The sequence below is a fragment of the Abrus precatorius genome, unplaced genomic scaffold (genome assembly GCF_003935025.1).
Source record: "Abrus precatorius isolate BTA unplaced genomic scaffold, Abrus_2018 Scaffold10, whole genome shotgun sequence".
Lineage (NCBI taxonomy): Eukaryota > Viridiplantae > Streptophyta > Magnoliopsida > Fabales > Fabaceae > Abrus > Abrus precatorius.
The window spans coordinates 10,220,092-10,364,270 of record NW_020874292.1 but is presented as its reverse complement, the minus strand read 5'-3'; the positions used below and the strand labels follow the sequence as shown (position 1 = coordinate 10,364,270).

At 31.7% G+C, this 144,179-nt stretch overlaps 3 protein-coding genes across 3 annotated transcripts; all 3 read right to left on the bottom strand.

Annotated features, from left to right (window-relative positions):
- Nucleotides 1-17,669: 17,669 nt before the first annotated feature.
- On the bottom strand, nucleotides 17,670-19,061 carry LOC113852385. The gene has a single exon (XM_027482609.1). It carries the CDS (start codon nucleotides 18,942-18,944, stop codon nucleotides 18,090-18,092), a length of 855 nt encoding a protein of 284 aa, XP_027338410.1. The 5' UTR covers nucleotides 18,945-19,061; the 3' UTR covers nucleotides 17,670-18,089.
- A 20,077-nt stretch (nucleotides 19,062-39,138) lies between these two features.
- LOC113851308 (probable inactive poly [ADP-ribose] polymerase SRO5) lies at nucleotides 39,139-41,188 on the bottom strand. Its single transcript, XM_027481775.1, has 5 exons — nucleotides 40,755-41,188; nucleotides 40,325-40,569; nucleotides 40,003-40,139; nucleotides 39,816-39,911; nucleotides 39,139-39,198 (listed from the first exon to the last, which is right to left on the bottom strand). Exons 1-5 carry the CDS (start codon nucleotides 41,186-41,188, stop codon nucleotides 39,139-39,141), a joined length of 972 nt encoding a protein of 323 aa, XP_027337576.1.
- A 9,531-nt stretch (nucleotides 41,189-50,719) lies between these two features.
- Nucleotides 50,720-130,062, bottom strand: LOC113851297 (serine/threonine-protein kinase ATM). Its single transcript, XM_027481764.1, has 77 exons — nucleotides 129,774-130,062; nucleotides 129,113-129,221; nucleotides 128,847-128,990; nucleotides 124,146-124,307; nucleotides 123,848-124,043; nucleotides 123,345-123,461; nucleotides 123,170-123,257; nucleotides 122,604-122,707; nucleotides 119,101-119,199; nucleotides 118,377-118,497; nucleotides 117,740-117,755; nucleotides 117,360-117,442; nucleotides 116,704-116,745; nucleotides 116,564-116,634; nucleotides 115,806-115,854; nucleotides 111,741-111,812; nucleotides 111,104-111,259; nucleotides 110,922-111,011; nucleotides 110,661-110,848; nucleotides 107,690-108,296; nucleotides 107,502-107,568; nucleotides 107,257-107,432; nucleotides 105,833-105,955; nucleotides 105,467-105,594; nucleotides 100,669-100,825; nucleotides 100,436-100,482; nucleotides 100,303-100,366; nucleotides 98,485-98,559; nucleotides 93,829-93,948; nucleotides 93,396-93,581; nucleotides 92,658-92,779; nucleotides 92,505-92,574; nucleotides 92,263-92,390; nucleotides 90,158-90,299; nucleotides 89,935-90,072; nucleotides 89,741-89,839; nucleotides 89,593-89,639; nucleotides 89,097-89,286; nucleotides 88,437-88,658; nucleotides 88,074-88,145; nucleotides 85,019-85,088; nucleotides 82,523-82,640; nucleotides 82,295-82,418; nucleotides 81,933-82,070; nucleotides 73,104-73,163; nucleotides 72,947-72,994; nucleotides 72,692-72,796; nucleotides 72,385-72,471; nucleotides 71,460-71,890; nucleotides 69,563-69,629; nucleotides 69,414-69,488; nucleotides 63,404-63,526; nucleotides 63,093-63,257; nucleotides 62,576-62,674; nucleotides 61,695-61,846; nucleotides 61,112-61,313; nucleotides 60,642-60,689; nucleotides 60,489-60,572; nucleotides 60,182-60,265; nucleotides 59,829-59,909; nucleotides 59,629-59,718; nucleotides 59,487-59,549; nucleotides 58,914-59,054; nucleotides 58,766-58,822; nucleotides 58,567-58,626; nucleotides 57,245-57,339; nucleotides 57,042-57,150; nucleotides 56,168-56,257; nucleotides 55,766-55,845; nucleotides 55,337-55,415; nucleotides 53,087-53,133; nucleotides 52,911-53,010; nucleotides 52,339-52,470; nucleotides 52,122-52,256; nucleotides 51,975-52,040; nucleotides 51,547-51,690; nucleotides 50,720-51,176 (listed from the first exon to the last, which is right to left on the bottom strand). The coding sequence occupies exons 1-77, from the start codon at nucleotides 129,846-129,848 to the stop codon at nucleotides 51,099-51,101; spliced, it is 8,889 nt and encodes a 2,962-aa protein (XP_027337565.1). The 5' UTR covers nucleotides 129,849-130,062; the 3' UTR covers nucleotides 50,720-51,098.
- Between the last annotated feature and the right edge of the window lie 14,117 nt (nucleotides 130,063-144,179).

The window sequence follows — 144,179 nt, the reverse complement described above, 5'->3', positions numbered from 1 at the left end:
TACTTAATTAAAATTTTAAACTAACTATCATTGCCTAAATGATCGAGCTCAATAAAATTTTGGAGAGTAGCTTTTTTTCTTGCGTTTTTTCTTCTTTCTCATCTAGCCAAAAAACAAAAGGAAAACTAAAAGCAATCAACAAAATATTAGACAATGACATGGTTTAAGGATGGGTATCTACATAGATTTAGATTATAATAATATAAAGTTGGTCAAATTATTACAAATGCTTTTAGATATCATTGGAATACTAAATAACTAAAACATTCATAACATTTACAACACTAGAAGCTTCCATTACCTTTTGGATAGTCCAATTAGGTCATTGTTTGAAATATTTAAGGCTAGATACAGTTTGAGAAATTTTTTATTTAATATTTTAAAAAATTATCTTTATATTTTTAAGATTTCGAAAATATGTTTGTTTTTATGTCTAATTTCTCACTTTTAGAAGAGAAATTGAAAATGTGTTTGGTTTGCCTACTTTTAATAATTTAAATATTTATAAAATATGGCTAAAGATATGCAAACTGAATTTATCTTCTTCTTTTTTCAACTAATAACCTTTGTTCCACATCTACTTTAAGTGAAGTTCTAAAATCATTTTTGAGGAAATATGTCCTTGTATATTTTGTACAACCCAGCATATGACCATCCATTTAGATACTTGCAACAAGTTTTGAAGGAGCTACAAAATGAATTGAAGATCAATATGAAAAAACAAAATGCAATTTTGGTCATCTTAGTTTTGAGCTTTTTTTTTTTTGGGTCAACTGTCGTATAATTTCTTCTGATGGGGTAGTTACTGACCCAAAGAAATTGGAAGCAATGGGTTTCTGGCCCACACTTATGATCTGTTTGATTTGATGGTTAAGTTAGATAGAGAAAGCTTGAACCAAAAAAAAAAAAATTAGAGAAAGAAAAATATAGGAAAGTAATTTTTTTCATCAGTTTGCATGTTTTTCTTGCATGAGTTACTTTCATGTGAGGATTATTTTATTTTATTTTCACACAAAATAGTGTTATTTACGTGGAAAAAGATGTAAGAATTTGTTTATATAAAAAAAAATTAAAATTACATAAGAATACATATATATTATTAAAATAAAATTTTTTATTGTTATTATAAAAAATATATTTTTTTTTATCATAAACTACTTTTTTTATTTCTTATTTTCATTCATCCAAACAAGTAAAAGAAGATTTTTTTTTATTTTTTTTTTGTTTCTATCTCATATCTCTTCTGTTTTTCCTCACCATATTCTTTTATTCTTATTTTCTTTCTACTCATCTTTAGAAAACATAGCATCAAAGGTGTTAAAGGCTACGGGGTTTTCTTGAGCTTAGAAGCTATTACAGGAGAATTATTAAGAATTGTGGCAGAATTGCTCAGTCTCTCAAACAATTATTAAGAAGCTTTTGATTGGTTGAAGAATGTGACAATTACACTGCCTATACTAGTAATTATAGATGTCTCCGATCATTTGAAAAGTAAAAACAATTGCTTTGAACAGAAATTTAAGGACTACATTGCTATAAAATAGGAATCAGTTAGAGAATGTTTGATTTCTATTTTAAAAATAGTTTTCAGTTTTTAAAAATAAAATATAATACAAATTTATATTATATTTTTTTAAAAAATAAAAAATATTTTTAAAATATAAATCAAACATATTCTTAGTGTTTTGAATTGTTACATTATCATAAAAGGGTTGGAAGTTAGTTCATGAATAAATTCATACAGTTGTTCAAGCAATTATAAATAGCGATATTATTTGTTGAGTTAATGATTGATGAGTGAAGAATAGTTTTGTGGGAGTCTCCAAGCTCATTGGCTATAACTTTGAGATGCAATACAAGTGGCAAAAGATAATTAAGTTCCGTTAAGCTATAGTGGATTATTTCCTGAAGTTGTACATTGAGAAATTTAAAGAAAAAAAATTAAATAAATATTACAAATGTAAGGATTTATTTTATATTTACATACCACAATAACAATAACATGTAATTCTTTGAGTATATTAAAGGTTTAGGTAGTTATGTATCAAGTGAGAATTTGTAATTTTATTTATTTAAAATTTAAACAAGAGGATTTAAAATTTATTTGATAAAAAATTATAAAATAATTATAAAGAAAAAGTTTATGAATGTTGTTTATCACAATCAAATAAAGATTATAATAGAATTGATCATAAAAATAAACAAATATAATAAATCTCTAATTTACGGTTACATATAATGAGATATTTAACCATATTCTTTATTTGTGATGATTATTTTCTAACACACTCCCTTGAGATAAAGCATATAAGTCAAATGAATTAAGCATGTTACAAATGTAGTCAACACAAGAACCTCTAAGATATTTAGTAATCATATTAGCCAATTGATCATTAGAGTGGATAAAATCAATTGTGATTTCTCTTAAAAGCACATTTTCTCTTACAAAATGATAATCTATCTCTGTGTTTGTTTCATTCATGGAAGATAATATAATATGAAATACAACTTGATTATCAAAAATAAGTTTTACCTCCTATATGTCACCCAATTTTAGCTGTTTAAGTAGTTGTTTAAGACATGTAAGCTCACATGTAGTTGTTGTCATAACATAATATTAAAGTTTCTATAGTAGATCTAGAAACTATGTTTTAATTTTTGCTACTATATGAAATTAAGTTTTCTCCAACGAGAACACAATGTCCAGAGTGGATCTTTTGTTTGATGGTCCCATTCAATATCAACGTAACAAGTGATTCTGACATTATCTTTATCTTCATATAATAGCCTTCGTCTTGGAACAATTTTAATGTACCCCGAAGATCAAAAACCCTAGTAAGTATCATAAGAGGCATTCAAAAATTGGTTACCACACTGACTACAAAGTTGATGTTTGGTCCGGTGATTGTGAGGTAGTTAACTTTACCCACAAGACGTTGGTATCTTTCTTCATCTTTTATTGAATCCCCTGACCTAAAAGAAGCTTAACATTGAGATCTATAGGAATGTCACATGGATGACAATTAAGCATGTCAGTCTTGATAAGAATGTTCAAAGCATACTAGGAAATGCCAATACCAGAAGTGAATTGAGAAACTTTAATTCCGAAGAAGTACTTAAAAGGACCTAAGTTTTTTGTCTGAAAACTAACTGAAAAGATAAGCTTTGAGTCGTTGAATTCCTTCTATGACATCACTACTGATAAAGATGTTATCTACCTAAAAAACAAAATAAATACACTATCCAAATAGAGAGAACAATCATAATGAAAAGTACAAGCATAAAGAAGATAAAAATTATGAAAACATTGAATACATTTGTGTAAAATAGTGAGAAGTTTAGGTGTAGGCGGTATAGGTAGAGGGCTAATTAGAGCAAGAGATGAAGTTGGAGGATAAAAAATAGTAAACACTATCAAAATTTAAGAGTGTCATTGGTACATAAGGAGGAGAGATGAAGCATAAGTAGTGACTAGAACCAGAACAATAGAAGGAACATCCAGAGTGAAAAAGCCAAGATTAAGAACAACAAAAGAGGAAAAGAAAGGGCATGTCTCAAAAAATGTGACATTAATAGAAATAATATATCATTGAAGTTGAGGATAAAAGCAACAATAGCCCTTTTGAAGACATAAGTAGTCCCCCCCTTCCCCAAAAAAAAAAGACACATTTGAAAGCTTGACAAAGAGTTTATCTTTACCTCTAGTGAGATCATGAACAAAATATGTGCAAACAAAGACATGAAAGGGAATAAGGTAGAGTTTATATTGAGGATATAAGAGAGAATAGAGAACATAATTTTGAAAAACAAAAGAAGACATGTGGTTGATATGACATACAGTTAAAATTACATCATCCTAAAAGCAAGAAGGAATATTATTACGGAGAAGAAGATTATGAGCAATTTCAACCAATGGTCAAAAAAAAAATTTTAATATTGTAATATATAAACACAATATGTTTGATAGACAATGTCCTATAAAGTTAAAAAAGATTAAATTAGAAAGACATATTTTCATGAGTATTATCAATGTGTATCATTTTAACAAAAGAACCAAAATAATTTTGAATTTGTCAAGAAACCTTGAAATATAAGAAAAATATTGAAGTGATTTTTCACTGAGAATAACCAAGTATAGTGAGAAAATCATTGATGAAAGTAACAAAATAATAATAGGTTAAGGTTAAACTAACACAAGTAGGATCTTAAATATCAAAGTGAATTAAATCAAAGAGTGTCGAAACATTTTTATTGACGCCACTTCTATAGCTGTGATGAGTATGTTTTCCTTACTAACACAACTTACAATTAAAAGATGAAATTTTGAAAAAACTAGAAACCATAAGATGCAATTTACTAAGATTATGATAACCTAAGAAATTATGCTCAAGAGCTGAAAAGGCATCAAAGGCACAAGCAATGACAATGAAAGTTGGAATAATTAAGAGTGAAAATATGCCTCCTGAACAAGAAAAACATTGTTAACAAAAGGAATAAAGTAATTAAAAATGAGAGTAAACTTGCTTATGAATATTCAATTAGATTGAAAGGACAACCCATAACATAAAGCACATAATCCAAGGAAAGATTAAAAAATGGTATGTTTGACCATTGTCCCGAACTTTTATTTGAGATTCATCTACTAAAGTAACACTACAAAGAGAATCCAAATAACACAAATGAGATCAAAGTAATTTGTTTCTAGCAATATGATCAGCATCATAGTCAATACTATACACTACCAAAAGTGTATGAATATTATATGTCATATGATCATACATAAATTGTATTTATAATCACATAAAAGGTACAACAGAATGAACATAAATACAAAATAATAAAAATAAATCCCTAAATTAGAATTATATATAACAAAATATTTAATCATATTTCTTATTTTGCGATGATTGTTTTCTAACAATCATAAAATTATGTTGAGAGTTCATGAGCATAGGCAAGAGGTGTTGAACAACATTAAAGTTGTATTTTTTTTTTTTTCATATAGGTGGTTTCAAGGATAAAAAAATATATGGAGCTCCTCTCTCTATCTCTTCCCATCAGTTGTACAAGAGATGATGGTTTGCTTAGGTAATAAAATTAGAGCAAGCTTTAGCCAAAGTTCCTTTTATAAGTTGAAGAAAAAAACTCATTAGTCTATAGATCTTGCAACAAGGGGTTGCAAGGAAAGATTGCAACAAAATTAAAGAAGACTAAACAAGAGTTAATAGTAAATTAAAGAAATTTTAGGCTTTAGATGTTGGCAGAATGCGTAAGACTAAAGTGAGTTATTCATCTAAGTCTCATATCAAAAACCTTGAAGAAAAGGTAAGAAATATTATAAATAAGATCATTTATTTTATATTTATTCACCATGACAATATGAAATTCTTAACATGTACAGAAGATATGAATAATTATGTATTTGGTAGAAGTTTACAATTTTGCCCATCTAAAAGTTGTACATGCAATGGTTTATAATTTTATCTAGTAAAAAATCTAAAATAATCAATTATGCTAAAAGTTTGTATACATAAACAAGAGGTGTTGAACCATGTTAAAGTTATGTATGTGTGTTTTTTTTTCCTTTGTAATTCAATGGCATAAATAATTAGCAAGATGAGACCTAACGGGATCATTCCTTAATGGAATTGATTCAAGACTTGATTGCTAACCCCTAACTCATCACGGTATGAAATAAAAAATAAAAAATTATTGCTATTATATATATTCTTAAATAAACTAAAATTAAAAATAGAAACAAGAATTATTGTTTGCAAAATAAAATATCTTTATGATTTTTATTGATTACATGTCCTTTTTAATTACCCTTTATTTATTTTCTAAAATTCATTATTTATATATATTATTATTTTTTAATAAAATTTGCATCTAGACAAAAATGAGTGTTCATATATGTTGTTATATTTGTCCTAAAGAGTTAGGACAAATTTTTTGTAATAATGGATGGTTAGGAAATATTCTAAAAGTTTTTGAATCATCCAAAAAAATTGTCTTGTAAAATGCATTTTTTACTATTTCAGCTATCCCATTAGGGTTTGGTAGGTTAAAGGTTCTTGAATAAAATTAATATTTTTCTATTCAATTGACTTTGATGTTTATTATATAATTTAAAATTTTAATTCTAAGTTATCCAGTAAAACAATGTTTTTTGAAAAATCTGTTGTTCAAATTTTAAAATTTTTTCAAAGTTTTTCAAAATGAATTACTTGCACATGTATTAAAAGTTGCATATCTAGAGATTAAGTGGAAGCTTGAAAGACTTGATATACATATCTATGAATACTTGTAAATTTTCGACATCATACTTAAACAAATTCATGAACTTAGAATGGCGTGATCTTTTGGAAGGTTAATGATAGATTATCAATAAAATCAATCATCTCTAAATCAATGTATATATTACACATACAATGATAATTCTATTTTAAGATGTATTTTGTTTAAAAAATAACTTGTCTTAGAATTATAAAAGAGATAAAATAAGAAGTGAATATTTAGGATAAAATGTATAATACAAATGAGGATGAAACTTGTTTAATGAGCTAATCTACATAGTAATTACCTTTCTAACAATATCCTAAGTGTACCTCTCATTCCAAAATTAGGAGTCATTTTTGTCTTAATCAAGGATCCATAATTATGAAAAAAAAATAGATTAAAATATGGATGAACATCTAACCCAAAGATAAACTTATTTTATTCTACCGTATTTCACTTTATAATTCGTTAATTAAGAGAGCGGTTCTCTGAAGTCACTTTTGGAGAGTTTATGTATTAACCACTTTTACAAATTAAAATTTTAAAATGCCGAGCAATTTTTGTCTTATAAATAAAACATGCTCAGCTTATATCTTATGAATCTCCTCTTTTCATCTATGCGTTAATAAAGTTAGTCTTTTTCATATAAGTATTTTTTTTTCACAATTCTCCCTCTTTCTTTCTTTTTCTCTCTATTAACCGTGAAACTTCCTATTAATTTATTTATTTTTCTCTACTTACTAGTATTTGCTTTATGCAAATGTCAATTATTTGGTTAATACAATATACCAACTCAAGTTTTAACATGTCAGACAAAGAATTAATTTTGATTTATGATAAAAATAAAAAAAATTTGAATCTCAAACGTACGAATTTAGATTTTAACATAATAATAAATTAATTTTAATTTATAATAAAAAATTTATAAAAAAAATAAATTTCTAATTTACCGGTCATACTCATATTTTGAAGAACAGTTCAATTAACATTTAATTTGAATAGCATTATTTATTAGAATGATTTAAAGTGCTCTTTAAAACGACATAGCAGAGCTCTTTAATGTCTTTTTTTTATAATATAATAATCATTTTAAAATTAGACAAAGTTTCGTTTCTTAAAGCTGATGAGTTTATGCTTCTCTAATATCGTCAAACGCATAAAAAATATTATAGGTAATTAAGTATTTATATTTCAATACCCACCACTTAATTTAACAAAAATCTTACTTGTTATTTCACTAAGTGTTATGTTACCCAATTGCTTGATCAAATTGAGATAATAAATATTATATGTATAATCATATTACTGTATTTTTATTTTATATTAAAAATTTTATTGTAACACTGAGTGTCTCTTTATATATTATATATAAAGTGAGAGATAAAAATAATGAGATACAAAGTTTATATTTACTAGTTAACAAAACATGACTATTTTATATTATTTTTTGGTTGATAAATTGTTGGTGTCTTAATTGAAACATCATTTCTATATTAAATTTTAAGATTATAATACATGTAAACTAGCAAAAATATTGGTACTACATGTTAGCAGTCGATAGCAAACCAATTGTGATGCACTGCATTAAATTTAAATTCAATTTTTTTAGCGCTAAAAAAATTAAATTCAATTTTATAAACACTTCAACAATTTATTTATATCTCCCTCTCTTTCTGTCCCATCATATCACTTATCGTATCTTTTACTTCACTCTTCTTTATTTCCCTCTCCCTAAGTGTCAACTGTACTGAAATATGTAACAAATATTATTCAATTAAATGTAGTTTGGAAGCATGAACTAACAAAAATATTAATATAATGTTACATTCATTTATTTTACATCTATTTGTTTTTATCTCTCTTTTTTGTTCTATCATATTTTATATATTTTTCTGTCTACTCTGTGGACTAATTTAACACTTATTTGATGAGTGAATAAAACATTTTCCATGAAAATATGTTAATAAACTATTCATCATTCTGTCAATGTTATCTGTTAGATAGTCACAATCATTTATTCTCTTACTACTTGGTTAAGCGTTTTCTTTAAATTAAAACCAGGTAAAAACATGAGATATTAGAAAATTTGTTTTTTTTTTCAATTATTTTTAACTGTCTTTCTAAAAGCTTTTGAGTAAAACTTCTTTAACTTTCAAATAAACTAATTCAAATATGTTCCATCTAACCTAAACATATATATCGGAGATGATTTTGAGTAGAAATTTCTATAACAAATCCACACGGATATTTCGTTCAACTTTGTGAAAACTTCTTCCATATTGACTTCTAAGAAGTTCATAATTAGTGGCAGCACTAGAAGAAGAAATTTTGTCCAAAAAAAGACGAGAGAAAATAAAGAAAAGTAGAGAGAGGTGTACCGGATCATAGCCTACGTTTCCACCGCTGATTGAGATAGCTGGTTAAAAGTAGAGAATAACAAAGGCAAGGGCATAAACTTTGTTTGCCATTTTAATAGAAGAAAGCACATACCCACAACACTCAAAAGTGGGTGGGCACTTGTTAAGTTACAAGTGAACATGGCCAACCATCTAATTAATGTAACATTTCACATTGAATCCTAACACATGATATAACATCCTTGTAGCTTGGTACTAACGTAACATTTACCACACAAATGGTATATTGTAACATCATATGTACGAAGTAAAAGGTTCATAAAAGGTTTGGATAAGATTCTTATCTCTTGCAATGTTATTTTCTGATCAGGAATGATAACTTTTCGGAAAACATATTTGAATTTTTTTTCACTCATTTTTTTTATTATATTTTAAAACAAAAGATATGTCTCGTTTAATAGACTGAACCAAAAGGTTAAAAGAAAAAGAAGATACAAGAATTATGTTGACCAATTTACCATGACAAAATAATCAATAAAAAATTATTAAATTTTTTTAAAAGGGCGATTTGCAAAATAAAAAATAAAAGAAGGAAAATGTCCCCTTACATAAATTTCTTTAGCTAACTTTAATATCGATTCGAGCTAAATGATCTTTTGAGAGCTAGCGTGAATATTGCATAATTTTTTTTATGCAAACAAACATTGTATTGATGCCGCCATCTTTTGCCATTTGAATTGCTGAATTATTGGCCTCTTCTTAGGTTCTAATTTCTAAACTATCAAAAGGTTTACTCATATATATATAAAATTTAATTTCATGAATATTTTCATCCACAAATTATCACACAAGAGAACCATCAATTCTTGGTTGTAGTGAAAGCAAGCTAACTCCAGACCAAGTTTATTTATAATGAGTTTAAAGAATCATCATGTGAAAAGTATGTTCCGTAATTTAATGTGGAGACGAGAGAATAACGGTCCCTCCTCGGATTAGAAAAGGAAAAACACACACCTATATGTGAGCTAATAGGCTTTCAAATTTGGCTTGACAACTCTAATTATTATCGAAAACGAAGGTAAAGTATAAGGATATGTGAAAATGACCTTAGCACTTAGCCAACCAGAAGACCCTTTAAGTCTCCCCATCTTCTCATTCATTTGATGGAAAATAATATATTCAGGAAAAGCTTGATTCAGTGGTTGACTAATCCTCTTTAACAACCCTCCTACAGTGCCTTGCATTTCCTGAGTTTTCCAATCCTTTTTTTTCCTCCGCAATTAGCTTGTCTCATTAATGTCTTTCAAGGAAAATAAATAAAGACAAAAACACCTTGAGAATTTGCCACCTTGTTTTGTGCTAGTTTGTCTGCTCCAAACTATTTGTATCTGGGCACTCCTCCATGTTTGTTTTGAGTTATAAATTATTCATTCAACAATCTTTTACAAAATTACTTTTTCTTTTTTATTTACTTCCCTCTATCATATTAATAATCTTATCAAATACTTATCTCCTTATTGTATATTTCTTTTTTTATAAATAAATAAATAATTTTTTTTCTTAATTCAATTTTTTTAATTACTTTTTGTCAAAACTTTTCTTTAATTTTACTGTCTCTCAATCATTTTCTTAAAAAATAGAGTAAAATAGCGTAAAGATTACATTAAAGTTTTAGATAGACAACTAATTAACATCGCTGTAACAGCAGTCTTTTCAGACAAAATCCCTTCCAATGGTCCTAGTGTTTTATCTCCATTCTCCAAGCTGCCTATTCGAAAAAGCAAAATAAAGTGCTTACCATGCCCGCGTATATGTGACTGTTTTTCACTTTCACTTTAATGCGTTTTCCAATGCTTCTTGGAAGCTTAGTGGCTTGTGATGGGATTGGCATGGAAAATTCACAAAGGACACGACAGGGAGACCGCATAGAAATGACACTTGGAGGACACGAAGATTAAAAAGGTTGTGCAATGTTTATGTCTGTAATGGGTTAAATTGAAAGGGAAACACAAATGCCCCTATTATGCCTTTTATTAAGGGTTAGTGTCTTCAACTAGTCTACACTTCTTTTCCCAGCTTTTTCACGCTGATTTATTCGGATTCGATAACAGTTTTCATTCCAGGGAGAGAGAACGAAAGAAGCAGTGACGCTTTTTTTGTTGAATAAAAATGGAAGATAGTGTTGTCACATATACTTCACACAATTAACTTTCTGTCCTGTGTTATTATAGATTGTTGAAATTAATTTTATTTAGAAGTTTTATAATATGTGTTTAAGAAAAAAAAATAAGCTATTTATAATAAGTATTAATTTGATTTAATTTTAATTTTAATTTTGACACACTAAATTAATAAAGATGAACAATATTTTTTAAATTTAGTCAGAATTTAAATTAACTCCAAAAAGTTGTTCGAGCAGAATAAGACAGGGTATCGTGCTTTGATAACGGCAACTTTTCTTAAAATGAAGCACAAATTCCACTTCCTAAAAATTTGAAGACCATAATTAAAATTAATATTTATTTTTTTGTATTTTTAAATTTCAAAAATCTTATCTCTTTAATGCAGTTTTTTTGTATATAAAAAATCAACTATTAATAAAATAAGCATTTACTCTTTTTTAATTTATAAATTTTATTTAATTATAAAATAATATATATATATATATGTTTAATTTTATTTATAAAATTTATTTTGATAATTCTCATATAATATATATAATTTAACTAACTATAAATAATAAGTTGTGCACTAAAGTAACCAAGGCTTGTGATATATTTACCCCCGTTTGACTTATATGGAAAGTTTACTCTTGTACGATTTATAAATACTTATGCTTATAACTTCGATATTAATACGTTTCTACGTAAGTTTTAATCTTCCCTATGATATAAATATTTATTTTTAATATTAATATTAAAGTAAATTATATTCCCACTTAGTAAGATTTAATAAAAGTTTACTTGATATTCTTTTTTATTTTAACTTACATAAAATTTTCTTAATTTATGTAATAACATTATTCAAAATACTTATTTTATATAAATCATTCCAGATTTCTTATGCAGTACATATGAATCAAGAGAGGTTATAGTAATGTAAACAAAAAGTGTGAATTTAATCTGTTCCGAAAATTAAAATAAAAATATTTATTAAAATAATCAATAAAAATAATAGTTAATTATATTGTGCATTAAATTTATATATTAAGAGATTATTAACTAGAAAATTTAGAGTATAAAAAATTTGACAAAGGTTGTGTTTAGATCTAACTTTGATTAAAGTTGTGTTGGATACATAGACAATATAATTAAGCACTTATTTAATAAATTCTTTTTATATGATGACTTATGCCATAAATTTAATTATAAAAATTATTAGGATATATTAAAAATAACTTATTTTAAAAAATTATATAAAAATATATTGAAATAAGTTAAAAAGAGCTTATAAAAGTTATAATTCATTTTTATAAATTTTTTATAAATTCTTCCAAATGGATCCTAAGTCCAATAATAGGTCTTCTTTAACTCTATCCAATCTAAAAATGATATAATTTATGTGGTGTCACGGAAAGAAAAGCAAATAATAGCAAAAATCAAGCTCATTTCACTTACTTGCTAAGATAGACTCTTGTGTGTTGTAAAAAGTAAGATTTATGGTTCCCCGTTAAAAATAAAACAAATTTTTTAAAGGCTAAAAGTCTTGATGCATTGAGATGGATGAAAATTATTAAGACAGAGATAAATTTTATATTATTATTTGATTAATTTGTTAAGTATTTCAATAGTAGTTCTCATCTGTAAAATGAATGATAAGAACAGATGGTGTAAAGAACAATTACGAAAAACATTTTTTTTAATCAAATGTTTGATTCACACAGAATAAAAATAAAAGATTAATCAAGAAAATGGTTTATTCTCAAAAAGAGCACAATCATATTTCTTTAGCAAAGACAAAAACATTTTTTTTCTCATTCCTCACATCTTCCGCCAAATAAAAAAAATAAAAATAAAAAACATAAAACACTTTTAACACAACAAAAGACCTACTTTTATTAGAAATATTTTTGAAATAAATAAATAAATTTGTTCTATTTCACAAATATTTGAATATATCTAACATAAACTATCAAGTTCAAGATTATTTAATGTGACATATTTATACAAAAAATAAAAAGTGGTATACAATTTTTCATGTTTATTCTTGGTATATAAAAGCCTAAACGACGTATAAAAAAAAAAAATACTTAGAAGTGTGATTTATTTAAAGAGTTAAGAGGCATTTATAAAAATATTTAGACAAATATAACTTAAAGAGACTTGTACAATAATATTTAGATTACAATATATATATATATAGTTAAGTTATTTTTGTCACATCATTTCAAGTATCACACCTACAATGTGCAATAGATGACACCTTTTTAGGGGCAAACAATAAAAAACAACTTATAACTTTTACCATTTATCAATAGTGTAAATTTTATTGCACATGTTAGAAAAAATTCTAGGCATATCTTAGTGAGATGTCAAGGAATTATTTTTCATGTTATATAAATATTAAAGTTACTGCTAATTTATATAGTCTTTTGAAATGACTTTTTGATAATTAAATTTCAGTATCGTGAACTTTGTATTTTCTTGTATTAAGCTTATTATATTTTTAAATATCAGATACTATACAAGATGGAGTTAAAGATTATTTTATTCAAAAATGATATCGTCTACCTAAGAGGTGATACTCCAAATGATATAAAAAAGATAATTTCAGACAATGAATATGATTCTGAATGAGTTTTATTTTTAGAAATTATTTTCAAATTAGTCCTATATCTTTTTTTTTTCAAAGAAAGAAGCTATTAAACGTAGCTTTGTTATTTTTGGGTGACTAATATAATCTTTGGGTGTTTTCATTTCCTTTAGACACACGAAGATAATATATGTACTTGATTTCAAGCTTTTTGTAAATAAAATGAAATAAAAAATTAACACAAATGTGATGTTCTAAAGTAATGTCTCTTTAGATGAACTTGTCTTTAATTGGTCACATGTCTTGAAGAGTCCTCCATGTACAAGTTAAGACTTTGTTAGGAACTTATTTTAACTAAAACAATTTGAAAAAACAATTGTCAACATTAGATGTCTATTAGTGTAGGCTTTCATACATGTTTGATCAGATATATATACTTTACATTATCCATCTTCTACCTCCAAGAATCAAGGTAAAATTAGTTAATTAGTTAACTAAAACACCTCCGTATCTACCTTCTCTCATTAAAAGAGACTCCTTTGCCAAGATAGTTTCCAAACCCACCTTCCCTCCACCCATTGTCCCACGTTTTAGAAATGAAAAAAGAAAAAGAGAGAAATATGATAATCTTACAAAAATACACAAATCTTTTCTTCCCATAATTTCACTTACTTTTCTTCACCTACATCACTCTACTCCTCTCCCAAACCACCTTTTTCAATAACCTTTGTATATATCTGTCTAAATCTCTTCACCATAAAGAGTTTTTTTTTTATTTTTAATCTCAACAAATTTCAAAAATTATCTTTTTGTTCACATCTTGATTTAAGATAATCAATCTTACACCACAAACGCTCCCTTTTTAACAAAAAATCTCCACCTCTACTTTTCCAAACAAAACTATTTATCCTTGTAACTTATATTAATATAATATATTTTAAAATAACAAAATAGTATATCATTACATCATTTGTTAAGTTTATATATTAAGAGATAAGAAATAACCTTAGAATAATAAAAATATTAATTGATAGAAATAGCTGCAAGTAGAAACTAATTCTGAATCTAAATGTTGTATTATTAAATGATGTGAAAAGAGAGTTAACAAGCTTATATCAAATTAAGCTGTCAATATTAAATGTCAATAAAGTTGAAAAAATGAGAACAAATAGATAAGTAGAATAAAATATAAAAAAATGTTAACCTAATTCCCTATGATAATATTTTTAATATGAAATATTAATTTTTGATAAACTTGAAAAAGAGAGAGCAATAGATAAGTTGAAAGATAAATTAAAAAAATTGCTAACTTAGTTAGTTCTGATATGTTTATCTAGAGTTTATAAATAATCTACAAATTATCATCGCAAATATATAATATAACAAATTACAAGAATTACACGTATTATATTATATATGAGATTCATATGGCATTAAACTAATGCCTCTTTCTTTTTCTATAAGGATATAATTTGTTGAGTGTGAAATGAATATTTTCCATGAAGAGGAGCCAAAAAAACGTAGAAAAAGAAAAACGAAAAAGATGGAGGGTTGAAAATTGTTGGGCAAAGACGGAGAAAAAGAAAGGAATTACATTAATGAATTAGACAGGTGAAGTGAGAAGCTATACAAACATTTGAAGACAATATTCATAATTTGCCACTTCATATTTGGATTGTAGAAATTTATTTAAAACAATTATAAGTAATTAATAATAAATGTGATAAACACAAAATTTCCCCTTCTTTTATTCAGTCATAAAGGGGTAGTGTGGAATTAGGTTCTGATAGTCATTAATATTACTCAGACAAATAACACCTTTTGGAGTCAATTTTCCTTAGATCCAACCATACTTCAACGTTAGCATGTCCAAAACCTTCATATATTTGTCAGTGATCCGTTGAATTTAAGAAATGTTAATCACATTGTCTTGAATATATATATTTTTAATAAAAAAAATATTTAAATGATGAATGAGAATTAGTAGATCAATTTTATTATTAACCTTAAAAATTAAGTTATTTTTATACTATACTTTTTTCTCTGAATATTTAAGATAGTTTCGTTCCTTATTATTATAATTTGATATTATAGATCAAACTGTAACAATTTCTTGTCATTGATTTGTACGCTAACTGATTATTCATTAATTTTTAATATAATCTTTACTTTTTATTAAAAAAATATTAGTTTTATATATTTTAAAATTCAATCCTAATTTTAAAAATTAAAGTCAACAAAATTGTTATTAGATAAAAAATAAAGTCTAAAATATGTATCATGTCTTTTACATACACATAGAGATAGTGTAATTGCATTTTTCTCCTTTTATTTGAATTTAGTGATTTTAGTCTCTTAATTTTGTTTTAGCTAATTAAATTATTTTATTTTTAAAATTACATAAATTTTATTTCTTGTTAATTTTCTAAAATTTTATTTTTTCTCCAAAGTATTTAAGATTTGTAATAGAATTGAAACGATGAAATAATTTCAAAATTTGAGAAAAAAAATAGAAATAACTTCATAAAACATTAAATATTTTATATATGTGAGATTAAGATTTTAAGAGAAAAATTAAGATCTTAAGAGGAAAATAGTTGATAATTTTGTTTAAGTTTAATATTTTGGTTGGTTAATTTTAAGTATCGTTTTAATATATGTAAAGGTTTAGAGAGAGAGAAAATTGAGAATATATAAGCTTTATGTACACAAAAAATTATAATCAGGGACTAAATTTGTTAAATTTCAAAAGTATAAATGCTAATTAATGCAAGAAATAAAAATTGAGAAAATAATTTCATTCACTGTTTCATATAAATATTTCGTCAATCTAATTTATGTGGCACCTTTATTCCCTCGATAATTGAAGGTTAAATCCTTTCATTTTCCATCAAAACTTTTACGACAAACACATTAATTCTTAATATTTTTCTTATTCTTAAGTTTTTTCTAGTTATTTTTACGTATTTATGTATTTTTTTTATAATATAGGAATTTATGTATTCAATAGTTAAATATATAATTAACATTCATATTTTTATATTTTACGTTTTACTATAATTAATGGTCATTTAGATAATAAGAATAAGGTCTTCTTCATTTTTTTAATATATTTTCCAATGAGATTTTGTTTGTTTATAAATACACGCTAACGTCTGGAAAAGTATTATATTTTTCTTGTTCAAAATATTTAGTATAACATATATTTTGAAAATTTACAATTTTTGGGTTTTAAATTAGAAGGAGCAATAGGTTCTAGCTCGTTATTGAATCGATCGATGCTTACAGAGAAGTTTATTTTATTTGACCATCTCTTTCGTTGAGGTGTGAGGTAGAAACACCCTGCTAGGAGTAGAATTAAATATAACTATGACAATGCATATTAACGTTTTTATTTAAATAATTTATCTATTTATTTTGTCAAAATTTTAAAGTATTTTTTTTTATTAAATTTACTACCGTTGTATAATTCTTTTATCTCTATAGTTTTGGCGTTCCTTTATACGATTTCCAACACTTTTATAGCAAATTAGAGACTTACACTTATTTTGTATGGATGATCTGATGACAAATTTCCTCCTTATTTTTAAATTAAGCTGTTAATTGAATAATATACGTGCCCGTTTAGTTTACAGTTAAATAAAAGTAATATGAAGCAGTTAAACATAATTAACATACATATATAAATTAATTAAAATTATATGTATTTTAGAATAAAGCACAAGCATTATTGTTTTAACTTTTAAACAAATGAATCCTATGATGTCAATTACAGTGTAGAAGGATGATTTCCCAGTTATATCTCCACCAGTTTCCATTCCAAAGTCGTTTGTTTATCGATCAAGACTGCTTTATTTTCTTCTTCTACTATTCTGCTATTACTTTTAGTTTTAGCATAATCTTCTAATCCAAGTTTAAGCCGCGTAAGACCCACACGAAAGTGAGAAAATTGCATTTGTCAACTTATGCGCACGCAGCATAATTAGCACGCCATGTACATGCTCAATTGCTAAGCACACAATCACACTAGAACCCGCATCATCCCTCCTTTACTTCCCAATTTTGTCGCCAAAAAAGCTGCAAATCGTAAAATAAGAAGAGAGATACATGTCTTCTTTCTCTATTTTATTTATACTTCCTCTAATTAAAAATAACAATATACTGATATATTCTTTATTTGTCGCTGTTTTTGTTGTGTCTTTCTTTTAATTGAACAAGTAAGAGAGAGACAGATGTGGACCAAGAAAAGAGAAAGGACCAATAAAAGAGAAAGGACCAATAAAGAGAAATTATATACTCATAATATATTGTATACTTTATCAATTAAGAAACCCACCCACTAAGATGAAGCCGAAAATTAATCCATATCCTTTTCGTCAGCTTAATTCATACAAATTCCACTCGCATACCATTTCAAATACAAACTAACCCCACCATAAATTTCTTAAAAGTCCATAACAAATAGAAGAAACATTCAATCTGAACGAGAGAAAAAAATCAGAAAATTTACATAAAAAGAATAAATACATCTCATCGGCATTACTTACAAGATACCCGGCCCAAAAACAGACAAAACAAAGAGAAACACCAGATTGAAGTAATGACTAATAAAGCACGAGGCATAAAAATAAATCGATTAAAAAAAGAAAAAGGGAAATATAATTAATGATTGTTTAATTAATTATGGTTGAAAAATAAGAATCAAAATGGGCGCAAATTCCGACCAAGGCCATTGACATTGGCGAAAAGTCCAACCAATTCTGGTCTGTAAGGTAAGAAAGACTTCCTCTTGTTGTGGTCTCCGTGTTCCTTACCCACCGTTCCCACGGTTCTGCTTTTAGCCTCTTTATTGGTCGGAATCTGAAACACCACTTGTTGCTTGTCCTTTCCATCGCTATGGCTCCTCAGAAGCAAATCTCGCAGCTTCCACCGCTTCGAAGCAGAACCTGTGGAGCTACTCTTCTTTCGCTCCCTCCCAACCGAATTTGGGGTCCATGCGCAGTATGTCCCTTCCGCCACACCCTCCAGGTCAACACTCTCGTCTGTTGAAGACGAACACGACGCCGTTTCGCCTTCCTCGAACATTAGTTTCCTCAGGGGAAGACGACGCCGTCTCGTCGTCGCATCGTTTTTATTATTCGGAGCGGTGTCGTTTGGGGGAGCGGGTGCGTCGAAGAGGAGGTTGCGGTCGAAGATTGGGTACATGGGTCTGATCTGGCCGTTGTAGAAAATGTCGTCAGCCGAGACGGGAGAAGATAAGTCTCTGGGAACGAAGGAGAACTCGAAATCGTCGTTTTCGGGTTGGTCGTCGTCGTTTGGAGCAGGGAAGCTGTGGTCGTCGTTTTGCCATGCAGGGAAAAGCGCGTCGTCTTCGTCGGTGACGGAATGAGGGTCTCTGCGGAGCTCTTCGATGACTCTGGCTGCGATTTCGGCGAGTGTTTCAGAAGAGTAGCTGCTAAAACTTGGAGAAGGCGATGGCTTACTATGAGAAGAAAAAGAAGAAGGTTCTTCTCCCTCTAGCTGTTTCTGCTGCTGCATCGTTTGGACCTCAATCATACAACGCCTTTCGTTTCCACTTTCGAACTGCGATTCCTTTCCGCTTTCCTTTCGCAGCAATTGAGAGAGAGAGAGAGAGAGAGAGAGAGAGAGAGAGGGTTTGGTTGAAAATAAGGAAAGTGTGTGGAGAGGTTCTGGCGTGGGATATATAGTAATGTGATCGGTCCTGCGCTGGTCTACAAAAGATTTTTCTTTTCCAAATATATTTTATTTTTCTATGGATATTGATTATTCAATAATAAATCATGCTTTCTTATAAGTAAGTATCTTCAAGATATTATCTAAGAAATTAAAGATATCATTTTTTTAATAATATATTTTTTACTTTTTAAATATGTATTTTAAATATAGTATTAAAAATTTAATGCATTATAATATTATTTTAAACATTATAATATTTAATATAATTAATGTATTAAATTTTGTGATATCGTATTTTTTAATAGAATTTTATTGTATAATTTAAAAATAACATTTTAATTATAATTTTATTACTTAACAAACAAGAAAATCCATGTGAAAACTGAAAATGCGCATAAAAGAAAGTTAAATGAGGAATTAACGAATTGGGTAAGGTTGGGTAAAGTCTGGTGTGTGTGAGCCCAATAAATCGGCTGGCTACTTCCATGCTCCAATGGAACTTTCCCTTTCTTTTTTTTTTTTTTTTTGAGGAGATGTGGACGATTTTTCGTTTGCTTCATTGACACGTATCACGTGTTATGATTTGACACGTGGAATGTAACAGGGTTCATGCGCATTTCTTTGACATATGTACGCAGGTAGGTAGTTGTTCTGCAGTCTGTACCTCTATTAGTTTCTAGAATAAAACGGTGGATAAAATTTATGATGTTTTTATTCAAAATAAAACGGGAAGAAAATAGGATAAAAATAAAGTAAAAAAAAAATTATTATTTAGATGGATAGAATAAAAATAAGAGTCAAACAAATAAAAAAATTATGTTTATTTTTATAAAATTATAAGTATTTTATATTAAAGACAATTATAGAAAATGAAATTGTACTATGAAAATTTCTCTTTCTAAATATGTCACTTATTTTGATGGATAAAAAAGATAATAAAAAGTATTGAGTAAATTATAACATAATAATTATAAAGAATTACTATAAAATTTTTAAATAATAACAAATATTATAAAATTTAAAATATTGTTTACAATATATAAATTTATTTTAAAGAATAAAATTTTTGGTGCTTCTCACCCATGATCGAAAGATACTACTCTATTTCATCCATTTACTGAATGGAAATTTATTTTAGTGGGTCAGACAGAAATTAGCAAATTTGAGCTGGTGATTACAGATGAAATAAACCACTGAAATGGCATGAAATATATAATTTCCTCTTCTTCCATTTCCATTATTGTCATTTTAACCATACCAAATAAAGCTAACAAACAAAACATGAATGATGAAATAAATCATGGTTAAAATTTAAAGCTGGTTTTTTTATATAAATTTTTAAGGAAAGAAAATAATGTCCATTTCAAGGTAAAAAAATTATTATATTCAAAAAAATGTTCTATCATAGACTTGTATTTATCTCACTTCCATGAGATTCAAATTTAAAGTAAACTTCGGTGTTCAAAAATAACTCTCCTCTTTCTATAAATAAATTATTTATTTATTAAAATTAATAAAAAAATTTAATGTGTGTCTTAAAACACATACTAAAAAATATTAAATAAATGTTATTAAATATTTTAAATTACAATAAAAACATATATTGACTATTATTTTATGATTTTAAGATAATCAACATATTTAATTTTGATATTTTTTAAAAAATTTAACACGTTAAAAAAATTACAATAGAACATAGTGGTATGCTATATAATTTTTTCAACTTTAATATTTAAGGTTAAAGTCAAATATTTAAAATAATAATTTCTTATTAAAAATATATTTATTATATTAAAATTATAAAAAAATAATAAAAATTTATATTCAAATATTATTAATTTCTTAAATTAACCTTTAAGATTAAAGGTCAATACTTTTTATTTTATAAAGTTTTAGTTTTTTTTAAAGAGCACATGTTAAAAAAAAAAAATTAACCTCAACTCTTCAACTTCAACTCAAGCCACTTATATTGTATCATTTTTATTAAAAAATATATTATTTATCACACTCGTATATCTTTAAAATATAAAAAAATAAGAGTGTAAATGTTATATCTTCATTGATATCAACATTATGTTATGTTATATGAATTAAGTTTATAATAATAAAAAAAACATGATGTACGAAATTATTATTTATTAATTATAAATTTAATAAAATATAATTTATGATTGTATACGCTTAGTCACATATTAAAAAATGTGTACTTATTATTAAAAAAGATTTAAAAAATTGTAGGAACGGGGAGTAATGAATGGCATGAGATAATTATGGGGTTGCAGGTGGTTGATGATATTGATGATTGATTAAGCATTGAGCGATGTGGGGTCTCATTGGAACGGGAAACACTTACATAACGTAGAGTCTAATGGGTGGGGGTAGAAGGGCGGTGGCGGGTATCTATGAACTATGATCCCATTATGTTCCTTCTTCAAACCGCGAAGCAAAAGCCAATGACGTTCACGGATTTTGAGCACCTAGACGTGTGAATCTCATCAACTCCAATATAATCCTTTTCTTCACTCACTATTTTCCTGCCACATAACACACTCGATAATGACCATGAACGTGTGTGCAAGGTAAAGCATCATCACAGCTAGCCTCCACACAAATATAATGCGACGTAAACCATCTTCACAATCACAATTAATTTCTGATATTTCTCGCAAAAAGACAAGTCCTTTCCTCACCGTAACAAGCTTTTTCGCTTTCTCATTCAACAACATTATTCCTTTTTTTTTCCTTTCTTTGCCAGCAATTGTGTCGTACGTGGATTTTTTAGTTTTTTCGTCGGTCGATAACTCAAATCACTTCTCTCAGTTTTCTCAATTAAATTGCCCAATAAAAAAATAAAAATATTAGCTTGAATATTTCCGCAGAGGTTGGAAAAGGACCAATAAAATTAGAAAAATGGGTATTTATTAACAATTTAGAAATAAAACTTATGAATGTTTTTTAGTGACACACATTTATTATTATTGTTTTATTTAAATATTAAACCATTCTTTTAAGACATTTACTAGTAAGACACGTCAATTTATTAACTTAAACATTTCAATAAATAATTGTATTCATCTTTCGTGGATGGAAAGAAAAGAAGGCTCCAATTCACCATTTATAGTAAACAAGACTTCTTTCTCCAGTACCCTGTCTAGTTATGTTAGGTTGGTTGTTCAAATATAAAAGAAAATAAATTTTAATATGCTATACACAACAGTTAGTGCTTGATGTTTCTTACAAGCTGAAGCTGGCGAGTTATTAAACCTAAACTGATCTTGCATTTCTTTTCTAATGTGACACCAGCAAACATTCTGGGACTTATTTTTACAAGAAATATATATTAAGTTGGGCATTTATTGTAATTAACGTGTTCTACAAGTAAAACAAGGTCAACTAATAGAGACTTGAGTAAGATTTTCAAACCCAATAAAAAAACACAAGTTGACATGTTTCTGGAAGAAATGTTGAAGTAATAATATATTTGATTATTTGTAGAATGAATAGGAAGCAAGTATTTGAGTTTTGGCATGTGGGGAAGGAGGAGGAAGTTGACAAATACAAGCACTTTGTTCACATTTAGTTTGAGAAGAATAATTCAAAAGCGTTATAATTCTCTGGTTTAGGTGTCTAATAACGTGTGACAGAGAAATCAAAGAAAGTGGCTTCTTAACCCAAACAAGAAGTGTGATATGAGGGGTCGAGGTGGATAGCACTGCTTCTGTGGGCTTGCAGTGGTGTGTGATGCTAACAACCCACATTGGCTATTTTGTCAGATGATGACGTGGCGTAATATGATTGGGTGACAACCTCATCGTTGTCCTTGATGTCATTTTGTCATGCCAAGGTGATTTCAACCATGCATTACATTTATGAATTATGATTATGGGGATTAATGAATTTACTTGAGAAAAAGCATGGGGCAAAGGATAAGCTTATTTATTGGTCACGCTTAATTGAATTGGTAAAACTTGTGATGAATCAACATCTGCACCTTTCGTAACAACCTGTGCAAAATAAATCCTTCATTTAAAGAATTATAATACGGAAACCCAAGCCCTATGATACATCATTCATTACATTTTTATTGCTTTACTTCATTATATGACGGCATGCCATAGATTAAACTTTCTGAATAAGTAAAGGGCGCTGAGAATCAATGCCAATCAACAAATAACGTGATTTTTTTTTACCCATAACCCTCCATCATTCAAAACAATAATATATGTATATAGCTTGAGGTGCCAAGAAAAAAAGGCATTTTGTAGCACTTCAAATGCAAAGTTTCCATTTTTTTTCTATTTTGGATTTTATTAATAGGAAAATAATTATTCTACATTCACACAGTGTATATACACATTGAGAGATAATTAAAAAGAAAAAAAAAGTGACGGATAATGTTATATAATATAGAAAGAAAAAATATTATATATAAATACTGTGCACGGCTGTGAATATTAATATAACATTATAAATACTAACATATACAACTAACAAGGGTCAATACCGTTAGTCCTTTAAACAAGTTGATCATACTTTAATTTTCAATGGTCTTTTCGCCTTAAAGAAATTGTTCCGAACCAACTCAAGGTCCAAGCCCAAATTTGGTTATGGGCCAACTTATCTGCTCAAAAACCAAGAACGATTTACATTTCTATCATGTCATACAAACATTTTGAAGTAGACCAGAACAAAACAAGAAAGAAACGTCATGGAATGTTGACAAAAAAAAAATTGTTATGAAATATGTAAAAAAAATGTTGACACACTTTTATACTTATTTTGTATATTACAGACGAATTTTTCTGTCTATAAGTGCATTAATTAAATGTAGCATTTTATTAATTTACTTATGGACCAAAATATCTGTATGTAATTCCATTTATGGAATATTTCATGTATGCAGTTACAAACGAATTTGCCGTCTGTAATTTTCACATAATATTTCTCGCCTTAGTTTCAAATTACAGACAAAAAAATAGTCTATAAATCCATCTATAATACAGATAGAAAAAATTGTCTATAAAATTACAGACGGATTTATAAGTATGTAAATCTGTTTTTAATATAAAAAGAAAAAAACTTATCTATATTTACAGACAAATTTTTTCTGTCTGTAATATAGACAGATTTATTCAAAAATTTAAATAATTTTTTTATTTTTTGGTCTGTAAATCTTTCTTTATTAAAGACAAAAAAAATTTATTTGTAATTCAAGTATTTCTAGTAGTTATGGTGAGATGTAAAAAATAGCAGGTGACTTACTCAAAAGTCTTGCTTCATTAGGCATTTGGCATCAAAGCATAAGAGAACATGATTAGATGCAGCAACCAAATAGATGAAGAATGAAATGATCCCATTATTTAAGATAATTAATGTGAAGTCATAATGAAGGAAAGAAAGAGGGGATGAAAGGAGAAAGACATGTTTGTGGTGTATTAAAAGTGCAACATATGCATTACTTCATGGAATGAGAAGCTAATCTTTTAATATATTTAATCTCAACTAATACGGACAAAAGTTGTTTCAAAATAAAACAAATACCCTCTAAGTCTAAGTAAACAAACCTTGTAACGTAGTTAAAAGGAAAAAGTGAAAGAGAAGTTTGAATCACTTATTTAGAATTACTCTTGATAAAGACAAATAATATAAATACAACTTAGTAAGTGAAAGAACTATCATATACTTAGTAACCTAAAAATATTAGTCACCAAATTAACTTACAAAAGAAATTAACAAGAAAAGAAACCTTTAGAAGTAGTAACTAATTGTATAGGATAAATGACCATTTTTTTCATATTAACTAATATACAATAGGATTCATGAGGAGTATGTACTCTCATTAATTACTCACTCATTTTCCGTTCTCTTCATTTTTCTTGAATTTCTAGAAGATCAAGTTAAAATAAAGTCTAAAAGAGACCATCAAATATGTCTTTGGACTCAGGTGATCATAATAGATATTATGAGCAACACTATATGATTGAAATGATTTATTTAAATGAAATTTATTATGTTAAAAAAAATTAAATGCAACATCATTATCATGAAAATCATAGACATATAATACTTATTATTGTAAAATTTATAGATGTAGAAAAATAACTTGTTAACTTAGAATGAATGTTAGCAAATTTAAAATTTGACTTATCTTAATTTGATAAAATTGATCAAATTTTTTTATTTTTAGAGATATATTTTATATATTTAAAATATAATTTTTAATTAAATTTAAATAAAATAATTTTAAAAAAATGATAAACAAGCACACGTTCTTTTATTAAAAAAATTGCTTTTAGATGGATAGAAGGACAAATAAATAAAGTTAACTAAATTCTAACAATAAACTTTTAGAAAGGTGAGTTAATCTACTTCTAACCCTAACCTATATATATATATATCTTATATTTGATAATTTTTTTTTATAATAGATATCGTCTAAGCAGATTATAGTAAATTGTGAATACTAATTTTTAGTTGCTCTCAAATATTTAAAAAGAAACACACACATATATATATATTAAAAATAAATAAAATAATAATAGGGTTATTTTAACAGAAAAATATAAAACCTTGAAAAATCAATTTGACTCAAGAAAGGAAAGATCTGCATTCTATAGACTTATATCATGGACCCAAGTAAGCTTTAAGTATAAGAAGAAAAAAATTCAGAGACTTATCTTCGTATGAAACCGTAAAATAAAATAAAAAAAGAAAAGGAAGAATTTGGAAGCCAAAAAAAAGAAGAAGAAAGAAACTGCATCATTAATCACAATTTCGACCACCCATCATCTTCCATAGTTACTTAAACTTGAAACATTCCTTAACTTGTATATTACATCTAAAGTATTATCTTTGCTCATAAATTCACATTCATGTGACTATGTCTTAAGCCTTTGCAAAATGAAAAATATAAAAGAGTTTGAACAATAGAGAATAAGAGTTACTGACCATTTGATTAAATTTTTTAATAATAATATATTGTTATTTTATTATTAAAATGAAAAGAATAATTTAATGTGATTTTAACAAACTCACGTTAAAATATTTTTGAAGCACAATCAATTTTGATAAGGTTATATTTCTTTATAATATTATTTTATATTATTTTAAATAATTAACAGGACTTGATATAAAAGATAGGAGTAGGATGCGTGCTTTTAAATCATTCCATCTATTTTTTTTTCTCATTGCTTTTCGTATTTTATTTTTATTTTGTACAACAAAAATGTAGTTGACTTTGAAGAAAAGGGAAATTTAGGCTAATATTACTACTAAGTTAGGCTTAAACATTTTTTATTTTGATTTTTTTATTATTTTATTTATTTATTTCATTTCTCTATTATTATTATTATTATTAAAAATATTGGATTCAGTCAACTAAATCTATAAATAAATAAATAAATAAATAATTTATGTTAAAAAAGATAGGTAAAGTAATATGAAAATAAAAATTCTCATACTAATTGTTGTATTATTGTTTATATTCGTTATATTTACATATTTGTGAGTTATTTGTTTGATATTATTATTCTTTATTTTATAATATTAATTTTAGAAAGCTGATGTAATTCAATTTTATATTCATGTTTTGACCTTTTATTGCATGATTAATAAATTAATTTTAAATAAATAATATTATAATATTTGTATCAATTTATAATATTAACGTATAGTTTCTCTATAGTGTTATAAGTTGATAAAGTTTAAATGTATTTATGGTACCTAAGCTTTATAAGATAAAAAATTTAATACATTTTAACTTTAATTAATTAAATAAATATTTTTTAAATGACCAAAATATTGTTGTTTAGATATTTTCTTAATTATTAAATTATTAATTGATTCATTAAATTAAGTTAATAATTACTTTAATATAACAGCTCGTAACGTTGTTGTATAGTGTAACATGCTTCTCTTTTATGTAAATAATTTTCTTTAATAATTTATATTATTGGAAATATGATTAAGAAAATTCGTAAAAACTTATACAACTTTGAAGAAATAGTACAATATAGGAATATAAACTAATAAAATTTGACAAATTTATAAAGTTTACCAAATTAAAAATTTCACTATGAATGAAATAAAGATATATAAATAGATTTATATATCTATTACATTAAATTAATTATATTTGAGCAGTTTTTTTTCTACAATCCTTGATGAGTATAATCCTAGAACGGATTAATCATCTCCACCTCTTTTCTTTCATTACCTGAAAAATATCAATAAGGGTGAGTATTTACCGCCCAACTAAATCTCTTTTATTATAGATTATCTTAAATGAAACTACAATTATGGCCCAACATCCTATTTTAACTCATTACCGACAATAACAACTTACATTAACAACTATCATATTCAGGCATATACAACAAAACACCCATCATATCAAAGCATATACAACAATTCACTCATTCTATATATATTTCTATGTTAACCTGTAGTTATAATACATGTATCATATCATCTCAATTAATATGTCATAATACATGTGTCCTAGTCGCACTTGTCAATGTACTACAACACATATATCGTAACAACATAAATCAATCTATTACGATGCATATATTATAATCATACAAATTCTATACTATTTCACATCTATAACACTTTCATATTTATCATACTTTCATAATAATTGTCCCTGTGATCCCTTAAGGACTTCATAGCATAGATAATTGTTGATTAGCCGCAGCATCACAGATACACGTGTGCCACCACAATCCTTTTTAGCAGAGGTATAGTCAAATGTTTCGTCAAGAAACAAGTGTGTAGCCAAACGATGCATTCGCATTTTATAAATGTGTGCACTCAAGCGAATGTCATCCCTCACCCTATGTTTCTCCCAAATTTCTCAAATCTTCTCCAAACTCTATACCCCGAGTGTATCTCTGTAACTATCTATACTTATTCTCTTTCTCAACATTTCTCATTTTCAATTTCATATTCTCTTTTATTGATCAACATGTTATAATATGTGAGTTATGATTTATATAATTTTGTGTATCACACACACACACATATATATATATATATATATATATATTATAATACACTCTTCAATTTATCATAATATATGAATCGTAATCACACTTTTCAAATTAGTTTAGCCCACGCATCATAATATGCATCTCATTCTTTCTCAGTCGTATTCTATTTTCTCTTTTATATATCACATACTTTCAAAATAAATCAACACTTCAATTATTCATGTGAATTTACCCAATTTGATCACATATCAACTATCAAATTATATCCATATTTATTGCATCATGTCAATTTAACATAGAATATTATCATGCAATATCACACCATACAATCAGCAAAATATGTCAATCTAACACAGAAATTATCACACAATATCATACCATACAATCAATACAATATGTCAAAGGTCGGACACCATTTGACTCAGTCCAATTCGTATAATATCAGTATGGTCTTCTAACCTAAAATTTAGTATTTTGTATCTTTTATTACTTAACTTATATACATCATAATTAACTTAATCTTAAAACTTCTTGATGTTGTTCTAACTCATAACTTTTTCTAAGAATCTGATTTCATTCATTTCAAATAAACCCAAAACCTTTCTTTATATCAAAAATATCCTTTCACCATATGATTTCATAAAAATTTGTAGATTATTACTAAAATAGGTTACTCAGATTCTCATAGGATCACTATATATGTATATAAAACTAAGGCTTGAGAATACTTTCCTTACCTAGAAATAGTTCCTCAAAACTATTCTTTGAGAAATGAAATCGATGTTTGAGCTCGGATCTAGAAAAGATTTGAAGTTCCATAGAGTTCTCCCTAAAGAGAAAGGAGAGAAAACAGAGAAAACGAAGAGAGAAGGTCGCTTGGTGAGAAATTAATGTTTTTGAGGCTAGGGTTCCATAAATATCATTCCAAACTCGCGCAACCTCGCTTGAGCGAACTAATTCTCGCTTGAGCGAACTGATTCTCGCTTGAGCGAGCTCCAACCTCGCTTGGGTAAACCTTCCTCGCCTGGACGAGATAACCAGATAGTGAGACTACTCATTTTTCTGATATTCTCGCTTGAGCGAGAACACTCTCGCTTAAGCGAGATACAATCTCGTCTGAGCGAGCTTTACCTTGTCTAAGTGAGATTGAGTCTAGAAAGCACCCTATCTTTCTTGCAACTCCTCACCTGAGCGAGCTCTATCTCGCTTGGGCGAGATGCTCCCAGCCTGAGCGAGACCTCTTTCTCATCTCGCTTGAGCGAGAGAATTTTAGAATGTTCTCTTTTAGGGAATCCTACCTCACTTGAGCAAGATCTATCTCGCTTGAGCGATATACCTTTTATCTAAATTCTTATTTTTCTTACATAAGAGTAACAAATTTGAGGGTGTTATACATAACATCTATATCTTTACACATTTTAAATCGTTAACACCTTTGTGTACGAACATTACTTTGGTACCATACAATATAAACTTATAAATGATACTTTAATAATTTTATAAAATAATTATTTTTATTAATCAATTCAAATATATTTATTTCTTTTATTAAATATAATTAATTTCATATTTTAAAATTTCCTAAGTCATATTTGTAATTTTGATAAATTAAATAATAAACATTTAATTATTTCATTTTATTATACAAATTTTTGCAACATCAATGTGTAATTTACATTACTTTCAGTTGTCTAATAAATTATAAGGAATTTATGTATAATTTACGCTATCTTAAATTCTCTTTCAATATGAATCTTCAAATTCAAGTACAAATTCAAACTTTTTTCATTTTACAAACCAAAATATGTTTTTAAATTATCAAATTATTTTGAACAATTTATAATATAGTTGTGTGATTAAGAAGTATGAGGAAATTGATAAGGTCTGTATAACATTTTAAATTTAATTTTAATTAAATAATAATTTCACAAATCGGATAACCAAATTTTCATAAAAGATTTCGAAATAACTGAAGGGTTACAAATTAATATCAAATAACTGCTACAAGATTAGTTCAATAACAACAATTTCAGAATAAAATCTAAGTCTTATAGCAGTCCATCCGTCCCTTCATTGAGTCCGGTGTTGATCGTCTTGATTACCTGAAAAATGAATGTAAGGGTGAGTACTCTACATTACCCAAAAATACACAGTCAACATAGAGTCTCACCTCCAGTACTTTTTCAACACATTAAACAATTATATTCACAAGTAGCATTCATAAACTCATGCATATGCATGCCAAACATATTCACTGCAGCACTGTGATTACAAATTTACACCATGAATGGTTGTCGATTACCTCCGCCTCACGGATACCACGTGGGCAGTCACAGGTTGCTCAGCAAAGATAGTAGTCAGAGGTCTAGTCAGGAAGAGAATGTGTGGCCCGTGATGCACCAATTCCGCAGTCGGTGTCACGACCACTCCCTCTTTCCCAAAGTATTTCTATCGTCCTCATCTCCCACATCTCTAGTGTATTACTGAACCATTCACAGTACATTACAACGGCGCTAACACGCCCATTCACACAAATTTCATTCACGCATGCAATAGTCATACTTACACACGGCACACAGCCCACATGACACTCAAATACACGGCACTAGGCCCACATTCATTTCACATTACACAACACATAACCCACATTTATTCACAATATCATTAATTCACCAATCAATGGCATTCCATCACACGCAATCACCCTCACGGGGTCCAATTATTCTATCACACATCACATTGCATATCAATTTCCATCAAACACACAATTTCTATCTTCTATCTCAGCCACATTGCATTAATCATCAAAACATACAAGAATTACAATACATTGAGATAGAATAGAATCTCCCTTACCTCGGATAAAAGACCTACACGCTAAATCCACCAAGAGATGCTCCCCCTCACGTATTTCATCCTAAACACATGGAGAAACTCCATGAAAACCTAGGAAAATCACGAAAACAGAGAAAGGGAACGAAAAACTGAAACCCTAACAATTAAAACTCACCTCCAAGCATTCCCCACACAACTCCAACTTTCAATCAAGCTCACAAACAGCTTTGGAGGCAATTTAATCGCTGAAAAAGGGTTTGGAGACTAGAGGATCAAAGGGATTTCGAAGGGAGAGGGAGAAATAACTCTCCTTTAACCCTAACCCCTTTTAAATCTTTTTTTGGTCGCGACACTCTCGCTACAACGAGATATTCTCGCTGCAGCGAAAATATCAGACGAAACTGCACCCTGATTTCTGCAGAATCTCGCTACAGCGAGACCCTCTCGCTACAACGAGACTACACCCAGAAATGCACTCCAAATTGTCGCTCTCTCGCTACAGCGAGACGTCTCTCGCTACAGCGAGAAGGCAACAATTCTGGTCCTTCCTCTCAGGGCCCTCTCGCTGCAGCAAGAACAGCCCAAAATCACACCCTGCACTTAGACACTCAGCCTATTTCAGCCCTATCCAGTCATGCATACACACAATACACATATCCATATACTTAAGGGATATAGTGGCTCAGCTGAAAGTCGTGGAGGTTACCATGTTTGATTCCTTCTTGATACACTATATTTTGTGTACCTTGCCTTATCAATATGCCCTTTTTAAGATCTCTTATAACACACATAAGAATAAGTTATCTATTAGTGAATTGTTGATCATGTGTGCTCAAGAAGAGAAAAGGTTACTGATGGAAGAAGGGGAGAGGGTAAACTTAACTACCTCTGCGAGGAGTAAAAAGAATCAAGTTAATCACAAAAGAAAGATTCTTGTTCAGCCAGACATAAAGAAGGAGTTAAAATATTTCTTTTGTAAAAAGAAAAGACACATGAAGAAAGACTGCCTGAAATTCAAGACATGGCTAGACAAGAAGGGTAATCCATTTGCTTTTGTTTGTTATAAATCTAATATGGTTGATATTAATCATAACACATGGTGGATTGATTCTGGTTCTATAATCCATGTTTGTAATACCTTGCATGTTATGTAAAACCTAAAGAGGCTAGTGGGAAGTGAGCAATGCATTTACTCAGGGAGTAAGATAAGTTCATATGTAAAGGCTGTTGGGACGTGCAATTTAACTTTAAATAGTAGTTTTGCTTTAAATTTAGAAAAGACATTTTATGTTCCTGATTTTTCTAAGAATTTGATTTCAATTTCAAGACTTGAGCCTTTATATTTTTCTTTTGATTTTTCAGACACTGGTTTTACTTTATTGAATAAATTTGCAATTGTTAGTTTTGGTGAACTATGTGATAGTCTTAATTCTATTACTTTACGAAATAATGTCGTTTATAGTTCTATGCACTTTACTGCTGGGGTAAAACAATGTGTTGTGAATAAGAAATCCTCTATGTTGTGGTATAGGAGATTATGAGACATCTCCATTGAGAGAATTAAGCGATTAGTAAATGAAGGAGTACTTAGTGCTTTAGACTTTACTGATTTTGAGACTTGTGTGGATTGCATTAAGGGTATGCAAACTAACAAGTCTAAAATTGGTGCCAAGAGGAGTTCAAACCTATTAGAGATCATTCATATAGATATTTGTTGTCCAAACATAGACGCAAGTAATGTGAGATATTTTATCACCTTCATAAATGATTACTCACGATATATGTATATCTACTTGCTTCGTTTTAAGGATGAAGCTTTGGATGCCTTTAAAGTTTTTAAGGCTGAAGTAGAGCTGCAATGTAGAAAGAAAATTAAGATTGTGAGATCAGATAGAGGTAGAGAATACTATGATAGATACACAGAGAATGGACAAGCACCTGGTTCATTTGCAAAAATTTTTCAAGAACATGGAATTGTTGTCCAGTACACTATGCTTAGTTCTCCGGATCAGAATGATGTGGCAGAAAGAAGAAATCGAACTTTGATGAACATGATGAGAAGCATGAAGAGTAATGCAAGGCTTCCTCAATTCTTGTGGACTGAAGCACTTAAGATGACTGTGTATATATTAAATAGAGTTCCAACTAAGGCTATCTCAAAGACACCTTTTGAATTGTTCAAAGGTTGAAAACCTAGTTTGCGACATATACGCATTTGGGGATGCCAGTCTGAAGTGAGAATTTATAACCCGTAAGAGAAGAAACTTGACCTTAGGACTGTTAGTGGGTATTTCATTGAATATGCTAAAAAGTCTAAAGGGTATAAGTTCTGCTGTCCATCTCGTAGCACTAAAATTGTGGAATCAAGAAATGCAAAGTTTCTTGAAAATGATTTGATTAATGGGAATGACCTAATTCAAGACACTACTCTTAAAACAGATCATTATAAAGCTAAACCCTTTGAGTCAAATGATAGATTGGTAGTCATTTATGCTCCCCCAATTCAAAAGCGTATTAGACAACCAGTTATCCAAGTTCCACAAGCTGTTGAATATGATTTGGTATATTAAGTTATTGACGAGGAGCCACAAGTAAATGTTGATCAACCTGTTGAGGAAGTAGTTGAACAAGAAGTTCTTCATCAAAATAATGAGACAATATTAAGAAGATCTACTAGATTCAAAAAGTTAGCAATTTTTAGTGACTATGTGGTGTATTTACAAGAATCTGACTATAACATGAGAGCCAAAAATAATCCTAAAATATTTTCACAAGCCATGAATTCTAAAAAATAAAATTTATGGTATAATGCCATGAAAGATTAGATAGATTCTATGGCATCTAACAAAGTGTGGAATCTCGTTGAGTTGCCTGATGATGTAAAAGTCATTGGATATAGATAGGTCTTTAAAACCAAGAAAGACACACAAGGCAACATTGAGAGACTTATCGCCAAAGGTTTCACTCAAAAGGAAGGAATCGATTACAAGGAAACCTTTTCTCCTGTGTCTAAAAAGGATTCTCTTCGAGTGATTATGGCATTGGTAGCTCATTTTGACCTTGATGGATGTGAAAAGAGCGTTCCTCAACGGTGATCTAGAAGAAGAGGTTAACATGAAACAACTTGAAGGATTCTTCTCTAGTAACGGTAAGCATTTAGTCTGCAGCTTAATAAATCTATATACGGATTAAAACAAACCTCCCGTCAATGGTATCTAAAATTTCATGAAGTCATATATTAATTTGGTTTTGAAGAAAACATCATGGATCAATGTATATACTTGAAGGTTAGTGGGAGTAAGATTTGTTTCCTTGTTTTATACGTGAATGATATTTTGCTTGCGACTAATGATAAGTGTATGTTATATGAAGTGAAACAATTTCTCTCAAAGAACTTTGATATGAAAGATATGAGTGAGACATCTTATGTCATAGGCATTAAGATCCATAGAAAAAGATCTCGAGGCATTTTGAGTTTGTCTCAAGAGACCTATATTAATAAGGTTTTACAGAGGTTTAACATGAAAGATTGTCACCAAGTGTAACTCCCATTGTGAAGGGTGATAAGCTTGAATTGAGTCAAAAATGACCTTGAGTGGGAACACATGAAAAATATTCCATATGCTTCAACTGTTAAAAGTCTTATGTATGCTCAAGTTTGCACTAGACCTAACATTGCATTTGCGGTTGGAGTTTTAGGAAGATATCAAAGTAATCTAGGTGTTGACCATTAGAAAGCTGCAAGAAAGTAATGAGATATCTTCAAGGAACAAATGATTACATGCTTATATACAGACGGATTGATACTGGCTACTTTGACTCAGACTTTGCTGGCTGCATTAATACCAAAAAATCTACATCTAGTTACATTTTTATGCTAGCTTGTGGAGCTGTGTCTTGGAGCAGTGTGAAACATACCTTGATTGCTACTTCCACTATGGAGGTTGAGTTCGTTTCTTGTTTTAAGGCTACCTCACATAGTATATGGTTGAAGAGTTTTATATCTGGGCTTAGAGTTATGAACTCTGTATCTAGGCCATTGAAGGTGTAATGTGACAACTCTACTGCAGTATTTATGGCTAATAACAACAAAAGTGGAAGTCGAAGTAAACACATCAACATCAAATATTTAGCCATAAAAGAACATGTTAAGGAAAAAAAATGGTCATTGAGCATGTTAGCACTGAGTTGATGATTGTCGATCCTTTGACTAAAAGAATGCCACCAAAGAATTTTAAAGATCATGTAGCACGAATGAACATATGTTCCATGATGTGACAATCATTATGAGTACTTTTCTTTATTTCAATGTAAATAGTTATTGCAAAGTAATATTATCATATATATATATATATATATATATATATATATATGAATTGTGGTATTAAATATTAAATAATTATAATTTAAATATTTAAATGCAAAAATTAATTAAAAAAAGTATAAAATTATGAAAAAATATATAAATTAAAGATAAATGGATTTAAATTTTAATAAATTTTTAGAAATTAGTTTCACTACAAATAATTTTAAGGTGATTATAATTTTTTTAAAATATAATAATATATTTTATTAAATTAACTCTTACTTTTATGGTAATTATATCTAATTAAATATATTAAGTTCTATGATGGAATGTAGTTCTTCAAGAAACTTAACTTACTTTTATAGTTTAAAATCTTAAGTTTAATCTTAAAATTTTCAGTGATAACATTCATATTTAAATCTTTCTCTTAACATCTAAAATAATGTAAGTAAATATTAAGAGTACTAAGAATTTAATTAAAAAAATTAAAATTAAGAAAGATAATAAAATATATATTATATTATTATCAATTCTAATTGAAGCTACTCCTAAATGCTAGATTACTCACTTGTGTTTGAATTATAAATAAATAAAAAAACTAAATATAATAAAATGAACAAGAACAATAAAAAAATTAGAGAATAAATTATAATTTCTAATCTTATGATTACATTGTTCTTATAGGTCTTAAGGCTTTATTTGGAAGTTTGGAGGAGGAGAAAGAGGAAGAGTTTGAAGGGAGAAGGAGGAGAGGGGAAGAGAAGAAGAAGGAGGTTAAATCTCTCCCTTGTTTGGATGTTAAATATGAAGAGGGAGGGGTGACAGGGGGTTAATTATATAAATGAGATTATTATCTTTTATACATTTTATTTATATTTTTTATTTTTCAAAAAATACAACAATAAATTTTTTCTTCTTCTAAAAATTAATATATTTTGAAATTGTCACTCTAAAAATATATTTTTAAAAATTATATTTCTATTTTTATAAATTTTTTGAAAAATATCACCCTAAACCCTAATATGTAGAAAAATATTCTAATAGACTAAAAACTCACTCCCCCAAAATGAAAGAACTCACAAAATTATGATTATGAGAGTTTTAGAAAGTTTAGAAAAATCTCCTAACCCTTTCCCTCCAAATTAATTAACTCTCAAACAACAATTAAACTCCTTAACCCCTCTTTTTCTCTCTTAAACTCAACTCCCAAGCATACCTTAAAAGTATCCTTTTTAAGGTTCTACCTTGAAAATTTTCCACTTTCACTTTTTAAAAGTGGCTTCTTCTTTGGTGTGGAATTTTAGTGTCTTGGGATACTTTCTGTCAATATACAAGCTCTAAAGAATCTAAGGTCTAAATGTCCTAGAGTCCCTAAAAGTCTAAACTCAAAAGGTCTTTTTTTTAAAATTTTTATAAATAAGTCTTTAATAATTTTATTTTGGGCATTTAGAAGAAAAATTCAACCTATTTTAATAAGTGTTTTAGTACTGCAAAAACAAATGTATCCTCCGATGCAACTTAATTGTGTTAAGGGTTGCTTTAATATATATATATATATATATATATATATATATATAAGAATACAAGTGATCTCCTTGATAGAGGCAAGTTGTGGACTTTACTACGTAACACTTTTCTTTTCATTTTAGACTCCAAAAATTTTCTAAGCTTCATTCTCTTCATTTCAATCTTTAAATTATTTATATTTTAGCTTCAAAATTCACACATTTAATATAAATTCAATATTATGTATGATTTAAATAAAAATATATTTTAAAAATTAATACATAAATTGTACATATCAATAACTAGAGACATAAATTTTAAGAGTAAAATATGCATTTAATTTGTATATTTATAAATTAGTTCTTATGTAAGCGTTTTGTTATATCTTAGTTTTTGTGGTTATAACATCTACTAATTATGGAAGGGGTCAAAATGTAACAATAAAAAATGTATAAGAACTAATTGATTCTTATAGTCTTTTTTCTGTTAATTAATTCTTTTATATCTGAAAAATATTAGATATATTTAAATTTTTTATTGATAATAAAAGTCTGTCATATATAAACTTTTTAATATTTTTATAATTATATTTATCAGTTTTCAATTGATCTTTAACAATAAATAATTATTTTTAGTTTAAATATATAAGTTTTATATCTTATTATTTGATATCTCATTTTTATTTATTTAAAAAAATTATTTTTTTAATTAAACTACATATTTGAATCTTAATTAATTAATATATATATATATAGAGAGAGAGAGAGAGATTTATGATAAATTGATATTAAGTATCAAACTTACACACTTATTTTTGTATAATTTTTTTATATAATGCAATATTAATCAATTAAAAGATATTGAATCATCTTATATTATTTTCATAATTATATATGTTAAATTTGACATAATTTGCATATTTATTGAAATTTTAACTAAAATTTGATATTTATTTATATATTAAAAATATTTTTTTTTATTAAAATAAAATTATATGATGAAGTAACTATTAATATTATTGTTTATAAAATTTTATAAAAATAATTACTTAATAAGATCCTTTAAATTAACAGTTAGTTAATCTCACATTTCATAAAATATTATTATACAGCAAAGCTAAAGCAATCCACCAAATTAAACTAGAAAATAAATCTTAAAAATTATGAATTAGTTTTACTGGTTCAAAGTTTGAGACTTTAAAATTTCATTTGTTGCACGGATATAATACGTACTCAAAATTTCTCTCTCTTTTTGTTTTTTAATAACATTTCATCTCTTGATCCTGTCGAAACAAAACTTCAACGGATAGAAATGCAACAAATCCAAAACATCTCACTACATGTAATTGATTGGTTGATTACTTCAATCAATTAATAATTAATTTTATAATTGTTATTCATTAAAAAGTAGTGTTAAATTGTAGATAAAATTTCGGCATGAATTATACAAAACTACTATATATTTTATTACAAACAGTTTAAATAATATATTAATAAACAAAAACATAAGTCAGTATTTGACTGGAATTATTAGTAAAGAGGTATACAATTGTTCCTTGAGTTTTGCATTATTAATATTATTATTATTATTTGTTAATTTTCAGCAATTTCCTTAATTAAATGACTAATCACTTCTCTGGTAATACACCTTTTGTAACTCTATTTAGCATTCCAATTTTTTTTGGTGGGCCAAACAGAGGGAAGAAAACCGCTGTCTCTAGACAAGACCAGACAATAAGACCATGCACACTAAGAAACCACTGTCTGCAACAAAGAAAAGAAAAAGGGGAAGGAACCCACAGGAATGATCCCGTTCCTCCACGGCACCTTGCAATCCGCTTTACGTGAATGGTTGACCCAACAAAAATAAAAAAAATAAAAACTAAATTATATATATATATATATACCCAACCTAAATAAAAAAAAAGATAAGAATAAAACTACACAATGTTTGGGGATTTTTTCAAAAAAAATTATTTTTTAATATATTATTTAATTTGTTAAGTTACTTTTATATTTTTTTAAATTCACAAAATAATTTATTAAATTGTTATAAATTTTCAAACATATTTTAACATAAATTATTTTTACAAAAGTACAAATAATATATATTCCAAAACAAAAAGAAGCACAACAAAATTGATATTTACAGTTTGACACAGTGCATTGTATCTGATCAATGAAAACATCATTCCAACTAGCAACAGAAAGAAAAAGAATTTCCGTCTTCCCATGCTACATCAGTGTCAGAAAAAAGACGAAAAAGAAAAAAAGAGCGTGTCAAATGCCACACTTCTTCTAAAGCAGTTTCTGTATCTCCTTGCAAGTTTGGTTATGAAATTAAGTGCTTCTGTTGTGTCAACTCAAGTAATGAACTCTTCTTGCTATCAACTAATAGAACTAACATGTGGGAATCACTCTATCCGCGCCCCTAAACCATTCCTTGAAATTGTTTGCTGAAAGCTTGATTTTCTCTGAAAGAACAAATTTACCAAGTTAGACTACAATAAACAGAAAAAACAAAGTGCCTTTTTGCTGCTGGAGATTGTGGATAATATACCAATTTGTTATAAAAAAGGGCTTTCTCTAGATTTGATTCAGTTGATTATGATTAAAAGAAAGTCTATTAACATCGGTTAATAAACTACAATTGTTATTGTACACACGACATCTTAATCAACGGAATCAAATCTAGACTACAACTGTTCCAAATTTTTAATCATAACACCTCCCTGAGGTTGGGGCGCAGGTAAAATAATATTAGTTTCTTCTTCACATACTCTTCCTTTGACAATCATGTTTAACAACTCAAACTAATTCTAATAAGGTTTAAACAAAAGAATTACCCCATTAATTCTAAAATAACCAGACACAAAGAAGCACAATCGAAAATGATTAATAATAGTTCCTTAAATAGGTCAAAATAGCCAAATAAGAATTCTAATGTACACAATCAATTGAGCAATTTGAAGAAAAGAAAATTGATACTAGTTTGAACCAAGTCACTTTGTTTTCCAAGCATAAGTGCAGCAAATACAAATTAAGTGTTTACTAAGAGAGGTGAAAGTGATGAGAAAGACAAGTTATATACCTTGTTTCTGTAAGTCTTGATGACTGAAGCCAGCAACTTATCTCCCGCTATTTGTCTCACTCTTTGTATCAGTTCACGTCGTGAAATCTTTCTTTCCTGCCAAAAGCAGAAAAAGTGACATCAACAATGAGAAAAAAAAGACAATACTCTCATTTCTCAAACCCAGATGCAATTCAGAAGAACTTACTTTTTTATCTTTGTAGGACTTTGAGATCATTGCAACATCATGTGCAGGCAAAAACTTGGAAAGCACCGAAATCAGAGTCGGGAATGGCATCCAAGGCGAAGTCGGTCTCAAAGGTTCTTCTTCACTATTCTCAATCCCTACAAAATAAACATGCTTCTAATTAACTCTCATTCATCAAAGAGTTAATAAATATTTTTTTAATTGAAAATTAATATATGAAATTATAAAAAAAATACTCTTAATTATTTAGTAATTAAATTCAAGGAAGAACACCATAGTAAAATAATAAAAAGACAAAAACGTTTAATTACAAAATGCACACCTTTGAAAGAAGGAACCCTGAAGCTAATAACATATGCAGGCAAGACATGAGTGTTCATTCTGTTACTCCAAATTATGTACTTGCTAGGAGCTGTATAACTATCCACCCCAGAATCGTACTCCTCCGAACTCGGACAACATTGCTGTGTGCCACTGCCAGGGTTCACAAGCTCTTGCCTCCCCAGAATAACGCGGCACAATAACGCGTGCCTCAAACCGTCTTTCCCAACAACACAACTTTTCGCACTGTAAAAACACACACAAATTCCTTAAAACTAATAAAAACCGATCGCAACATTGGAAAAGCAAACTCCCGAAATTAAAATGATTTTGTCTATAGAAAAAAAAAAGATTTTGTTTGTTAACCTCAAATTTTCTATGATAAATATTTTTTGATAAAATATTAATATTGAACTGACACATTAAAATACCTTTGGAGAGGAGAGTCATCTGGACTGAGAACAAGTTTTTGACCATGTGCGTGACTAAAACCGTGTGAAACGACGTCGCTGATCTCCTTCTCTCCGCGAGTTCCGTACCAAGCATACTTGACATTGGCATCCCCATGGCGGAGCTTTGCCACCGCCCTTGAGTAAACCTGAAACGATTGAAGGCGCGCTTGCGAAACTACGGTGGAACATGCATTTCGGTGAACGGCTACAAGCTCTGTTTTGGGGCCGAGCAAGCCCAGTCCACGAAGGAACCTTCTTTTAATGAGATCATGAAGCACGTCGCCTTCTTCAAGTCTAATGAAAAGATTATTTTGACGCAGCACTTGGGTGGGGGAAACAGCACTCTCGCAATCAGAAACAGTGGAATCTTCGTTGCTGGCATAGCCTTCATGTTGAGGGAAAGTTAGTTCCATGGTAACAGTGTAGTAGAATGTATGGGTGGTGTTTGTAATATAAAGATGGAAAAGAATAGGATATAATGAGAGGTAAAGAAATAAGAAGATAAAAATAGTTTGCCATGGGCGGTGCATAGAGTGAAGAGGGTGGCTGGCGCTGCTTGTTTTGGAGACAAACCTGTTGTCTGATGATTTAGTTTGGAAATTGAAAAGTTTGAGTTCCATTTATGATTTTTGGATGTACTATTTAGACCCTCAGTTTTGCATTTGTGTCCTTTTCAAGTGTCATGCATGTTGTTACGACCCGTGGGGGTGGACCTGTAATTTTAACCAACCTTGGTTTTGAGGCTTCTTGATTTGGATCCCAAGAAAGCTTAGCTAGGCATCACACCGTTGGCGTGTACAATTCTTTACCACTACTTGCAACCAGTATTCATTTTTTTCAGTGAGTCTTCTTACAAGCGTCCCAGTGACATTTATTAAGAGTATATAAATATTTTAATTTTTTAATTAATATTAATTTGTTATATATCTATTAAGTCCAATAACAGGAGGTTCAACTAACTAAATTCAATGAATGTTATTATAGAAACCCGTACACGGGGTTAAAGGAGAAAAAAGATGGTGCACATATAATCAACATTCTATACAAATTAACACTAGATAATAATTAATTTTTATAGAATTGCATAGGATAAGTCTCATTAATTAAGTATTTTTAATTAATTTTTTATAAATTAACAATTTTAATTTCTTTTTTATTTATTTATTTATTTATTAATTTTCTTTTCCATAATCTCTCTATTTCCAGTGAGATAATCCTGACCAAATCATTTATAATATTGAAGTAATTAATTATTAAAAAATTAATTAAAAGTACATAATTAATGAAATTTATCATGTGCAAAACTTGTACATGATAAATAATAGTAAATAGTGCATCACATGTCTTATAAAGTGATTATTGTTATATAATAGATATAGAATATAGATACGGATGATGCACTGTCATGAAAAGCAAGCAAACCTACCTATGAAGTATTGAATGCACATGTACAATAATCTTTGGGCTATGCACCATGAATTATGTCCAGTATAGAAGGAAGGTGAAGTTAGCCTAGAGGTGTTGAGCTTAAGTGGGTTGTCCTGAAACAGTACCTATCTTCTTTTGTTTTAAGAATTTGAATATTTGATGGTTGAGAAAATTAAGTAAAATATTATTTTATCTTTTTTCAAAATTTAAGTAAAAAATTTATTAATTATCACTGGATTAGTTTAATTTTAACTATACCTCCATTCTTTTTTTGTCCAGAGAGAAAAGTTATATAGATGAAAATTTTGATTATTTTATTGTAATTAATTGTTAGTTTTTCAATTTATTTTTTATTAGTGTTTTTTTAACTCTTGCGCTACTCTAATAGTATAAATACTTTATATGGATAAAAATGTTTCAATGAAAAATAAAAATTCATATTGTTTTAAATTTTTACATAAATAGATAAAATAAAAAGAAATTTAGAAAGAAAAGATAAATAAGAATAAATAATATAATAAAAATATATTTTTACTTTTGATGACAATCATTAAAAGATAATTTTATTTTTAATGTTGTGTCAAGTAATACGTTGATAAATCTTCATTTTGAAACTTAAAATGTTCACAAAATAAATTTTATAAAAATAAATAAATTTTTTAATTTTAAAGATTGAATTGATTGATAATATTATATTTGAGTTATTGAATAGTAAAGATCAAATTAATTAACAGTGACAATGTAAGAAAATATATGTTTGACTTGAAAAAATTAATTCTTTTAAAGAAGTAAAATCTCATTTTATTAGATAATAAAATTTTACATTAATATATTAGCAATAAATTTAAAGATATATTTTATAAGTTTAAATTGTTAAAACTTACAAGTTACTTATGCTTAATTTCATTATTTTTTACAATCTTAAATCATACACCCACAATTAAATTCTAATACATTTTTAAATAAAACAATATATTGTGAGAATTCAATTTTACTTGAGAAAAAAAATAAAAGAAATTCAGTTTTAGTATTATACGATTCCAAGATCTATGATCATCAAACAAAGCCTAAGGCGAAAGTTCACTGTAAATGAGAAAAAATGTGTATTTTTTGGATCTTAATATATCTTATGCCTTAGTATATAACCTTCTTTTTACCAATTTGAAATTATGGTTTTATTCTTAAGGCATGTTACACGAGTAATTTTTAAATAATGAATTATTCGATTCCGATAATTTACATCATATTACATATTATTATTTTTATTATAAATTGTAAGTTTATGCATATGATACAATGTGATTAATCAAGTGTTATTTAATGGAGTACTAGAAATCAAATATACTCTGATAGAGCGACGTACTTCCATTGAATGACTTGTGTCTAATAAAGTTAAGACCTTGCATTATATCTTTTGATAATATTTTTTTGTCTAAAATAATTCTTAAGCTAAATAAAAAGTCATATTAACCTTTAATAATGATTATTATCAATTAATTTAGTTTCTACTGTTACCTTTTTATTTATTATTTTAACAAGTTTGTTGACTTAATATGGTAAGTATCATTTGAAATTTGAATGTGATATGTGACATTTAATAATGACATTTTAGTATGGTATGACTAGAATTCTATAATTATCCTCAAAATTTATGAAATTGGTTTCTAAAAAATTTCTAATTAATCAAATTAATTTTAAAAAAATCTTTATCAATCAAGTTAATTACTATTAATCCTAAACTCCTATCTTTTATATCAGAATTATCTAATGCCACTAACATAAGCTTAGTTTTAGTAAATTTGAATAGAAGCCATTATATATGAAAAAATATATATAAAAAATAATAAAATTTCTTTCATAAATTAGTCACAATTTATTTCATTAAATTTTAAAAAAGATAAATGAGAGAATTTTTTAAAACTTTTCAAAAAAAAATAAAAAAATATAAATTATTCTTAATTTATAAGAAAAATTTTATTTATTTTTTATAAAAAGTTTTGTAAAAGTTTACCCAAATTGAACTACAGTGATTCACCTAAATCTATCATTAAAGTTGTCATTAAAATCTAGTGTTATTTCCACCGTCGACATCCTCCACTAATAATTTTAGATAGTGTCTATGGAGGATAAAGCTAATAAGAAGGACTATTTGACTTATAGTGGATCGGGATAAAAAAAAGTTTGTCATCTATTTGAACCTTAATATATAAGTTCAATCTTACTTAAATCAATATTTTACACTTAAATAAATTATATTAACTTGAACTCAATACGGAAAAAAGGTTTAGATAGGTCGAGTATGAAAAGGTCAAAATTAATTTAAGCCTAAAATGTAAAAATAAATCCTTATAATAGCCTATTGATCCCTTTTTGACGGCTTTAATAATGCTAACAATAATGAAATTTGGTGGTTTAGTGCCAACAATTTTAATAATAAATTTTGTCTAAGTCACTTTATTTAGTGGTAGTAAATGACTTTAAACTGTGATTTTGAAATAAAGAAGGAGAAAAAATAATAATATGAATCCAAGTTAAAATTAATGAAATTAACTTGATTGATTAAAGATTCTTTAAGATTAAATTGACTTATAAAAAATTCTTTGAGACCAAATTGACTTATTAAAGATTCTTCTAGACCAATTTGACTCATTAAGGATTTTTTGGAAATCAAATTAGTAAATTCTAAATTGAGGATTCTTATTGATAGATTTTGAGAAGAAATATAAAATTTTAGCTAACATATCATGTCTAAATGATACTTAATGCGTTAAGTTAACATGCCTGTTGTGGCACCTAATTATAGTTAGATAATTAGAAAGATCAAACTAACTAAAGATTGTTATGTTAACATTGGAGTTAATATGATATTTTATTTAATTTAAAAAATATGATATATTTTTTTTAAAATAGGGGGACCAAAATAATAATTTTCTCCTCTAACATTATAATATAATTATTTATAATTTTCTGTTCTTTTATCACAACTTCTAATAAGGGATTTGAAAGCTATAAACTCCTTTGTTCCACCCTCTTTTCTCTCTCTTTTTTTAAGTTAGTTTTATTTGTTTATTTATATTTTATTCACAACAAAATTCTTTTGTTTTTTCTTAACTGTTTTTTGTTTTGCTCAACTCTTCTTTAAGTGTTTAACATAGGCATAATAACTATAAGATTGTTTAGGGGAAGTAGTAACAATTTTTCAAAGGATAACATTTCAATAGAGAGATTTTGAGAAAAAAAAAAATCTAGTTTCTTAATGTCAAAAGTTGTGTCAAATAGAAAAAAAAAAACTAATTTTTCAAGCTGTAACCTTAATTTTATTATTACTGTCAATATAAATTACTATACAAAACCATATATTTGTGTGTAAAAGAAAGTCATTAATTGCCTACAAATTTTGAAATGGAAAATTTTCAAGGATAAAGATAGTTTTTTGGTTTAAAATTGTTTAAAAGAGAAAATAGTCCTTGTAATCTAGATTTTTATAACATAAAACACTTTTGTTCATTAAAAATTTGGTAAATATATAATTTATTATGAAAACTTTTTACCAACTCAAAAAAAGATATAATTATGTGATTTTTTCTACCTCTTAGATTTACTATCCATTTTATAATGGTTAAAGCAAATTGAAGATTTTTTTTACGTACCTTCTTAATGGTAAACATTATCCCCTCAATGCCTATTATTATAAGTTGCCACATGATTTCACATAGTGAACAAATTATTCGATAGAGATGGAAACAGGTCAGGCTGCCAGGAGCCTACAACCTGACTTTATTGACTTTTTAAATAAACAAATAAGGCTTAAACTCTTTTTAAGGTCTGTTTAAGTAAACAAGTCGGACAGACCGACCTGTATATATATATATATATAAAATTTAAAAATAGAGCTGTCAAAATATATTTAAATAATAAAATTATTTAATAATATATTTTTTATATTCTTAATTCTGTTATTATTATATTAATATATTATGTTTAATTCTTTTTCTTTATAATAAATAGAAATTATTTAAATATAAATTATATTTTATTCAAAAATAAAATTTTATAAAAAATGATAGAAAAATAAAATAAAATAAAATCAATATACAATATATATATATATATATATATAATAGGATCATATAGTAAATAATATAATTTTAAATAAATTATGTATAATAATATATATTTTTTATATCTTATTACGTGTTTTACTTTTATTGGTATAAATTTTTTTGACTAAATTACCTATAAAAAAATTTAGATACCAGGTCCATAGTACACAGCTACACACTTAAATATAAATATGTCAAATTTTAAATAATTATTTTATATTATATTCAAAACTAAAAATATTTATACACAATTACACATGTTTAAAAAATAAATTTATTTAATCATAAACTATTACATTTGTCACATTTAAATAAGCTGAAGAATATCTAAGTCTTTGAATAAAAATAGAAAACAGTTAAAACTAAACGAATTAAAATTTAAAAATAAATATTAATATTTTATTAATATATATTTTATATTTTAATTTTATTATTATTAATATTTAATTATTATATTAATATATTATATTATAATATTTTTATTTATAATAAATAGAAATACTTAAATGTAAATTATATTTTATTTAAAAGTAAAAATTTATAAAAAAATAAAATAAAAAATTATTATAATATATATATATAATCAGACCATGTAACAAATAATATAATTATAAATAAATTATATAATAATATAGATATTTTTGTAACTTACATATGTTTTAATTAAATTATTAGTTAATTTATCAATTTATATATGATATATAAATATGTGTTTTAACTTATTGTATTAGTAATATTTTCTATATTACATTAATATTATAGTGTAGTTAATTTTATGTTTATTTGTTAATTTAAAATAACAAATTAATGAAATAAATAAAATTTAATATTTTGTAATTATTTTTTAATTTAATAATAATTATTATTATCATTATATATATCTTGCATTAAGTTTAAATTTATTTATTTTTTAAAATATAATAATTTTCTTTTAATTGATTCAACAAATTGTGTGAATGTTATTTTTTGTGATCAATTTTATGTATTTACTATAACTTTATTTGTTGAATATAAGATATCTTTAAACAAACAAAATATGTTCCTAAAATAAAATTAAAATCTTTAATATTTAAATCTTTTAAAAAATAAATCAAGAAAAATATAAATATAAATTTTATTAATATAAAATATTTATAATTGATGCTTAAATAATATTTTAAAAATTATTTATAAAATTATATAAATATTATTATAATTATTTAATAATTATTAATAACATAGATGAAAATTAAAAAAATATATAAACTAATTTGATAATAAAATATTTCTATTTTTATTAATATTAAAATATTATTTTTAACAGACTTTGTTAATAAGCTTCAAGTTAGGCTAGGCCACTTAAATAGGTCAGGTCAGGCTGAAAATAAAGCCTTTAACAAGTAACAGATCAGGTTCAAGCCTAATAATTATGTTACAGGTTGACCCTGTTTATAGTAAAGTCTGACTTGACCTGTCCTATTTCTATCCCTATTGCTCGGTTGAACAATTCCAATATATGTAAATATTTTGGGTTCAAGCATGGGCAACCATTAACAACTAACAAACGAATAAAAGAAATACAAAATATCACTTCATAAGGATAGTAATAAGTTCTATTTTTATTAAATACCTGATTATTTACATAATAAAGGGAAGGGTGAGGGGTGAGTGGAGATAAATTGAAATATGAATAAAGAAAACAATTAAAAAATCGTTTGAAAGTAAAATTTTAAGAATATAGACAACCACTACTAATAATTCATTGTGAAAAGTTAACAGTTTCTCAAAGTGTACTATATAACTAACTTATGTTTATTTCTAATTGTTAATTACTTATTTTAAATTTATTATTACTTAGTGATTATATAATACTAATATTTTTAAAAAACATTACTTTTAATGATCATACAAGTTAATAATCATAAAATCATAAAATACCAATAGACTTATTGATATAATAATTGCGTGAAAGTGAATGGTTACGATTAATTTTCTAAAATATTAATTAACTACAGTTTAGTCAATGGTCAATTAATTAACATTATATATAAAATAACTAACTGCTAACACAGATCAAACTCAATAAGAAAGAAAATATTAAATTATATTAAAATTATAGATATCACAACAACTTAAAACATTAGATTCCTAATAGTTTTTAACTATAAGTATAGTTTCTCATAATCATAATAGAAAATATTAACTCAAACTCTAAAATATTTCATAATTAATATATAATAAAAAAGAAAGGAAACTCTATTTTAATAATAATATTCTGATAGAAAGACAAGGGACTCCAATTTGTTACTTGTGATATCCTCTAAGTTTTCGTAACGACTAATCTCTCATTTTGGTCCTCAAGAGTTTGCGTTTAACATTTTAATCCATAAAAAAAATTAAAAGTATCACGTTAGCTTCTAACTTCTATATTCGTTTATTTTATTTAAGAGATGATGTTTAGGTTAATGAGAATTTGAACTTGTTAGGTTGTATTTAGAAGAGAAAAAAATGAGATATTAAGTTGAATGAAAGAAAGAACTATAGAGAAAAAGGAAAAGTGAGGCTATTGCAGTAAAAAGAAGACAAAATAGATACAAATAAACATCATTATAGTAACAGCCAAAAGAGATCATGAAAGAAGGCAAAACAAGAACTTGACCGAAAATGTTAAAATTTAAGAACAAAAATAACTTATTTTTAAAATATTTTTTAAAAAATGACATTATTTTGTGTTCAAAATAAACTAACACATGTAACTTAACGTGACAAATTATTATTCTATTACTTAATTTTAACGTCTCAACAAAGACTAATTGAAGATTATTAATTTCAAAATTTTGAAGTTTAATTTTAATCAAGTTGCATATTTCAGGACTAAAACTAAAATGAGAGTTTACTCTTGTAAGAAACAACTAAACTTTTTTAGTTCTAAATATGAAAAACAAAGACTTTTTTTTTCAAATGCATTAATTGTTAAGTTCTATTTATACCTTTATTTATGGTATAGGGTTTAGACACCAATTTAACTAATTAACAATAAGGATATTTTTGAAAAAAAAATTTATGATATATAAATACTTTTTATTAGTCTTGATAAATTAGATATTTATTTCTTATAAATAATAGGAATAAGAAGTAATATAATTAAGCAAGTTTTACTATACTGACTCAATTTTGTGGTTAGCTATTTATACCTTTATTTATGATATAGGGTTTAGGGTGTAGTATTTATAATAAAAGTGAATGCATTCATTTATTTAATATATAACACACCAATTTAACTAATTAACAATAAGGATATTTTTGAAATTTTTTTTTTATGATATATAAATACTTTTTATTAGTCTTAATAAATTGGATATTTATTTCTTATAAATAATAGGAATAAGAAGTAATATAATTAAGCAAGTTTTACTATACTGACTCAATTTTGTTAATTGGCCTAACCACAAGAGACAAAATCGAGGGAGAGGGGTTTTGATCTAATGATGCCCAAGAATAAGGGAAACAGAAGGAAGAATAATGCGAAGCCATGTGCATCCGAATCACTTATTGGAGCTTCAATGTCCTCTAAGGTAAGGATTTGAATGCTTTTAATATATTCTTCATTTTTTTGGATTTTTTGGGTTGTTTGATTAATCATGTGGAGTGGAGGAAGGGGAGAGGATTTTGACGAGTGAGCGTAGACAGAAGGACTTGCATGATGCTTCGGACTAAGCTGCAATATTAGTATTTAATTAGGAAGATTCTCTAGAATACGAGACCTTTAGGTAGTATTTAAATACTTTCCCTATACACCAAAGACAGAAACACCAAAACAATAGAAAATAGAAATGCTAATGTTTGTATATAATATTTGGAAGTGAAAACAAAATATAGTATATTACATCTTTTATAGTATCTTTTATATCTTTGTCTTTCAAGTAAGACATTAATTAAACATAATACGCATAATTTCATATCTCTGTCTCAGTGCCTTTATCCACAACCAAACATTAATATTATAACAATAAAAAAATAGTAAGATATTTATACTAAGATATTAAAAGATATTTATATTTTTTTTAAATATACCACTAATTCTATTATTAAAATCATTAATCAATGATGATTATTGTTACACATACAAAAGCATAATATACTTTTTTATTTTTCAGAACACCGTAAAATTTATCAAAGAATTTGTTACAATACTCTTTAACTTGAAGAAATATTAAATAATCTAGATTATACTAAGATATTAAAAAATATTTATGTCTTTTTCAAATACACCATTAATTCTATTACTAAAATCAATGATTAAATAGTTGCAAAATTATGAAAACACGTACATCTTTTGAGAGAAGTTTATCTTTAAACAACACATCTACTTGTCCCCTTTTATAATTTTGCCCAATTTTTTTTTTAATGTTGTGAAGAATGACAACGTCTTGGATTGAAAACGAGTAATTTTTTGCTTCATTGTTGTTTACGGGCTTACATAATTCATTGTTCCCCCGAATCCAACCCAGAAGCCGCACCATTAAGGCTTATGCTACGTCAAATTCAAATCCCGCTACCTCACATTCACTTTCAAACACTCTTCCCATCTCTAAGACTTCTGATTATTCATTCCCATAACAACTTCCCTCTCTAACCAAATTCCGTCCTCACAAAGATCGATAAGATCATAAAACGCACCCACAAAAAATTAGTAAATTCAAAATTAGTGATAAAGCCATACAATTCGCGGAAGAAAAGACCAATGAAGAAGATACACGGCGCCTATACAAGATCATTCAGTGTCGAGAAGTACAACGAAAAAGGGTGCTAATTATAACCAAGCTCCCCAACCAGGAAACATTTGGCACAATCGCTCTGGATCAATTGCATCTTGGATGAGTTGTTGCACCTGCAAATGAAGTACCACAATTATATTTTTCATGCGATATTTTGAAAATGTAAATGTAAATTTAAATTTCATTTCATCTTCAAGTCACAGTACAATTTGCCAGTTGGTATTTAAATTGTTGGTAATTGAAGAACTTTATTTTCTAGGACGATGGATGCAATTTGTAAGACAGGCTAAATCCTTCCACCAAACACCACCCATATTGACAAGCTTATGTTCCAAATTCCAATTTTACCATTCTCGCGACTAACAAATGAATAGTATGCAACCCACTTTATCAGCCAAGATATGATAAAGATGAAAAAGGAAAAGAAAAACAACATAATTCTGAAATCGAAATTTGGCAGGGATATGTCAACAAAATAAATACCTGCCCATGGATGCTTCGCATTTCGCCATCTTCATACCCATCTAGCTTCTGCTTGACACGTAGAAGTGCACGTGCAGCATCCTTATTTCCTTGGTAATCATTTTGAGGTTCCTCCCAAGTTGTATCCAAATCATCATCCATTTCCTGTGGAGAAAAGGAGAAAAGTCACACTGAAAGTAACTGGAGCAATGCAAGTCGAACAGATTTACAACCAGACTGGATCAACATCATTGAGAACCGATAAAAGAATATCGACGGTCATTACAGAGGTATTGGTAGAGGCTAGCTGTCCCGTTATATACTTATTTCCACAACTCATGATTAGTACTGATTTCAGCTAGTCACTGAAACAGGGCTTACCCCAAAAACTACTACGAGATTCTGGACATTTATTAAATAAAGAAAATAACATTGAGGGTCTCAAATACCTTTTGACGCTGCAATGCTTTCAGTGGAGATAAAGCCCACTTATAAAGAGGATCATGGATAAAAACCTGTAGAGGACATTCGTGTTATGAAGAAAATATAGAAATGGAAATAATTCGTGGTACAAAAACTGGGGAAAGTATACTTACTTCCACAATTGTCAGCAACGCTTCTTTGTTTGTCCGCATAACAGAGAGTGTTTCTTCGCAACATCTTCGGAAAACCCCCTCTACACCAGTTACACCCATTCCATCAATTATGTCTCTTGTAAGCCTAAATGGAACCTGCCAGCAGTTACAGATGATATCAACAATCCAGATGAAGTATGGAAATGAGTGCATGACTTGAGGACTATCAAAGACATACTCTTTCTGGGGTCTTGAGCATTAAGCCTTGTTCAAAAGCAACACCAAGATCTATATGAACAACCTCTGCAGTGGCCTGATCAATTAAAATGTTCATTGAATGTCGATCTCCTAGGCCAACAATATAACCGACCTGCATATGAATCAACTAATAAATATACTGAGGATTGCGATACATTGATGTAGATGAAATTTTGGTGGCATTTCAGATAATATACATAACATTAAAAGCTATTTTAGAAGGAAACAGAAAAGATACATATTACTTAGTCATGGATTTGAATCACATGGACGGGCAAAATATGAAGGTTTAGTTTAGAAGTCTGCCGTATTCATTCCAACATGGTTACAACATAAAATACAGTGGACTTTGCTTTCAAAGTTGGAATAAAGAAAAATAGAGAACTTTCAAACAGACACAATAGAAAGGTATTTAATTTGAACTAATCTTTGAATTAAGCATTTAATTTTACTTGGACAGGAAGTGAAACTACCTTAAGCAAAATATTAAGAACTGGGATGATCCAATATTGAAAAAAAATAAGCATGCATGGAAAAGTAGAATCCACTTACCATAGAACTAGCAGCAACACTTCGGGTATAAGCAAGTCTTTTTTCAAACCACTCAGCCGGCTGTAAAAATCTCTCCAAGAAAAAGTAATGCATAACAGGCCTGCAGGACAATATGATTAAGCTACAAAGTTGATTATGCATTTTTGTTCTTTAGAAGACAAGCAGACGAAAGAAACCTGAAATTCTTGCAAACTTCCTGGAATGCTTTGCGCTTGTCCCTTTCCTATCAAGAAAACATCACAAGTTGTACCACTATTTGATGATATATCAGAAAATAAAAGGTATAATATACATCAAATAATTTTATTATATATTTATGCTTTGTTAATCTGTATTTTCATATTTTCTTTTGCATTTACTTTCTCCAGGCACAGTGTAATAGTTGAATAAGTAAAACAATTGTAAACCGTATGAAAATGATTCTCACTGGAGGTATTCCTTATAATTCTGACATTATTGAAAATGTCATAAGCACTAAAACATCTTCAAATTCAGCTTATTTTTAAAATAATAACTGATTATTTTTGTCAACTTCTTATAAGAGCTTTTGAAAATAAGCAAATATTTTGCACAATTAATGTCAACCAAATATGTACTAAGAATGGGGTTATGAAACGGCTGTCTCTCCATATATTAATGTAAGTATGCCAGCCTGATCCACTAGTTTTCCCTTAGATCATGACAGATTATCACACTAAAGGTTATCTAACAAATATATAAAAATTTGAAGGTTCAGTTTAACTAACTATACTTCATTTCTTGTGCTCATTAATTTTGAGAGGATATCTCATCTTCCTTTAACATTTGTATTTTTATCTCTTTAAGATTAGTTTTTAGGTTTAATTACTTCAGAGGTTCTTATACAACAACTCTTATTCTACTAGGCAAGGTTCGCAGCATGGGTTGATCAAAAACAACTTTTCAGAAATACTATTTATCATGAGAATTCTTTTATATTTTCCTTCAAAGTTCTTTTCGGCCTTTCTCTACTACTTTTCACAAGGCTAATGAAAACTATGCAATCTACTCTCCTCATTTGTAGCTCAAATGGTCTTCTTTGTACATATCCAAATTACTTTAATTGATTTTCTGTCATCTTCTCTTCAATAGGCATCACTGCAATATCTCTTTGTAGACAATTATTTTTTATCTTGTCCTTTCTCACGTGCCACACATCCATGTTAACATTCTTATTTTTGCTATTCTTATTTTCTTCTCTTGTTGTCTCTTAAAAGGTTGTAGATGATAACTAGTCATGTAGCATTTGGATAAAACTTCCTTTTAAGTTTTGTAGATACTTTTGGTCATAAATGACTCCTAATGTCTTTTTATCATTTTAGTCACTCAACTTGTATTTTGTGTTTAACATCTTCATTAATTTTCTTATCATTATGTAAAATTGATTCTTGATACTTAAATTTAGAAACGTGGCATGATATCATCTCTAATTTTTACCTCCTAATCATTTTTATCTTGTTTCTTGCTAAAATTGCAAACTATATACTTTGTCTTTCTCCTACTCAGGTGAAAATCCTTTGATTTCAGTGTGTCCAAAATTCAAGTTTAGGGTTATCCTTTTCCCTTAATTCCCTAATTAGAATTATGTCATTTGCGAACCATATTTTGTTGGTGCTTGGTGCTTTGGGGCATAGATTCTTCAGATTTTCCTTTCGTTGGTAAGAAAGATATCAATTGATTTCCAAATTAATTCAAAAGCTTTTATTAAAAATTAATTTAACATAATTTTTATTTCTATATCAGATCAAATTAAAATGATTTCAAATGTTAGGTGTTGTCAAACAGAACCTAAAAATATTTGTTTTGTGAATCCAATATTGTGTAAGTACCTAAAGAACGTAAAGCCTCATCAATTTCATTATAAACTAGAATTGTAGCATAATTCACTCACTATATGTTGATGATGATCTCATTAGTCAATTAGTAATTATTTTATGCAACTAGACTGCACAAAAACTTTGTATACTTTCAAAGGAAAGTCAAAATTTCAGAATTTCACAGTATAGAAAAGCAGATGATAATATATATGGAAAATGCTAACATGTTCCCTTAGGGCACTGGTTAAGAAGTGAAAAAAAGAAATATTTTGTTGGAAAATGTAAAAATGCACTCACTCCCCTGGTTTTAAATACATTCTAACATGATTTTCAATAAAAAGCTTACTATTTATCAATTCTTTAAGTAGACTAAGGGCACTGTTTAGCAAGGCCCTATAAATATTTGACATTTTTTATTTTATTGTTAACAATTTTTTTTTCTTCTTTCCCTTCAATTCTTTTTGGATATAAATTCATAGTGCCATCACATTAGAAGACTATGAAACAAGCAATACATTTCAGGACAAATTCAAGAATAGCTTCCTTATGATACTCATGTTGACACAAGTACTTGAAATATTATTTACTTACATTTGTCAAGTGATCTCGGCATTTAAGGAATGACCAATCCCCTATTCCATAGCGACCATGAGCACCTCCATTTCTCATGCTGAAGTTCAAGGAGAACAATTAGATAATAAAACATTCCTGTGCTTTCAGCCAACAACTTAAGCTTTTGAAATATTAGGCTCAGGACGTAGTATCAGTCTCTCCCATCATGGGGTCTAGAGTTAAATCCATGTTGATAAATGCCAAATTTTATCACAAGGTAGGGTAAACAGTGCATTATCCATGCATCAACCCCAAAGGGCTGTTGCTTGAGGAGGGAATATAAAACAATTCATGCACTTTCACCCAACAACTTAAGCTTTTGGGACAATTGATTCATGATAAGGACCAATTACTTCAAAGTTGAACAGAACATGAAAATGTGCATTAAAATATCTCTTCTTTACTGACCTTCCTATAAGATATTCACCAAGAGGAACAGTTCCATTAACCCATTCAAGAACACCGGCACTTGGAGTAAAAGGAACAACCTATTTCATAAAAAGGTAACAATTCTCAACCATTTTAAGAATTTAATCTCTTTCTGCCATAACTTTCTCCATAAAAAGTGATTTAAGATTAGTTGTATTACATGTATAACGTGAACACTAGTATGCTAGGTGCATAGAGCAAATAACTACATAAGTTCATGATGAGCAATTTGTTAAACAAATCAAGAGAGAAAAAGTAAGATAAGAGAGACCAAGAAATCACCCAAAAAATGTCTACTGATAGCTTATTCAGTAGATCACAGTGTTAACATTTACCAGCCAATCACCAGAAGAGACCAAGAACTTGAAAAGGCAGATATACCTTATAGGTCCGTATTCCTAGCCTTCTTTTGCATGTATCTTGACGGTTTCTCAGGAATGTGTTAACTAAACCAAAGAATTGTTCCATTACCTATCAAGAATTCAGCAGGTGAACCATTAAAGTAAACAACACATACATGGCCATATTAAGATCCCATAAGACATGCAGGTTCCCTTGTATATCAAAGGAGTTAACATTTCTTTTGCTATGACTGACATATACTGAAAGGTTGAACTTGGACCAACCACAACAGTCAGCTAGCTAGTTAGATGGATGGTATCAGTTTTCTAAAATAGGATAATCCAAATCAGAATGTAGAATAAGTTGTCAATTTTAGACGGTAATTTATTTGGGTTTAAATAGATTTTGGGTTCCTATAGTTTACCTTGATTTGGGTATTGATCTCTATACTTTAAAATTTGGTTTTTTTCCCTATAATTTTAAAAAATTTGATTATAATCCCTCCTATAAGCAATATGTTAAAACACTTCCCTTCAAAGAGAAAATCATTCAGAGTAATGTCTGGTACACCAAAGGGACCAAAACCTGAACTAAATAAAATTAGAGGGACCAAAACCTAAGTTGAGTGAAAACGATGGAGATCAAAACCAAATTTGTGAAATTAGGGACCAAACACCAAATATTTAAATCACAGGGACCAAAATCAAAATTTAGGTAAATCATTGGGATTAAAAATGAATTTAAACTTTTAATTTTATATTACAATTAACAGAAAAGTAGGCCTATAAAATATATTTTCCACATACTAGCGTTGGATATATTTTTTTCTAAAGATGGAAAAATAAATAATTCAACACAGCTTCAGCAATAGATGCCAAAAAGATTCGAAAGCATAAACTGTTGGAAATTATACAGCATCCTGTCTTAGGTCATCATTTCCAGATTTTGCAAGTTGCCGATATCTGCGACCATCAGAACCCAAGCATTCAACCACTTTTGGAGCATTTATACCATTCATTATCCTGCACATCAAATCAACATAAAGTAGATTGAAGCATTGAATATTGCATGGTAAAATAAATGTCTTTCTGAATGCTATATATGATTGAGACATACATAACTGAATCTGCTAATCCTTTGAAGAAAGGAAAAGTGCCTTCATGATACTGACAACTATGATCAATTGAAATGGTAGCTGTCACCACAGGTACCTGAATGTCACAAAGTTTAAGCATAGGAAACAATAGTTCTAAACAAGGAAGACACCAAAAGTATATAACAGAAGTTTGAGAGAAACTTTAGAAAAGTTTAAGTTAGAAAATCATGATAAAGAGCATATAACAGAAGTTTAATGCACTGAAGAGGTATAAATGATGAAAATGCATGACATTCAATTAGAGCTAAGTAATATAAGAGTGTCACTTGGAAACTTTGAATTTAAGAAAGATTGATGAAAATTTAATGCATGGAAGGGAAAATGAAAATAATAATACACAAGACGTCAAATTGGTATTAAATATAATGAAAATACATGTTAAATAGGTGCAATTAAGAAAATACATAAAAGAAAAATTGATTTTCAACAGTTGAGACTCTGAAAAAGCCAGTGCTGGTGAAGATACTCTTATTGTCAGCCTTCAACAACCAATATGAAGATTTGAAAACTGAGAACAACCAATGAAAGGCTAAGACCACTGAGAAAATCTTTGAAATTGGTGACTGGAGAAAAATGAATAAATTAAGAAATTGAAGAAATAGTCATGATGAAAATGTGAGATTAATTAGTATGAAATAATAGTTTCACCAAGAATGGGGTGGAAGAAAAATCAATGGAAGTTTTAACGGTTGAGATAAATGAAAGTTAAACTAGTATATATTTTAATAATTCTCCAGAATATTATACATGTTTCAATGTTCATACGTTTTTTTATACATGTTTATACTTTGGTAATGAGGTGTATACGCTTTCTACAACACAATTGAAGTCAACTAAATTATTGTCACAATATTTCTATTCTATTTCATATATGTTTTAACCATATACTTTTTATAAGAGAATTAGAATTTTGATTCTTTTGTGTTAACAGACAATAAAGATCCCAACAATAACATGATATAAATAAAGAATTATCACATCAAAATTTTAAAAAGTGATAATTGCATGCTTTAGTGTGAACATTACATATCATTTTTAATAATTGTATATGCACCTCAAATGTGCACTGTTTATGACAAAACACATCCATAATCAGTTGTAGAAGAACCATTAGAATGTTACCCATACTAGAAAATGTTACTGGATATATCACCATTTTAAGCAGAAAAATAGCTATTAACTTTTCACATTGAAAGTCCCCAAAAGTTGTCTCCAAAACCACTATTCAATTATTTGCATCAACCTAAAAGCTTAGTCATCACAAGTTTAGCAAGCCACTTACAAGTTCTAGCACAGGGAGATTGCGTAAGTCCCTCGGTAGTGTCACCTTTTTATTGGTATCCTGCATAAATAATTCAATCAGAAGGCGGTGAAAATGAAAATGTTACAGATTACTTGGCAAGCCAATGATAGAAATTAATCTTCAAATAAATTCACGGTGACAAGAAAAAATGGATATGAAATATATAAAAATGTGTCACCTCTCTCTTTGTTTCCATCTCAGCAAGTTTGATATAAATCTCCACCATTTGTTTCATCTACATGTGCATAAAACAAAAAGTTTGAAGTTAATAGATTGATAATTTGAACTAACAGAGAAGAAAATAAAAAAATAGAGAGTGATGGTACTTGTTGTATAATAGCTCCATGATATGATGACAACTCATTTAGAAGGTTTTCTGCTGCAAGCTTTTTGTCCATATCAACCACAAATGAACTTCTACTACGCTGTTTATCCTTGATACGGTCACCGTTTGCCAGAGCTAGAAGCTAAATAGAAAACATATTGAGCATATATTTCATTGACAATTAATGTTAGAAGCAATGCTTAAAACAGATATGTTGAGATATTAGCTGTATAGTTGCCTATTATTTTGGTTTATGATTTAGTTACCATAAATAGCTTGATTCAAATCCCTAAACTTTAGGATTGAGATTGTCTGTTTTGTTGTATATAAATATTATACAAACTACTCAGAAATACATGAAAAGTATTACTATCATTCAACTTTAAGTACATCCATAAATTGAAAAGAAAAAATTTTCACATTGGAAAAAAATATGACCTGGCAGAATAAGCTTGGTTTATGTTTTCCCTTGACCACAATGTAGAGTCACAATTTTTTTTTTTAAATAAAATAAAAAAGGATCAAATTGGCATGCAAAACAATTGCCTGCTAGCAGATAAAAGCTACCACCTACTTGAAGTATTGTATGGTATGGGTGATCAATGGCCATCTTCTTCACAAGAGAAACCAATGCATACTGCATCATCAATGTTTATATTAAATAAGGAAGGATAAATGAAAAAAGTTCATGCATATAATGTTGTTCAAGTCAGAACCTGGAAATTGAGATGTCCCTGACCATCCTTTGAGCTACCCATTCTAGAGGCAATTTGGTATACTAAAGGTATAAATTTGAAAGATTGAACCTACAAGCACATTGAAATGCAGTCAACATCAAACCGCACAAAAACAATCTCATAGAAGGGGAAAAACCTTACAAATCAGACTGATAGAATGCCAATGCTTTACTATGTACCTCATTGATTGTGCTAAGCATGCTATTTACAACATCTTTTCGTGAAGAAAGGCTGAACCACAAGGAAACAATTCGAAACACCTGAAAGCAATTAAACTTGTGAACAGAAATTGTGCTACCAGGCAATACAAAATTGTCCACATAGTGTATAACCCTGAATATATTGGGAATGGATCCTCAAATGTTCAAATTTCACATGACCTTGCCATGTAAAATTTGTTTCAATCTCCAGAGACATTTAATGGGTAAACCCTATCAAAATTTGTTAATATGATAAGGTCAGGTGAACTTTAACATGTGAGGATCCATTCCCCAATTTGTTAATCATGAAGAAAACTAAGAGCAATCCATACCAATCTCACATCATACTTGTCGCCTATCACTAAACATCGTTTATATCCCTCCAATGCCAAGCTAAGAAAATTGTCCCGATCATCCTGAATTTTTGAGAAGCATGGAAAAAGACTTGTATTACCAAATATTATACATACAGGGTTGGGATAAGAGTAAGGAAAAGTGGAGTTTATTTATCAATTTGTAACAATTAAATATATTCAACAGAAAATGCAGGGTTTAATATAATATAGTTATCAAACCTTGTGATTTAGATGCACACACAATCACATAAAAATTCCTTCCTAACCAATCAAACAAAAATACCTGTAATTTCTGGGCTTCTTCCTTGTCCATTGCTACTTGCTTTTGCAGTTCGTGAATTTTCGAGGTGTAGTCAGTTTTCTCCCCCTAAATTATGCAGTATGAGTTAGAGCATCAGAGAATGAAGCAATAGAAAATAAAAAAATCTGTAATTACCTTTGTTGAACTCCTTAACCTTTTTATGAGTGCTTCCAATTCTACTCTCTGCAGAATGAACATCATGACCATAAACAATAGCATTTAAACACGAGTATTAAACATGACCATGAACAAAAAGCTGTCAGAAACATGCCAAAAAAAATGTATGGAGGAGATCAGAAACTGAAGAAAAAGAATGTAGAATCAAATGCCAACTTGAGAATTAATTTTGCAAATTTCTTGAAGCCATACAATTTATATTTACACCATTACATATTTGAACCCCTATATTTCAGGGATAGATGAACAATATACAGCAAGTATCCAAAATTTCCATTCAGGGACATACAAACACAAGCAATGAGATCAAAGAATACAAGGAAATAATGAAAATTGTATATAAGGAACCCTAAACAAACATCACAATACAATTCCTATTATCTTTTGATTTCTCTCAGTCCATTTATTTTAATAAGTCAGTCAGGTACCTTATGCTTTCTTAAACGCATTGCTGCCTGCCACTCATTAGAGTTAAGTCTTTCTTCATGGCTCCTAAATATAGCATCAGCATAATGTGCAAGATGGAAATTAGTCTGACACTTTCTTTCAATGGACTTTTTATCTGGGGCGTTCACATCCTCAGCAATAGAGACTGCAGGTTTCAAATACTTCTCCAAAATTGTTCTTGAGCTGCAATTTTACAACAAAACAAGGGGAAAATAAGAGCTGAATCAGGCATAAAAAGAGATTACTCCCTCCGGTCCTTTTCATAAGGCACCTTCAACTAAATTACACAAACTAATAAACATAGTTAAAGATAGTTGATTTTCTTGATTTTTAGAAATTATTATATCATGACAATTTTACCCTCATGTAATACCATTGTACATAATCCCACTATAAATATTTACCCTTGTTAATTTTAAATTTATGTTTCCACCAACTCCATTTATTAAGGGCAAATGGAAAAAGCATAGTAAATGCTTCATAGAACTATGTAGTGTCTTATTAAAAAGACCAGAGGGAGTATATTATTAAACCATTACACAGAATTAAGTTTTGTCCAATAACTTGCTAGATCTGGTTTCTGCCAGCCACTTCCCAATTAACCGATGTACATCTGAAGCCTCCTCATTAGATTGATAATTTTGCGTTATATACATTGCAAGGTTGATAGCCATCACATTTTGACCTTGAGCACGGAAAAGCTTTGCTTCTTCAAGCTGTAATCCAGAAGGTACATAACTTATATTATACTAGGCAAGGTTGATAACAATATACAATTATTACAAACAAGCATACACTAATGCCGTTGCCAATCCATATGCCATTTCCAAACTACAAAAATTTGCTACTTTTATAATATTTAACACATTGCAATGGACAATAAGTCACTCTCACCAAGCCAATTGGGTCTTATGAAGCACATAGAATAAGAATAAGTTTGAAAAGAAAATTTTCAGGGGGGAATGTAATATTTTAGAAGATTTAAAATGCCTATCCAAAAAGATTTCTTGTTTTGATATATACAAGAATTTAAAAATATATGCAGCATTTTATGAATGATTTTGTTATCAAAACGGAATTTGACAACAGCATCAAGAGGCAGCATCTGTGAAATCCTCTCAACTCTTCCTCAAGCATGCATTCATGACATGCCTTCCCTGCTTCTTCAATTCTGTCTCTATATACCACATTTTCCTGTCTTTATGTTACTCAATCCAAACACAGCCTAATGGTTTAAGGAAAAAAAAATGTGTTTTGCTGGTCATGCTTGATATAATAATTCAAATTTGCCTTCATTTGCAGATGAAGTGTGGTTCATTGAATTTTTCTCTAGTCTAGGGCAAAAACACAAAATCACTATCCTGAAAAATGATCTTAAGGAAAGTATCAAACACTGTCCATTTCCAGATATGAACAGATACAAAGATTGAAGCAGTCCCCCTTACCCTTCCAAGCCAATATAAGGATGAGCATTGCCCTTTGGTTTCAACAGAAAGGAGTTTAAACTCATGCAAAGCAGCAGCTGCTTGAGAGAACCTACATCCCTGTAAAATTGAGAATAGCATATAAGAAAAATAAAATTGAATCATGGCTTGAAAGTCATTATCAAGGACTAACTGATAACACATTATGTTGTGCTATTTATTGCAACATAACCTCTTAACACAAAAGCCCTCAAGCTCCAAGTGTGAACAAATAATGCACAGTACTTTGTGCGTTAAGATTAACGTGAATTAGAGAGGGAGTGGCAAGGATTGAATTCCTTACCACTTGGTCAAAGAGGTTCAAAACTTATAACACCTTGCTAAGTACCAAATCAAAAAGCTCAAGTAGTTAGACATAAGGAGTGTTTTTTCTCTTTTTCCTTTTGTCACTAACAATAATGATATATCTTATTAGGACTGCTGAAGGAGTTGCAACATACAGTATCTATAATTCAAAAGCATAGCAATGATATTATACCTTACGAAGTGTGGTGGCAGATTGCAGAAGATTTTGCAGCATACTATCTCTACAACTTAAAATTTGAAGTAGAACTCGTCGAAATGCTATAAATGGTTCCAGCAAATTCATATGCAACTGTGTTCGTTGCAAAATTGAGCACCAGTCCATATCTAGCCACGACAACTAGTTGATGATAAAAATTGCAAGGCATCAAAATCTATGAAAAGACAGTCTGAAGGATTGACTAATCACTGTCTGAATTTTAAAATATATTTTACATAGTGAAAAAGAAAAGTTTCTGCCATGAAGGGCCCAGATACACTAAACACCTGTTCAATGGAAGAAACCACAGGCTCAATAGACACATTTTGCTTCAGCAGACAGAACTTTGTGCTACTTGCCTGACAAGTTCTCCAGCGTAAATCCCAAGCCATGCCAAGATGATAAAGCATCTGTTGAAATGATTATAATATGAAGGATAAAAGGAAACGATTTAACAAATATATTTGATCAAATAAATATATAAGAAGCCAAACAGGATCTGATGTACATAAGAATCAGGAATTTATTTTTTCCAACATAAAGTATAATACATGATTTCCCTAATGGACAGCTGCAACAGTATTTTTTTCTTTTTAAGATTTGTGGGTGATTATAATTACAGAATTATAGGCATAGATTTGTAATTCTATTCCTTTTAAATACCCCTGTTGCAATTATTCTTAGAGAAGTGAAAATAAGAATCACTTTTCTGCATTGCATCAAAGCTTGATGTGAACCATCTCAGCAGAAAACTGTGTTGATCATATCATGCAGAGCGACAAAGCAGAAGTTGCGACCAAGTCAGAAATCAGAGCTCACCTCAGCGCAAGTTTGATTGAGGGGTAGATTCTCCCCATTACAGACCATAAACTAAATAAAGTAAATAGCCAAAACTTCACTTTGTGGGCACGATTGGTGCAACTTTTTCTTCAGGGAAAAGGGAGGGAAGGGCACATTACGAGTGATACCAAGCAGCCTGAAAAAGGCAACCCAAACCTGCAGAACTTGTATCTGAAGGTCTAATTAAATCTATACCTTTAGTAAAGCAATGCAGCAAATATTTAAGACCAGTCCTAGAATAGATGTAAGTTGTCATTTTTTTACTGCTTGCAATAGTTTCTTTATGTAACTATATTTTCTTTGCAAAATCCTCCAACATAAGATCAATGCAATGCGCCACACAAGGCGTCCAATAAAGCCTTTTCCTCTTCTCCATCAACATTTCTTTTGCTGACATAATTTGTTGCATTGTCCGTCATAATTTGTACCACATTTTCCTCTCCAACTTCTTCAACCTCATCTATTATCTTAAAAATTTTGTCCACTGTTTTGCATATGTCAAATGTATCAATAGACTTTAAAACACAGTTCCTGCAAAACTATTTACCCAAAAATTAAGTATAGTCCTACTTTTGTCGGCCCATCCATTGGTCATTATGGTACATCTGCTCTTTTTCCAACAAGCTTTGTGATCTTCCAAAAACATATTTCAACAATTGGAAGCTGGGATGGAGGAGCCACCACTAGCAGCAACAAAATGTTTGACTATAACAGATAGAGCAGATTCAGGAGGAGAAGAAAGAGCAGATTCAGGGAGAGAAAACCCCCCTCATGAAATTCAACAACCTACTGCACAAGAAACCAATGTACAGGTTTACCTCAAGAAAAGGAAGACTTGAAAGACGATAGAGTATAGCACAATCCTGATGCAAGGTAATCAAACCGGTCTCCAGAAAAAGAAAATCACCCAGGTCAATGTTATCAATGGTGGATGGCGGCTGATGGCGGAAACTCAAAAAACTGCCATAAAGTTATGGCGGCCGCCATGGCGGGTTATGGCGGATTTATGGCAGATATAATAAAATATATAAAAAAAATACTATAGGTCACAGAAAATAATAGAAAATAATTAACTAAAAATATATGTAACATAACCTTCAATCTAAAGTATAATTAAATACAAAATATGTAATTATCAAATGTCAAGTTAACAATAAAAATAAAGATTATCAATTTAGTTTTCTTCTTCAACTCCAACATATCATCCTCTTTCTCGTCCACGAAGGCATATCCCTCCTCCTCTTCTCCTTCAGATTGTGGAAGATTAAATTCTAATTTATCTTCTGTTTCTTCCGACATTTCTTCATCTTCTAATTCTTCATCATCATCTTCAAGAACCATTTTCTCTTTTCCTTTTGTTGTTGAACATGCCTTGATCTAGGAAACTTTTGCAGCTTTGATAGTGATACCACTTGATGGACTCTTTCTTTTCTTAGAATGATGCATAATATATGTTGTAGGCTCTCCAATTCCATAAGCTTCATAAACAGTTGCCCAATTTAAAGTGTTATCACCATAAAAAACTAAGTCATTTCCAGCATCCTCATCTAGAGCATCATCATCCATTTCTCCAACCAACCACTCATTACACTCATCAATATCATTGAGTGTAATTGGATCAATTACATCTTTAAGATTGTAACGTTCTTTGAATTGTTGGTTGTATTTCACATAAACCAAGTCATGTAATTTTTTGTGATCAAACCTATTTCTCTTCTTTGAATGAATCTGCAACGTGAGTTTAATTATAAGAATATTAATTAGTTTCTCTTTAATTTATAATAGAAAGTAGTAAGCTCGAGAGATAAAAAATTACTTGCTCAAAAACACTCCCACTTGAGTTCACATCCGGATGCACTACATGTCAAGCTCAAAATTTTGATAACTAGTTGCTGCAAATGTGGAGCTGAATGTCCATACATTCTCCACCATTGAGCTATAAAATGAAAGATAAATTATAACTCTGAAGATGAAGTATAACCTTAAAATTAAAATATTGAACAATTTGATGAATTACCGGGAGCAATGCTTTTTCTTTGTGATTTTGCAAAGTCGGACCCAAAGAGACCACCACTACTCTTGTAAATTGGTAATTCAAGTAGTATGCTTTGTTGCACATCCCGACTTGGCACCAACATCTTGATACAATCATACAATCCATTTGTAACTTCCAAATCAAATTCAATTTGAGGGTTGTCATAGTAAAATTCCGGGTTTAAAATGTGACCAGCTGCATGTAATGGACAGTGAAGCTAACAAGTCCATCTGTTATCAATGATTGCAAACACATCTTTATATTTACTTCATGATAGCTTCTTTACTTTTCTCCATTGCTTCATAAATATACCACATAGCTGGTCTTCTTTCTCCATCAACCAAACGTAACACCCGGACAAGAGGAGCCATGATTTTCAAAGTATACACCACATTATTCCAAAATACAGGATTTAATGGAATTTTTGTTGCTTGCTTCCCTTTAGCTTCCTTTGATAACTTGTTTTTATACCATTCCTCAGAAGTAAACATCTTTCTAAGATTTGCTTTTTCTTGGTGAAGCCTTTCTAATGATAGAAAAGAAGTTGCAAATCGAGTAACTGCATGTCTTACCAATTCTTTCTTGTTTGTAAAATTTCTCAACAAACTCAAGGTACTTAAATGACTGTAGATAAAGCCAACAACCGATATTCCCCTTTGAATTGTCTTCTTTATCAAAGGAAGCTTTCCAATATCTTCAAGCATAAGATCTATGCAATGAGCTGCACAAGGAGTCCAATAAAGATGTGGTCTTTTCGCTTCTAACATCTTACCAGCCAAGACATAATTGCTTCCATTATCTGTTATCACTTGCACAACTTTATCTTCTCCAATCTCTTCCACAAGAGCATCAAGCATCTCAAATAATTTTTCACCGGTCTTCACAAAATTAGATCCATCAATAGACTTCACAAACATAGTACCAGCAGGAGAGTTGACCAAAAAATTAATCAAGCATCTTTGCTTTCGATCAGTCCATGCATCTGACATTATGGAACAGCCATGTTTGCCCCATTGCTCTTTATGATCTTTCATGAGGGAATCAGTATATTCTAGCTCTTTCTTTAGAAGTGGAACTCGAATATCATGATAACTTGGAGCTGGTAAATTTGGACCGAAAGCACCAACAGCTGTAAGCATTTCTTGAAAGCTCTTCATTTTAATGAGGTTAAAGGAAAGGCCAGCTTGATACCAAAATCGAGCTATGTATTGATGGACCCTTGCCTTGGCTTCTTTGTCACATCGTTCTCTTATATTTGTTTGTCTCAATTTTTCCTTTTTTCTTTTCTCAATTGCACTTTCAGGCTTTCTACAAAACAAGTCCATTGGCCCTTTCTGATTTCCAATGGCAACGCTACGGGTTTGGGTATCCTCTTCATCCTTACTTACATCATAGCTTATACCTTCAAAGCTTCTCACATTTGGCATCTCAAAATTATTTTGATTCTTTTTTTCCTTTTGATATGTCTCAATCTCTTTTCTAACTTCTTCCGGACACTTGGGACAAGCTTTCACGTTACCCTTCTTTCCAATTAAATGTTGTTTCACTCTAGTGATTCCAGCACTCATAACTTTTCCACAAAAATTACATACAATGTTGTTTGTATCTCCATCTTTCACCGAATGAGCATATTTCCATCCCGGGTCAGAATGATTAGAAGTTCTTGAACAATTTGATGAAGACTCATGTTGAGCCATGTTAAGAGTAGTTGAAATAAATAGAATTTCTTTTTGAGGAAACTCAGAGAAAAAATAGAGAAAAATAGAGATGTGGAAGAAGTAGAAATTGAAAGATGGAAAGGGTAAAATTTAAATGGGGGAAATAAGGAAAAAACTGAGGGGAAAAATGAAAAAAAATAGCTACCAGAAAAATGGAGTCACCAGAGATAGAGGTGCAGTCGCTGGAGATGGAGGTGCAGTCGCCGGAAATGGAGGTTGGAGTCACCGGAGATGGTGCAATCGCCGGAGATGCAGCTGCAGTCGCCGAAAATACAGACCGAAATGCACCAAAACAGAAACACAAAGAGCCCAAGAAAATGGGATCTCAGCAGCGAGATCTCAAAGAAAGTAGTCGCAGAGAGAGAGAGAGATGTGGTCGCAGAGAGATCTCAGAAGCAGTCGTAGAGAGAGAGAGAGATGGAGGGAGAGAAAAGAGATGAGCAGAGTGGAGAGTGAGATCGCGGAGAGAGTGCGATTGCAAAGAGAGGGAGAGTGAGATCGTAAGGAGAAGAGAGAGAAAAAACCTGGATTTAGGCAGTTGGGTTCTGAACTGGGTCGGGTCGGATCTGGCCCAAAAGTGCAGAAAATCCATTTTTTTTTAAAAAAATGCCATTTATCACGATTTCCGCCATGGCCGGCTATTACCGCTATGCTCGTAACGGCCGCCATGGCGCCGCCACGTCATTCCGCCACGCCACGCCATGGCGCCACCATAACGGCCATTTAACAACACTGACCCAGGTAACATAACACTACTCCTAACCTTGAATCAAATCATGGTAATGTTGACCTTGATGTACCTATTGCTTTTTAGAAAGGTATTAGATCTTGAACTCAACACCCAATTAAAAACCATGTAGCTTATGACAAGCTTTCTCAAGAATATAGAGCTTTTGTAACTACTCTTGACAACTTCAAAATCCCCAATAACAATCAAGAAGCTCTTGAACAAACCAAGTGGGCAGCTGCTGTAGCAGATGTTCAAGCCTTGGCAAAGAACAAGGCTTGGATGCTCACCACACTGCTAAAAGAAAAGAAAGGCAATAGGACCCAAAGCCTTATAAAGAATTGTTTGGCCATATTCCTAGCTAAAGTGAGATAACACACCCCCCATCCTCACACCCATTGAACATCTGGAGCATGATGTTTGTCAGATTTGACAAAGATATTTGCAAGTGGCCCAACATATCTTGTGGACAGACTCTTGATACCGTATTAGAAATTGTTGAAGTCCCACATTGACTATAGATAAGGCTAAATGAGAGCTTATAAAGGCTAAATTAATCCTCACTGTATGAGCTAACTTTTGGATTGAGTTAGGGCTTAGCCCAAATTCAATAGAAATGATACTAAAACTAACTCAAAAGGAAGTGGATTGCTAGTCTTATAAGGATTACTTTAGCCATGTTCCATGGCAATATGGGATCTCAATACACCCCTCTAAGAATCAATAACGGCCATCTGGAGCATGAAATTCATAGGACTGCTCAACGGCATCTAAAGGTGATCCAACATCAAGGCTTGTAAGCCTTGACATGATAAGGAATGCTTTGGCCATATTCTTAGCAAATGTGATCTTAAATGAAACCAAATTGCTTTATTGATAGTGATATGAAACATGATGCAGTGGCAATAGTGATATGAAACATGATGCAGTGGCAATAGATATCACGTTAAGGATCTACATATTAGACAAATGGATACCTGGAGTTTGACAATAGTCAAGTAAATGAATTCAGTGCTCTCTTCACTTGCATGAGAAACAGACCACACAAGCTCCTAGAACACATAAAACATTTATGAATGCATGAAGTTCTCTAGCACATCAACACAATTTAGGAAAGAAATATTACCTGCTTCGAATCTCTCAGTTTTTTTTGGAAATCACCCATATCACCCTCTTGGAGTGCCCTTAAACAACTGAATATAAGAATAATTAGATACACAGTACACACTTCCTAAAAGGATTCTATTTTTTAAGGTAGAAATTGACTGGAGAAAGGGCACTGCATTGATCAGCAAGTTACAAGATAAGAAAAAATAAAAAGATACAGAACACTGGAAAGTTACAAAAGTTAAGTGCATGTCTTCTACCAAACTCCTCAATTTTAAAAGATATTTCTATGAGAAAAATTTATTTAGAAAAGAGAGGTACAAAAGCAAGAGGATGATAGTTGTACTCTCTGTTAGTAGTCTATGTCAGTTAGTTACACCCTTGCTGCTAGAAAGGTCTAGAAAGATAGATCCATCCATCTATCCTATCCGATTTAGATTTTTATATCTAAAAAAGAATCGATTTCATTCAACGATTCAAAGAACTGCGCTTAGCCCCCCGCTCATGAAACGGCTCTGCTGCAATGGATGGCTGGAAAGCCTTGCCGACACACTCATTGACGAAAAGGGTGTGGGTTGAGAGAAGGAAACTTCCTTCTTGGGATTAAGACAAGGAAAGTCTACTTACGAGATTGACCAACTTGCTTCCAAGCCGAGTTCCTTCCTTCGGTAGAGTCTAATTAAATATAGTTTTATTTGTAACTACCTTTCGTTAGTTCTTGTACTCTAGCCAGATTGTACTGAATCATATATCATCAATAATAAAAATCTTTTCAGTTCTCTCCCAAATATGTGTCTCTCTTTTCTTGATACTGTATAACTCTATTAAACCGATAACAAAACCAAGAAAAGAAAGCATTAGACCAAAAACAAAATCCTAAGAATGAGCAAAAAGAAACAGTATAATCTCTCTCAAGATCTACTGGCAGAACACCGCACCACAAAGAAGTGAGGTGAACTGCTCAATCCCAAAGAAACTCAAGAGGTGATCAATGAAAATTCTAGAATCTCTTTCCAACCAGATACACCAAGCTGCAAACTGACAACAGTCCAAAGCTTTCAGCATCTCTACTAGAATCAAATCTCAAAAATTAACACACACAAACCAGTTAAGATCCTTGAGACAAATGGGACAAACCCAATATTTACCAAAAATGGTAAACAGGTTATTCAATAAAAAGGAAACTGACAGACAAACATCATGTAATCAACCATGGGCAGCAAGGGAAACACTCAAATGTCACACGCACAGTGTATTAGCAAGTGAACACAAAGTCTGGGGTCTTACAAGACCAGTATTTGGTTTTCCCAGCCCCCCCTGCAGCACAATTAACAGTTATTTAAATACATTGTTCATCAACTGAATATTAATTAGCCAACATTAATGAGGGAATTATTACATATCTTCCCAAGGTTTTACACGCCAAAGCTATGATAGGCCAAATTCGGAATTAGGCAGTAATAATTCTGTATTAGGAACTATTAAGTTATTTTTATCTTAATTTTGTATCAAGCAGTTATGGGTCAGAATGTGGCAATTATAGTGATATATGAGTTGTATATCACTATTAAAACTGCCACAACTGCTTAATAAGAACTTAATATAAAAATAATTGCGTAATACTTCTTAATACAAAATTATAACTGAGATTCAGAACATGGCCTATCATAAACCTTCATGTATTCATAATAGTAAATAGGTTAAATAAGTGAATTAAAAATAGAGAAACCTGCCACATTCCACCTTATTTTGCTTAATAGTTTCTATAGGTTGACAACAGAAACTAAAAATAAAGAATATAACAATTGATCAATGGAATTCAAATTAAAATCAATTGAACAATAGAATTCAAATTAAAATCAATTGGACAATGGAATTCAAATTAAAATCAACACAAGAGTATAAAACCATATTACCTGTGCAAATTTTCATTGAAATGATCATATTTGATATCTGGGGCTCGAGAAAAATTACTGCCTACACATGGTAAGGAGAAATCCCAGTTCCCAGCCCGCCATGCAGACTCATATTGCAATTCAGAAAACTCTAAATCATGTTGAAGCTTGTCCTTGCTTGACGTCAAGCCTCGGCAATACATGTCAAGCACATGTGTGCAGCCAATCTGCTGCAATGATCTAATCAACCCCTTGTAAGGTCTACTCTGCCTTGTCTCATCTACCTCTAAGGCAAAAGATGAAGGATTTCCTGCTCCTACATGTTTCAATGACAAACTTCTTGAATCACCATCCTTCTGTATTGAGACACCCGATTGCACTTGCAAGTCATAATACTCAAGGGCCTTTCCCCAGTTTCCCTCATGCTCAAACGTGATTATTTGAGAAGTCAGCTATTATTTGTATCAGCCAATATAAAAAGAAATTAGAAAGGTGAAGAACAAAAACATATACCAATGAAATAAAAACAAGCCTAAATCCACAAAGAAAGAAAGACTAAAGTATCCCAAAGAAGAGTTCCCACAAAATAAAGGCTAGTCTACAAATTAAGCTGTCATGTATGACAAGGCCAAATAATCTGTCACCTGATCCCATTGCCACGTTCTTTGGAAGTTCAATAATTAACTGTCAGTGTCATTAATTCTAACAATGTTGGCACATTGAATCGGATATAACTGTTTGTTATTTTCATCACTGAAAAGTCAAAAGTTCTAATGGGTAATTAACTAATTATATATTAGATGTGTTATGTGCAATTGGGTATTTACTGCACAGCTATAAGTAGTCCTGTCGTTTATGAAGTCTCAGAGATTTAGCACAGTAGTAGTATCACCAAGCATTCATTTATGTGATAAAGCTATTAGAGACAAATATCATGCTCACAGACCTTGTGAGACTGAAGAATTCCATATAAGCTATCTGGTTCGTTGATTCTAGTGACGGCTGAAATAAGTATTTCAATATGATCTGGCAACTGATGTGAAGGAACCCAACAAAGAGAACAGATATAAATTAGTTTAAAAAATGAATATGGACAAAGGCAATCTCCATGAATAGTTTACAATTTGATATATATGCCAATGATCAAGTTTACTAGTACAAAAAATAAATGATTTAAAATAGTTTAACATATAATATAGTCCATATTAAGCATAAAACAAACAACAAATAGAAAAATATTCAGCATAACTTACCGTTTCATCATGGGAAAAATCTGGACCTCCAACTGTCAAAGTTTTAAATTGCTCTTCACACCAATATTCCAAATACATCACTGAAGTAAAATATGATCCACAACTCTAAAATAAAACAAGATGCATATGTAATCAAAATTTATAAAAAAGAAAAAGAAAAATTAAAAAAAGGAAAAGAAAAGATAATAGAGGAACCTAAATTTGGACCTAAGAGAAAGAGAAAGAGAAATGAAGTGATGAGAATCTGCCACTTACAGCTGCTGACTTGGCAACAAGAAGATAATCAACAGAGAGCCAATAAACCTTCGAAGATTAAAGGAAAAGATAAATCGTGTTAACTTTTGCATTCCAGATTAAAAGTCTTTAGGAAACAATTAACTTTATGAAGGTAAATAAGCAATGGAGATGATACTTTCTCCCATGACGACGGTGACTTTGCCAAGGCATTTGAAACAAATGCAGATTCTCTTGCCTTTGTAGGAGTGGACCGGGTTTTAGAGCTATAACTTGAAGTTCTTGAATTCTGCAAAACAAAGCCACGGTTATCATTGTTTCCCTTGCTTCATCTATATCTTAGCCACATTGCAATGCCCCTTAATGAAATAAAACAAGCTTCTGTCAATATCAGCTCGTAGAGCTGAGTTTAAAAATCAAAAAGTGAAAAAATTTAGCTAGAAAAGAAATTATTTATTAGATTAGAAATACAAAAATTTTATAAATGATTTCTTTCCTAATAAAATCTGTTGAGATACATGGTTGAGCCCTAAATGAGAAGAGAAAATTGGAGATAAATTAATCAAACTTATTATTGATAGAATGGATGGAAAATATGATACGAGTAAGCCCTAACAATGATTAATCTACAGGTAAACTAATTAACTAATAACGAACTCCTAACTACCTACTAAATTTCTAACTGGCTAACCATATCTGTAACACCCCTCCTTGCAAGCTAGAAGATGCATATTAACAAATCCAGCTTGGGATGAGCAAAATAAAAATGTAGATCAAAGAACAAAATAAAATGAATAGAGCCAGAAATACACAGGCAAGAAATGAAAGACATGCAGGTTGCGGGCCAACAAACTAACAATCATTTTTTAACCACCATTAAAAAACAGGAGTTGCAAATGCTTAATCACTAGACAGAAGCTCCACTCAATGATTAATCATCCAGCAAAGCAAACAATATCATCATCATCATGAAATGATAGAAAGGCTTAGCCACTCAAGCAAAAACAAACATAAATACTTAACCACTCAGCAGAAGTAAAATCAACATAAGAAGCTTAAAGTACTACTCAGCAAAAGCTAAACCAATATCATAGCTTAACAACCCAAAAAAGCTAGCATTAACTACTAAGAGATGAAGCAAACAAAAGTCAACTAGGCATAACCAAATCATCAATTATTGCCTTGGGTAATACAATGTCTCAGAAGCCACCACAAAGTTTCCTACTAAAGGACGAAGCCATATGTGGGATCCATTGATTTTATCTTGAAACAAAGTCCCAAAGACAATGGATACAAGAATTCAACAAGCGAAAAAAGAACCATGCTGAAGTGAAACCTCACCAAACAAGTACAGCACCAAAAAAGAGACTATAGGTCTTTACTTGTTACCATTTGGCGCCTTAAGCAACATACAAGGAATTGTGGGATCCAGTAACATTAATTGCAATAAAGTGTCAAGAAAATTTACCCAACACCATTAATGATTCTACCAGAGCAAGTATCCAGCAGGTAAAAGAAAATATATCATGTGGAGTGAAAAAAGACAGCAAAAGCCACCATGAGTGCCACAAAAGTCCCACAAAGCACACTGAACCAAGAATAATAACAGCAATAGATCCAAGATCGAAAGAAAAAAAAAAAAATCCCAGAATAGTTGCAGAAGATTTCAGAGACAACTTTCAGTTATGATCTCTGCCTTATCTGGAAGAACTAGATTTACATCAGCATCTGAGTAGCAGGAATTTTCACTACATCTTTTGTGAAAAGATTATTAGTGAGATCACACTACATCATTTGTCAGTTCTAATCATCAACTACAGGAATCTTTACTAAGTCTCTTCATGGACCAAGGATATCTCATACATGTACCAAGCTAGATACACATGACATATATAAACTAACTTGAAGGGCAGAGAGTTAGGAAACCCTCATTACTAGTTTGTTTAAACAGATCTATTACTTTGTTATACTAGTTGGTCAGTTAGTTAGTTAGGCGAGTTAGTTTGTCTCCTGTGTTAGTCGTCTGGACAGCTAGCACTTCAGAGGGCTGGATCATTAATTCTCAATTCTCGTTCATGCCGGTTGGTAAAGGATGACTTGGGACGTCCGCGGCCACACATTTTTTGAACAAGGATACGTGAAAAACAGGGTATATCCTTGCTTCTTCTGGTAGTTCCAGCCTGTAGGCAACCTCGCCTATCTTCTCCAATATCTTGTAAGGACCATAATACCGAGAGCTAAGCTTTTGGTTAGTCTTTGTAGCCAAGGACTTCATCTTAGAAGGCTGGATTTTTAGGTAGACCAGCTCTCCCACTACTAGCTCTAATTCTTGCCTCCTCTTGTTAGCCTGAGCCCGCATTCGATCTTGAGCCCTAGTCAGCTGTGCCTTTAACTCTTTAAGGATTGCGTCCCTTTCAGTCAAGGCAAGGTTGACTTCCTCCACTGCGGATGTGCCGCTCGCCCCTCGAATGATCGCCGGTGGGTCTCTCCCATATAATGCTTTGAAAGGAGTAGTTCCCGTCGAGCTGTGGAATGTGGTGTTATACCATAGCTCAGCCCAGCTCAACCACCTGGCCCATTGTTTAGGTTTAGTGCTGGAAAAGCACCTTAGATATGTCTCTAAACACCGGTTAATCACTTCGGTTTGACCGTCCGTCTGGGGATGGTAAGCTGAACTGAACTGTAACTGGGTTCCTGCTGTTCTAAATAGTTCCTTCCAGAAGGAGCTCATGAATACCCTATCTCTATCCGAGATAATGGAAACTGGAAACCCATGCAACTTAACGATCTCTTTGACAAAAACTTCAGCCACATCCTTGGCTGTGTAAGGATGAGTTAGACCAATGAAATGACTGTACTTGGTCAACCTATCAACCACTACTAGGATGGTGTCCCATCCTTGTGACCTAGGTAGTCCCCCGATAAAATCCATGGAAATATCTTCCCAAATCTATTGGGGAATTGGTAAAGGCTGTAATAGTCCTGCTGGGCTTAAGGTTTGGTACTTGTTCTGGTTGCACGTATCACAAGCGGCCACATACTCTCGAATTGTCTTCCGCATTCCTTCCCACCAGACTAAATTTGCAATCCTCTTGTAGGTCCTGAAAAAGCCAGAGTGACTGCCTATGGCTGAATCATGAAACTCCTGTAGTATTAAAGGGATTCGGAACAAATTCTTAGGAAGGACTAGTCTCCCTTTATAAAAGAGCCGCCCCTATTTAAGTTCATAGTCACTAACTATGGTTTTCCCTTGTATCATATTCTGTATTATCCCAGCCAGTTTCGCATCTTGTTGAACCTTGTCTTCTAGTCCTACCCATTCCGAAAAGGAAACTGTGGAGAGGGCTGTCAACTGAAGTCTGCGAGAGAGACCATCTGCGACCCTATTTTCCCTCCCAGCTTTGTACTTGATTTCAAAGTCAAAGCCCATGAGTTTGGATATCCACCCCTGCTGCCCTTCTCCTAATACTCGCTGGTCAATCAAGAATTAGAGAGACTTTTGGTCGGTATGCACTTCGAACCTTCTCCCTAGTAAGTAATGCCTCCACCTCTGGACCGCAAGGGCAATTGCCATTAACTCCCTCTCATACACAGATTTCATTTGGTTTCTATTGGAGAGAGTATGACTCCAAAAGGCAATAGGCCGTCCCTGATGCATCCGTCTCTAACAAATTTTTTGTCAAAACAGGGAGTTGCTAGCACCGGAACGGAAGTCATGGCTCTCTTCAAAAGTTCAAAAGCTGTTTGGGCCTCTACGTTCCAGCAAAACCCGTCCTTCTTCAATAATTGGGTGAGAGGCCAAGCTATTTTTCCATAGTCCTTCACAAATCTTCTGTAGTAACCTGTTAATCCCAAAAATCCCCTCAATCCCTTAACATTATGGGGTGCTGACCAATTAGTAATTGCTTCAATCTTCTTGGGATCAGCCTCCACCCCCTCCTTAGAAATCAGATGCCCCAAATATTCTAACTTGGTAACCATAAAACAGCATTTCTTTTTGTTGATGTACAGCTGATTTTGCCTCAATAGCTCCAGCACATCCCTTACTTGCCTCAAATGTTCCTTCTCGGTTCGGCTATAAATCAAAATATCATTAAAAAAAAAACCAAGGTAAACCTTCGTAAGAAGGGTCACAGCACTTGATTTATGAGTGACTGAAAAGTGGATGGGGCATTGGTTAACCCAAAGGGCATCACCAAGAATTCATAATGTCCTTCATGTGTTCGGAAAGTCATTTTTTCGATATCCGCTTCCTGCATCCTAGTTTGGTGATAACCCGATTTGACGTCCAATTTCGTAAATATCTGGGCTTCACCCAATTCGTCCAATAACTCCTCAATGACCGGAATGGGAAACTTGTCTGGTCTAGTAATGGTGTTCAGAGCTCGGTAGTCAACACAGAACCTGCATCCTCCATCCTTCTTCTTAACCAACAACACTGGGCTGGAGTATGGGCTAATGCTGGGCCTAATTATGCCAGCTTCCAACATCTCATCCACTAGCTTCTCGATCTCATTTTTCTGCGAGTGAGGATAACGATAGGGTTTGATATTTGGAATGAGAGCTCCTTCCTTAAGGATTATGGCGTGGTCACAATCTCTCGCAGGAGGAAGTCCCTTGGGTACCGTGCTTATCTCATCGAATTCTTCTAGTAGCTTGCTCATAGCTGCTGGAATTTTTTGTGAGGATTCTTCTTCTGGTGGAGCTTCTACTACAGTTATTAAAATGCCTCCACCTTCTTCCCTGAGTGCCTTCATTGTAGTTTTGAACATCGCCTCCTTTCTTCCTATGGTTGGGTCCCCTCGTATCACCCTTATTTCTGCCCCATCGTGCCACCTTATGTATAATTTAGAAAAGTTGGCTGTGATTGTTCCCAAGCTTTGCAGCCAATCCATGCCCATGACGACATCCACACTACCCAATTGAATAAGGTAGAATGTTTGTATGATGGTCACCTCCTGTACCTCCAGTTGAACTCCCTCACATACTCCTTTACTTTGGTGTTGTGTGCCTGTTCCGAGTTCCACGCGATAAGGAGGAGTGTCAGTCACCTTCATCTTCAACCTCTCTACCAGCGCCGTATGCAAAAAATTACCCTCTGCCCCACAATCCACCAGAATCGTGACATCATGGCCTTGGAGGGTTCCTCGTGCCATGAATGACTTCTTAGTGGTAAATCCCTTCAAGCTTTGTAAGGGAATTTTAAGTACACGAAGTCCGGTCTCTAATAAAGGTTCCCCTTCTCCTAAAATGCCTTTCCTCTCCTCCTCTAATTCTTCTGCTTCGTTATCCTCCACTAGCTCCAGTCGATATTGTCTGTATCTGCAAATGTGCTCCTTATTCCATGGGTCCCCGCATTTGAAGCATAACCCACGATGGCTGCGATCCTGAATTTTAGATTGGGATAATCTGGGTCGGTTTTGGTGCGGTTGCAGTGGGTCTCTTTTGGGCGGAAGATCTTTGTTCGTTTTAGGGGGCCATGTCGCTGATTGTGAAGGAGATGTGTTATTGGGTTTGGTCCAATTCCCTGTTTGCAATGAGGGAGAGTTATTGGGCCTATTATTATTAGTCCCCCTGGCCCAAGGTGTCACGTGATGATTTCCCCAAGCCCGATTTCTCTCTTCTAACAGGATGGCCTTGTCCTTCATCGCCATTAACGTTTCCAACTCCAGGCTTCTGAGCTCCGCGCCAATCTCTTCTCTGAGTCCGTTGAGGAAAACGCCGATCTGCACCTCCATGTCAAGATGCTTGAGGGGTCGCGACAAACTCTCAAATTCCTCTATATATTCATGCACAAATCCGGTTTGCTTCAGGCGGAACAAAGCTCTATAGGGGTCCTTGCTTGTGCCGGGTTGGTAGCGGCCCAGCAAGGCTCGTTTGAATCAACGCCACGAAGAGAACGCTGCCTGTTCTTCCCATGCGTAAAACCAGTTCAGTGCCGCACCTTCCCATGCGAGGAGTACGACATCTAGTCATTCGTCACCTTCGATGCGTTGGAGCGTGAAGTACCTTTCGATCTTCACCAGCCAGTTCACTGGTCCTCGCCGGCAAAAATGAGGAGTTCTATTCTCCGATCGCGATCTGTTGGAGGAGAATAGTTGTGACGTCGATCTTTGAAGGGAGAATGGTGACGCCGGTGCCTGGAATTGTCTCCGTGAGGGTCACGGTCATGAGGGGGCACAAAAGACTGCCCCTCGTTGCATTCCGGAGAGATCAACGCCTCTGACCTAGAGGTGGGTTTCCATCGTCCTTCACCTTGGCGGTTAGGGGTCCTCGGTGGGGTTCTGTCACGGCGGCGCGAGCGGCCCCAGACTGCCATTCGTTACATCAACTCTTCCAACGTCTTCTCCACACGCTCCAATCATTCAGAATCCATCTTCTCAAGGGAACCCAAGCACCAGGAAAGTGCTCTGATACCAATGATAAGGTATATGAAACAAAACGTTAAAGTGTATATAGAAGTGGCTCAGTTGAGCAGAGAATAACAATGAAGAATGAGCTCTCAGGTGGCTCAATACCCTAATTCTGAAAATTACCCAGATACCTTTCTCCTTGGAGTTCTCCCTATTTAATCTGTTCTGTCCCTAAAATCATGCTTCTATCTACTGTAACAGAAGAACAATAACAATAGGAAATAATAAAAGATAAATCCTAAACTATAGCAAAGTGTAACAGCAAAAGATAAATCCTAAACTATAGCAGAGTATAACTGCCGACTTTCTAATTCCCCTCCGATAATGTTGCCGCTTATAAACCTTCAGCCCTTCTGGAAACTTGTCTCTAACAGTTATCAACCCCAAAGTTGTGTCTGTCTCCAAGGATGTCACATTTCATGTAACAGAACCCTTCTTCACTAATACTCAGCGTCAGGGGGAGACTAATCTGGAAGAAGTTGAGTTCTTTGAGTTGTCATCTATTCCTTTGTTGCAAAATTCTACTCTTACAGAGGATGACAAAGATCCTGGACCAATGTAGAATAACGAAGTTAGACGTTTTAGGATCCAATATCAGCGAAGAGAAAACCCGACCTGGTCGATAATCTTGAGGACACCTTAAATATATCTCTTGTGATCTTAACCCAGATAATTTACCAATTGCTTTAAGAAAAGGAAAAAGATCTTGTGCCAAATATCCTATATCCCAGTTTGTGTCTACTAAAAATCTTTCTATGCAACACCAAAGTTTTATTTCAGCTATTGATTCTATCATAATCCCCACATTAGTATAAGAAGCCTTAAAGGATAAGAACTGGGTTCAAGCCATGAATGATGAAATGGGTGCATTGGAAAAGAATGAGACTTAGGAGATTGTAGAGAGACCAAAGGATAAGAAAGCAGTGGGTTGTCAGTGGATATACACTGTTAAGTATCACTCTGATGCCACACTAGACAGGTATAAAGCAAAGCTGATTGCAAAATGATACACCCAAACCTATGGGATTGATTATGACGAGACTTCATGTGGCAAAAATGAACACAGTCAGAATTATCCTCTCCTTGGCAGCACACTTTGGTTGGGAGATGCATCAGTTTGATGTTAAAAACGCCTTTTTGGATGGGAGCCTAGATGAAGTATACATGGAGATTCCACCTAGATATGGTGTTGCTGGTGGAGGGAGTAAGGTTTGCAAATTAAAGAAAGCCTTGTATTGCCTTAAATAGTCACCTCGGGCCTAGTTTGGGAGGTTCACTCAGGCCATGGTATCTCTAGGGTACAAACAAAGCTAAGGTGACCATGCTCTCTTCATTAAACATTCACAAGACAGCAAACTCACTCTACTTTTAGTCTGTAGATGATATGATTATTGCAGGTGACAATGAGATGAAAAAACAAAATTTGAGGGAGAAGTTGGCTGCTCAATTTGAGATGAAGGATCTCAGTAAGCTAAAGTACTTCCTTGGAATAGAAGTTGCATACTCCAGACACGATATCTTTATTTATCAAAGAAAATACATTCTTAATCTTCTTAAAGAAACTGGTAAGCTAGGCTATAAGAGCATTGGAGCACCCATAGAGCAAAACCATAGAATTGGGAATGATGAGGAAAGCCTAAAGGTGGATAAGACACAGTACCAGAGACTTGTGGGAAAGCTCATCTATTTATCCCACACCAGGCTAGACATAGCCTATGCAGTTAGTATAGTTAGTCAATTCATGCATGATCCAAGAGAAAGACACTTGCAGGCAGTAAATAGAATTATTCAGTACTTGGAGGCCTCTCCAGGGGAAAGGATTGCTATTTAAAAAGGAGGGAAACTTATCCATGGAAGTGTATACTGATGCTAACTATGCAGGATCAGTTGTTGATAGGAGGTCCACCACAAGATATTGCATGTTCTTGGGTGGAAATTTGGTGACATGGAGGAGCAAGAAGCAAAATGTGGTTGCAAGATCAAGTGCAAAGGCAGAATTTAGAGCTATGGCACAAGGGGTCTAAACTTTTATGGATGAAGATAATACTTGCTGACCTTAAAATAAAGTATGAAGCTCCCATAAGACTGGTTTGTGATAATAAATCAGCCATCAACATTGTGCACAATCCAGTTCAACATGATCGAACAAAGCACATAGTGATAGACTGACATTTCATTAAGGAGAAATTGAACAGCAGCCTTATAACCACCGCCGACATTCTTCAAAATTGCAGTTGGTCGACATGTTCACCAAGGGACTTCCCACTGAGCAGTTTAAAGATCTTACTTGCAAAATTAGAACAGATTTGGCTGACTTGATTTGTACAGTTTTTTTATTTCCTTAATTAGGAGACTAGTTCTTTTATTAGCAGTACATAATTAGGTTAAATAGCCAGTATGTCTTGTAATATTCTTTCCCAAATTACCAGAAACTCCTTGTACAGTATTTTTATATATATGACAGGGCAGGGACAATCTCTCAAGCAAGTTTTTCACTCAAACCTTGTGTTTTCCCTCTGCTTCAAGTGTTTTCCTACTTACGAACAAAAATGTTGAAAATATCAGTGAAAATAGGACATTTGAGTAATATTCACCTTGGATATTTCACGCCTTGATGGCACAAATGTAGATCTTTCCATCACATGACAAATTCTAAGTTCATTAAGACAATTCAAAACCACTTGAATGGATTTCATCAACTTATTTGACTCTGTAAAGATATGCTCCTTTAACTGCAAAATTCAACAAAAACATTGTTTATTTGCAGAGCACAAAAAACTCGAACTTTGTGCTGAAATACATATATTCAAATCAACTTAAATAAAAAGCTTATTAATTTAAGTCCAATAGTGCAGGTTGCTATATTACTATCATTTTCAATATAATATTAAATGACTGAATATGCTCTCAAAAATTAAAATCGACAGGAAGGAGCAGTCCATCTCTAGAATATGACCTGCAGACACATTAATCTGTGAAGATCAACATCCAGATCCTTTCTTGCAGCGATATTGACAAAAATACTTGGCAAAAGAAGCTCAGCAACTTCAGCTTTAAACAATACTACATCTTGACACAATCTGGAAGTACAATATGCTAGGAAAATGAGAGGAAAGGAAGAGAAATGTGATAAAGGACCATCTAAAATTGTCAACATTTAAGTCGTTAGACAGGTCCACGATACCTTAGTATCACATCGTTGCAGTAGACAATAAGTGAATAAACTAATGGACAAATCCACATCTCAAAAGTTTTACCATCTGTTGCCCACACAGTGGACTTCTCCAATGAAATTGCTTCAGCTGAAAAAAATTAAAAATTATCACAGGATAGTTAATATTTTAATTACATTAATGGGGATAACAACCATATGAACAGATAGATGTCTTAAAGAACAAATCTCACTGGTTAAAGGTTAGTTATAAGCTTTAGTATGAACCTTTTCGAAGAAGGAAATTTCAGTTACTGGTGGAAGAGTTAACTCTTGATTTCAGTGATGGAAGTACATAATCATTTAAGATTCTTCTCAAGTGTAATATTTCTGCATTGCTACATAGATTACCTGATTATAACATCTACTAGGGCCTAACTAGTAAGAGTGTTATAACTTCCAATCTCTAAAAGATTTGTGAATAGTTAGTGTTGAGAATATCTCCTAATTATTAAGATTTATTGTACTTATTTATTGTCATTGTCTCCTGTAAATATTAGGATTAGACTCCTACATAATTATATACATGTAAATTATAATAGATGACATAATAGAATTCAGAATTTCAAGTGTTAGTCTTTTAGTTTATTTGAAAATATTTGCATGAGGATTTATATTGTGATTTTCAGAATTATTTGCTTTTAGTGTCAATATAGGACAGTGATGGATAATAAAGAGGGTTCATGATACCATGTGAAGGGATTATTTTGGAGGAATGATTCAGTGTAAAAAGCACTGAACGCTATAACTTATATTATATTGAATATATACAATGTGGAACATTTAATCTACAGTTCTACAAACTATAAATATGAACAGAATATAAGTAAGGAACCTAGGAAAGGTTATAAATAATCTAGTAATCTACACACTAAGAATGAGCTTAGTAATCTGCACAACATATATGAAAATTATATTTCTATGAAGACAAAGGTCATAATCAAGTTGTGGGATATTCAGATGCTAATTGGGAAAGCTCTTCTTTAGGATATCAACTTCTAGGTATTGTATATTCAATGAATTAACCTTGTACTATATAGAATGTAAATAGGGTACTTGTATGATGTATCATATTATGTAATCACTGTATATACAGTAACTATATGATGTATCATATTATGTAATTACTATAATTAGGATCACCATAAATCCTTGTATTTATAGCTTTCATATAAATAGTAATTACATAATATAATATCTTTACTTTCATATAATTATGGTTATCCTAAGTATAGTAATTACATAATATGATACATCATATAGTTATTGTATATACAGTGATTACATAATATGATACATCATACAAGTACCCTATTTACACAGTACAAGGTTAATTCATAACATAATACTTTCATAATATAATATTTATATTTTCATATAATTATGGTTTTCCTAATTATAGTAATTAAATAATATTATGTAATATTTGATGCAGTGTAACTGACACATGAATTCTATCACGTCCTTTCTTATTTTCTAAAGTCTCAACAGCATGTAAGCGCATACATATCTACCGTTTGTACTTTGTAGCACAATTCTTCTAGGGTTACCATTTCATCCCCGTGCAAATTTTGAAATACACGTCATGGAACTGGCAGCCAATTTAAAGCCAAAACTAACTGGTCTTCAGTTCAGCCTCCTATGTGTTCACAGTTACAGAGTCAAAATGCTAAACTTTTAGTGTGGTTCATATGCAGAAGTCATTCCCATTCATTTAAAGTGCTATTGTTATGCATATTAAGGTTGGAAACAAAAAATAAAACTCAATCAAAAGGATGAGAAACAATCCTAGCACAATGTCTAATTGAACAATATGATTAAGGGAAAAATAAGAATGACAATGAGTAGAATTTGGATAGGGTACTATAAGAATCGTCCCTATACCCACACTAAAAATAATTACCCATACCAGTCCCCATCTCATTCGTGTTGAGTACCCAAATCCCGATACCCGTTACCCATAGTTTGTCAACTGGAACATAGTTTTCCCTAATATTTTAATGAAAGTATAAATATTATCGTAAAGTAAAGATCATTTTTGTAATAATACTCAAATAAAATATAAAATAATTTATTGAAAGTCAAACAAAATACAATAAAATATCAAATTACAATATAATATGTAAACGAAATTATATCAAAATATTTATCTAAAACTTTAGTTTCAATTATATATACATGGTATGTGTGTGTGTGTGTGTGTATATATATATATATAAGTATAGGTAAATGGGTATAGGTACTATAGTGCCTGTACTCATACCGTATCATCAAATTTTATAGGTTATTAACCTTTAGCTAGAACCAAATCCATGAAGCAAGTATTTATCAAACCCATTGTGGATATTTTTGCAGCTACTCAATAAGTATAGAATCTATTGCCACCGCTATGGCAAAACATTTATTCAGATCAAATCAGTTCTAATGGCATTCACAATAACATGGATATAAGCAAACCAACCAAAATACCTTTTGACTTCCTATCCAGGTCCAAAAGAAGATTTTCCACAAGTTCAAAATTGACTCCTTTGGAATGGACCTGCAATAGTAGACACTAAAAATTATAAGAGGAGAAAACAGTTCCAAGTCTAAACTCTGGCACATGCTAGCATTTTCTTTTGTCAATTTCCAGTTTACGTACTAAATATAAAACATAAGGAATGTGTGCCACTTATATACTTAAACATTTATTCTCAATATATATATTGGTTATCATTATTTGATCCAAATTTCTCAGCCAGCCAATCTTTTGGGACCCCTGCATTTTATATCATTAGATTTTGTATTCAAACAACAATCGTCACCCATGCAAAGCACAGAAGTTGGCTCAAAAATGAGGTCAATTAATTTTTATTCATTTTATTGTGAATATAAAATTTTAACAATTTTTTTCATTTAATATATGCATGTCATTATTCAATACAAAATATTAAAATTACAATTTTTTAACATAGAAAATTTTAAACATTATAAAAAAAATTCAAATCAAACTGAAGAAAACTTTCTTCATATATTCTTGTTTATTAAATATTTTTAAAAATATTTTTCTATTTAGTAATTTTTTTATAACCCTAATTTTATTCTGGAAATTCTAGACAAGGTAAAGATTCTTTTTATGTTTTTCAGACTTTCTATTTATTTTTATTGCATTTGAGATAATTGTAAACTCCGGCTATGGCCCTATAGCCAGTCCCAAGTCTGAGTAAAGGAAGAGGGTATCCTTTCATATGGATTACACACAACGATATTATGTTAAGGCTAGGTCATTACCGAAAGTAACATGTTGTATGACTTGAGTACAATATCAAATGAGCAAAAACCACTGCATCGGCGCTTGGATGTGGTGTTAAATGAGCAAGGATCCTCATATTTGGCTGGATAAATGGGGGTAAAGAAGTTGGACCAGGAATGCATGTTCCTGTTTGGTTCATGAAATATTGGTACTTTGATAGAAAATTCGTTGGCAGTAGTGAACACTAATTTGTAAAAAGATTAGCACTTCAAGAAACAAAATAGATTAAAAATAAGGCTAATGTACTCGATAATACAAGTTTCAAACTTTGGTACAGAGGAAAAGTCAAGGGAAAGAACGTAGTAGCAATGTTATCATGGCGGGTCATGGCGGAAACCCAAAAAACTGCCATAAAATTATGGCAGCTGCCATGGTGGGTTATGACAGAATTATGGCGGCTATAATAAATATATAAAAAATATTATATATAGATAATAAGAAATTATAGAAAAAAAATTAACTCAAAACACAAGTAGCTTTACCCATAATTCAATACAAAATAAACATTTTTAAATTTTTTGTTTTGTTATCTTTTTTTTATTTATCTTTTCTTCTGCTATTCTGTTTAGAGTTCCAATAGAAATATTTACTTTTCTTTTCTGTCCAAGAGTTTTTAGGGTTTTATAAGAGTAAAAAGACTTTTTCCTTTTAAAAAAATTTAGCTTTCCCTTTTTCTCTATGTTTTAAGCTTTTTTTAAGGGTAAAATAGTCTTATCACACTAATTCCCTAACCCTTTTTTCTTTCTCCACTTTTGTTCAAACTATCTTCTCCAATATCCATCTCTCTCCCTTTTAGTGGGCAGTCTCTGTCTTTGGTTTGGGGTGGCTCCCTTCCCTCATTTAGAGGACTAGTTGCTGGAAATAGAAGTTGAAGTCGCCGGAGATGGAGGACCGGTCACCGGAAATGGAGGTTGAGGTCGCCAGAGATTGAGGTACAGTTGCCGGAAATGGAGACAGAACTGCACCAAAACAGAAATCCAAGGAGCCTAGGACAAAGAGATCTCAGCAAAAAAAGAGATCTCAAAGAGAGCAGAGAGAGAGAGTGAAATCTCTGTACAGAGCAAAGAGAAAAGAGATGAGCAGAGAGGAGAGTGAGATCGCAGAGAGAGAGAGAGTGAGATCAAAAAGAGAGGGAGAGTGAGATCATAAGAAGAGAGGGAAAAACCTGAATTTAGGGTTAGGTATTTGAACTGCGTAGGGTCGGGTCTGACCCAAAATTGCAGAAAAACCCTATTTTCAACAAAAAAAAAAACGCCATATCCACTGTTTCCGCCATGGCCGGCCATTACGAGCATGGACAAACACTGCATAGTAGACACAATTGTGGATAATACTTGGTAAAAGAACATGGTAGAGATTAAAAGGATTGGAGATAGGATCATTTTCTTAAAATTATTGATTGCATGAGACACTATTAATATCATCAGTGCTTATGCTCCACAAGTTGATTTGAAAGCCCTTTTGAAAGCAAAGCTTTGGGAGGATTTAGAGAAGTTGATCCAAGACATTCTACAAACCAAAACGATTTTTATAGGTAAAGACTTTAATAGACATGTTGATTGTAAGACAAGAAATTTACAAGGATTTGTCATAGTTTTAGTTTTGGAGAGTTAAATTAAGAAGGATAATTTATCCTTAATTTCTCAATGTCCTATAACATTAAGATTATGAACACTAGTTTTAAAAAGGAGAAACTTCTTATCACTTTTAAGAGCAAAGTTTCAAGGTTGCAAATCAATATTTTCTAGGTGAGGAATTTAGATAAAAGAATTTGCAAGGATAGTAAAATGATTCCAGGAGATAGCCTTATTATATAACATAGGGTCTTGGTACTTGATGTTCAATTTAAGAATGGTAAACAGAGCCTTCTACAAGTTATTGTTCCAAGAATTAAGTAGTGGCTACATAAAGTTGAGAAACAGTTAGACTTTTATAAGCAATTAATTAGTAGAAGAGAGTAGCTGGATAACACAAGGTAGCGCTACCATTGTTTGGAACAATAACATATAGAAATCATGTGTCATATTAAAATCAAATACTCACATCACAAAGGATAATTCAAATTATCTCAAGATATCCAACGCTCTCCCATATCCCAACTTGTTCATCAATACAATAACATAGAAGCATTTAACCAATGCATTTCAAGAAAACCCAATATGAAATTTACAGATTTTAACTTGAAAATTAAGAGAAAATGAATACTCTTTTCTAAATGGATTAAAATATTACCTCAATCATAGACCTCTGATGAGAATCTAATGACTGTAAAGCACTTTGCCCTCTTTCAGTTGAAAGTATTCCCTGTAAATCCAAAATGCAGATGCAATTACTTATATATGAAGCAAGGCAAGTGTGCAGCATCTATAATTTACAGATTGCAATAAAAACACAAACACCAAAGCAAATGGCAATATCAAACACTTCAATCCATTTCTTTAAGCAATACATCAAGTAATTAACTTTCAGCTTCAGGGCAATAAATTACAAGACAGAAGCAGTTATTTACATTTATGTACAAGAATATAATAAAGAAATATCAAAATAAATATTGATGATTTTCATCAAAGACCTATTGCCAGTCGGATCACCTACACGAAGAGTTTGTGATGCCATATCAACAACTTCCACAGAATCGTCCATCAGATATTTCAGTAGAAATTTCAAAACGACAACCAAAAGCTCTTCAGATATGCATGCATCTGAATTGGAACAGATTTCCTTCGCACTGCTGATATCAATAGAATTACCAAGATGAATATGAGTAGCCTTGCCTGGAAGATGGAAAACGACAGAGTATGGGTCCCCAACACCAACCTGCAGCAGAGCAGTGACAATGAAGGAACCAAATTTCTAAAAGTGATAGAAAGTGTATGACTGCATATAAGTAGGGAAACAAGAGTCAAGATACAAAGACTAAAATAATAAATTAAACTATTGAAGAGGGACACAAGGATGGCACATTTGGTAGCAGCTTGTATCTCACAGGAAAAGGCCCAAGTTCAATCCCTAGGATAAAAATTCAAAAGGTGAATTGCCTTAACCATTGTTGTGGGATTCTAATAGTAGGCTATGCTTCTCATCTTAAGAATTTTACAATAAAAAACCAACTTATATTGAGGAGGCAGGCAATAAAGGAGAAAAGCGTAAACATGTTAAACTGAAATGTGAACTTAAAGGGAAAAGACAAGCTGAGCAAGAGAACAAGAAGCTCCTGCTCAACTCTCTGCCACTGTCTGAAAGTTAGAACATTACCCTAGAAACAAAATCTGAAACCAATTCTCGAACTTCACTTGCACCATCAGAGCCACACAAGTGAACAAGTGTCCAGACTGCATGCACAATTTCATGATCACCATGCCAATATCTGTCTTTAAGAAAACCTTCTTCTCTCCCTCTTTGAATGGTTTCTACATTTAGTAACTTCTTGTGCAATGCCTGGAGACTGAGAAAAACCAGATTCAAGAAACAATAACACAAGAAACTTTGAACCAGCTTAAGATCACAAAATTAAGTAGCAAATTATAATAATTTTCATTTGATATTTTATTAGAATTAAATACTTGGCCAGTGTCCACTAATTCTTCCCCTTGCAAGGCAAACTCATGCACATTCAGTACACACTAATAACTGTGAGACCAATACTTGGAATTTAGTTATATTTAAATATGAAGACACAACTTCAGCCTATCATCATAGAAACCTATGAGAGATACTAACACAGGGCAGATTGTTGAAAAAGGAAAGTCACCTTGATAAAAGCAACCTAGGCGGAAGGTAGCAAGATTTCTTTACAAACTGAAAATAAAAATGCACCAGATAACAGATCAAAATATAATTAACTTGGAAGTTAATGTCTTACTGCCATAAAAATGCAATGGAAAATAATAATTATTCACCTTCAATATGTGGTCACGTATAGAGTAAGTGTGGCATAATTCTTCATGGAACTTCCTTATCTCATCAAATATTTCTATTACAGGGAATGGCTCCAGTTCCTACAAGAAATTAACATATGGAGCAGAGATATGGCTTGATTTTGTGTACAATATATTTTAATACAACAGGGACAAGTTGAATAGAAGAAACTCACTTTAATGTGATCATACATAGATGAGTCAGAATCCACAGTTAACATATGAAGCAGAGATAAAGCTTGTGATGTAGTGCTGTCAAATGATTCTTTGGTTTTAGAAGGAATGCAACAAGTCACCAACTTTGAAACAAGAAACTGGACAGAACACAATCTACTAAATACAAGTTTAAAAAGGAAATCAGAAGAGTAGAAAAAACAGTAAACATGAAACTATATATACCTGGAGCTGTTCCCCAAGCATACTGGTCATATCTGTGGATAGATTCTTTTTCAAAAGTAGAAACAATGCAGAAAGTATACAACAGCATTGGTCTTGTAATGCATCACATTCAATCAGTGACCCAATCAAGTTGAAAAGATAACTGCATTTGCTCAAAATTTAAGCAAAAGTAAATGATAAATACACAGATCAAAAGCCCAAAATTATCAACACTAGACAGATACAATTAAAATTTGAAAATGACACGTGAGAAATGTGTAAAATGGGCGCACTCAGGGCCTTTAGTTCAACAGACAGGTTGGCAAGTAGCATACAGCAAACAAAACAGTAAGAGGGAAAATAAAAAGAAGGAACAAAAGGAATACTATAAACCACCAGAGCATAAAAGTAAACTTCCAAACATAAAAGACAATCAATAAACAGTAATTTAGGAAATTCACAGTCATTTAAATTAGGTTAAATGAATCTATAGATCCTTATAGTTTTATTGAAATTTTAAATAAGTCCTAATAATTTAAAAGTTTCTGACTGTTTTTATATAAAAAAAAAGTCAGGTCACTATTCACTAAATGTCATTAACTTTTTCCACATTATAACGTTTATCCATTGAAAATGCAGACAAAGAATAAAAGCATAATCAACCATGTTATCTGTCAAATAGATCCTTACAGTTTGTTTATGTGTTTAAAGAGGTTCCTATTATTCAACAAAAGATATTGGAATTGTTTTGACTATTTGGGAGTAAAGATTCAATAAAAACTTATAGAAATATAGGGACCCCATTAAAAGTTTTTAAACAATAAGGACCTATTTAACTACTCAGTGAAACTATAGGGACCCATAGAGTTATGAACATTAAAATTGTGGATAAGAGAATGAGAAGACAAAAAAGGATAGAAAGGCAGAACTAAAAGGGACATCTATTTAAATAAAAGACTTAATTACATTTTCTATTCCTCTAATTTGGAGTTATGTGCAATTTTGGTGGTTCAAATTTTTTTTTTTTCAGCTAATTAAGTCCCTCCCTCTACTTTTAAAATTTAGCAAATTTAAACCCCCGCAAATTTTCTTGTGTCCAAAAATTTTAAATGCTCATTTTTTTTATTCAAAATATTAACATTAAATGAATTACTTTTTCTTTTGGCTTAAAACTAACCATTATATCAAATTCCACCCAAAATAAAAAAATTTCAAATTTCTTCAATTCAAACCCAAATCTCATAAAATCCTTCAAATTTTATCAAGTTTTCACCATATTTCTTACTTCTGAAATTTTCAAATTATTTAATGTTCTGATTCCATTACAAATCTCCCAAAAATGTGGACAAAAAATAAGAAATTGAACTTTAGGTAGAAGAAAATCAATGGCAATGGGCAACCAAGTTTGCATAATTTTAAAAATAGGACTTAATTGGTGGGAACAAACCTTGCACAAAGTCCAAACAAGAGGAACCAAAAATACAATTAGGCCAAAATAAAAATAAGTGAAAAATATAGCATTTGAAAGATTGAAAAGGTCAACTCACAAAAAACATTTTATTCTATATTTTAAATTCAGGAAACGTTGAACCATTGTAAAAAATGTGAACCAATCCCACCTAGCATAACACTTTAACTGGCCAACTCAGTTACAACCGATTGATGAGGTACATCAAAGACCATTGTGAGGCAAAATTCATCAGATATTGAAACCAGTTAGGGAATGTGAGTATGGGGTAATTGCAACAAGTTCTTCAATTATAAATTAAATTAAATTGTAAACACCAAAAGGATTTGACTGCAAGTTCATGTTATGCTGCTAGCTCAGCTAAAGTCCTTGACAATTTGAAAGTACTGGATGGACATCCACAATGCTTCGAGGATCATATCTAAATAAAAAAAATGTCATTTGCACATCATGCTGACAGGAAATAATAGTGATACGTAGCTAATAGGTGATCATATCCAAGAAAGTTTAGCACACACAAGTAGGCAATTCACACACTCTTTCAACTAATACAAGGAAATTCAAACGATAATTATGTAACCAAGGATGCACACTAGATTTCCCAAGTACCATGCCATCTCAATATAATAAACACCAAATCTCAGTCAATAAAACTTACTTGGAAGTGCTTAAAACAGTAGCTCTTTGACCAAGAACACTAATAAGCACCTCAATTCCAGCCAACCGGTGGCACTTATGCCTGTAATGAGATGCTGCTGCAATTTTATAATGAATTTCTACCAGAAACTGCCAATTAATAAATAGTTGAATTTATTAAAAACAAAAAGGGACAGAATGAAAATGATGAGCAGGAAAATGAATATCAAAATGGTATCATAAATTTTTATGTCAAAAAGTTACCATGAAAACTCTATCTGGGCGAAAAATGTTGATTTTGTCAACAACAGCAGCACTTGTATGGTTATCATCCCTACATCTAATTAAATATTACATATCAAGAACAAACTCAAATCGGAACAGAAGATAAACACCAAGGCAGAAAAGATAACTCACTGGTCCAGAAATCCATCAACAATTGTTTGAATTTCAAGAAACACTGTATCCCTTGGAAAGAAAGGGACTATGGGGTTGGATGAACTAGAGCACAACGATAAAACACAGCTGACGATAGAGACCTAAAAGTACAAAAGTTCCAGAAACAGGATGTTAAACTTCAAAGAAATGACTCGTTAAACAAAGCCAGCTAATAATAACATGGAGACGAGATATTACTTTTGTACATGTCAACAAATGGCATCTAAATTGCAAGACTGCAGATTAATCTAATCCAATGGTGCTTTAATATAATGTCAGGTATTTTGTTAATTACAATGTTCAATATCATTAACACACTGTTGCATGTTTACAAAGCCCCCAGCAGATGTAGAGAAACATGAATGCAAAATTTATTTGTGGTGGAATTGAAGGAAAGACCAACAAAATTAAGGGTCCAATTGTTTCATGGAAAATAACTTAGCAAAAATAAAGAGTTTAGAAGAAACTATTCCTGAAAATTTTTCATGGAAATTTTCCTTGAAAAACCATTAGATTTGAATATTAAGAAACTGGTGCATTTTTGTAAAATTTTGTATTGTTTGATTTGTTAAGAAGTCACTTTTCTGTCATTCAATGACTTGAAAAAATAATCAAGAAAATATTTTCTTTTAAATATTACGCCAAATATACAAGAATGTTTTTCATAAAGATTATTTTCTGCAAAACAAAAAGACCCTAAAGTGCAGACTAGCATACCATATGTCTCTTAATGAGTTTGTCCCGTTCATTCTCAGATATCTGACCAAAATGCAGAATGGAACTCTGAAGCACAAGTGTTCCCTTCTCCGATCCTTGTTTCTTACTGCAATGCAAAGCCATAGAAACTGAAAATATCGATGTGAAGTGGTTTTTTACAAGAACTGTCAAAGGTTGACAAGTAACCTGCATAAAGGAATTCAGTTAGAGAATACAATATATATAAACACCAAAGTTGCAATATAAGATCCAAACTGAGAAAACATAAGCAATTAATAGAAATGTCCTGCATCCTGATATGCAATGAATGAGACAGTGCAAATACTTAATCATTTCCCTTGACAATCCCTTTTGTTTTCAATTTCTGACGGGTGAAACAAGAAGTTTACTTAATCATATAAAAAATACCACCAATTACAGAAACTGCTCATACCTTCGCAACCCAATTGAGATCAGAACTGTTTTCATTGATAAGAAGAGCAGGAAGAAGCCATGGACAACAATATTGAAGGAAATGATCTGGTTCTGCATCAGGTAAAAAAAGATGCCTTGTCTGCAAACAGCAATTTATTTATTTATGGTGAAGAAATAGTTCATCAGAATACATCAAAAGATTGCCATGCCCAATCAAAAAATTTCAAAATAGAAAGGGTTTTAGATATCCAGAATTTATCAAGAAGCAGCATGTCACTATTCAGGGGAAAAATAAGGAGGGTTTGCAAAACTATCCTTGGCAAGAAAAAAAATTAGAAGATGACAAGGCACAAGAATAATATTATTCTAGTGCAACATATTGCAAGTAGTATTTTATAATCCAGTTCAAGCCCTGTTCAGGGGGTTGAAGGTAGATAAGAGAGATATAAGAATAAAAAATGAGATTACTTTTTTGGGCCTGATAAGCTCTTGTATTCAATGTTTGACATTGTTAAAATCATAAGTCAAATTAGTATAGGCCTAATGTTTGTTGTATCAGCTGTAACTACCAGAGAGTTAGTTACAGACTGAACCTTGCTCATTCTCTTCTTCGTAACATGTATATAAACTGGTATCTTCTCAAATTCATTAATGAAATATTTAGATAAGCAATATTTGTTGAAAACAATTCTCTGTTCTCTCTCATTCTCTCTGAAATATATGAAATTCTAGCATGGTATCACAAGCCTAGTACCAATGCTCATTCATAACCCTTTCTACTAGAAGGGTCTCTTGGTGCTGACGGACTTCAAAGATTTCATCACATGGTTGTGTCCTCTGCTTCAAAGCCACATAAATCACTTTTACCTAACACTAAATTTGACACAACAAACTAGCTCATCGACATGTTGATGAACTTAAATGGCAGCTCCATGGTGGATGTCAGTGGCGGTTTTTGCCCAAACAGCCACAACCATGGTGGATTTACGATGGCAGTGCCATGGCGGCTGTTATGTGGGAGAAGACATCCTTTTTGGGTGTTTTCCAGGGACTCTGAGTGGAAGGGCGGCCTCTTTTTTGGCATCTCTTTTCTGTTTTGCTTCTCTGTGTGTTTTTCTGCTTCAAACAGTCCTCATATGTAGTAATTTTTTTATATATTTTTGTAGATATAATATATATATTATGCTATTTTATTATGACTGCCATACTTCCGCCATAAGCTGCCATGGCATCCACCATAATTTTATGGCAATTTTTTGGCTGTCCGCCATGACCGCCCATCCACCATTATTGATAACATTGGCTCTATGTCATTGTAATATAACATCTATCAAGAAAGGAACCATTTGATTTCTACTCCGCATGTTATATGGGTAAAATTCAATGTTTACCTTCTACTGCCACTGCTCTCTTTCTATCTACCACAGGTTACTCATATTATTTAACATTTGCAGATGCATGCAGGAGATACACCTGGATCTATATTCTTAAACAAAAATCTGAGGCTCTTTCTACCTTCTGTCAATTTAGAAAATTAGTAAAAGCTTAATTTTCAAGGTGTATTAAGTCTATTCAATCAGATTGGGGTGGTGAATACAGACCATTCACCAAGTGCCTTACTGACCTTGGTATTCAACATAAGTACTGAAATGATACTGAAAGAAAGAATCGTCACATTTGAGATTGGACTCACTCTACTAGCGTAAGCATCTCTTCCTTATAAGTTCTGGGATCATGGACTCTGCACTGCAGTATACCAAATTAATTGTCTCTCATGATCATCTCTCAATGGATCTGTTCCATATCTCCAAGCTCTTTTGACAAGAACCAGATTATCTCTTCCTACATACCTTTGCTTGTGCCTGTTGTCCTTTTCTAAGGCAATAAAATAAACATAAGCTAGAACTTTATTCTAAGGAATGTCTCTTCCTTGGCTATTCCTCTAGTCACAAAGGCTACAAGTGCATGGACATTGCTGGGAGAATTTCCATCTCCAAGGATGTGCTTTTTGACAAGTGTTATTTTTCCTATGCCTCAGTCTCATGGGGCTCCAACTTCATCATACTCCAATGATTCCATAACTCTAAATGGTCAAATTCCCATTGTTACTCCACCAACTACCACAGCTGAATCTCATTCTCATGTCAGTGAATGTTCATCAAATGCTGTTGAAATTTCTGTGACTGAGCCTTCTTCATCTACACCAACTAAATTTGGTGTGTCTGAACCTAATACTATACCAACTGTTGGTCCTGTCACTACTCAAACCCAATCCACTCATCGTATGCAAACAAGGTCAAAATCTGGAATATTTTAACCCAAACTCAATCCTACCTTACTCCTTTCTCATGTTGAACCATCATCTGTAAAACAAGCTCTAGTTTATCCTCACTGGCTATTGGCTACGCAAGCTGAATACTCAGCATTTATGGCAAGAATACCTAGACTTCAGTAACCCTTCCTCATAACAGACAAGCAATTGGCTGCAAATGGGTATTTGGTGTCAAAGATAATCCAGATGACACTTTGTTTAAGTACAAGGCCAGTCTTGTAGCTAAGGGATTTCATCCACAACCAGACTTTGATTATACAAAAACGTTTTCACCTGTGGCAAAGCAAGTGACCATCAGAGTGGTTCTGACTTTGCTTCTCACATACAAGTGGCCTATCCAGCAGCTTGATATCAATAACACCTTTCTAAATGGGCAGTTGGATGAAAAGGTTTATATGTCACAACCTCCTGGCCTTGAAGTTGCAGACAGGACTCTTGTTTGCAAATTAAACAAAACAAGAGAATCCTTAGATACTTGCAGGGCACTATTTCTTATGGCTTGCACTTCATTCCAGCACCAAGTACATCTCTATGTCTTCAGGGTTTCTATGATGCTGACTAGGCTGTGGATCCAGATGACAGAAGGTCCACATTTGGCTCCTGCATCTATCTTGGGCCTAATCTTATATCTTGGCGATCAAGAAAACAAACTATGGTTACTAGATCAAGAGTTGAAGCTGAATATCATATTTTAGCTACTACAGTTGCTGAAATCCTATGGATCAAGTCCATAGTTCAAGAGCTGAAAATCCCTACTTCATCCATTGTCCACCGACAATTAAAGCCCAGTCTCTTCGGGGCTCATAATGCAATTCTTCATTCAAGAACAAAGCATATGGAGTTAGACTTGCATTTTGTCCAACAGATGGTTATTGATAAAAGTGTTACAGTCTGTCACACCCCTTCTCATGATCATATTGCACTTTCTGTAATCATAGAAAGAAACTCAATGTGATTGATTCATGTCAGGTTACTCAAACATAGTTTGAGGGGACAATGTTAGAGTTACAAGTCAGTTAGTTACTAGCTTAACCTTGCTCATTTTCTTCTTTGTAACATACTAACATGTATATAAGCTTGAATCTTCTCAAATTCATTAATGAAAATAAGATAAGCAATGTTCATTCAAAACAATTCCCGTTCTCTCGCATTTTCTACGAAAAATATGAACTTGTAACAGACACGAACCAAATATCCTAATGAATAGCATTATAAAATGTATAACTACAATCAGCCTAATCTCACTAGGTGAGGTCGGCTACATGGATCACGAAACGCCAATGAGCTCGGTCAAAATCCAAATTTTTAGAAATCTGGTTAATCAAAAAATCTCTTCTAATAACTTCATCTAAGGTTCTTTTGGGTCTCTCTAGACTCCTCGTTACCAAATTAAGAGTCAAAAAATCTACTCTCCTAACTGGCTCCTCCAAAGGTCTTTTCAGCACATAACCAAATCACCTTAGACAATTTTCAATAGTTTTTTCTACTATCGGTACTACTCCAATATTCTCTCATATGCTATCATTTTGTATCTTGTTTTTTCTCGTGTGTCCACTCATCTACCTTATTATTCTCATTTCCATCACTTCCACTTTTTTCTCATGTTCCTTTTAAGGTTCAGTATTCACTACCATATAGTATAGCTGGTCGTATTGCAGTAAAAATAACAAAATTCAGTTTGAGAAAAGTTCAAGATTTATCAAAAACTATGATTTATCCTAAACTATATAGAATGTATTTGGATAATTGTTCATTTAAGTACTTATTCAATAAGCTCTTTTTAAAACAATGACCTATGTATTGAATTTAATAATGAAATTTATAAAGATAAGTTGAAAATAACTTATTTTAATATGTTATACTAAAAAGCTTATTGAAATAAGCTAAAAATAGCTTATGAGTCATAAGTTATTTTTCATAATTTGATCATAAGCTCGTCTAAACAAACCCATATCTAATCTTGACAACCACATGATAAAAGTTAATCTTTTATCTGGAGAATGAGGACAGCAAAGAGCAAACCATTGACCGTTGAATCATAGAGGCACTGAAACTATGTCAACAACCAACACTCCTAAAAGCTTTGGTGAAGGCTCATGTACATAGATATTGAGAACATAAAGCCTGCCAGCATCCTTTTGTATTCAATTATCAAATGAACTTTAAAATATAACCCCTAGCTTGTCAATGTTTTATATATAGATAAGAAAAACTGAAGTTTTTACTGGCCAGCTTTCCTGACTTTGTACTGAAAATAAAACCAAGGTATTACCTTGCAATATACCTCACTCAAGATTTAGTAAAATTACATGGATTATACCAAACATAAGGGGTACAAATTACCTCAACAAGCGCAACTAAGCTTACACCACAAACTACCCAACAAAAGAGAATTGATCCCAGAAGCTCTTCTAAGTACTGCAAAAAAGAAATTCAAAGTAAAAGAAAAGTATTATTCATAAGCTTTTTGAATCTTAAATGAATAATGAAATAATTTTTCGAAGAAACACTATCACAGCAAGAATGTGATTATATTTTAGAAGCATAAGTGAATGTTGAAGACGGTGTTAGAGAATGGTTAAACAGGTCATTTGGTGTTCAACCCTGCCAAAATCCATGAGCAGAGAGAAAAGAGACAGAGAATTGAGAGAAAATGAAACTCTAATTTTGTTGAAAACAAACACAATACAATTCAGATCAGTGATGTATATTTATAAAAACTTGCACAAGAGAAAACACAAACTGCTATTCCTAATTCAGTTATAGAGAAACAGAAAACAGTTACAAAGACAACTATCACTTAACAGAACTAATATGAACTACACACACATACACTAACAGACCCTTTCCTCACTTGCTCATTAAAGACCTGTTTGGTCTATGAAAACATTTTCTATTTTCATTTTCAGAAAACTATTTTCATTCAGATTTTGAAAATTTGAAAACTAAGTTGCATTTTCAGTTTCAGATTTTGAAATTTGTTCTTCTTCTTGTATGTTACTTTTTCATTTACTGCTGCTGTAACATAGTTTCTAACGGGTTCTATGATTGGTTCAGAAATGAAGTGTTGTTGCAGTTCTGACGGTATCAAAAGCTATGGTAGTTGAGTTCAAGTGTGGTTGTGGCACGGTGCTTTTCCATCTCCATCATCTCACCAAGGCCAACTCTGGTTCTACAATGTTCTTCACAATACCCAACTTCCATTTTACTCCAAAATGGAATAAAAACTTCCATTCCAGCTTCTTTCTTGTGGGAAAACAGAAGCAGCAGCAGGAGGGATTTTGTCAATTTGGATCCATTAATGCTGATGGTGACATTGACAGAGAGATGGCGGGCATTGTTTAGATTGGGGAAGAAATGAACATGTACAAATTTTCAAAAAACGCCGGTGCACATGATTGGAAAAACAGAAAAAATGTTTTTCAATATTTCCAAAATGGTGAACACATTTCTTAAAACTGAAAATGAAAATATCCTAACAAACATGTTTTCTTTATTATTTTCTATTTTCAAAATGATAAAAGTGAACAGGCCCTAAAATTTTCAATTTATTTTGGCTGCAATGAGGTGGGAAGAAAATCATGGCCCTTTCAACCTACAGTGATTTTCTCTTTCTATTTGGCAGAATAAGGGAGGCCAGGGAGTAGAATCAGCATTCTTCAGCAATTTGACTGCAGTAAAATTGCTCATCTTTAGTACGATTCTCAACCCTAGATTTGCCTTGGGAATAGAAATTTGTTTCCGGTTTTTCTCACTATTGCTTAGTTCATGACTGCTACAAGTGAGTGTCCCTTTATGACAACATAGAAAGTAGGGAGCCTTGCTATATTCTTGATTTATTTTTCTTTCTTTTCTCCTTTTCCATTTCAGAGGATATACTTTCCGTGCCCCTAGTTGCACTACACATCTCAATTTTTTGTTCTATGAAAAAAATATAAGTAAATTTGTGCCTAGCAATATTTTTTTACTTTAGTACATAAAAGAGAAATTTCAGCTTTTGGATCTAATATGAACATTTTTAAAGTTAGTGTCACAAGGCACATTTAGTAATACCAAACTGCAGACACAGGCCAAGAATAGGTAACTACAATCTCAACTAGAGTTATTGCATAATTTGAGATAAAAACAAACAAAAAAAAACAAAATCTAAACACTGATTACCTTCGTTCTAGTCATATACTGAAGCTCTCTAGAAAGATTGTCAAGCACAGCACAGACCAATTCCCTAAAATAAACTGGTGAACATAAGAAATCATACTGAAGGTTTTAAAACGACAAGGAAAAATATTTTTACCTATGATAAGGATCAATGGCCGAAACCACACATATCATGAAAACAGCCTGCATAATGGTACCAAGGATCACCAAATACCCAAAGGGCTCAAATGCATATGAACGTAAATGCTAATATATCTAAATAAAAGGAAATCCAAGAATTTTGTACCATACACCAGAATAACATCCAAGGGGGGGCGGAGTACAAAAAATAAAAGGAAAACAAAAACCAATGTCATAATCAAAGTTTACCTCTAACTCAATCTTCTCACTATGCAGAGCAAGATGCATGAGAGTGATTAGAACCGTTTCCATTATAGGTTGAGACTGAGGACCAGCAGTTAGCACTTCCTTTGCCTCAACGACCTTTCCTTTGGAATAAACCACCATCTGAACCCCAAAATTCAAACTGTAAAAACAACCAAAAAATGGGATCACAATGAATCTCCTTACAGGAAACTCTAAGGAAATGGGACTTTGGGAGCACTTCAATGAGTGACCACAGCCTATGCACTCATGTATATTAAACAGTGTTGTCAAAAAATGGTTATGGCAATGCCATGGCAGTTAACAGTAGCAGAGTTCGACCAAACTGCCACGACAATGGCAGAATATGGAGGTTTTCACAGGGAAAAATTGGGTTGGGGCACGGATCCGACCCGGTCCAGAGAGAAAACTCACGAGCCAAAACCCTAAATCACAAAATCGCATCTCTTTTTCCTCTCTCTTCTTCGTGCTTCTGCTTGGTGCCTTTGTCATTCTGCTGCTCCTTTCTGCTTCATCTGAGTTCTTCATCCTCACTCTCACAATCTCACTCACTCAGCCCTTGTTCTTCCTCAATGTTTGTCAGTCTCCAGCTGAGTATTGCTCTACAGCTCCAGCAACCAATGCTACATCTCCAATTACTACTACCTCCATCTCCAGCAACTCCATTTTTTCTGGTAGCCTTCTTTTTTGTTTTTCCCTTGTTTTAGTTTTTCCCTTATTTCAGTTTTTCCCTCTCCATCCTTGTTTCAATTTTTCCCTCTCCCATATCTATATTTTTAACTTTTTTTCCTCAAATAATCTGTCTTTCTTTCAGCTTTCCTTAACATAGCTGAACAAGAATATTCATCAAATTTTTCAAGAGTTTCCAATTGTTTTGACCCGAGATGAAAATATGCTGATTAGTTGAAAGATTGTGATACAAATAATATTGTATGCAATTTTTGTGGAAAAGTTGGGTGCAAAAATCCCTAGAGTGAAACATTTAATTTGGAAAGAAGGCTAATGTGAAAGCTTGCACCAAGTGTCTAGAAGTTAAGAAAGGGCTAGAGGCTTATCAAAAGGATAAAAGGAGTCAAGATAACTTTGAAATTCCAAATGTGAGAGGCTTTGAAAGTATAAGTTATGACAAAAGTGAAGATGAGGAAGATAGTCAAACATATAGTATTGCTATAAGAAATAAGAAGGTTAATAAAAAGGGCCGACGGACTTGTTTTATAGGAAGCCAAAAAATGTCATTGAGAAACGAAAAAAGTTAAAATTGAAACAAGTAAATATAAGAGAAGAATGTGACAAGGAAGTTAAGGCAAGGGAGCTCAATTTTGGTATCAATTTGGTCTTTCCTTTAACCTTATGAAATTGAAGAGCTTTCAAGAAATGATTACAGATATAAGTGCCTTTGGTCCAAATTTTCCAGCTTTGAGTTATCATCATATTAGAGTTTCACTTCTTAGAAAAAAAGCTAGAATATATTAATTCTCTCTTGAAAGATCACAAGGAGCAATGGAGCAAACATGATAGTTCCAGCATGATAGATGCATGGACTAATTGTAAACAAAGATATTTGATTAATTTCCTAAAAAACCCTCTTGCTGAAACTATGTTTAGGAGGTCCATTGATAAATCTAATTTTGTGAAGACCAGTGAAAAGTTATTTGAGATGCTTGATGCTCTTATGGAGGAGATTAGAGAGAATAAAATTATGTAAATTATTACATAAGCAATTATATCTTGGCTGGTAAAATGTTAAAAGAAAAATCACATCTTTATTAGACTTCTTGTGTAGCTTATTGCATAGACCTTAATAAAGAAGACAATTCAAAGGAGAATATTTGTTGTTAGATTTATCCGCAGCCATTCAAGTACCTTGAATTTGTTGAAAAATTTTACAAACATGAGATAATTGGTGAGGCATACAGTTAATCAATTTGCAACTTTCTTTCTATCATTAAAATTGTTTCATCAAGAAAAGACAAATCTTAAAAAAATGTTTACTTCTAAGCAATGATGCAAAAACAAGTTGTCAAAAGAAACTAAAGAAAAGCAAACAAAAGTTGTATTAATGCCTTCATTTTGGAATGTAGTTTACATTCTGAAAATCATGGTCCCCCTTCTACGGGTGCTTCGTTTGGTTGATGATTAAAGAAGGCCAATCATGAGCTACATTTATGAAGCAATGGGTAAGACTAAAGAAGTTATTACTAAGTCATTCGAAAAAAAGAAAGCAAATACAAAGATGTGTTTATAATTACAGATAATAGATCGACTTGTCAACTTCATCATCCTAGCAAGCAGCTAGACACATTTTAAACCCGGAGTTTTTTTATGACAACCTTCAAATAGAATTTGATTTGGAGGTTATGAATGAGTTATATAATTATATGAAGCAGTTGGTGCCTAGTAATGATGTGCAACAAAGCATATTACTTGCACTACCAATTTATAAGAGGAGTGATGGTCTCTTTAGGTCTGACTTTGCAAAATTACAGAGAAAGAACATTGCATTGCTCCTTATAATTAATCAAAGACTGCAACATTTTACTTATAAGTTGATTTATAGTTAAAACCTTTAAAATTGTAATTTACCTTTGATTTTATAACTTTGATACAGAATGTATAGCCATTTAGCACTAAATTTGGAGCAACTAGCTATCAAAATTTTCAACATAATATGTAATGCATCTAGATGTGAACACAACTTGAGTGTTTTTTAACAAGTAATTTTTCATCTGAAGCCTAGTTACTTTCTTTTAGAAATTAGAAAGAAACTAATCAATATTTATCTTATTACACTTATGTTGCAAATTCATTCAAAGAGAAATAAAGTTGATTTATGTGAAATATAACCGACATGGCAGGTTATGGCAAAAAGCAAAAAAACTGCCATAAAATTATGACGAATGCCATAGCAGGTTATGGTGGTCACAATATATATATATATATATATATATATATATATATATATATATATATTGCAAAAAAATGTGATATAAAACTAAAAAACTAACTACATATAAAAGAAAGAAGGTTTTTGAGAAAAAAAGCTGAAGTTATAACAGAAAAATACTGAATTAAAAATAAATATGGAGAAGGAAACTTGGAAGTGAAAACAGAAAGATAAAATCAAGAAAACAAAATAATAAGGAAAATGAAAAAAAATGGGGGAGTAAATCAGAATGGGAGAGGGAAAAATAGAATTGAAAAAATATAGAATGGAGAGGGAAAAACCAAAAATGAGGGAAAGAGCCCAGAGAAGCAAAATGGAAAATGGATGTTGCAAAAAATGGCACTCCACTCACAATTGCAGGAAAGGATGTCTTCTCTTGCAAAAATGGTGAAAAAGATGAAGGAGGAATTGGCTTTAGAGAAGAACGAAAAAGAAGAGCAGAGAAAACCCTAAAAATTTTAACCTTAAAAGATTTTATTGCCCGAGAAGAGAAGTAAAAAATGTTAAGTGGGCAAAAGTCCATTATGCACTTAAAAAAATCCTAAATGACATTATAGTAAGGGCAAGATTGGACTTTCACTCCCTTTCCCCATTGCACTTAACAAGTGCACACCCACACCGAGAACTGTCAGCAATTAGGGCTTACCTCAACCTCTGAAGAAATACTTCAACACAGCAAGTATCACGTGGCCGACCATTGGCGCAATAGAGACAAAGATGTGATTACATGATTTAAGGTTTGGGCTTGCGGTTTTTCTCTTTGGACCGAGTCGAGTCCATGACCAACCCAATTTTTCCTGTCAAAAACATCATTTTTTACATAGCCGTCGTTATCGCCAAGCACCTAACGGCTACCATGGTGTAGCCATTGAAAATTGCCAGTTTTTGCCATGGTCTTGGCAGTTTGGATGAAAAACACCACCGTTACCCACCATGGCATCGCCATAACCGTTTTTGAACAATATTGCCAACAACTCAATCAATGTTACAATCTTAAAAATGTAATTGATCCAATCATACTCAATGACAGTGATGAGTATAATGAATAGTTGGTTGAAGAGATGAATTATGATGCTCAGAATGAAGATACTAGAAATGATGTAATTTTTTATGACAATGATAACACTTTAAATTGGACATTATTTATGAAGTTTCTGAAGTTGAAGAACCTAGAACATATACAAGGCATCATTCTAACAAACGAAAAAATTCATCAAGTAGTATTACTATTAAAGCTGCAAAAGTTTCCAAAATTAAAGCATGTTCAACAGCAAATAGAAAAGAGAAAATTGTGATTTAATATAATGATGATGAAGAATTAGAAAATGAAGACATGTCAAAAGAAACAAAAGATGAATTGGAACTTAATCTTCAAAAATCTGAGGGAAAAAAGGAGGGATATGCCTTGATAGATGAAAAAAAGATGACTACTATATTGAAGTTGAAGACGACTAGAGAATTAATCTTTATGTTTTTTTTGTTTTTTATCACTTTGTTTGTTAACTTGACATTTGATGATTGTTTATTTTATATTGAATTATGCTTTGAATTAATACTTATGCTTTAAGTTAACTCCTTTCTATCATTTCTTATAACCTGTAATCTTTTTTATATATATTTTATTATGCTCACCGTACTTCTGATGACCTGCCATCTACCATTCATAACATTGATATTAAATACTACTAAGTGATAGTAGCAACAATTTCCCAAAAGTTCTTCTACAATACCAAAACTCCCAAAAAGCTACTTGCAAAGAAAGCCATTTCATTAAAAATATTTCTATGACAAACATCATGTATAACTAAACTGGTTGAGATCATTTAAAGTGCAACTCACCAAATGTCTTGAAAAAGCTCTTCATGACCATCCCATGTCTGGAAAAGAACACCAATCCTCCTTGCCAGGAATAACCGAACTCTATAGTCCAGATCTTTAAGCATCAAAAGTAACCGTTCTATCATTGTCTGTTAAAACAAAACTAGTAAGGGATTGACAAGCATTAAACACCAAATTGCTCTAGAGAGTAATAAACCAGGATTTGATTTTCTTGAACTCGTATGAATTGCTTCCATGCAGTCAATATCTTTTACCCCCTATAACTTTTCCGTTTTCTATTAATAAAATATATTCATTTGCACTATAATGCCATTAAGACTACTGGTCATGGAGATCTACTTTTGGCAAGAAATATCTAAAAATCACCTGACCAATTGGAGGATGGAGTAATACAAGATTGCAGATGCAATCAATCAGCTTCACCCGTCCACACCAATCAAGATCAACTTCTGATAGCTTATGCACAACATTTCCAAGTGACAGAAAGCACTGCATGATCAAATCAATAGCTACATCACTTTGTGCAAAAGATTTCAATCATTACATATTTTCACCAAAAACACAGTTTATTAAGAAATTAAGTCTGAATTCTGAAATGAACAGAGCAGCATGCAAGGGTTATCAAACAGATTAAATTGTATTGACAATGTAAAGAGAAATATATTATGATACAGAGCCTCTGATTTAGATTTCTCATAAACCCTAAATTTCCAATTTTCCAATTTATCCCTAGCATCCCTATTTCTCTGTCGTACTTCACCCTTTATTTCTAGATTCAATTAACTTATTTCCTTCTGCAGATGTGTGACTAACTGTAATACTTTGCGTGATCCAGCATCACTAAATTATTGCAATTACCACAAGGTGTAAAAGCCACAGTTCAATGAGATAGCTATTTAGCGAATTGGAGGTAGCTAGGGAAGTTGCACTTCATCAGAATTCGAGTCTTGCATTTTGAGGTTTGACAGGAATCTGCTCCTAAAAGTGGTTTTCCAATTTTTTCCAGGTTGACATGGATCAGATATTACAGCCAGGGGAATGTGGCTTACACAAGATTGTAGGGTTAGCATAAAATTCAGAAAACTTTGACCCTTCAATTAATAATGCCATTCAAACAGGACTTGTCCTATCACAGTCACCTCCCTCTGAAGATTTACTCGACTCTAAAACTACAAAAGGAGCAACCTTATGATATGATTATTGTGTAGAATTATTGCCTGTGTTTCAAAAAAATAGGGGTTTGTTTTCTACATGGCTTAGCATCTACTATGAGGATGCCAGTACTCAGCTCCTGCCTCCTGATCAGGTATGCTCTTCTCCTTTCAAGTGAGGTCTACATGTTTCCAAAGATTCAAATAAAGTGACATGTGAGCCATCTTAGTGAGGTGAAGCTGCTGCTTTCTACAATTCCAACCCTAAAGATTGTGGCAAAGGAGGAACAGATGGTTGTCGCGGTGTTTAAACACTCAATTCCAGTTACTTCATCCAATCATTAATTCCTTTAAAGGTAGAATTTCCAATAGGACCTCAAGCCCCTCCTTGTTCTAATCTTCCATCTCCACCTAATGAAGCACCTCATATTCCATCAAATCTAACGTTTTATGGAAGAACAAAGTACATTGAGTTTAATTCTCACTTCTGTTAATGAAAACATACAGCAAGACTCATTGTTACAAGTTTTATTAAGACTGTTATTTTTACTAAAGACTCCCTAATACAATGTCAATGACTCATGGTCCTCACAAGCCAGTCTTCACGAAAAATCCAAATATATTGATATTCACAGATACCTGTTCAGTTTCCACTTCCGTTAAATACAGGCCACATTTGTCCTTACCACCAGCATCCAGCGAAGATAAGTTAGTTATTAAAGTATGAGTAGAAATCAATACATTATAACAAGCAAGCTTAAGTCCAACTTGCTCAATAATGATATCATTCATTACATTGACCTGCAAAACACAAGGTAATTAGAGGTAAGTATTTCATATGAAAAAATTTATTGAAATTTAAATGCAGTTACTTCCTACCAAATTTATAAATTTTTGAGAAGAGGACCAATGAGGATATTGACAGAGATAATACAATATTTTTCCACGCACCTGAATTTAAAATGAATAAAAAACAGAAATAAAAAGAAACAATTCAGTAGAAAGGGAAATATTAATATTGTACAACTAAATTTATGAACATTAAGGAATTCCTTTTCTGTGAAAAGTCTACCTTAGGATCATATTCTTTCTCCATTAGTTTAAAGAAGTTATCCCACGTAAGAATATGCGAAGCAGAGAAAAAACTGGAAATAAGTGATATCATGCCCATTTTCCATTTCTCTGCAGCAGATGAAAAATCACTGCCTACTTTTTTTCCAGCTGATAAACTATCAGCTTCTCTATCTCTAGAATCATCATTAATATCCAATTCCATATCCATAATCCTGCTTTTACTGCTGTCATATGGACAAGAACTTTGAAAACTATCAGTAGCATCCATATCTTGCTTGATTGTCTCAGACTGAAGGTTCATCACATGCTGAGAATAGCTTCCATAGAGATTAACAAAAGCTTGCAAGAGTCTCTCCACAAATTGGATTACCTCACCAAATGGGACAAAGTCCACCAATTTTTTATCCCTCCATTCTTTAAATATAGGAGATGAAAGAAAAAAATGAACAGAAGAAACAAGAGAACCTGTATCATCACAAGTAGGATCATAACCTAGACAACTTAAAGCCCGGAGGTCACTGTCTTCTTGAATGATTCTTACAGCATTGCTAAGCATTAGTTGCAAGTATTGGCTTAATTTTGAACAAAATGAAACATTTATTTGCCTGAAAGAATACAAAAGCATGTAGTATAAAAGTTAAATACAAAGGGGAAAATAACCATAATAATCAAGTGAAATGAGTGCCTAGAATAGACTAAAAATTAATTATAGTTGAGTTCTTAACAATAGTATTGCATAACATGGAATAACAAGAAGTTCTCACATGGTTAAGAAAAAAAATTCGTAATCACAAGACATAATACCTACTAAGAAGTTCTCACATTTCCAACTGTTGATAACATTACTTGCTGGAAGTAGATAGTTTAACTAATGCAACATAGGAAATGATTCACGTCCAATAAAATGTTAATGCAGCAAAGGAAATTATTCAGTTCTAACAAAATAAATCTCCTATTTTTCTGTTTTCTTCCAAAACAAAATAATTTTAAGTTTGCATGTAATATTTAAATGTTGTCATCTCTTAGTTGACCACAGTCCAAAATAAAACTGCCAAAATAGCTAGTGCCTTTTTGGTCACGTCAACCTGTGAAAAAAAACCATGACTGATAACCGACAGTGGACCTTGATAGAGGAGGATTAGTAGCATTTGGAGCAGATGACCAACAGGAGCATAGGCATGTTGTTGAATGAGCCCCATCCTTACCTGCTTATTCTTATTTACTGCTTAGGTTGAGACAATGCCTTTTTGGCAACTGTAGATCTCACAAGCCCTAACTCTTAAAGCATTCTGTGATGTCAGAAGGGGCTTTTGAGCCAAATGACAGGAGATCTACTTCAAGCTCTTGCAATTATCTTGATGCAAATCTAATATCTTTTATGGTGTTCAACCAAACAGACGCTAGTTGCAGGGTCCAGCACAGAAGCCTAGGAAATGCAGCAGAAGAGCTGCTACAGATCCAGACTGTCCTTTCAGGGCCCAATCTATAGATACTGAGATAATGATAGAACCTATCATTCTAATGCAGACGGAGTAACTGATATGGCAAGGGAAGATATCCAGAAACTTGGCCAACAACTAAAAGAGCAGACAGTAAAAGGAAGGGGCATTCTAAAAGGAATAAGAAATGTCCCTGGTATGAGTTGGTTAGCAATTTATGGAAATAGTTCATGTGAGTATAGAGGGATACAGGAGAGTGGGTGATCATGGGAGTGGGGAAAGGAGGAACAAACATTATTTTTTGTTAGGTGTAAAGCTATCTCATGAACCAACAATTCAGAAGCTTAAACTATTAGGCAAAGAATGTGAATGGATTATATTACATCTCTAACATGGTCCCTCACGTAAGAGCTCTTTGGGCTTGAAGCGCAGATAATGCATAGACCCACTTGCTTTGTGCTGAAATTCATTTTTCTTATTAGAACAGAAGTGGCTAGGATCAAAATGTAGACCACGTGGTCATAGAGGCTCTACGACCACGTCATGATAAACAATCCCAAAAGCTAAGCTATTAGATGAAGAGATATTAATGGAATAACATACATTTCTACAAGCAAGGCAGAGTATATTTTTCTATGAGGAGCTTAGGCCCTGGTCATTTCTTGTCACAGTAAAAGCACTTTGAGCTCCCTTTTAAATACAATAAAAAACTCTCTAAACCAGAATTATATTCTGGGTTTCTATCAGAAGTTGAGGGAGAAGGTGATCCATAAAATCCTTACGGTGCTATGCATTCTAAAGGTGATCAAACAAAACAGAATTAGATCTCTTCTTTGTGAGGCAGAATGTGATCATTAAGCAGCTACCTTCATCCAAAGGATCAGTATGCAGATATTTTCACTACCCGTATGTTTGGATAAAAGGCAACAAAATGAGGGGACAGAAAATTTTGAAATTTGAATTAAAGAGAAAATTTTGAAATTTTGTTTCTGAAGTTACTTTTCTCTCCTTTTTCTCTTCATTTTATCTTTAATCAAATAAAAGAAAATCCATAATTATCCATACTTCTTTCCTCTCTATTTTCTTTCCTCTTATCCATATCTCTACTTGAGCAGTATTTTTGTAGCTAGTCTTCTAAACTATGATTGTTCAGTTCAGAAATAATCTATTCAGTTACAGAACTGTCCCTCAACATTCCATCCTAAAGTATCATAAAAGTGCTATAACATTCCATTCAAGTAATGTAAAGCAGAAAACCAGAACTGTCCCTCAAACTGTTCACCCACATCAACACCAACTCCAACAACCATAGGAACAATTTACATCATAACTTGTACGCTTAGTTTTACCAATTTCTTCATCATACTAAAGAATACTAATGACATGGTGGAACAAAGCAATAGCAATAGGAAAACATATAAGAAAGCAATTAATAGTTCTACAAGACTACATCCATTCTGCAAACACATACACCATTACTTTAGTACAAAAACAATAAAAAAAAAAAAGGATGACCAAAATGTGACTAACCTTGTGACAGAAGCACCATAAAGAATGTTAGACAAGAGCGAACATATCAAGAAAATATCAGACAAATGCCTCTTGTTAATCTCCTCCTCCACCAAAACTCCAAGAATATAAGTTTCCATTTCATGCAAAAGCTGATCACTTATTTCCCGGGGAACCCGAACATGTGGCCATATTTGCAGTTGGGAAACCTGAAAAATTTTAATTGCCTTAACTAAAATTATGAATGCTAACACACACACTTCTTTAAGTGAATCACCAAACCTCAACTTTAGAAATCTTGTCAATTTCTGTCACAACTTCCACAGAGCAATCTAAAAACTCAAGGACACATCGGTGTTTAGGGTCTTCAAACTACAGTTAACATTACAATTTAGTTTCTTAGTGATAGTTTCATGAAAACTATTAGATCAAAATAGTTTTGGGCAGGAGTGACTACGCTGTACCTTATGAGAGTCATCTTGAGTGACAACGACATCAAAAGAGTTGGGAACTAGAGGATGTTCTTTGAAGCATTGAGTAAAAGGAACACAACCTACACAAAGTGCATACATAGCACTAGGAATAAACAAAACCATCTGCTCATTCAACAATGAATGACCCTGCATAATGTTGAACAAAAATAAATGAAACTAAGAGTGCCTTTGATTTCTGTTTTCAAAAAATAAAAACATTTGTTTGATTGGGTCTGTTTTAAGTTAAAGTTCTAAAAATTATTTCCTGACATAAAAACTGAAATCTAAAACAGCTGTTAGTCTGTTTTCAAAAGCATTTTTCTGTGTTTTTCATTTGTGCAGTGGCATGCTTGTAATTATGCCATTTCAATAATGGCAATCTTGTAATGAAATCACTAGGGAAGAAGAAAAGAAAGTAACATGACAGATATCAAAAAACGGAGTCATCAAGTGGCTTTTCCTTTTCATTTCTTGTTACAAACAAATTTTTAAAATAGTTTTTTAAAATCACCAATGTGTTCCCCACATGTTTGGGTTTGTCCATTAGATTTGTCACCGCCATATTTTTCTTAATACAAATGTCAAAGGATTAAAACATTTAGCTCATAAAAATTTTAGGTAAGCACACCTTCAAACTAAGATGACACAAAGTTGCTCTCAAAAGGATTTTCCTCAGACGCAAAATATCTTGGAGGTCAGCCTGCAAGTTATGGGACAGTAAATTAAATACAAAAGTGGCTTAGAACAGAAATATTTTTCACTTTTACCCAAAAAAGGTCTGAAATCACCCACACACATATTTGCAAAGCATCGTCTTTAATATGTAACAAGAAATAAAAAATGTCACCAAGAGTACTATAAGAGTAGAAGTAGAAATGAAACATACAACTTGGTGGTATTAGTTTTGTATTTCGGTTGTATTAGTTTTTCTCTTTTCTGGCATTCTGTTTTAAGCTAGAACTAATCTCACAGATTAGTTATTAGTTAGTTACAGAATCTGTTATGACAACTCTGTTTTGTCATGGTTGTTAGAACTCAACTCCAACTATATTATATCTCTGTAACTGATTCAAAACTAAGATTTCAGAATAATTTTGGAAAAACTCTTAACAGAGTTTCTTTTCTTCTCTCTCCCTCTTCCTTTTATTCCTTTCTTGCATTCTTTTATGGCATCAGAGGTTAGTTTCAATCCTTAGTTTTTCTCATGGCTTCCGCACCTAATGATGGCACTTGCCCACTGCCTCCCACGCCGCCCACACCGCCAGCTGCTCCATTACCTGTTTCAACGATGTTTTCCCATACCATCACTAGTAAGCTCACTAATTCGAATTACCTTCTCTGGCGCTCGCAGGTTCAGCCAATCATCAAAGGCCATGATGGCCTACTCAGTTACATTCTTGCTCTACAAATTCCTCAAAAGTTTGCTATGGTCAAGGATTGGGATCACAATATTCTTACACCTGAATATCAGTTCTGGGAGCAACAGGATCAGTTTCTCCTTTCATTGCTTCAGTCAACAATCTCTTAATTGATGAGCCTCCATATCAATGAAGTGAGTGAGCAGCATCTAGCGCAACAGCAATGCAAAAGTGAGGGAAACAGAGTTTCAGAATAGGCTAGATCGATTTTAGGGTTTGGAGGGCCTTTTGAACTAACTGGGTCAGAAAATGGAATGTGAATCATTGTCTCAAAAATCAGGTTTTTAAATGCAGTGGGATGGACCGTGCCTACCAAACCTACAATTTAGCACAGTAATCCCATACAATTTCACCTATTTCCGATTCTATTTACAGGTCAGCACAGGCTAAGGGTCCACAATCGTGCATTTCTATGTGTCAGCTCGCAAATTTAATTACCATGACTAAAGCTTGCGCCATTTTTCAGTTGTATATGTACTCATCACATATAGCAAAGATGTGAACTTCCAACAAAATTAATATCTTAAATTACCAACTCCTTCATCGACTCAATTCAGAAAGCTGGAGAAGGTAAAAGGTTTGACCTATATCAAACTACTGTTGAACATAATATATGTGATGTTATGAGAATCCATTACATTGATCAGCTGTCAAACATGTATTGCTTCCTGGTAATACATGCTAGACTACAGTTATTATGAGAACTAATAACCAATAAATTGTCAACAGATCAAAGGTGCCAGTACCTAGGCAAAAGAGTTGCATACCAGTGACCCTATATATTCAGGAATTAACCAAATCAGGATTAAGATATCAAATAAATAATTAAATTGATATGTAAATAAAATAACTTCAAAATACTTTTTTATTTAATTGACAGGGTATTGGAATGTATTTGTGTTGTATATTGAATGCATATTTTCTGAAAATAAATAACATAATTAGGATTTGACTTAATATTTTCCTAATTTCCCATTTTGCTAATATGTAGATATTGTGAATCACATAGATATTATAAATCATGCTGAAGGTTTCCTCAAGCAATTCAGAAATCCTTTGATATATTTCAAGTTGGTATTAGAGTTTGCATGTTCTGGTCCTGAACATCAAAACCACAAAACCGAAATATAACACCCATAATTGGATCCTATTTGAACACCTCCATTCATCCAAGTGAAGACTTGATGTGTCAGACACACCTCAATGGGGGGTCCACTTAAAAAGTTTTTTTTAATGGCTTGGACACTTAACCAACACCTTTGATGTGTGCATAAATGACACAATTCTTGTTGATATCGACATCCAAATCTAACATATTCACACATTTTACTAGTCTTTAGCATTGAATTTCCTTTTTAGTTCAGATAACTGTTCACTTTTGTACTTCTGCATGTAGATGAAGGTTGGGAGCTATTTTGAAGCCAAAAGAGGGAGAACTAAACTGTCCAAATAAGTCCATCAAACACTTGTGGATGCGCCCATGGTTGTGATAAAGTTTCAGGTTAAAAGCCTTCAAAAATGGACATCTAAAGAGCTACACACACAGTCTGGAAATTTTCAAAGTTGTGGTTCAAGATGCCTCAGGAAGCATCAGGAAAGCAAAGTCATAAAGTTCCACATCACCTATCAAAAACTTCATAAACATGGATTGCACTGCCTGGACACAATTTTACCTGTTTTTAATCAATTTTAAGGGTGTTTTACAAACCTGTTTACAAATAGAAATGAGGGCCACAGAACCAGGGGAAGACAGCTAGGGATTAGAGTGGAAAGATAAGAAAAAATTTTGGGAGATCTATCTATCACTTTTTAGAACAAGGCTTGCAAAGTGCTTGTATTCAGAAAAATGAGCCTCTCTTAGAAGCAAAATCTTGACATGACTAATTTTGTTGGTCAAGTGTAGGATGCAGTAGAGGATTTGAAAATGGATTTGCTGGTTGATATCATCATGGCCTGTCAAACGATCTAGAGAACTAGTATGAACTACTAGTTTTGTGTGCCAAGCAGTTGACTGAGCATGTTCAAGACCAAATTCATTGTGAAGATGTCCCGAGTAAAATCTCACCACTCATCCTTTGAGGGTTCCTCCACCAAAATCTCCAAACTCCCACTTCAACACAACTAGCATGTCAACCATGGTAACTACCTTGGTATCCTTTGGCGAACATAGAGCTCTTGGTAGCAAAGGAGGTCAATGGGGTCATGGAGACTGTGGAAGCCATCTCCATTGCACTTGTTGTAGACAATAGAGCCATATGCAAGAGACTTGTTATTCTCTTCATGGATTTCCAGAGATCATTGTATGGGATAGACAATTGGCATAAGACCAGAATCAGATGGACTTTACCACCTGAAGTCAACTCCTCCTACAGTGTGTGCTGCATCAGACTCTCCCAGTCTTGCACAACATCCAGGTAGTCCCAATTTTTAAAACTTCAGCAAATGATTCCCAGTCTTGCAAAATTAAAGTCATTAAAATGAGAATCATGTCAACTTGGCAAACATATTCCCACTTCCTTTATATTCCAAGTCAGGTCAAGAGTCAAAGTCTTCTTGTCATACTTTCAGATATTTGGGGACCAAGCCATGTCTACTCATTCAGGGCTTGAGTATATTGTTACCAATATTGATGGGTTTTCATACTGTACTTGGTTATTTCTAATGAAAGAGCATTCTATGTGATTGTCAATATTCAAGTCTTTCTACAATAAAATTCAGAAACAGTTTGGAAATTCAGAAGGGTTTTACATAGTTACAATGGAAAAGAATACTTTTCCAGAGGCTTGACATCATTTATGTTTTCTCATGATATTTTTCATCAACAGTGTCTTCACACACACCCAACAAAACAGTGACCAAACAACTCATACTTTGTGGTTACAAGTAAATGTCCTTACATTATGGGACTAATAGTGTGTTAATTTCATGTTATTCAGTCAAATATATCACATCTTCAGCTGTCAATAATCAAGTTCCCCATCCACTGTTAACCCCCAAAAGACCCTTATATCATGCTCCTCCTTGTGTTTTGGGGGTAATTATTCTGATAATGACCTTTATCTGGGAAGTCTCCTCATGCTATTAAAGGTTCCTGGCTATTCCAGCTCCAGATTGCAAAAGGTATACCATTGTTATTGTCCTGTCACTGACTCACTGATGACTGCTGATGTCAATTCTATATAAAATTAAGCTTATAAGCAAATTATTAACCTAACATAAAAAGTATATTGATGACATAATAAAAGAAAAAGTACAATGCTTCCTTAGCAACTTACATGGGAATTTTTCCGTGAAAAGTAACATAAGAAGAAATACAAGATGGGTCTGCAAAAAAAGCAAATCATGAGCTAAATAAGAATGCAGTAACAATATTGTGTTTGTAACACTTTTCAAATTCAAAATAGAAACAAACAATAATAGGAAAGGGAAAGCCATAAAGCTAAAAGTAATGAATTCATAACTTTTAGTTGATGCCTTTCCTTGGTATTATGGCTTCCCAACTTCAATAAAAGCTTCACAATAAACTACTTATTTCACTTCAATCAAAACCTACAGCATAAACAATCCACATTGAAAGGGAAGCTACTATCCTCTTTCATGGGAAGTTAGTCCATGTGTTTAGATGTTAGACTGATCCTATGTTATAAAATACACAAATAATATGTCACAACTGGCAGGATAGTTCAAAGGGTTTGCTGCGTTTGCAGATGGGTTTATCTTTTTTGTATTTAATCACTATCTATGATTAATGTCTAAATTAAAAACATACAGCAATTAATTCATCAGAAATATCTATCATGAAACAACCAAATTTCTCAGTGCCGTCATTCTAAATAATAATGAAAAAAGGATCAAGGTATTCTATAATCCATTGAAATTTGAGCAAACTTGAGCTCCAACTAATTCTTTGATATGAGTGCAGTTAGGTATGATGGAATTTATTCACTAACTCAAACAATATACTATCATTTATTCAGTAACAATATTAATACCATATTTTCTATGTGATGCAATCAAGGTAAAAGACACTTACACTGAAGTTGGTCTTTTGAAAAACTGAAGATCCCACACATCTTGAGGTATAACACATGTATTTACTAAATCCTGAATAGAAGCATGTGATGTAAGATTTAATATTAACAGCATTCTCAACTTGTAAAGTCTGTAACTCACATTTGAAGTTATACTACTAAGCAGCACCAAAGCAGCATCCACCTGCATCAGTGTGTTTTTATCAAATTAAAATGGAAACTTTAGCAGATATAACCAAGAGAGAAACAATTTCTAGTTTATCCCATAATATTAATAATAAAGCTTAAATAAGGTTTTGGTCATTTCAAAATCCGTCATTTCCCCCTTTCTCTCCTTTAATTTTTTTCAATCTAGCCCCTCAAAAACTTTTCTTCATTTCCATTTATTCCCTTTTATAGTGATCTGTTAATTTACTTCACTATTTGCTTACACAGATGAAATGTGTCATTAGCAGCAACATATTTTCGAATGAAATTTTAAGTTATAAGGTTAGGATTTTTTAAATCTAAATTTAAGAATATTAAGGAAATGAAGGTGTGGATATTATATAATCATCTACTTCAACTCCGTGTCATATTATATAAGCAAAAAGGTTACATAGGCAGATAACAACTGTCTTAACTGAAAATTTGAACCATTCTTTTCCTTTATATATATATATGACCCAATTCTTGGTGGGAATGACCCTTGGTTAATACAATACTAAATAACAAATATATCTGCAAGGACTAAGTTGATACCCATCCAAAAATTTACTTAAAATTGGAAGCATAGTTCTGTGAAGAAAAAAAACTTACAAGAGCATTTATATTGCTAAAAATTGGTAACCCATGCACAATAGTACTCCATAATAGTTGCCAATTATTGATGAACTGCAAAATTTAGTTTCATCAAAACAATGCACACTTTAGGAAGAAAATATCAATCTCGAGAAGTGACAGGGATAGACAATTGCCAAGAACAGCCTTTACAAAGTAATGAATTTTAATGACAGAACGGTTAAAATCAAGTGACTGCTAAGGGATACATTCTTTTTAATCAATAGCCATGCAAAGTAATCAAATCTAGTGACAAACCTGTTAAATTCAGTGACTGCAAAGAAATACATCTGTTTTAAATCAAACATTGAGTTCCAGTCCAATGAATGATTATTGAAAAAATTCAATTAGCATAAATCAGACACAGAAAGCCAGCTCTTGTCTATACCTTACTTTGTTGTACCCTTAAAAATTAATATTAAGTAAATTTCTTGACATTGCTTGTTTTATTGATTACTGTAATCCATCCATAAAAGTCTTCCCAGTTCATCAAATAGCCAACAAAAATAATATTATCTGTTCCAATTTATCCTCCATAAAATTCAATATGGGCAGCAAAATCACAATGAATGAGGATAAGATAATCTCCATAACCAAGAAACAAAGGAAGGGAGAGGCATGTTAATTGAAAATACACCCCCCAATGGCATTTTTACATGTTGATCTTCCATCATCAACACTAACTATTATATTTTTAGCTTTAGAATTTGTAGTGTGCATGCATCAAAGAACTAGTGAAAATGTGTGTGTGTGTACGGGGTTAGAGAGAGACCTCATTTAAGGTAGAAGACGGCATTGAGCACATTTGAAACATTGAATTTGGAAGCAACAAAACAGAAGAAAGTTCCTGCAAACTCCTTTAGATGCAATAGAACAGACATAAGTTCATACCCACAGTACCAATTTAAATAGACCAAAATGCCTTATATAATTTGAAAAATAGGAATAAACTCCTATAACTAATATTAACTGCACAAGAATTCCTGTCTTATTCACATGCATAGCACCAGAGACAATAAAATTGTATAAAGAGATCAGATTGTCAATAACAGCAACATACCTCAGAGTCCACAACAAGCCATCATAGATCCGATCAACATTTGCAGAGTTCAGGATTCTGCAGTATTATCTCCAATTTGTTAATAACAATGATCACAAACGTTCTTCCTAACAAACAAAGATGTGATATACATGGATAACCAGATATTCAATTCAATTCATGAAAAAGGTAGTTCGGTGTTTGAAGAAAGTCTACATTACAACCAAAACATTATATAGCATTAGTTGTCTCTCCAAGCATGCACAATATTCCCACAGATAATGTTTTTTCTTTTTTTGTTATTAAAAAAAACTTGAGTATCAGAGAAAAAAATAGAGGAAGGGAGAGAAAGAAGTACATGAATTAAAAAATTTATAAGCAAAGAATCTATTAAGACCGAAGTGAAAGATACAAATGTAAGAGGATAAAAATCCTCCAGAATTAAAATTGTTACAACCAAAAATAAAATAAAAAAACAAAGATCAAGAAACAAAGTGCATGAATAAAAATGCAGAGAACAAGAAATTATGAATCACAACATCCAGATCCACTCATTTCTATGCAGTATTTTGAGCTCAAATCCACCTATAATTTTGAATAAGACAGTTTCATAGACAGCCAACATCAAAACAAATGACCATAGTAATTGTTCCTTTGTTTACCCCACCAATCCTAAAATACCTGTCAAAGCTCATACATATGCCTTCAAACCAGTAGAGAAACAGATCTTTGCAAATGCGAGTATGGTAGTTTCGAGTGAAGGAACAAAAGGCAGCATTCCTGTAGCATAGATCTTTCATCAGATTTTGGCATGAAGATGTTTAATGTAAATAATATCTATTAATAGTACAAAACATGACAAAATTGAAGTCTGTGTTAAGCTATCAGAAGATCCTTTCAAGGACATTACTATAGAATACAGATTCCAAGATGTTAGAGTACAAGTGTACAACTCATATTAATTGTTCTGTTAGAGTAGTTACCTGTATCTTTCTGATTAGTTAGTTTGACAATGACACGTGTATCAATTGCTCCCTATATAAAGGAGTCACCTTATTGTAAATCCTTGAGTCAATAATAATAATAATAAATCACTTCAGAAAAATCCTCCTCCTACCTCTGTCACCACCACACACAACTGTGCCACACCAATTCAGTGGTTCCACTCAATTTGCATCCACCAATTTCATCCGCTGCACCTACTATCAATGTTGTGAAAATCACAATCAAGACCATAAGATTGCATCCTGCGCTTAGGCCTCAATGACCTTAATCGCATGTGAGATTGAAATCTGTTGGGATTGCAGTGAATTGAGATATTTTTCCCTAAGATCATAGGATCTATGATTAGATTCGATCTTCATTTTCGGGTTGGATATAATGACCCAGTTAGAAAAGCACTTGTTTTCCATCATCTTTTTACCCAATTTTCGTATTGGAACCCTAGTCTCGTGCTGCAACACCTTCCTTTGTGTTCTCCGTTTTGAAACCTAGTTCATGCCTCTCTCTGTATGGGTACTTCGTGTGACAAGGGGATTGTTCTTTGCATGGGTCCTTGCTGCAACAATGTGTTGCTCTCTGTGTGGGTGTTTGGTGCAACGAGTTAGTTGCTCTCTAGGAGGGTGTTTTATTCAACAATTTGGTTCACGCTCTGTCTTCCATTCTTCCGTATTGCATCTTGCAAGCTTCTATTTGCTTTGTTCTCTCTGTCTACTGTGCTGCAGTTTCAGCTCGTGACTGTTGTGAGGTGCATTGCGACTGCACCTGTCATTTTTGTGTTTTGTTCCCCGCAAGACTACAACTACAAGTGGTATGTTGTGTTCTATTTTTTGTTCTCTGCATTCTGCAATATTTTGTGATTGGGCTCATGGCTTCAATACTGATACTACTAGGAATGAGGTTGGTGGCAGTGGAAAAGGGAAGGAAATTCAGTCAAGCGAAAATGCAAGGAGTGGGATTGTTGGTGGAACTGTGAGATCAAAACCAAACAAGAGTGTTGCTAGAAAAAGAAATGATGTGGCTTGGAATCATAGATTGTTGGTGGAACTGTGAGATCAAAACCAAACAAGAGTGTTGCTAGAAAAAGAAATGATGTGGCTTGAAATCATAGTGTTTCTATTTTTGGAGATGCTAGGAGAATTAAATATAAGTACTATGAAAATGAATATACTAGAGGCATTTATCGCTTCAAGCATTATTTGGCACAAAGAAAACAAAATGTTGGAGCTTGTAAAGCTGTCCTTGATGATGTTCGAAAACAAATGTGGATGGGACATTATTGTTGGATTGCAAGAAAGATTCATACTGAAAACAAACACACAGCAAGAGCTCGAAGGAGAAGTAACAAAAAATGACATTGGTGAATCTGAAAATGTACGGAAAAGGAAAATACAAGCTAGTATTGAGACTCTTGCAATCCTTTTCAAGAAAAGGGGAATGACCACCCAAGCTACAATCAAATCAATTTTTAAGCAAAGTTTGAGAGATGAAGGATGTTTAGATCATAGGTGTCAATAGCACGTGATTGCAGCGCGATAGCGGTGGTGCGTGGCGAAGCCGCCTTTGACCGCTACAGATCTGGGATCGCAGTGTGTTTTTGCTATTGTGGCCATCGAAACCAATGGCAGCTGTATTTGCAGCCCAAATCGTGGCCATTCGCGGCACAATAGTGCCATCACAGGGAAAGATATTAACTTTCCTTTTCTACCCTCAAAGTGAAGGAATTTTTGGATTTTTTTAGGGGTAAAAAAAACTTTTAATATTTAAGTAATAAGGTGATTTTTCCTTTTTACCCTTATGATGACACAATCTTTAGGTTTTTTATGGACAAAATAGTCTTCTCAATTTTCAGACCTAACCCCACTTTTCCTGGGTTTTCTTCTTTCTTTATCTCTTCGACACCACTTCCTCCCATCTCTATTGCTCTTCTGCTTTGCAACTAGAGACACATGACGACACCCCCCTTTTTCTACACTGTTTTTCTTCTCTCCCTTCTCTGTTCGACACTCCCTCCTCCCATCTATATCTCGTTTCTGCTTTGCAACAATCTCCAATCCAGCAGAGTCACTCATTTAGGATGACTTCTTTGGCAAAAGCCACTTCCTTTCTTCTCTCTATTCGATGATTCTACAGTCCTACCTCTGTTCTGTTATGCTATTTATGCATATTTGTTTAGCATTATTATATACATAATTATCTGCATGTGTATATATTTTATATCCATAAGAAAAACTTTAAAATAGCGGCAATCCTGCTATGCGCTATCCCGAAATTGAGTTTTGAGGGTCGTCCGCTACACCCCGCTATCTGAGATTAACAACTGTGGTTTAGATATTGCTTCATTTTTCTACAACAATGCAATACATTTCAATGTTATCAACAGTGAAGAGTTTAAAAGGATGTGTAACTTAATTGCTCAACATGATATTAGATTTAGGTCGTCATCCTCCCATGAGATTTAGATAAAATACTAGAAGCAAAAGGTTGAGGAGACAAACAAGGCTTTGGAAAATCACAGAGCTTATTAGAAGAAAACCAAATACACCATAATGACTAGTGGATGAACTGATAGGAGAAGGAGGATGATTGTACTTGCTTTTTTGGTAAATAGTCTTGCAAGAACTGTGTTTTTTAATTTTCAAGATAATAGATGAGGTTGTTGAAGAAGTTGGACAAGAAAATATGGTGCAAATTGTGGCAGACAATGCTACAAATTACAAGGCAGTATGAAAAATTTTAATGGAGAAAAGGAAAAGGCTTTATTGGACACCTTGTGTTGTGCATAGCATTGATCTTATGTTGGAGAATTTTGAGAAAAAGATACCATTACATGAAGAAACAACTGTAAGCAGTAATAATATCTCAACTTACATCCATTCTAGGAGGACTAGATATAATTATGAAATTAAAAAAATCACAACTTACAAAGGTGAAAATATGGAGAATACTCAACGCCAAAACAAAAGTGTGCTGATAGAATAATGAACTAAGATAGAAATTTTAAAAAAAATTGTCTTCATAATAGAATGACTACTATTATAGGACAAAAGAGAAAAGCAGTACAAAACATAAGGATGATAAAAATCAGTAATTAACAGAGGCACAAAAAATTAATAGTTGTTGACTTTATCGCATACTACAGAATGTGCTTTGCAGTGCATCCCTCAAATTAGAGTATAAATTACCATAGCCATTTGCCTTTCATGAGTGCCTCCCTCAGAATCACAGCAGCAGGCTCCCTCTTAACCCGTTTTTCACCTAATGAAGCTCTGGTAGTAGTCACACAGGCCTGAGGAATAAAAATTAGGGAAAATTAATCAGAAATATGAAAATTTTTATAGGGGAAAAAAGAAATAAAACTAGTGTGTACACTAAATCACCAAAAATAAAATAACTATATTCACAATGTATAAACATTACTTGGAAACCATGTACATTAACTCTATAGATGGCCGAAATGGCAACATTCTAATAAATGAAAAAATAATAGAAGCTCGAAGAAAATCTGCAAATCTAAATGGATTGTCCCAACAAGAAAAGGAAATGTTGCAATAGAGAAAAGGGGGCTAGTAAAACTAGAGAGTAGGGAGAGATAAGGATAAGAAAAACCACGAAAATTTTATGTTATTAACTAATTATATCAGAATCAATCAACATAACAGCAGAAAGAAGATAAACAAATTGTCGAGATTTGAGAACAGAATCTTAAATACTAAATCCAGGAATCAGCAATTGAGTTTCTAGCAACTACCCTATAAAATAGAACTGCGGCAAGTTCCACCAATCCACACTGTGAGCTACTCAAAGCTCCTAGTTTATCATCTTTATTTCCATCACCCCTGGGTAGAAAGTTCATTGAGATCATGATAATGAACCAGAAGATTCATCATTAAAAGTACAAAATAGATAACATTAGAAACATTTACCGCGGTATTGAAGTACTTGACAAGCTACCCTGATCAAGATCCTTGCAAATCACATCCAAAAGTTGTTCTACCAATAAACACCTATCAGCAGCACCTCTCATTAAATTTAACTGTATCCTTGCATAGAACACAAGTGAATCCTGCAACAGAAATATTAATACAGCAATTTGAAAAAAGTTGGAAACAATTTATAAGTTTAATATGGTATTTTGCTTTAGAATGAAACTGTAAGAAAACCTTAAGAACTCGATCATGTGTAGTCAGCCAACAGCGGAACACAAACTGCTGGATGGCATTATGAATCTCCAACAACTGAAAGCTCAAATTTGGACCATCATTTAACAAATATGTATTGATACACTCAACAAGCTTGCGTGATATCTTCCCCTCTTCCCTGGAATAAGAAACCAAAAAACAAGGTGATATTGGAGTCCAGCATACTATAATCATAGCAAATAGCGTGAGAGAGAGAGAGATAAACAATGAATTGTAGTAAGAAATACCTGACAAATGAACAGATCCTAACAAACCCCTTAACAATGTCTTCTCTTACACTATCAGGGTAGTCTCCAGGAGGATATTTTAAAAGAGAATGAAGTGTCAAGATATAGCGGAAGACCTCCTCCTTGGAAGTACAATGACTAATATTTTTTTCATTCAAACTGGCTTCAACTTTCTCAATGTACAGAGACACCAAGTCTATCCAAAAGAATGTGATTAGAAAAGGGGACAGAAATATTGAAACAGGAAGTGTTGAAGAGATTTGGGGATGGTGCAAGGCTTAAGTTTATAAAAACTTACTGCAGTAAATGCGCTTCCTCATCTGGAAACTATAATCCCTAACTGACAATAGATGACGGAGGATGATACCATATTCTGACTGAAAGCTTGGAACATTGCTCAGGACATCCCAAGCATGATTAAAAAGTGGTTTAACCACAGATGACAAAGGTAACATTTTGCCTAAAAAAAGGGGGAAAAACATATAACTTAAGTTCACAGCATAAAATTCATAGATGAAGTTCTCATTTTTCTTTGTAGAATTATAGGAAAGTACTTACAAAATATAACAAAATAAAGCCTCAAAAGTATATGCACTCTTATTAAAAGATAAATATTTATGTTATTTTCACACAATCAATAGAAAATGCATGTTAACACTAACGAGTGCTACAATAAATATTTTTAAAAAATTACAAAAATAAAGGAATTCATGATAAAAAAAAATGTACCAGGAAAAGGCAACAAACACACAGTGGTTATTTAACCCAATATATTATATATAATAACCACTTCATGTGGTTATTTTTCCTTCAATATAAATATTTTACTAGGGAGTACATGATTTGAAATTTTCCTAAAATTTTAGAGGCAATTCAGAGAACATTCAGTACTTTTCAATGGTACTATACCACTTGTCATTTAAACAGATTTAATTTTACTTTGTTTTCACATCAACATGTTAGTGTTAGTGTATATTAGCAAAGCTTCTGTAACTATCTAGCTTCTAGGTGTTTCAGTTGTAACAAACTTTCTGTTATGTTATGCTAGTTGAACAGCTAAGACTAGTGAACTCTATATAAGGCTGTCTTTGTATCATTTGGTTAACAACTCAATACATACAAAAAAATTAAATTCTCCTTAATCTTCTCTCTCTCTCTCTCTCTTTCCCATCTATGCCTATTAACGGTATCAAAAGCTTCTTCACAATCCTGATTCATGGTGGCACCAACCAATCCTTTCATTTTCACCAACACTGTTGCTTCACCATTGGCATCTTCCAAAGCTCCAACTGCGTTGTCACACACTATTTATGAGCATCTTGATGATAAAACTTCCTTCTCTAGAAACAGCAAGTTGAGGCAATGATTAAAGCTCATCATCTTCACCAATTTGTCATCAATCCTAAATTTTTGTCATGTTTTCTCAAAGAAGATTGGAAAATTGGCAAAATCAATGAGAACTATCAACGACAGAAGCAACATGATCAATTGCTCTTCTCATGACTTCTTTCATCTTTGTCTGAAACAATTCTCACTCGAGTCGTTGGTTGTACACATTCATGGCAACTGTGGGATGAGATTCACAAATTCTTCCATTCTCAAAGCTGTGCTAACTGCTAAGGCACATCAATTGCAATCTGAAATCCAAACTGCAAAGAAAGGTACTCGATGTATTTCAGAATATCTACTTCAAATTAAAACAATTGTTGATTCTGTAGTAACAATTGGAGATTATGTTCTGCCACGCGATCATATTGATGCAATATTGGATGGTCTTCTTGCAGATTACAATGTCTTTGTGACATCTATTACTAGTTGTCTTGAACCATATACTGCAAATGAACTCAAAGCCATAATTTTTGCTCATGAGATTCGTCTTGAAAAGAATCGTCAAGCCTCTGTATCTGATATGTTTTCTGTAAATGTGGCACAAGCTGGTAATGGTTCAAACCCGATTAGTGTGCCTAATAGCGACAACACCACAAATGTCTCTTTAAATCCTTTTGGCTTTAATTATTCATAATAAGCACTTATGCATAAAACAGAAATTAATTTTCAAACAGCTTGTTGCTTAGGCAAAGCTCATCATTTGCCTTCAATCCAATCTACTACTATGTATAATGAACTATTAGAACTGATTTTCAATGATTTATGGGGTTCAACCCCATTTCTACACTGTGAAAGATACTCATAGTACATCACATTTGTGGATGCTAAATGGTTACACCCAAAACATGGTTGTACTTTGATAGGACTGGTATAGAATACAGAAAAATAGTTCTTGAAATTTTATTGAAGAACCCTAATTCCCAAACCAATATCATGTAGATAGAAATTCAGAACATAGGCAGAATTTGTACACTTAGTATTCCCAATTATCAATTACAAAAAAACATATGCAACACTAATTTCATCACATGCTATTTATACAGAAACTTAATACAGAAAATTACCCTTCCATTTCTTCCTATGGTATACCTTTCTGAACCTATCATACTTATAAACAAATCTGAAGCTTTACCTACGTTTCAAAAATTCAAAATTATGGTAGAAGTTCAACTTTCTAAGTCAATTTAAACTGACATGTGTGGAGAATTTTGACCTTTTTCAAAGTTGCTTGTTGATTTTAGCATCATTCATCAGGTGATTTGTCCACATACACATCATCAAAATGGTGCTGTAGAACGAAAACACCATCACATTGTTGAGATGGTACTCACAATTGTCTCATATGACATATGCCTCTATAACATTCATGTTCTAGGACCATCCATACATTGCAGTTCACCTGATCAACTGACTGCCTTCTCAAGGGATTGATCAAGATGTGTCATTCACCAAGTTATTTCACAAGGAACCTGATTATCTCTCTCTCTCTTCACACTTTTGGCTGTGCATGTTACCCATTTATTCATCCATACAATCAAAACAATTTAGCTTTTCAATGTAATACATTGGTTACTAAGACTTTCATCACAATTACAAATGTCTATCATCTGGTGGTAGACTTTACATCTCTAAAGATGTTCTTTTTAATGAATCCAGATTTCCCTAGTCATCTCTATTTCCAACTTATGAGTCCTCAACCTCTTCCATACAGATTAATCCCTCCTCTCCTTTAGTTGTAATTCATTATTATGATGTTGCTATGAGCCTTGCTACTTCAATTGATAATGCTGCACCTCCTGCTAATACAATTGATAATGCTAAGCCCCTTGCTGATGTTGTGCCTCTTACATCCATTATGGTTCCTATATCTGCTATCAGTTTCCAAACTGACTTACCTTCCAATCTAGCTCCTAAACCAACAACATTTCATCCAATCCTGATGCAATCCAAATCAGGAATCTACAAATTTTGCCTCCATCCTACTCTTACTTTTAACTCATGCAAAACCCGCCTTGGTTAAAGAAGCTGTATCTGATCCACAATGGCTCTCTGATATGCATGCTAACTACTCAACTCTTCTTGCCAACAATACTTGGACTCTAGTTCCTTTTCCACCTTACAGACAAGGGATTCACTATAAATGGGTGTTGTGTTTAGAGTAAAAGAAAACCTTGATAGCTCTACTAATCGATACAAGGCTCATCAAGTTGCGAAGGGTTTCCATCAGCAATATGGTTTTGACTCCACTGAAATGTTTTCCCATGTTGTCAAGCCTGTAAGAATACAAGTTATGTTTACTCTTGCCTTAAAAAATCAAATCACTTGATAGCTTGACATTAATAATGTCTTCCACAATGGACAATTAGAAGAAGTATAGGCTCAACCTCCAGATTTTGTAATTGATAACACATGATCCTCATCTTGTTTTTTGCTAAGTTTTTAATTCATATATTTTGTCCTACTTCTACTCAGCCTGAAAACCTTTAAATTCTAAAGTCTCCCTTTATAACTCAAGTGTAGCATTAACCTCTTCTTTTAAATCCTCAACCAACACTATGTCATTCGCAAAGAGCATGCACTTAGGGATAATCTTTTGTATGTCACTTTGCTTGATTCAGCAACTAGTCAGTGGCTTTATTTTACTATCTCAAACGAAACATGTGCTTGATCTACTAGCCAACGCCAACATGTCTACTGCTAAAGGCCTTAATACATCCATGATTGGTTGATCAAAACCATCTAAGTTTGGTTCAGACTAGTTTGAAGACCCAAGTCTTTATATCGTTAGTGCTCTTCAGTGTGCTATAGTCATCCAACTTAAAACCTCAGTGTTAACAAGGCCTGTCAATTTCTCTCAACCCCTTGAGAGTCACTTGAAACTAGTTAAATGGATCCTTAGATATCTTCAAGGCACAATTACTTATGGCCAACACTTTCAGCCTGTTTCTTGTTCAAGTCAGCCTGCTCTCTTCAACACAAACTTCAAGCAGTTGACCAATTTTCAAGTGCTCAAAGTACTTGAGTTTGAGGGGACGCTGTTAGTGTATATTAGTAAAGCCACTGTAAGTGACTAGCTTCTAAGTGTTTCAGTTGTAATAAACTTTCTATTATACTAGTTGTACAGCTAAAACTATTTAACTCTATATAAAGTTCTCTTTATATCATTCAGTTAATAATTCAATAGATACAAAAAGATTAAATTATAATTACTCTTTTATCTCTTTCTCTCTTTCCTTTCTCTGCCTATTAACACAACCACATTGAAACTAGCTATGTATCAGCTGAGTCAAGGAACAATCCATTGCATCCATTAACCACTAAGTAATAACATTAACTTGTTATAATTTAGGTTAAAATGTTAATTATGCAGTTCAAGTAGTCAAAACAATATTCATTTCTACCAATGGAAGTGTCTGAATAAGTCTACAGAATTAGCAGTGAGGATTTTACTACTAATGCAGGTTGGATGATAATTTCACAAAGAAAGATTTTTAGGTAAGGGCAACCAAAGATATAGTGTATAGGTCCTTGCTTTAAGTCCCTAGAAACAGTGGCATCATGTGAGTGACTAAGAATAAGCTTGCAATACACTAAACTACCTCCAACTGACCTGAACACTTAGCATCTTCCGCTCGCTGCACAACAATTCTAAGAGTCTTCGCATATATCATTTTTGGATTTCTCCGCTTACTTGAGGATATTTCCAATGATGCAGATTGAATAAGTAAAGAAATAAGAAAAGGCCACGTTTCAGCTGCCCAACAAAAATTTAAAATAAATAAACAAATCATGAGTATATACAACCTTGGCTTAGATAATCTTAAAAATATTGCATCAACCACTGCGTGTAAAATTTATTTTAAAAAATGATCTTACAGTGAGGAACTTCATCTGATCTAAGCGTTGCAGTATTCAGTCCAATAAACTTGCAGAAGCTATATGATCTTTCTCCTTCTAACCAAGTGTTTAACAACTTGATCCCTTCCTGTTAAATACAACACCAATACCACTAATTAGAATAGAACACACAGAGAAAATCCCAAAAATGAATAAAGATCACATGATTTAATCATAACACAGTATCATAAATAAATAGAAGAAATGAATCTACAATGACATCGATTTGGCAACCAGGCTAAATGTTATTCGTAAATTCACTGATTTTAGCCACGAAAATTGAAACATCACTTCATTAATCCTTTAAACTACTTAGCTTATAAATATTCTTTATAAAGAATGTTGCAATTTCTTTAGTAATAAAACATGAAAGACAAAAGGTAACAGCTATTGAATTAGATCATCCCTCTCTACTACTCTGGTTCAAATTACTTCAACTATTCGATGTACATATTTCTTCGTCGATATCGAAACAGTGATAGCTATATACTAGAAGGTCGTGGAGCATTGAGACGGAATGAAGAATTTCAACACTAAATTTGTAGCTACATGCATAACATTAACAGGAACAACAAAGGTTTCTGTTCCATTCGAAATCGCCAAATAGCGAGCGAGCAAAGGAAGAGAAAATGAAGGTTACTTCACGAGCTTTGGCTTTATCGGATGAGAGTTTTTCCACAATCTCTCGAACGTCTCTGGAAGTGACCGTTGCCATGGCTACGCACTCATCTAATCTAAGGAATGGATGTAGCACAGGGTTACCTGTCAGCTTAATGTAGGAGATAGGGTTTTAGGCGTTGAGAGAGATATGGCGGGAAAGGGAAGCGAAGGGTTTTCGATTCCGGAAAACCAGGGTTACACGTTTCAATAGTGAAGTGGACTATTTGACACTACGCCCAGATGGATCGTTTAGCAGGGTTGCCCACATGTATGATTCAATTTCAGTCACTAATAACTACAAAAACAAACCATTCAAATGCAACGAAATTGGTCATTTTCATCTTTATAACAAACAAGGCGTTAATGTCTGCATAATGTTTTAAAAATAGTTTTAAATTAAAAACTAAGGAAAAAAAAAACAACCCTGCTTTATCAATTTTACAAACATATATAGATATAGATAATCAATCCTCGTTATTTTATTTGCAATTACTTTTATAAATTTTAATAATTATAAATTTTAGTATAAATGCTAAAATACTAAATAATTATAACATGTATAAGAGAGAGAAAAAATTATAATTTGTTGATATCATATATTAAATTTAATTCATAAAATATAAAGTTAATCAATTCAACTATTGAATTATTGTATATTATTTTCATAATAAATTATATCAAAATTTACATAATTTACACATTTGTAGATATATTTAAAATTTAATATTCACTAATGTTTTAAAAATAACATGTTACACGTTGTAATAAAAGAATATGATGAAAAATCTTCAAATCAATGGTTAAATTAGTTAATATTTTATTTTATAAAAAATTATTAAATAGTGTGAATAACTAAACTTAATATCAATTAATGGTGTCAATGGATCTTGATTATATACATACACACATGTATGCAGAATATTGTTCTTTTATATACAAATGGAGGAGGAGGCTAATCCTTTTCTTTATACAAAAGGTGAATAACTAAGAATTTACATCTCATCTCACTTCTTACAAGATTGATTACATAGGTAGCTAAAACTATGAAACATTCCCATTGACTAAGATACTATAGAGCCTATTTAGATTACTTTAAGTTAGTATCAAGAACTATCGACACCACACAACATTCCTTTTTTAGATATTCCATAGGTTGGTATATTAATCCTAAAGTATTCACAGCTTGTTCATACAACATGTAGCTCACATTCTCACATCCAAATTTTCTTTCCTAAAATTTTAGTGACCTGACTAGGTTTTCTCATTCTCATCCATACAATCTTTTAGTATAATGCATTTTGACATGATTTTGCTCATCAATTCTTGTAGTTATTCTTTTATGCCCTTGAATTCATTTATTACAACTCTTTAACCTATTTTATTATCTTCAACAAGTTCAATCACTTTTTTATAATAAAAAAAAAAGGTGTTGGTGATTGTGTTAGTGATATTGACTTAGACATAAGCATTGATTTACAATTACATGTGTCTATTAGTTAAAACTTTGTGTATCTAATGCTTTGAAGTACAACTAAATGTAAAAAACCTTTTGATATTTTTTAAGTAATAGATAGAAATTATAAATACTATCCATCTCATGAAGAAGGGAGGAAAAGAGAAAAAAATTGTCAATTCTTAGAACTACTTTATAAGATTACAAATGTGAAATATGGTTCTTCATACTCGACTTCAAACTTGTATTTCATGTAAGTTTAAAAAATTGAGTACATTGTGAATGAAAACTCATTTATTGAAAGTGATATTATGAAGGATATGTCTTTTACGATGAAAAGGGCATTTGACTAATACTAGAATGAGTATATACCGATGCTAGCTTTTGGTACAATTCTTGACTTATGCATGATGTAATATCCTTATTTTCATATTTATTGTTATGGCATTATATGTTGATTGTATTTGTGAAATTGTTTGAATTTAAGAGAGTTTAAATAATATAACTTGCAGAGTATCTCGCTCTGTAGCGAGAAAGAATGTCCAAAATCAAGCTTTTTTAAGCTTTCTCGTTGTAACAAGAGGTCTTTACTGTAGCGAGAAGTAGATAAGGATGACCCATCAACATTCTCGTTATAGCCAAGATTCTCGCTACAACGAGAGATTCTCTCGCTATAACTAGAATGACAGATAGCAAAGGAAAAATATTGTCTGATCTTTTTGCTACAGTATGAGAAGGGCTCACTATAGCGAGAGATAACTTGCTAAAATAAGAGTATCGCAAGTTAAGAGAAAATTAAGGGTTTTCAACCTATAAAACTTGGATTACAATCCAAGTTTCGGCCTTCCCTTTATTCTCTCTGATCTCTCAACCTTTTTTTCTCATAAAACCTCTTAAATTTCAATCTTCCTTCGAATCTGAGCTTGGAAGTTCAGCCGATCGTCTCTAAGTAAGTTCTTGGAGTTTAGTTCTCTCATTTGTGTTTGTTTTCTTTGTTTTTTACATATTAAAATGCTTTCTTTTGTGATACTTAAAAAAAAGCTTGGTTCTTTCACCAAAATTTCTCATAACTCTTCATTCAAAACTTCATTACAAGGTAATGGGAGCTCTATTTTGTTATGTTAAGCATAGTGAATATTTTGTAGTCATGGCAGTACCATTGTATGTTTTATTGTTCATAAATGTATGATTAAATAATATGTAAGTATTGTGAAAAGTTATAATGATGTATATTTGGTTAATTTGGGATAATTGTGTTGAATATCTGTTATATATAATAAGGACTTAGTTTGAAAACATCTTAAGCAAGTATGATTCTTTAGTTGAATGATATTGGATTGTGATGAAAGGTTAATGAAGTATGTTTGGCTAATCTTGGATGTTAGTACTATATTCTCGTAGTATAAGTATTTTGAATTTAGTCTGGAAGTGCTTTACTAAGCATGATCTTTTACCTGAATAATGTGTTTGACACGAAAAAAAGTATGAGACGAGTTCAAAGTGATGAAAGAAACTAATGTGAATAATTACAAAGATACACTAGAAGTATAGAGTCCAAATACCAATAAGAAATCTAGAAGAAACATAGAGTGGTAAGTGACATTCAAGTATGTATGAATACTCTTTCTGAAAGTGAATACATTACATGACCTCATACTCATTTCTTGACTAGACTCTTGGCTATACCTTTGCTAAAAGACTCATTATTATATATGTTGTATCCGTGTATATGGACTAACCGGCGACTATTTGCCTAGCTGTGTAAAACCTCAAGAAGTATTAGAGGCATTAAATGTTTGTGATCACCATGCATTGCAAGTGCGTATTTGGAAAGAGAGCGTGATAAAGTATGTACATGATTGTGTAAGAAATGGTGATGTATTGCTTTTGTGATTCGTATGGTTACATTTTCTTTTATTTCATAATTACAAGTATGTTGTAATGTCAATAATGTAAATTTGTTATATTTGATAATAAGATAGATGTTCATCCTTATTAAATATTTCAGAGAATAAGGATTATGGCACCATAAAGACAAATTAGATTAGTGAATTATCTTGTTAGTTGTGTAATGAACTATGAATTTAGGGAGTATCAGCGATTTGTGTACTTTAATTTTAATATGAATTGTGATGATAGACCAGCTAATATATGGATTGTATAGATAAATTTAAATTATGATGTTCCTTTTGAGTTTCCTGTAAATAGTCGTATCCATACATCCTTAGTTTTTATATCTACTAAGGAACAGTTACGCCCCTAAGGGTTATAAATAATGTCTTTTCTTTCCACGATCATGACCTTTTTGGTAAATTCACTTGGTATACATTTGAGAGATTTTCAAGTATAGAAGTTGAAGCAAATCCTAGTGATGCCTACCTCGAAGAGAATGAATAATTGACTGTTGAGGATCTAGTCGAGATAGAGGCTGACATGATATTAATGACTAGGACCAGGTCTTCAATGTATGGGGGTGGATAAAGACTGCTCTTAAGACTTAGTTATTTTGGTTATGTAATTATTTATTCTAAGTTCTACAGCTTTTTTATTAACAATTTGTAAATTATCACGCTGTTTATATGTAAATGGAACTTAGTATTTTATATTCCTAAATTATTTCAGTATAATGTATTTATTAAGTCACATTTTACTTTTTTTTATATATATTTTACTCTCTTAGTTAATTTTGTGAATAGATTCATCCATGGAAAAGTTTTAATTTCTTCTCAATTTTATATTGTTTATTTTAATTAAAATTTATTTTATGTCATCTGAAAATACGTAATTTATAATGTATTTGAGAAGTCAAAATTTAGAGTATTACACACGATGACTGAATTTTTAAGTTATTGCAACAATAAAGTTGATCCTTCAACTTTTAGAGATAAAGTTAAAAAAGTGAAGGAAAAGTTTAAGGAGTTTTTGGAGAATATGCGAGTCATTTTACTACCTTAAGGTTTTGTTTGGAAGTTTGGAAGTTTGGAATGAGAGAGAAGGGAAGAGTTTAAAGGAGAAAGGAAGGGAGAGGGAGAGAAGAAGATTAAATCTCTCCCTTGTTTAGATGTTTAATATTGAGAGGAGAAAGTGATAGGGGTTTAAGTATATAAATAATATTATTATATTTTATATCTTTTATTTATATATTTTTATTTTACAAAAAATAAAAAATAAATATTTTTCTTTTTCTAAAAATTAATAATTTTATTTTTTAATAATTTTTAAAAAAAAATTTCACTTGAAAAACTAACATTTAAAAAAAAGATTAAAATCCCCATCGAGAAAAAATACAAAGAGTGGGAGAGAGAAAAGCCCTAAAGTTAAAGAGTTTAGAAAACTCTCAAATTCTTCCCCCTCCTAATTAAATAACTCTCAAACAAGGGTTAAGCCCTCTTAACCCCTCTCTTCTTCTTCCCTCCCCTACTAAACACAACTTCCAAATATAACCTAATTGTTTCTCTTTCTCAATCATTCATTTAATCTAATCCATTGCTTAATTCATTAAATCTATTTTATTTCATTCTTCTTGTGTTTAGACAAATAATACATTATATGAGTAAACCCTCATATTACTCCTTGAGATTGTTAGGATTAGGTAAATTAATTTCTCATATTTTTAAATAGACTTGTTAATCATCAACTTTGTCAACATTAGATACTTTAGTCCAACTAACGATTTTTGGACATAATGATGTTAACTTTTGTTGTTAAGTAACATGTGGATATCATTTCATTTCCCTTCCTTCTCTTTTCTTTCAACCCAACACTCACTAGTCTTCATTAATCACACCTACTACATCTTCAACTATCACCATTGATTGTACATCATCAATAACAACTCTTTTTAAACCAAAATCATCGATGCCAAGTGCTTCTTCCTAGTAATTTTCACCAGCTTCATCCCCTAATGTTGCAACTGTAGCCCCTATTTCATCTCCAAAGTTGACATTTCCAACTCCAATAACTAATCCTCTAGCTTTATCCCCAACGTTGACAACACTTTTTGTTTCTCCCAATGAGCTCTCTGCCCATAACTCCCGCACCCATGGTAGCATTGAGCGCTAAGGTTTCCACTTCGGCTCCAAATTTAAAGAAAAAGATGAAGAAGGGTATGAAGCATAGTGCTTTAGCGTCGTTGCCAATAAGAGCTTTAGGATTCAGTGAGTTGTGGATGTAGTAGTGATGGCACTACAATCTTTTCACTTCACCAAATACTCCAAATTCTAGCGCTCTTCTTCGTTCTATAATCTCTTACACCTCTACCTGCTCAAATATTGCCCCTTTCAAAATCCTAATCACACCTTCCAATCCAATCCTACACCTAAATTAAATCAAATTCTCCTTTAGCATTACTTTTAGAATCTCCTTCACTAGATCCAACATTGTTCTTCCATGGTTGTCCACAACCTTCACATTTGCGTCAAGCTCCAAAAGTATCTTTACTATACCAGGCCATGTGCAGTGGTACCAAGTCGCCTGTGTTGTCATAGTGGTACAAATTAGTGTTGACATTCACTAGAAGTCATGTGTAAGGATGGGAGGAGAAGGGAGAGAATGTTGAAGATAGCAGTGGATTCCAATGGAAGCAACTGGAGTGGTGGGTAGGGAAGAAAGAGAAATAATATTGTTTTAACATCTACATGTCATTTGATGGTAAACGTTAACATTGTTGTGAAATATATCATTAGTTGAATTAATGTGTTCAATGTTTGGCAGAATAGAAGACTAACAGGTTTATGACGAATGTCTCTTACATACTTGTGAATTGATGTCTTGTGGCATGTTCTAATTAAAGTGTAATATTACCCTTATATTTATGGTGAGAAATTAGGACCTTACTGTATAATTGATTGTGGTGAAATTCATGAATGGTGCGAGTGCAATGATGTGCTTGGACATGATATTGATAGACGATTGTCGAGTTGCTATCAAAACAACTAAGTTTTCTAAAGATTTTGTAATATAGAGTCAAACCTAGGTTGATTCACGGAGACATATTTTCAGTCAAATTCAATTTTAGGTTTTCTTTTAAAAAATACAAATAAGGTTTTTGGAATTTTGAAAATTGCAATTAATCAAATTAAATTACGAACATAATTAAAGTGAGTAAAAAATGAATTAAAAAATATCAATCTACAGAATACCAATTATGTGTAACTCTGACTATTACAGTATCTAAATATTTAAATTCACGTTTGAATAATCACTCAATTCAATTATTAATTCAATCAAATAACCTAATTGAATAAAGTTACGAATTAAATCAAATAATCATTTAACCTAATTCACATTAATTATCAAATTAGAGCATCAATCGAGTCCTAATTTAAAATCTAACGACAGAAAAGTCAATCAAGATCGCAATAAATAATTCTGAGATTAGAGAGAAAAAAAAGAACAAACTCAGAGCAATTAGCGCAGAACTCAAGTCAGAACTACAGAGTTTGGATTCCATGAATTGAATGAGAAGTTTATCCTTCCATCAAAATGCTTAACTCACTCAAGAATGAGAAAAGAACGAGAGAGTTCGAGAGAAAGTAAAAACAAAGATTCTTATTTCGGCCTAGTCTCAAAAGTTTAAAGTGTCTAATCTCTCTCCCTAATTCAGAACCTTATTAGTCTATTTATAGGTTTTGATTAGGGTAAATTAAGTGACTAAAATGCGAGTTTCAGTAATATCTAAAAGTCCAAATACAATTATTAAATAACAAGGGTCCAAATGCAATCACGCAACAATATTCAACAAATTTGTTTCAACTTCAAAAAATTATAAAAAATAGAAAACAACTCCAAATTCAACGATCCATATATGCATTTTGAAGCCCTGAATGTGTAGAATCCAATGACACTAGAATTAGCCAAAAATGATATCTATAGAAAAAGTTATGGCCAAAAAAGTAGTCAGAGGTCAGAATAATCAAAAATTCGAAATAAAAGCATTTATTTGTAATAGGCCCAATTTATTCAAATAAGTAGAAAATGGTAAAAATTATAGAAATAAAGCATATGAAAAGTTTTTATTAATCAAAATAAAATATTAAATATAAACATAAAATATGTTACATCAAATTCTCCCGCACTTAAGATTTTGCCCTCCGGACAAATCACAAAATCAAACCATAGGAGACCTAAAACAAATTAGGCTATGTACAAAGCCCATCAAGTTCAAATATCATGGCTAGAATGGAAATCAATCCTCATATTTCAAATTAACAAATGAACTTATCAAATCAAGTGAATGAACCATAAGAGATAAAATTCTCACATGATATACTCTCAATCACTTAAATGTATAAGGTAAAGTGTGTCACTCAAAATACACAACATGAAGCATGATCATCCATAAGCTTGCCCATTGCTTACTTCTCCACTAGAATTCACACATACATACAAAAATCGAGATGACTTTTCTAGGTTATAAAGGGGCATAGTGAAGGTGGAAAAATTACTACGGTAATTAAGCTAAAACCAAAGAGGATATAAGAACAATCGGGAATGAATCCAAAGAAAGTAAAAATGAAAGTAAATTCCCTAAACAAAGATATAATGTAATACAATCCAAAAATAATCTTTTTTTACTTTTACTAGCCATCCAATGCTTCTTTTCTTTTTTATTGCTTACTTTTTCTTTTTCTTTTTCTTCATTTCTCCTTCTCTTCTTCTTTTTTTTTTTTTTTTGAGTAGCTGATTTTTCTTTTCTCTTGCTTTTTCTAAAGTAATCTCCCCCACACTTATTTCTATGACCATTCCCAAAATAATTCCAAAGTTTTTGCATCCTCTAAGGTTGAGTCATTTTATTGTTTTACACCTCTGGCTTGAAATGAGTTAAGATCACAAGAAATAGGACAATTAGGCTCAAAGGGGCTTTAAACAATGAAAATAATGCAAGATTAGCTTTTTGGCTAGTAGTTTGCAAGAAGGAAAATTATGCCTCTATCATGTTAATGCAAGCATATGGAAATATAGTCTCAAAAAGGCTCAAGGAAAGTTCTAGTGTCATATAACTATGAGTGCAATCACACACTGAAGGAAAGTAAAATGATATGATATTGTCATCTATATGGCTCAAAGTTAACATTGTTATGAAATATATCATTAGTTGAATTAACGTGTTCAACATTTGGCAGAATCGAAGACTAACATGTTTATGACGAATGTCTCTTGCATATTTGTGAATTGATGTCTTATGGCATGTTCTAATTAAAGTGTAATATTACCCTTATATTTATAGTGAAGAATTAGGACCTTAGTATAGAATTGATTATGGTGAAATTCATGAATGGGGCGAGTGCAATGATGTGCTTAGACATGATATCCTTAAAGAAAAAGAGAAGGTCAATTAAATTATTGTGATATGGTACAGAAATAATAATTAACTAAATTGATATGCTCTGCGATTAGTGTTCATATGTACTTAGTGTAAGGGACTACTCTGTTAGTTATGTTAGATCTAATGGTTACTTTGACTATACTTTGGGATATGATGGTGCCAGCTTTTGATATATTGACACGTTGTGTACTTGTTCCGTTAGATGTATTTATTTTTCTTTTACTACTTGGATTTACTTAGCACTGTGGAGTCACTCGACCCAATTACTGCGTTATGTACTTAGATTATGTTTAATGCCAAGGGAACTGCATTTCCAACTATTTTAATTTGATGATGAAAGTTTATATATATATATATATATATATATATATATATAAACAGGTATTTATAGGAATATAAAAGAATATTTGATGTACATGTAAGGATTTGAATCATACTTTACTTATTCATACGATTATATGCATTCATGTGTAAAAGTATATTATAGATGTCAACTCTCACACACAGAAAGAGTACAACCCACAAATTATGTGTGCATGTCATCGGATGTTGTCAGGTTTAATACAAGGGTGTCACAAACTCATTGTGAGGATAATTTTATATTCACCGTTGAATTAACTAAGTTCATAAAGTTGGGCAAACTCTTTAGACTAAAGCTAAGTTCATTGGTCAAATGGTCAAATTAGACAATTTCAATTAGAACCATTTGACCAAAAAGGCTCATCAAGGTGATTAAATGTGCCCATACTTTCACTTCTAGAAGCTAATCAGTAGCAAGTGCTCCTTACAAACTGCAAATTTTAAATTCAATTTTTCTTCATTCATGAATTTATTCTTGCAAATTAAAATAAATTCTTTGTGGTATTGAAACATGAGTTTGTATGGTGCATAAACCAAATAATCTTCATTATAATGAATGAAAAACATCATTACCTAGTAAATAAAAAATAAAATCAAATTAACTGAAAATTTCACTAGAGAGAGATACGAGAAGTGAGAAAGTACCTAGGATTGTGAAGGGGCCAACCTTGTGATGACAAAGAAGACAAAGAATAAGAGAATCATGACATTGCAAGTTAAGTGGCATTTCCCTTATATGCGTTTATAAGTTAGAAGTTGTTATGGTATTTTAATTTTAATTTTTTGCAAGAGTAGTTGGTAGATAGGTGTTCTTTAAAGATGAATTTAGATTATATTGTACATGTTCTTGAAAGTGACTTTATAGAGTAGTTATACATGAAGCTGCTCTACAAGTAAAGATTAAAGAGAAATTATACTCTTTTGCAAACGACCAATCCAAAAGGTTTAAAATGGTGTAGGAATTTTATTAATTATATATGACCAACATCCATTCCTTTTTATCTTGATTCAAATTTTAATTATTTTTAAGTTATTGACCCTACATCTTCTTAAAGACAAATTTATGAAGGACCTCTTATAACATGATCCAACTATAGAAAAACTTAAATATAATTAATTTAACAAGAATATAATTATAAAAATAAAAACTAAAGGTAAGAAAACTAAAGAGTAAGTCATATTAAGCTTGAGCAAGAATCAAAGGCCCAACCAAAATTGGGCTAATAAAAGGCCTAATAATACTAATTAGGTGGGTTGAATTGGGTGTGAGTCAATTTAAGTTTAAAATCTATATTTAAATGGATTGATTTGGTCAGAAACGAGTTATTGTTTTCTTAACTGATGGTACCCAATTTGACCAAAAATACACTCCTAAAGCAAAAAAGACTTTCTATTTATTTTTACTTCTTGGAAGTTGAAATTGGTATATTTTTGAGACAAACATCACGTCAAAGCTATGAGATATTACTTTTTTGACATTTCTCTTTGTACACATTTGTAACTCACCTTTCTCTTTCTTTGCACGCATCAAGAAAGTGATAATCAAAATAAGACAGAGAATGTATGAAAATGAAAGCGTAGTTAGGTAGTTGTTGATTATTCATGCAAACATTAATTTTAGCCTTATTTTCACTCTTAGTTTCCTAACTATTGTATTTGTTTGATTTTAGTCTATTAATTTTTAGTTGTAGGATTTTAGTTCTCATGTTTTCCTAATTTAACAAATTTGTCCTTCCATTAAATTACCATTCAATTTTTAACAGAAGTTGTACAATCTTTTTCTTCTTTCCCTCTTCTTAGCTAGAGTTTGCCATTGCTAGTGGAGCTTTGCGTTGTTGTCATTGTATTCTATGGTCTCATTATTCATTGGAATCATAATCTCAATTCCATGACCACTATTTATCTCCTTCATCCCAGTTTCCTTCCCTAAATCAAACTCAAACCCTCCACCATAACACTCCCTAGACCCACACCCCTCAAACCCAAACCAACCCAAATCAATAAAAGAAGGAAGGATCATACTTCTCTTCCAAGCAACCTTCTATTGTTACCACCCTTAATCACTTTCTCTCTTTATTCATCAATATATACCCATTACCACTTCACTAATATTTAGACATTCTTCTTCTTTCCCAATTATCAAAATTTTATTTTTCAAACTAAAACCAAGAAATTAAATGGTGAGCAGTCGAATTTGGGTTGGGAGGGATTAAGCAGGAGGTAGGGACATAATTAGGAGGCATTTTATGCTAATCATAAGGTAAGACATAAGGTTGAGAGGATGATACTTAGTAAGAAGGGTTGGATTCAAAGGTTGAATTGAATAAGAGAAAATTAGGGTTAAAGGAAGACAAAGGGTAAGAAGCAGCAGTGAGTGGGGCATAATCAGGATTCTGTGAGTAGGAAAGGGATACGATAAAGGGCAAGGGGCAATTGAAAGGACTGTAATTAGGAATAAAGGGAGGTACATAAGTGTATGGATTCTTAGGGAGAGAGAATAAGAAGGAACAAGGTTGGGGTTAGGGGTCAAAAGAGGATCGTCATTTGTGATGCCATGGATAGAGAAATAAAGTAAAAAAAAGATGGAGAGTGTGAAGAGAACAAGAGGAAGAGGAGAAGAAGAACACGTCAAAAATGACAAATTTCAACAATTAAGGAGAGAGAAAGAAGAAGAAGAAGATCGTATAATTGTCATTAAAAATTAGATTACAGCTAAACGGGAAAACGAGATTTACTTAATTAAAAAATAACACGATTCACACAATTAAAAATTGAAGAACTAAAATCGAACAAAATACTAAGAATGCAATTTAGCCTAGCTTTTATTTTGAAGTGCATCCATCTTCGATAACCTCATCTTCCACGCCCTAAAATGTCAAAAACCCATACCTTATATAGAGATGAAAGTGTGACTTTGTGTGTTAGAGGTTAAAAGAGAAAATGGGGTAAGATGTTCTATTAGCTAATCTTTATTGCATATGAGGTACTAATGTTAGATTCAATTTTTCTGGGATGTGGCTGATACAAAATGGAAAAAAGTTTGGAACTTTTGTGAGTTTTTCCATGCCTATTTTTTATTTGGGTGATTTTGTGTCTCATTTTTCTGGTTGATGGAGTTGGGATAGTTGATTATTGTTTTGTTCACTTGGTAATTTTTTTATGTACTGAGTACACCATTCCAGTTTTCTTGCCTCTGCACCATTTATGTTTCCCATGGACTCTTCTTCTTCCCTCTTCTCCTTCTTGGTCTTTCATTTATTATTTTTCTTGCCTTCTGCCGTAATTAAGTTACAATCTGTTAAAACTTACCCAACCACCTAAATAAATACTCAAACCGAAACTTAAGTTACATGATAACTTGTGATTGGAATTGGCCTAAGAATTAAAATAATTGGTTTGTTATGGGTTTCGCCAATCGAATCCAACCAAGAGAGAGAGAGAGAAAGATGTCAATGTTTATGGAGTTTTGAAGTTGAGAAAGAGAGACAAGAAAAAAGCGTAACGTATGATTTTTATCCGCGACAACAAATACAATAGACAAACAAGTGAAGTGATCATGCATAGAAGGAAGAGGAGTTTTATAATTATTTTATTAAAGAATGGTCAAATTAACTATTAAAAATTATTTTTTTTTCTCAATGAGTAATAAACAATTAAGAAAGACTATTTATTAACTTTTTGTTTAAAAAACTGTTAAGAAATGATAACAATTATTTTTAAAAAATTTGACTCTATTTTTAGTAATATTTATATTTAGCTATTAAAAAATATTACAGTTTTTTAGTTGATCTTTATTTGCCCGTTAAAAAAGACTTTTGAGTGATGTATCATCAAATTACCAAGAAATTGACGTTAAAAAAGTACCAATTGATCTATATATCAGTGAGTAAAAGTTTATGATGGGATTACATATATATAAATTGTAAGATATTATCTTTTTAACAAAATAAAATTCAAAAGTAGGAAATAATCATACGTACACTTAATTTGTTTTTACTGAAATGATACTTACGTTCACTTTTTCATATAAAAATCAAAAAATAAAATAATCTATTTATTAGGTAGCTATCGTCGATAACATGATGAGTCCTCCTAATCACGAAAAAAAAAACTAGAAATAGAAATAGAAATAGAAATGCATCGAGATAATTCTTGAAGAAATCACTGAGAAACGTAATGGCTGTATTTTTTATTTTTTTTTAGTGGTGTTCATATCTAACCGTTAAAACTATTTAATATTTTTTAGTTTATGATGAGATTGTATTATATATATATATATATATATATATATATATATATATATATACACGCACTCTTTGTTTTTACTGGAATAATACTTCCATTTTTATACTTCTTATTTAGAAAGTATAAATTAAGATAAACCATTATTCACTAGATATATGAATCCTCCTCATCATCAAAAGATAAAATAATATATATATATATATATCGAGATAATTTTGAAGGGACTACAAATAGACATCTCGTCTCAAAATAATTTTTTTCCTGTTATTATTTTATACGTAACGCTGCCCAATATGACAGAGAACAATATCTAACTAGAAGACGACGATGCTAACGAGGGAGAAATCTTTGAGGGACATATGGTCGGGTGTCTCAGGCAAGGGTGGGTCCTCAAAGAGAATCCATTTTGCTGCAAAATAGCACAAACACTAATCATTCTTATTTCTTAGCTTAGCTATTGCTATAGCCAGATAACAAATCAGGGGACCAAAAGCAACAATTAACCAACGACTCACATACGGTTAAAATTATAAAAATAAAATGCATATGATATGGTTTGATAAAGATATTGTTCACCCCACCACCGCTGCACAGATTCTTTGATCCATACAAAAACAAAATCCCTCGACGTGAGAATTTGTTTCAGATCTACTATTACCCATTTCGCTGCGCACCGTAGTCACCGTCGGCAGTGTCGCGCATGCTAATATAAATATATACCTTAGTATTAAAATTATACTATATACTTTTTTTTTCATGTTAAATTTATACTATATATACTTAGAGTAGCTAAATACTGAAATTTCTTTCTTTCTTTTACACATGCAATGTGGGTGTCTAGTTGACATGGTTTGTAAACCTATGTGGGTGCCAAGTGCCAACTCATAGGAGCAAGAGCAGTAAGCACATGGACCAAAAGAATTCCAGATACGTAATAATGGTAGATTGTATTTTATTCTTTTCTTTTTCCATGCGCACCCCAGGATCAGACAATTATTTGG

Excerpts from the sequence above, each read along its gene's own strand:
- LOC113852385 (XM_027482609.1), bottom strand. The coding sequence starts at position 18,944 with ATGATTGAGGTCCAAACGATGCAGCAGCAGAAACAGCTAGAGGGAGAA.
- LOC113851308 (XM_027481775.1), bottom strand. The coding sequence starts at position 41,188 with ATGGAACTAACTTTCCCTCAACATGAAGGCTATGCCAGCAACGAAGAT. Across the intron at positions 40,140-40,324 it reads CAGGGTTCCTTCTTTCAAAG|GGATTGAGAATAGTGAAGAA; the intron begins GTGTGCATTTTG and ends TTTATTTTGTAG. Across the intron at positions 39,199-39,815 it reads TCAAGACTTACAGAAACAAG|AGAAAATCAAGCTTTCAGCA; the intron begins GTATATAACTTG and ends TTGTTCTTTCAG.
- LOC113851297 (XM_027481764.1), bottom strand. The coding sequence starts at position 129,848 with ATGGCAACGGTCACTTCCAGAGACGTTCGAGAGATTGTGGAAAAACTC. Across the intron at positions 100,483-100,668 it reads GTGAGAAGATTGAGTTAGAG|GCTGTTTTCATGATATGTGT; the intron begins GTAAACTTTGAT and ends ACCATTATGCAG. Across the intron at positions 92,391-92,504 it reads GCCCAGATAGAGTTTTCATG|TTTCTGGTAGAAATTCATTA; the intron begins GTAACTTTTTGA and ends ATTAATTGGCAG.